The 140282-nt window shown below is 36.4% G+C and overlaps 14 protein-coding genes, 1 long non-coding RNA gene and 2 pseudogenes across 29 annotated transcripts in view; 8 read left to right on the top strand and 9 right to left on the bottom strand.

Moving 5' to 3' along the window:
• Positions 1–4683, bottom strand: part of LOC125204996 (probable galactinol--sucrose galactosyltransferase 2) — a 5192-nt gene extending 509 nt beyond the window's left edge. Inside the window, exons 1-12 of the mRNA XM_048103774.1 lie at positions 4502–4683; positions 3443–3665; positions 2824–3062; positions 2410–2500; positions 2262–2310; positions 2062–2153; positions 1858–1968; positions 1423–1545; positions 718–1270; positions 576–643; positions 353–487; positions 1–276 (exon numbers count right to left, since the gene is read on the bottom strand). The exon at positions 1–276 is cut by the window's left edge and continues 31 nt beyond it. Of these exons, the coding sequence (XP_047959731.1) occupies positions 1–276; positions 353–487; positions 576–643; positions 718–1270; positions 1423–1545; positions 1858–1968; positions 2062–2153; positions 2262–2310; positions 2410–2500; positions 2824–3062; positions 3443–3633 (1928 nt within the window). The 5' untranslated portion in view covers positions 3634–3665; positions 4502–4683. The remainder of the gene's footprint in view (positions 277–352; positions 488–575; positions 644–717; positions 1271–1422; positions 1546–1857; positions 1969–2061; positions 2154–2261; positions 2311–2409; positions 2501–2823; positions 3063–3442; positions 3666–4501) is intronic.
• A 17564-nt stretch (positions 4684–22247) lies between these two features.
• LOC125203688 (calcium-dependent protein kinase 32-like) lies at positions 22248–25478 on the bottom strand. Of its 2 annotated transcripts, XM_048102094.1 has the most exons (9): positions 25121–25478; positions 24465–25035; positions 23979–24102; positions 23754–23897; positions 23440–23592; positions 23243–23358; positions 22994–23161; positions 22669–22899; positions 22248–22581 (listed from the first exon to the last, which is right to left on the bottom strand). In XM_048102094.1, the coding sequence occupies exons 2-9, from the start codon at positions 24957–24959 to the stop codon at positions 22426–22428; spliced, it is 1587 nt and encodes a 528-aa protein (XP_047958051.1). In that variant the 5' UTR covers positions 24960–25035; positions 25121–25478; the 3' UTR covers positions 22248–22425. The 2 variants fall into 2 exon arrangements, with proteins under 2 accessions (XP_047958051.1, XP_047958050.1); XM_048102093.1 differs by having other exon boundaries at positions 24465–25478.
• Positions 25479–29709: 4231 nt separating this feature from the next.
• LOC125206288 lies at positions 29710–31200 on the bottom strand (annotated as a pseudogene).
• Positions 31201–32434: 1234 nt separating this feature from the next.
• On the bottom strand, positions 32435–33229 carry LOC125207273. The gene is made up of 2 exons (XR_007173937.1): positions 33030–33229; positions 32435–32841 (listed from the first exon to the last, which is right to left on the bottom strand). It is a non-coding gene; the product is annotated as an uncharacterized LOC125207273 (long non-coding RNA).
• A 7115-nt stretch (positions 33230–40344) lies between these two features.
• Positions 40345–41268, top strand: LOC125204305 (RING-H2 finger protein ATL79-like). Its single transcript, XM_048102909.1, has one exon. The coding sequence runs from the start codon at positions 40576–40578 to the stop codon at positions 41131–41133; it is 558 nt and encodes a 185-aa protein (XP_047958866.1). The 5' UTR covers positions 40345–40575; the 3' UTR covers positions 41134–41268.
• A 5953-nt stretch (positions 41269–47221) lies between these two features.
• Positions 47222–50613, top strand: LOC125204692 (insulin-degrading enzyme-like 2). Of its 8 annotated transcripts, XR_007173616.1 has the most exons (6): positions 47222–47701; positions 47826–47877; positions 48049–48371; positions 49830–49944; positions 50034–50085; positions 50247–50613. XR_007173616.1 is itself a non-coding variant. In XM_048103400.1 (5 exons), exons 1-4 carry the CDS (start codon positions 47323–47325, stop codon positions 48114–48116), a joined length of 288 nt encoding a protein of 95 aa, XP_047959357.1. In that variant the 5' UTR covers positions 47222–47322; the 3' UTR covers positions 48117–50085; positions 50247–50613. The 8 variants fall into 8 exon arrangements, 1 of the variants encoding a protein (XP_047959357.1); XR_007173612.1 differs by having other exon boundaries at positions 47222–47445; positions 47591–47701; positions 48049–50085; XR_007173618.1 differs by lacking the exon at positions 49830–49944 and having other exon boundaries at positions 50309–50613.
• A 943-nt stretch (positions 50614–51556) lies between these two features.
• On the top strand, positions 51557–55095 carry LOC125205322 (probable glycosyltransferase STELLO2). The gene is made up of 4 exons (XM_048104182.1): positions 51557–52284; positions 52559–53798; positions 54163–54289; positions 54379–55095. Exons 1-4 carry the CDS (start codon positions 51828–51830, stop codon positions 54844–54846), a joined length of 2292 nt encoding a protein of 763 aa, XP_047960139.1. The 5' UTR covers positions 51557–51827; the 3' UTR covers positions 54847–55095.
• Positions 55096–55153: 58 nt separating this feature from the next.
• LOC125205321 (magnesium-chelatase subunit ChlH, chloroplastic) lies at positions 55154–60213 on the bottom strand. The gene is made up of 4 exons (XM_048104181.1): positions 58455–60213; positions 56377–58179; positions 55820–56296; positions 55154–55726 (listed from the first exon to the last, which is right to left on the bottom strand). Exons 1-4 carry the CDS (start codon positions 59934–59936, stop codon positions 55349–55351), a joined length of 4140 nt encoding a protein of 1379 aa, XP_047960138.1. The 5' UTR covers positions 59937–60213; the 3' UTR covers positions 55154–55348.
• Positions 60214–61408: 1195 nt separating this feature from the next.
• On the bottom strand, positions 61409–63503 carry LOC125208456 (protein N-terminal glutamine amidohydrolase). The gene is made up of 6 exons (XM_048108078.1): positions 63365–63503; positions 62868–62973; positions 62674–62751; positions 62418–62548; positions 62067–62191; positions 61409–61731 (listed from the first exon to the last, which is right to left on the bottom strand). The coding sequence occupies exons 1-6, from the start codon at positions 63454–63456 to the stop codon at positions 61571–61573; spliced, it is 693 nt and encodes a 230-aa protein (XP_047964035.1). The 5' UTR covers positions 63457–63503; the 3' UTR covers positions 61409–61570.
• A 74-nt stretch (positions 63504–63577) lies between these two features.
• On the top strand, positions 63578–65965 carry LOC125208454 (tRNA-uridine aminocarboxypropyltransferase 2). Of its 4 annotated transcripts, none has more exons than XM_048108077.1 (3): positions 63578–63923; positions 64387–64730; positions 65936–65965. In XM_048108077.1, exons 1-3 carry the CDS (start codon positions 63578–63580, stop codon positions 65948–65950), a joined length of 705 nt encoding a protein of 234 aa, XP_047964034.1. In that variant the 3' UTR covers positions 65951–65965. The 4 variants fall into 4 exon arrangements, with proteins under 4 accessions (XP_047964034.1, XP_047964031.1, XP_047964033.1 ...); XM_048108074.1 differs by lacking the exon at positions 65936–65965 and adding an exon at positions 65497–65880; XM_048108076.1 differs by lacking the exon at positions 65936–65965 and adding an exon at positions 65400–65518.
• A 4025-nt stretch (positions 65966–69990) lies between these two features.
• Positions 69991–78830, top strand: LOC125204977 (villin-3). Of its 3 annotated transcripts, none has more exons than XM_048103757.1 (23): positions 69991–70263; positions 71763–71868; positions 72005–72104; positions 72216–72284; positions 72365–72601; positions 72736–72913; positions 73038–73170; positions 73636–73795; positions 73863–74013; positions 74089–74189; positions 74265–74423; positions 74659–74727; positions 74804–74872; positions 74971–75108; positions 75514–75642; positions 75972–76119; positions 76242–76252; positions 76343–76483; positions 76557–76682; positions 77286–77351; positions 77582–77849; positions 77939–78174; positions 78254–78830. In XM_048103757.1, exons 2-23 carry the CDS (start codon positions 71813–71815, stop codon positions 78365–78367), a joined length of 2859 nt encoding a protein of 952 aa, XP_047959714.1. In that variant the 5' UTR covers positions 69991–70263; positions 71763–71812; the 3' UTR covers positions 78368–78830. The 3 variants fall into 3 exon arrangements, with proteins under 3 accessions (XP_047959714.1, XP_047959713.1, XP_047959712.1); XM_048103756.1 differs by having other exon boundaries at positions 69993–70263; positions 71677–71868; positions 77933–78174; XM_048103755.1 differs by having other exon boundaries at positions 69994–70263; positions 77933–78174.
• Positions 78831–86545: 7715 nt separating this feature from the next.
• Positions 86546–87091, top strand: LOC125206287. The gene is made up of 2 exons (XM_048105563.1): positions 86546–86867; positions 86982–87091. Exons 1-2 carry the CDS (start codon positions 86546–86548, stop codon positions 87089–87091), a joined length of 432 nt encoding a protein of 143 aa, XP_047961520.1.
• Positions 87092–90964: 3873 nt separating this feature from the next.
• Positions 90965–92518, bottom strand: LOC125203314. The gene has a single exon (XM_048101630.1). The coding sequence runs from the start codon at positions 92394–92396 to the stop codon at positions 91032–91034; it is 1365 nt and encodes a 454-aa protein (XP_047957587.1). The 5' UTR covers positions 92397–92518; the 3' UTR covers positions 90965–91031.
• Positions 92519–105024: 12506 nt separating this feature from the next.
• LOC125205555 (RRP12-like protein) lies at positions 105025–113618 on the top strand. 2 transcript variants are annotated; one of them, XM_048104581.1, is made up of 18 exons: positions 105026–105625; positions 105742–106288; positions 106693–106947; positions 107469–107560; positions 108099–108309; positions 108870–109051; positions 109126–109365; positions 109528–109700; positions 109870–109963; positions 110039–110095; positions 110172–110306; positions 110424–110492; positions 111308–111421; positions 112032–112193; positions 112277–112405; positions 112547–112648; positions 112823–112872; positions 112971–113618. In XM_048104581.1, the coding sequence occupies exons 1-18, from the start codon at positions 105125–105127 to the stop codon at positions 113284–113286; spliced, it is 3429 nt and encodes a 1142-aa protein (XP_047960538.1). In that variant the 5' UTR covers positions 105026–105124; the 3' UTR covers positions 113287–113618. The 2 variants fall into 2 exon arrangements, with proteins under 2 accessions (XP_047960539.1, XP_047960538.1); XM_048104582.1 differs by lacking the exon at positions 112277–112405 and having other exon boundaries at positions 105025–105625.
• A 220-nt stretch (positions 113619–113838) lies between these two features.
• Positions 113839–116601, bottom strand: LOC125203460 (pentatricopeptide repeat-containing protein At1g79540-like). The gene has a single exon (XM_048101807.1). The coding sequence runs from the start codon at positions 116465–116467 to the stop codon at positions 114050–114052; it is 2418 nt and encodes an 805-aa protein (XP_047957764.1). The 5' UTR covers positions 116468–116601; the 3' UTR covers positions 113839–114049.
• A 4489-nt stretch (positions 116602–121090) lies between these two features.
• On the bottom strand, positions 121091–121766 carry LOC125203461 (annotated as a pseudogene).
• Positions 121767–123688: 1922 nt separating this feature from the next.
• Positions 123689–138305, top strand: LOC125204616 (ABC transporter A family member 1). Its single transcript, XM_048103323.1, has 40 exons — positions 123689–123938; positions 124316–124395; positions 124702–124873; positions 125164–125246; positions 126125–126341; positions 126470–126702; positions 126837–126897; positions 126992–127078; positions 127254–127486; positions 127570–127684; positions 127751–127840; positions 128036–128256; positions 128352–128464; positions 129147–129253; positions 129367–129429; positions 129814–129900; positions 130220–130318; positions 130393–130577; positions 130786–130840; positions 130918–130989; positions 131190–131897; positions 131999–132177; positions 132595–132805; positions 133147–133230; positions 133455–133496; positions 133580–133676; positions 133965–134092; positions 134168–134272; positions 134667–134813; positions 135129–135386; positions 135466–135601; positions 135769–135848; positions 135964–136071; positions 136384–136534; positions 136795–136931; positions 137024–137098; positions 137171–137468; positions 137604–137737; positions 137849–137907; positions 137989–138305. The coding sequence occupies exons 1-40, from the start codon at positions 123831–123833 to the stop codon at positions 138068–138070; spliced, it is 5700 nt and encodes a 1899-aa protein (XP_047959280.1). The 5' UTR covers positions 123689–123830; the 3' UTR covers positions 138071–138305.
• Positions 138306–140282: the final 1977 nt, after the last annotated feature.

Genomic DNA, 140282 nt, shown 5'->3' with positions numbered 1-140282 from the left:
TCAAGAACCTTGAGCGTGACTGGGAGGGATGCGCCTTTAGGCAGGCGGACTACCTCGCCAGATCTATGTGCATACACAATGGCATCACCATTCCATTCTGGTCCAGCAAGTTGGGCAATGCCATTAACGTCCATAGCTTGAACGGAGCCAGTGAGTGTGCCAGGGGAGGCATCATGGATGCGCGTCTTCTTCTCTATCTTGCACCACCCTGCACCTTGGCAATTGAAGACGCCAACTACTCCAGAACACTTGTTTGCATTCCAGATTTTGAGCAAGCTGCCATGGTGCTAGGCATTAGTTCACTTCCCCTTAAAAAAAGGGGTACAAAATGGAAATCTCAAGTCTCACAAACCTTGTCCCGTCTCTTGCTGGATCAACAAAGAGGCAGTCTACTGTGGGGCGTCCAGGAAGCTGTGCACGAAGAACTGATCCGTCAGGAAGAACCAGTTTTTTCAAGAGCTCAAAGTTGTGGTTACCGGGCTTGTCACTGTGTCGAAGAACAAGATGACATTTCACTAAACTAAATACTAGTATAAACCAAAGTTAGATTAAGAGTGGAGAAATAGCAGGATTACCTCACATATATTGAGCATCCTCCTATAGCTCTAGCTGCAGCATGATAGTCAGCAGCAGGGTGCAGGCTCTGCAATAGCAGGAAAAAGTCAGTATTTTTTCCATGTAATTTGTTAGTGAACAAGGTGCAAGAGAAATACTCACGTGAAACATATCCCAGTCAGGCTGCATGAATTCCCCTAAGAAAATGGTGTTATAAGCTACTGAAGAAATGTGGATGGTGTGAGAAGCAGGATCACGAGGGTAGTAATCGTCAGAAGCTCTGACGACAGCAGTCTGTCTGGCGCTGTAGATTCCATCAGTGTTGTGGCACATGCAAGAGATGCATCCATTATCAGCAAAGTTGCGAGCAATGGAAGCTTCGAGGGCTTGATGGTAGCTACGAGTAAGAGAAACTCTGCCTCCGTGACCAGCTCCGAGAGTCTCAATGATGTTCTGCACATCAACTTTAACTCCATCTACTCCACAGGAAGCCAAATAGGCGTGAAGCTCGTTGTAGAAATTGAACACTTTCTTAGGAGGGACAAGGCCCAACCCATGCACGGCAAGACTATCCATGACAATGTCTGGTTGGTTCCCCATCACACCGGGAGATTGCACAGGATATGCCAAAGCAGTGTCATAGTGTTCCAGCCCCGGACCTGCAGGCTGCACTCCACCCCAGTAACCCGCAAGAGCATGCCAAACATAGACGAACCTGTAGTACAAGTAACAGAAAATTTACATTTATTCCACAGCTCATAAGTTAATTCTAAGAGTTCCTAATCCACTAGCAAATCTTAATTACCCATAACGACATAGAAACATAACTACATATCTGCAGTAGAAAGACCAAGTTCAAGAACTTACTTGACATTGTGCTGTTCCTTGGCATCTTGCACAACATGTTTCAGACCTGAGTCCTGTTCTTTGGTTTTTCCATTCTTTTGGAACTTTGCATTCTCTTTGATTCCTGTTAGCCGGTTCGCAAACCTAAGAATACAGCAGTTACATATATAGGTTAGGCTATGTTCTATTGTAAAAAGTGATGATAATTGCTATCATGGTATGTTAAAGCCAGCTTACACAACCAAATTCCATGACAAACACCGGCTGTATTAACTTTCTCTAATGCAAGCTCAATGACATACCGAACTAATCTTTATCAATTTGTGACACATTTAGAACAGCCATAAGATCCAGGCAGACAATAGCAATGTGATTGTGTCTCTTAAACTATATCTGATATGTAATTGATACTATTAGTTAAAATCTACTGAGAATTCGAGTTAGCAGTTGTCTTACTGAGCTCCTTCTTGTACAACACAATTGGCATCATTCTTTGCCTCATTGCCAATCTGCTGCCAACCATCGTCTATGATCAGAAAGCGTGGTGGTGTACCTCCCTTAGACAAGCTGCAAGATTAAATACGATTTCAGCAACTTACACAGATAACCAATTTTTTATTGTTTGTTATCATTAAGGTCCAAGAAATGCAGAAACTGTACCTCTCGAGCCCTTCTTCAACACCCTCAGCAGTGACATCAGTGTAAAACGCATCCCATGTGCACCATCCAAACCAGTCCAGGAAAGCAGGCAACTTCATTGAATCCAAAATGCATTTATAAGTAGTATTAGCATAAACTTGGATATTATGTCTTTGGACTAGTCATTAAACATTACATATACTAATCATTAACTTTTCTACCTTCTTCTTCTCTCGGTGATGAAATGTTTGCATATGTTTCTCAACAGCTCTGTTTGGTAAGGTACAAATTTTAATATCAGTGAAAGCCCATGCCAATACAACTTCATAGAAGAGACTGGAAGTTTGCAAAGAAGAAACAATGCCTTACTTGACAGCCTGATCAATGACTTCAAAGGGATTGAGCCCAGCATGCATGTAAACAAGGTGAAGTCCTTGGTCTGTCTCAACCGAATCATCTCCTGCAACCAACGACATAAAAAACAAGGTCGTTCCTATTCTCGAACTCTTTTGTTCACGGTCATTCCCCTTGAACCCAGTGAACTCCATTATTATATGCATTTGATGAAAGGAAAAGCTGATTTTTCTCCAACGTGGTGGTATATGCCTTGGATAACAACCTCAGCCCATCCTACAGACCCTTATATCTCCATGTATGATGAATAGTAAATAAGCTTAAAGTGAATGGCATAGCAGAATGTATGCGGCCGGCAGGACGAATACCATCAATGATTCAATATGTATATACTTAACCCAATTGCTTTTGGGTGCCATGAACACTCACCACTCTCAAGGCAGATCTCCAGCTCGCTCTTGTCGTTTCCTTGAAGTGCTGCTCGGAATGGCCCTTCAAGAATAGGCAGAAGAACAGTGTAGATAGTCGGGGCATCTTCTCCTTCACTGCTGTCCTTACTCTCGATGAGCATGAACTGAGTCTCCAGTGGAATATCTTTCCCACACGTCCCCATTCTCTGGGTCATCCACCAGAGCTTGAAACGAAATAAGCACATGAAGCGCACGTCCCTGTTACAGGGGAAAATTAAATGACCATCACAGTAGTGGAGTTAATAATAAATTATTGGCACATAAATTTCCTAAATGAAGTCCAACAATAACTAGTGTGTTTTTTTCTCTAATTAACTCAATCTTCAGTTAGTTTTCTGTAAACTACTGTGAAAGGTAAAAGTGATCTGTTTTTTACCATTACATAAACTTGTAAAGATTAACAATATCAAAATTATTATTCCCATATTGTTATAACAAGATTCAAATAACCATGTTTTCTGAAATGAATTTGGACAGATTAAACATGCTTTCGCCCAACATAAGTCCCTTTTCGTTATAAACCTAAAGATTAAGCACTAGTAGAAACAAATTATAATATGAGAGAGCCTAGTGCTTACTCCAAGACACCAACTGGAAAGACATGGAGACATTTGCTGTGAGAAGCTGTGGCACCAATGAAAGCACCTGCGACAAGGCCTATGCCAGATCCTGGGGTAAGCACAATGTTTTCAGGAACCCCAGTAAGTATGGTTTTCCCATGAACCACAAGGTTCCCGTCGTTGACAGAGATCTTGGGTGTAACCGTCATCTTTGCGAGTTTAAGGAGTACTTTAGAGTTTACTGCACATAAAGAAAGATCAAGCAAAACTTAGATATTGATCCCCAGCATCAACAAACAAATCACACAAAAGAATGTCCAAGACTCTGTAGTACTAACACCAACAAAATAAGTACTACTATCTGAAACAAGACAGAAAAAAGTTTGAAATAATGATACTTCAATTTCAAAAAAGAAATAGCATCTTTGGACCAGCATACGATACAGAGATCTGTTATTTAGATCCAACTTTCAACTTTTAGGCGACTTATCAAAACATTGTCTTTTGCCTTCTCCATCCTCTTTTTCTCTACTTTTTTCCCCCAAGATACCAACACAAACAAAATTACTTTGAGCAGCGGAAAGTAAAACTTGTGGCTGATCAGGTTACATCAAGCAAGTAAGTAAAATGTAGTCACTTTGTATTAATCATTCAAAATATTTGTTGATGGGAGTTCCTAAGCAAATTAAAGGGAAACACAATGAACAGGCTAATAGGCCAATAGCTAACATCAAAATACTCTGAATGTACAAACAAGAATATAGTAGTAGTATTTCTTAACTTTACAAAAAAAAAAAAAGATTAAAAAAACATGCAGATAAACTTGGATGTAAGTTGCTGTGTGAAATCACCTCCAAATAAATTCAATTCTTCCGGCCATTTAAACGTGAAGCACAATAGGACACGAAATCATTTCCAAGGAATTAGTGCTAAAATTCCGTGAAAAAACAGGTCTAAGAAAATAAATTCGAAAATCTAATAAAAACTCGAGGATAATTACTTTAAGCTTACTCCAAACAACAAATCTAGAGATAAAGTAAAAGCAAAAAAACAATTCCAACAAGCACCAAATTTTACCTTTTCAATCTCCTTTAAGCCGCCTCCAAAAGCAGATCAAATTATCGCCGTCGAAGATGCGTTTCTAGAGAGAGAGAGGGAGAGAAGAAACACAGTCCACAGCTCCAGTACGGAAGCAAACTTCACGCGAGAGATGACGGAGGGGAAGTGAAATGCAAGGGCACGCAAATGCTCAAACAATGTGGTGCGAGTTTGAAGAGGGAGCTAGCTCAGGCTTTTATAGGACATACAGCGTTAAAGCTCGAACAATTTCGCCCGAGCTTGGCTAATCCCATGGCGCCACGTGTCGGATTAGTTCGGCGTTTAATTCAGTGTCATGTCGAGTACAGTGTGGGGCAGGGGTATTTATGTCATCTAATCAAGTAGCCTAGATTGGAGAGTGGGAGAGTTGGTTGTGATTTACCACCAAAATATTTCCCAAAATTTCTTTCGGAGGAAACTGTAAAATGACTTGCAACAAATGTACAAAAAAGTTTTTGTTTATTCTTGGCATTAGATAAATAGGGGTACTAAAAGTTGATGGATTTTGTACTCCCCATTTAAGTTTATTAAATTTTGTAGTAGTAGTTAAATATTCGCCATCTCTGGAATTCGCACCCAGGTAAATTTCGTTTTTTAATTTTGTAAATTATACTCCTACAACAAAATCATTAATTTAGAGATAGACTATAATAAAAAGAGAATTCATTTAAAAATGTTTCTGTTTGACACCTATAGATGTATTCAAAGCATATCTTATTACAGAATAAATAACAATTAATTAGTTATTAAATCTAAAACTAATGGATCATTTTTACATATGAAAATCTTATAAGTAGTATTTTTTAAGTTAATAGATAAAAATAAGTACGTTCATGATTGACAGTTATGGTATAATCTAAAATTTGGCCATCATACTCAGTTACCTTAATTTTGCTAATTTTGCGATTACCATAACTCATTCTCAATTGTTATTTACTTGTATCAACAATAATGATAACATCATAAATCTGCAACGAGAAAACTCTAATACTCTAATGAGTACGTTTGTAACTTTAGACTAATTGATTTTATAGTTATGATGACATAATTATAATATTATGATAAGTATGAGATGTGATCAAATGAAAACTCTAAATATTGTAAAAACTCAAAACTATGATTTGGACCATTGAAAAATGTCAACAGATCACAAAAAGCATCAACAGGAAAATGTCAACAGAATTTCAACAATAGTCAATGATTGATGTTGTGTTGATATTGTGTTGACATTAAAATCTTGAAATTTTACAATGTGTTGATAATTGTATTAAAACTGTGTTGAAGTTGTGTCGATGAATTTTGAGTTTGTACAATATATAAGTTGTATTTTATCACTATCCTGATTAGTATATTGCAATATTGTGATGAGTATGCGATAACTTTATCATAAATAGATTTTGCTAATAGCATGACAAAAAAAATACTACGTACTTCATATTTAATTATGTAATGAGTAACATGAAGCTTGATGATAAACTTGAAATAATATGATGTTTATTTGCATACATAAACTTCGATATGTTATTTATAGCTAATTAACCATGTTAAATTGTGATTGAATAACATTGTGACAATCAAATTGTATTATTATAATTTATTGTAATTTAATGGATGGGTATTTACACCTATTCACACCTTAATTACTTTTTGCTATCTTAATACTAGTTAATACGATTTTGATATTATTAACTTTTGTGAAGTTCTTATATCTACGGATGATTAGAGGTCACCAGACCGAACCGCCTCGGCTGAACAGGTCCGGAACCGTTATCGGCGGTTCAGAACCGTGAACTGGAACCGCGGTGACGGTTCGGAACCGGGACAAGGTTCGGCGGTTCCGACGGGCCGGTTCAGGTCTTCAAAAAATGAAGACCCGTAACCAGCGGTTCGAAATCGCCGGTTTGCCGGTTCCGATAGCTTTTTCAGGTGGCAGGCGTAGGGTCAGAAAACCGGCGGTTTACCGCCGGAACCGCCGGTTTTCCGGTCAGAAACCGCCCGAAAAAAAAAACTGAAAAGTGAACCGGCGGTCCAATCCGGAACCGCCTGAAACCGGCTGGAAACCGCAGGTCTTGAACCGTGCGTTGAACCGTGTCTGTCCGGTTCAAGAACCGGAACCGCCAGAAGCTATGGCGGGCCGATTCAGGTTCGTAATTTTTCCGAACCTGAACCGCTGGTTCCGAACCGGTAACAGGCGGTTCTTGAACCGTGGAGACCTCTACGGATGATGCGATATTCTAGTAATCATAACCATCTAAAATTTGATCAAATTTATTTTATATATATGGATTGATATATAACTTTTCATATATTCTTGATTCCATTTGATTATCATAATAAGTACAGGAAGCTATAATCAGACGTGTGGCCAAATTGATTCCAAAAGTTGAAATCCGTGGTTGTGATTATTATTTGCCACTGTCAAATGAGATAATATAATGGTGTCTCATTTATTCTTATATTCCATTTATAATTTGATTAGATCAGTTGGATTAGTTTTTATGGGGATGAAAAGTTCATATAAGTGCATGTGATACACAATTGTTGTTATCCACATAATTTTGGAGTTAAATGTGATTCACCCGACATATCCTCTTAATCCTCGGGAAAATTTAACTAGATGTTAAAAATATTTTGCAATAAGCTCGTAGAGATAATGATGTTTTAGTTTTTAATTATGTTTAATTTAAATTGATCAAAAAGGACAAAAAAGTCTGTGCAAAAAATTATATTATACTCACTATGTCCCGCTTTAGCAGTTCTATTGACTTTTTTGTCCTCTTTTTATAAAAATGATAAAAAATAGTTAAGACAATAATGTAGATAAGACTCTTCTCTATATTATTCTCTCTTTTAATATATCATTTCTCATCTTTAACTATTTTTTATCATTTTTATAAAAAGAGTGCAGAAAGTCAATGAGACTACTAAAGCGGGACGGAGGGAGTATCAAAGTTTAGAGATACGTGGAGATATTTGAAATTATGGAAGATTTGACATTTCTATTCGATGTTCATAGTCACAGAAGTTAAAAAAAATAGCTTAATTAGTAATAAATTATATCACTGATCACTAATAAGCCATAATCTACTAATTAATTTTTAATTATCTTTAAATTATGTCATTATGGGTGAAAATAGAAGTTTAATTAGAAATAAATAATATTGAATTGAATTAAAAATTCATAGAAGGCAAAATGTACAATTCAAATATTCAATTCAATTTTAATCAGACTTACCAATTAATATATTAAAAAATCTTATTTTAACCTAATTGTATCATCAGTACAAATTTCTTATCCCAAATTAACTACTACTATCTCATTATATCATGGAGTATTAATCAAACAAAATACGCCCTAAAATATGGTTTGATTTAACGCAAAAGTGTCCCAAAAAATGAAATAGATATACACAGACGTGCGTCAAAGGGTGTAATCAATTGCTAACTTTCTTAAGTTGCTAACTTGCTAACTCATCAACGCAGTATATTAAAAATGTCAACACGATGCCATTAAAATGTCAACACATAATTTTGTTGAACTTCAATATAATATATTGATAGTATGTGTTGACATTTTTAATACACTATATTGATGAGTTAGCTGAGTTAACAATTTAAATAGTTAGCAATATAACGCACCCCTGCGTTAAAATGACAACACTTCTTACAATAACATCATACCACCATTCCTAGCCAATCATTTGTACACGTGGACGAATGATAAGTTGCCATGTGGCAATAAAAAAATGCTCAAGTGTAAAAATCTCGGCCAGCTATATACAACACTGCATACATCAATTTTTTCTCGGCCAACAATATTCAACACGCTATACAACAATCTATAGATTGTTGTGTAGCGTTTATAATATTGATGTGTAGCGTTTATAATATAGCTGGATATGTGGTGACACGGTGTCACTTTAAGAGGTGTTGTCATTTTAACACAAACCTATACACACATATCAACTAAATTTGTTCTCATTAAGAAAAATAAAAAAATTAACTTAAAATAAATCTTAAAAATTACTCAATCTTTTCCATAATTGTAGAGTTATTTAATTTTCGGTACTCGCTTTAAGAAAATGATACTCCCTTCGTCTAGAAAAAATAGACAACTTTTACCATTTTGGGCCGTCAACTAAAATTAGACTAATTTTAAAAATGGAAAGTTTTGAACCAATACTAACCATACACATCATTCTAAATGTAGATCACAATCCACTAACACTACTTCCACCACCACATTTCCCTTTCTCTCCTACATTATCAATTATGCATTAAAACTCGTGACATTTATAACTTTATCTATTTTTTTTAGACGGAGTAAATAGTTAGAGTGAAGAAAAAATAAAATAAAAAAAGAATAATATAAATAAGAGATTTCTCTATATCATTCTCTCTCTTACTTTATTATTTATCCACTTTACTTATTTATAATACTATCAATTTTTTAAAATGAGTGCAAATAATAAAATAACGTAACTCTACTAGTAATATAGGGAATAATAACAAATGTAATGGGATAATATTTTCAAACCACCGACTTGAGTGATGGAAGAGGAAGAGTAATTGAATTGCATTCTATTGTCATATATATGAAGCTCAAATGTTGAAAGTAAATCTATAATATTTCAAATTTCCTAAAATAGGCAGAACATTATTAACATTTATTTTAATATTTTCCGTTTGATAGTACTACTATTAGTATTGGTTTCAGTGATAGAAAATCGTATCCTAGGCGTCAATTATGCCAGCACAACCTACCAAAAGAGTGCCACAGTCATCACTTCGCCACGTCAGCTGCCAATAGGGGAAAACTCTAAGCGACTGTGGGTCCTACCATTGCCTGATTAGGTGAGGAGTCTCACCGTAATATTAACGCAATTCATTATGTAAGTTACTCGTAATTTCCTCCTTACGTCTCATTTTAAGTGACATTTTTCTTTTTGAATGTTTCATTTTAAATGACATATTTCTGAAAGTGCATGAAAAAATCATTCTCTTTACTTTTACTCTCTTTTTGCTTTATTCTCTTCACTTATTTCACAAAATATAATTATATAAAATCTCGTGCCATTATGGAAATGTTTCATTTAAAGTGAAACAAAGGGAGTATATTATAGCAATGTACTATTAGAGCATCTCCAATGGTACATAGGCCAGCAATAGGCCAGCAACATAGGCTAGCCATTCTCTCCCCTGCCACGTCAGCAACACTAAAAAATCTACCTGCCACATCAGATTTAGGTCAGCCATAGGCTAGCCATAGGCCAGCCGCAATAAAAATAATTCAAAATATACTACATTTACGGAATTAAAATTACGATTAAAATACGGAATTAAATTTACGAGACATATACGGGAAAATTAATCCATTCCATTAAAAAAAGTACAAAGTTTTAAAAAAAACTACATGATTTTTTTTTTAAAAAAAGGGCTTCCACACACGAGCCCCGCACTCTCTACTCCTCATTGCCGTCGCCGTGCCGCCGCCGCCGGGCTGCCGCCACCCGTGGTATCCGAGCCCACGTCGGAACCCGCTAGCCGTGCCCTCGCGATTTCCAAATCAACCCGCATGCTCTCGAGCATCGAGTGAAGAAACATCTTCTCCGTGGGGTCAGTGGCGGTCCTCCAATCTTGGAAGACCTTGTACATCTGATCCCGCATATGGTTACGCGAATGGAGAGTGTACTCGAGTGGGGCGGGTGGGAGGGCGGAGGACGACCATTGGAGATGCTCTTATTGTTAAAAAATAGTAATAAAAGAATTTCATCCCAAAATACAATATGTACTTTAATAAAAAAATTAAAGTCTAATTAAATAGTACTGCTACGACTGTAATTGTGTATAGGATTTAACTGAAGAAGAAACAAAAGAGTTATGGTTACGATTTTATGATTAAATTTAAAATCTCAATAGCAAACCCATAGCCATCTTAACTAATAAAAGAGGGCACGATTAGTTTTCTTTTGAAAAAAGTAAATATTAGAATTTAGAATTTAGAATCGTCAAATCATACTTTCTTTTAATATGAAAAAAGTCACTCTCTTTTAATATACACGTTATTTGCTTAGAGTTAAAAGTTAAAACTCGTGTGGTCATGTTGATTCCTTCCTTTTGCCTAAACGGCTAAAAGTCTACATTTTTTTAGATATTTCAGCTTTTCCATTATTATGACAATTTCAATTTTACTCACCGCAAAGTAGTACATAAGATTTTAATTTCGTAGTCTTGATTTTAGAATTAAGCCACAACAGACGAAATAATGTTTTTTTTAACTATTAATCAATGTTACTCATAATTTTTCACTGACCAAAATATTGCTCATGTCAGCTCTGCCGCTAAAATAAACTTTACAATTAATTATACTGAATGGTCGTATGAACCGACAAATATGCCGCTAAAAATAACATTATTATAGCATCGTTAGAAACCTTAATTTTAAGAATGACATCAGTTACATTATTTATCAACTTTAAGCATTATAATTAAACATTTCTTTTTATATTATTTTATTTGTACAAAGTTTATATGTGTAAGTATATATATATCTTAATTACATTTTATGCAAATAATTAACAATAATATAATTAAAAATAATAAACCAAAAAATTAGTCAAACTGAAAAGAAAAATTATATAATTAAAATTGCACACAATGGTGTGCGACGTACACCGATCCGGATACTTCAATATAGGATGTACGGAAGACATGCACGTAGAGACATATGTTTCTATCAGTGTTGGAAAAACTATTATTAGAATTTTTAGAAATGATAGTAGATATTAACAAAAAACATTTTAAACAAGATAATAAACATAAAATTTTACAACATTCAAAAGTTTGTTTCCTCCAGTAATCCACCCCGTCCACAGTTATACTAATAAAAATATGGTTTTAAAATTGATAAGAAATAAAAAAAAATGAAAAAATGAAACAGACTAATACTGTAGTCTGTAGATACAGTACAGTATGATGCAACAAGGCCTTGAAAAGATGCTGCCTTGATTTTCGGATTATGATAATGCAAATTAATGATAAAAAGGTCGACATTAAGCAGTGGGGATATGATTCCAGATGCTGCAAATTAGTAGTACTAATTAATTGGATTAAGTGCGTCCGTATCAATCATTGTTTCTGCGGAAAGCACTGGTCGAAATCTGTTTCATTAATAAATCTATTTTGACCACTTTTTGCATTAATGGTGGTGTACCTGCGCTTAATATTGACACCTCAAATTAAGGGGCGATAACCGGATTCTGAATTTTAGTTTAGTTGAAAGATTAAAAAATGTACTAGTACTACTATTACAAAGCAGTTCTAGTAACGATTTTACATGTCGTCCAACTTCAACTTACTTTTTCTATCTCCTAAAAAGAGGAGATCATCTCAAGTTTGCTTGTGTGGTGATATTGTTGCAAACTATGAAATCTATCTTTATGCTTATCTAGAGAGAGCCGATTGCATACTTCTTATCCAGGTCTAGCGTTCCTCTTAATAGAGTTGACGGAAAAGTTTGAATATATTTGCTTCGTTTATCTTCTATTATGGAATACTCAAATAAAATAACGTTTCAACTTTCAAGGATATAAGCTATACTGATAACTCAATAAGAAAACACTTATGCTTCGATTTGCTTCATAGGTGGTGTCAAATTACCCCTCAAAGAGTCTAATGAATGAAAAATATAGTGATAATAATGATACGAGTGAGAATTGATGGGGATGCCGACATGCGATGAAGAACAAGATTCATACGACAATGATCTAGAATGCTCCTTAGGTCGCAAGCCGAGCTTGCTGCACTTTGAAGCTGACCAGCTGTTGTTGAATGTTGTGATCTGATATTTGTTATGTTTTTTTAGTTTTTTGTTGAGTTTGGGAGCCTAGTTATGTTATGATAGCTTGGAGCATCTCTCATTGTCTCACCGCCAATTTCATGTGGTTTAGTTCATTTTTATGTTATGAAAAAATAACAAATTATATAAAAATCAACATTCTTTTATTTTAATTTGACTCCACGTATTGAAGTTTGAAGTTAATACTGTAAATTGTAAAAAAAAAAAGGAATAATATAAACCTAAAGGTTTACATAATTCTTATATTTAATAGCAATAATCTAGTTTATAATATAAAAGAAAATAATATGAAGAAATATAATCTAATTGTGAGTCTAACAACATCATAAAGCACATGAAAATAAGGGGGTAAAAAATACTATCAATTGATGAAAAGTGAGGAATATCATTGGATAAAGTTTGAAAGTTTTTTTTAAAATAAGATAAATGCAAATATATGCATAATTGGGAAAATGAGATATCTTGAGAGGTCGAATGAAAATTGTGCATGAAATGGGACGGGACCATGTGATCACGGAACACGCAGCACTTGCAGTGGAGCCGCACATGGTACTATCGTCTTATGCGTCTGCTGTGGGACCCTGGCTTAAGAGTACAACTACCGGCTGCATGCCAATTGGTCTGTCCACGAACACTGTGCCTTATTTTGTTCCAAATACAAATTAATATTACTAGGTGCATAAATTATTAGAAGTGACTTGAATCATTTTGGTGAATTCAAAATTGTTCCTTAAATCAAAATGTAGATTTGGTAATCTTAATTACCCTTGTTATGTCAATTCTAATGTATCAAGTTTTGAATGACTCAAATAATTAAGGATTAAAGTTGTGTATAGATTGTTTGTTGTGAGTCACTAATCTTCACGCAATGTTGGTATTTTTTTCTTGCTTATCAGTTTTTCATAAGCTAACTAGTCAAATCTAATCCAAAACAAAATATCCCCACTAAGTTGCGTAGTTTCACTTATTAGTTTAGATATTAATTGATCAAATGGATAACTCATGATGGATTTATAAAGAAGTAAGGATTATGATAGTAGTTTGAATAAATAGCTTTATAATATTATTATGCATTTTCTGCGAATCAATTCGATTTGAAACGGTTTAGTTTTATGAAAACTCCCTTCAAACACCAAGCTTTAACTCTACCAGCTATGCTCCCTTGTTGAGTAAGTTCACCTAATCCCAGTTAAAGAAGTCTATCAAAATAATGAAACCATTTCTTGTTAATAATATAAGCTCTTAATCATGATGCAGTTCCTGCAATAGATGCCGGTGATGCAAAAAACGTGCCAAAAACCTTTTGTATCGGAATAACTTGAAGTTCCCACTATGCTCGCGAATCGAGCTAAGAAATCAAAGTCATGTCGCGATGATGGACAATGGATTTTGGCCATCTGACATCGTTTAGTTTAGGGGGCAAAAAAGATAATTCACTGTTATTTGGGGTTTATTTTTAATTTTCTAGTTTGTACCTAGCTAGAGTTTTGTACACGTTTATAAATAGTGGATGTCTTTGTTTTAACTGTGGGTATTACTTTCGTTTAAAGGAATTATGATTTCTTTGATAATTTCTAAGTTCAGTCATTCTAACACGTTTTTTTTTGCGTCAAATCGCTTAATGTTACAATTTTTTTGAAATTTTCATTTTACCAATAGTATGATAAACTTTTTTCTTATAGGATCAATTAATTTTAGCGTTATATGTATGTGGACTTCATATATACTCGTTCTTTTTAGACTTAATATTTCAATAATTGTATCAAAGTTGATGTATTAATTGGATGGATATTCGCATATTTAATTCCACAGACACCCAAACGCAAAGGGGGAAAAGGGAAAAGTTAGCCAATGATTGAAGGCATCCAACTTGTTGCGAGTAAATTCATTTGAATGTTACAAAACAAACCTTACATTTAGTGCTAAATTCTCCATCAATTGATTATGATTTTTTTACTTTAAATAGTAAAGTGTGATAGCTATTGTCCTATTTTCTCAACGTTGGCTGCAGTCCACAATTGTTAAATATTAAGTCATCGATACATATAATGATACAAACGCTTGGATTTTGTAGCATGCTAGTACAATATTATTGTCACTTGCTTACGAATTGTGCATATCTTGACATTGGACATTTCAGCTTTTCTTTATTCCATTTTAATACCTCCAGCAAGAACTGACAAATGCACACGACCTATTTACAAGTGTTGACAATATTTGAATTCTTAACCATATAATTGTGCAACTAGCTTAAATAAGAGCATGACAAAATAGCATACTACATGAATAAATAAAGGTTCTACTAAAAACAAAGGCGAACAAATAAATGAGCTAATAGACAACAAATACACCAACTATATTGATTCAATTTTGGTTTTTAATACGAACTTTAAATACATAAAGGTTCTACTACATGAATAAATAAAGGTTCTACTAAAAACAAAGGTGAACAAATAAATAAGAGCTAATAGCCAAAAAATACACCAACTATATTGATTCAATTCAGGTTTTTAATACGAACTTTAAATGTGGTGAAAAAATACACAAACTTTGAATTTGTAGTAAATGATCTGCAAATTAAAGTCTGTGCATTTCAAAGTTTGTGTATTTTTTACAACATTATAAGTCTGTCATTTAAGGAAACTGTAGTTCGAATGACGTAGACGAAACTGAATACTGTGGGAAATTTAGTAGTGCAAGGTAAAAACTGATGTTTTTTTCATCATATTTAAAGTTTGTTGTAAAAATCTGAATCGACTAGAAATTTGTGTATTTTTTGGCTGTCAGCCCAATTAATAATTTATAATAATCCAATCTAAAACTAGCTATATACTCATAGTTTATAAAAGTCCCAACACCTAGTTATTTTGGCAATAATTTAATGTATTATTAATGTGTGTATCTTATAATCAGATTCGATATACCTGAAATGTCATTTGAGTTTATTTTCTTAAGTCGTGTTCGTATTTTTATCTCGAGAAGTTATACATCATGATTGAATCGTGATTTTCATAGCTTAAATCTTATGTATACAGTATTATCTAATCATGATCTCGCCCAATGCTTTACTTGTCGGTCTTCTCGAGGTATGGGAAATTAGAATACCATATATCTTCTAATCCCCTATGTTACATCGATTACAATAGTAGTATTATTGACTATTAGATGTCCTGCAATATAATAGGACGTGTTCCAAAATCTCTAGATCTTCCTCGAAAAAAATACATCTATTATCATAGATTTCAGTTATCACTACAAAAATCTCACATTTTAGCAACGGACATTTCTGTTGCTAAATGACTTAATTCCGTTGCTAAATACGATTAACAGCGTATTAGTAGCGGAAAGTCTCCGTTGCTAAAGACCTCGCTGCCAAATCGTTTGTAACGAACATAATCCGCTACTATTTTTTAGCAACGGATTTCCTACAAACTTTATACGCTACTAATATGAAATCAGAATGGGAACGAAAATGAATCAAATTTAGCAACAGATATATCCGTTGCTAATACTAGCGGATTAGTAGCAGAAGTTTATTACCAGTAGAATAGCAGCGGATATGTTCTGCTACTAGAGTTTTTAATTTTTATTTTATATATTGCTATTATGTTGGTAATTTTAATTTTTTTTATAATCAATATTTTTATTGCTTACCCAGTTACGACAACCTATTTACAACAAACCAACATCTCAACAAATAAATAACAACAATTCTTCATAGCAAAAAATAATAATAGATATATTAAAATGTATTTTGCAAATTACATGAAGTTCGATATTGTCATGACTTTGAAAGAAAGCTGATAGTACAAAACAGTGGGCAAACTCATAATTCTTTAGAATCATGACTACGAGACTGAACAATGGGAGTTATAGGACTACGGGACATGAACTGGTGCATCCTCTCATTTAGAATCGTCATATCTTCCTCTAATTTCATTCTCTTCTCGCGCACATCATTGAATTTTTCTTCCATCTCATCAAGTTTGCGGTCCAATTGCTGACTCGTCATTCCATAATTCTTACTATAGTACAAACTCTTAACTAACTAGCATTCATAATCAAAGCACAAAATCACCTCACCTCACATCAAATTGGGTAGGTGAAGCCGACAAGGCTCCATCCCAAGCCTAACCACCATCCACACCCTAAAATGCTCCTATAAACAATATACTGAGTATTACTGCCCATATTAGGGTCATGGTACTAAAAAGCATAAAGAAACAAGATAAAGATGCTAACCTTTGTATTAAACTCTTCTCTTAACTTATCTTTTGCTTATTCTTTTTTCTTTAGCAACAATGATAAAGTTAGACCTGAAAATTTATTAAGAATAGAAATTTATAGAAAACTAACAATCTAAATTATCTAATCACAAACATGACAATCAATTAAAGTGATGAGCCAGCGTACGCATTCATGGATAATCAATTGTATACTGCAAATAATTAGTTCCATTTAGATTTAAGGGGAAAACCATTTAGATGTATAACAATGATGCAATAGTAAATATTGACCTTGATAAGCTCATGTGATGTATCTCTCTATGGAAAGAAACTACAGGAAAACAGAATGTCAATACTTGTGATAAATTGAGTCCTAATTCATCAATATTACTAATGCTTTTATAAGTACACAAAACATCTACGATAAGAAACTGCAGTAATTATACTTCATATTGCTCATTTGCTATGACCATTTACCATTTAAAACATCTGTACTTGTTAATCATTTGCTACTGCACTTCATATTGCTCATTTACTATGACCATTTACCATTTAAAACATCTCCACTTGTTAATCATTTACTTTCTTTCTTGCTAATCAGTTGCTTTATGTTAATTACGAAGCTATAAGGAAGCAATCATTACTCAAATACAATAGAACAAAAAATGTAACATCCAATCATCAAGAATCAAATCCCTCATTGTTGGTTTGAATAAATCAGTGTAGACAAAAATAATATGTCAATGGCTTCAATATTATATAAAAAAATCCCCCTAGTTAGACAACATGTTACTTAATAAAAGATTCCCCTAATCCCTATACATATATAAATTGTCTTGCTCATGAATGGGAGAAATGCAGAAAATAAATACACTCCTTCTATTAGAAAACTAAACCCAATTTTCATCCCCTAATCCTATACATAAACAATTATGTATGCATAATAAATATTGGCAGTGAAAGGAAAACAAGAGGCTATGCATCAAACTATGACTACTAATATATTCGGGAAAGGTCAGGCCTAAAACAGTGAAGAAGTGAAATTGTGTTGACAATATTACTTCAAAATGTGAAGAAATTGTGTTGATTAACAACTTAATATACATACATAGAAAGAAATTGTGTTGATTAAAAGTTGGAATTGTGTTTAATTAAGTGTGAACGTGAGACGTGGTGAAATTTAAATAAATTTAAAACCTAATTAAATCCTAGTCACGATTTAGCAGAGATTCGGTCCGATACAGGTTTTGCAACGACCATTCTCCGCTGCTATTTAGTAACGACAAAGAATCCGTTGCTAAGACATTAATTTTTCCAATTTTGAATTTTTTAATAAAGATATAATCAATAGTAGCGAAAGTTTCCGTTGCTAAATTGTAGCAGGTACCAATTTGTTGCTAAATCCCCCACTAACTATGGCACGCTATTATACCGCCAAAATATAATGAATATCCGCTTCAAATTCCGGTACTATTTCTTCCAGCGGACAATCCATTACTATTCCGTCACTATTAGTAATAGACTTTCCTCCACTGCTAAAATCTGCTGCTAATCAGCGAATTTTTTTGTAGTGTATGCTTCGTCTACTGATCAGTCTATCGTTGGTCTTGAGTTTTCCATTTAAAACGGATGGGGCCATATTTCTCTAAGCAAGATGCTCATGCCTAGTCACGGGGGATTGTTCTCCAAATGTTGAATAACGTGCAAACAAAGTAAACAATTATTAAATCATTTGTCGTAAAAAAAATACTCTCTCACCCTTCGTGCGTGTTTATTGCGAATTAAATTTTTTTTTCATAAATATTCTAATTTACTTTGTGATTTATTTCATATGAAAGAAGAAAGTGAAACATAAAGAATTTAAGATGATCGATATATTTTTTGCAAGGAGGAGCCGAAGACCTTGGAACACATTTTCAGCTGCGGAGTCTCTAGTAGCCTTTGGTACCAATGCTGCAACTAGTGGAATATTTCTTTTTGTTTGCCCAAAGAGCCAATAGCATGCTTCCTATCTTGGTTGGGCACTCTTTTTCGCAAGTTTGACAGGAAGTTGTGGATCTCCTTATTTTACGTGATATCATGGTCGATTTAGTTATTCGGAATAAATGATATTTCAAGGTTTTGAACCAAATTGGACTTCGAGAAGAAAATGTTAATTTTGCGGCTTCACTCGTGGATTAAGAGTTGGTGCCCAAGGTTTGCACTCTCACTCAATTCATCAACAGAAGATTTGAGAAATATCAGAGGTTGGAGCGGAGCTTAAAAAGTACTACTACTATGTTGCTTGGTGAAGCTTGTGGATAGACTTTTCTTTCTCTGTTTTCTTTGGTTGCGTCCTTGAGGTGTTGTTGCTTGGTTTTTGTTGTGTTTTTTTTTTTTGGTTTCGTAGGTCTTTTTGTTAGTTATTACTTTGTTGTTTTTGGTAGCGTGTTGAATCTCTTTTGTACGTTGGACCTCTGCTCGCCATTTCTGATTTTGAGCCTTTCTAAATTCATAAAAAAAAAACATAAAGAATACTTAGAATGGTTTAATCAGTGGAGGTATGAGATTTAATGATAGATCACTACTAAAAGCAAAGTTTACATATATATAATAGATTTATGTAGTTGGGTTGAATGTACATGAATTATTTAGTTAGATCGTCTAATCACGACCGACCCTCAACCCTTATAACCCCCAACCCTTACATACCCTTCCTGAGCAAAAGAATAAGAAAAAAGAAACAAAAGAACAAAATGGTGACCCATGCTAGAGAATGGGGTTTACATACAAATGGCGAAAATATGTCTTCCTCTTGTTGTATTATTGGGTGAGGTTGATGGGACTGGTTAACATCAAGTTCAGTTTGAGTTATGCTAATGTATAGCTGTTTTATTACATTAATTTGTCTTCAACTTAAAAGCATTCACAGCGGTGCTCTTATGTAAGAGCACTCGCCGTGCCGACAACACGGCAAGAGCCGTGCTCTTGCCGACTGCACGGCCCTGCTCTTAGCTAAGAGCACCGACGTGCCGACGGCAAGAGCACGAGCAATCGACGTGGTATGCTCTGAATTGTTGTTGGTTTATCATTTTTTTTTAATTTGAAAAAATTTGAAAATTCAGATTTAATAAAAAAAATATTTTCCCACTTCCCAATAAAATATATCCATTTTTTTCACACTCGCAATTTATTTTTTCATTATTTTTATCCCAAAATTCACTCTTTTATCTATAAATACCTTCATTTCAACACAAAAAATCATACTATACCAAACAACTCTCTCAACCTCAATTTTTAGGATTTAATTATGTAATTTTTAATTTTTTAGATTTTAATTATATAATTATTAATTTTTAGTAATTTGTAATAGTATTTCAGGTATTTTTAATGCATTTTAATATTGTGGAAATGTTTTTAGTAATTGAAGTATTTAAATCGAATAATAGAATGATGGACCATTGAGCATGCTCTTGCGGAAGAGCATGGACGTGGGTGTTGTGCTCCTGCGGAAGAGCAGAGAGTAAAAAATGAATAAAAGTGGGTCCAGATGCAAGAGCATGAATGTGGATGCTCTAATCACGCTTTGTCATTCTAAATTGTAATAGTAATTTTTTTCAAAATTTTCCAATACAAATAGGTGTGTCCCAATTTTTTATGATTTTAAAAGATAAGTTTTTTAATATTGATCACATATTATGTAATTTGCCGACATAAGATTTTCTTCGTTAACTTATGGTAGTAGCCAAAGAAACTATTATCATCACTGCTAAATAATTGATCTCATATTAAATGTATACAATATGCGTGATTAATTTGATAGAGATAGTATATCTCTGTTAATTATTACTTGCATTGATCATATAACCCCAAGAAACTTTATATACGTTTCAATCAAGACATATCTGTTGTCACTATATATCTAGAACAATAATAGGCTCAATCCCTACAAAAGAACTCCTAGAATCGTTATCGACTAATCTAAATTTGTAGGCTATTGAGATATTAAAGTGATATGGAGTATTATTCAAAAATTATAGTAGATTTTTAGATCGGGGTAGGTTGGGTGAAATTTTAATTCTGGTGGTTTTAAGCTCTATCTGGCCAAAGTTTTAACCATTTCATATGAGATTATCTTTTCGGTCAAAATAATACTATAGTGCCAATATTTTTTTTCCAAATAACATAATTATAAATATTAGATTCAAGTAATAATCTGTAAAATAATCTTATTTTTTTACTCAGCAAACCGTCCGGATTAATGAATCCGATTTGGAAAGAAAAAATTAACCTCGATTTCACACACCATTCAAAAATCTATTTATACATAAATAAAAGTTAGGAGATTAACTTGTCACAATCTTTGATTGGTACACTATTACATAGCTGGAAAAGAAATAAATTTGACCCCCAATTCTACTTCATGATGATGCCTCATGTGTGAAAAAATTGCAAGGTTGAGAGTAAAGATTGAAATATTGTGTATGATGATGGAAATTAGTTTGTTCTTTTATGTGCAAATTGACAGATGGAATATTGAATAAGTGCACAAGCATAAGTTCATAATTTGAGATATAGACAAATAACTAATGATCATTTTCATCTATTATTTCACTCCACTTGTTGTAAATTCAGTGGTGTTAGGCTCTCTTTCATGGAATAATTCAATAATACATTTTGTTTTAATTCATGATTTTACTTGGTGCGCCTTAAGTTTTAGTTATTTCATATTTGTATAAGGACATATATAAGTATGAAATATGATAATACTCATATTTCTATTATTCCATATTATAATGATATGAAATCGGAAATAAATCAGATTTAGATGGTAGTCCTTTGGATGTTCTGTCCTAATTTTTGGTGTGTCAATTGTAACTTCTTTCTGTTTTAGTGTAGTTTTACAATTGTTCAATAGGATTTATTAAACCCCAATTATGATATATACATATTTTCTAGCAATAATTTAAATCTTGTAAGTTAATGGTAGATTATCTTATAAAAATTTCTGATGGATTTCATTTCCCCATCACCAACTGCAAAAAGCAACATGTGACCCAATGCATAGATGCATTTTTAGGATGGTTTCTGATTTGTGACAAACCATACCAATAATAAATCACTGTCTCAATCGTGACGCATGTAGACGGCTAAATAATTTTTGTGGGACCAGAGTTATAATGTCGACAACTCTTTTAATTTGATCGCATAAATTTATTACTAATCATTTAAAATCAATTTATTTTATTTACGCCGACCACAAATTATTTTATTTTGTGTGAACAATATTAGAAGAGAAAAGGCTATATTTATTCATCAATTACAGTACTAGGAGTATTAATCAAAGCCCATCACCATTTACCAACACATTTTGGCCCATTACAATCCTTCTTATTCTAGTAGAAACTAAAAATCAATTTGCACTATTCATCTATGATAAAATAAATTTATATAATTACAAAAAGCATTACCACCGCAGAAACATTATAATTTTATGAGCAATATTGTAAAAGGAAAAATTGCAACATCCATTAGTAAGATTCATGGACTAAATAGATTTCTTAGTCTTAAAATTTAAATGGTTTTTTTTTTTAATCTTGCATTTCCATCCCAAGCGACTGATAAAATGATCTTGTAGTCATGGAAGGGAGAAGAGAAATAATGGAGAAACATTAAAAAATTTGTATATATTAACCGAATATTTTGTAGCAGAAAATAATTACAACTCATATTTTCTTAAAACAAAATCTAAACCAACACTTGCAACCTATTTTTTCTAGTCTTGACCAAAACCAAGAGGAATTCATACAAAAACCATATCAACACCAGTTAACTTCTTCCTAGCTAGGGACATTGGCCATCTGAAGAGATCCATCTTTCATCAGCTTTTGGCTGAGGCTGTTGTACCGCTCTCTCGAATACTGCCTCGACGCCTTCCTCCAGTCCGTCCCAGCCTTCATCATGGCCGCAAACTCCTCATAACTTATGCGCCCGTCCTGCTCACACATTGTTTATACGCATACTTCACTTTGATGAGGCGAAACATTAGAAAACACAAGAAAGCAACGAAAAAAAAACCGGACCTTATCTGTGTCTACATCTTGGATAATGGCATTGATGACTTCTTCACTCAACGCCTCTGCCTCATCTGTGAGGGAGTCCCTCAGTTCTTCGATCTCTATATAGCCAGTCTCGTTTTTATCAAAGAACTCAAAGGCCTTTCGTAAATGATCATCGCTGCCCATCTTCCTCAGGTGCACAGATATCGCCACAAACTCACCATAGTCGAGGAAACCATCCTTGTCCACATCACCCTGCACAGCAGATTGGGAACAAGGACAAATGTGAGGCGACCGTCTCATCAAAATCTAGAGTCCGATGAAGAGACTATGAAACAGGTACACTTACAGCTTCCATGAGAAACTGAATGTCAGTTTCTGGAATATGATGGCCAAGCTTGTGCAGACCGGCTCTCAACTCATTCATGTCTATTTTCCCCCTCTTGCTAGTGTCCATCATCTGGAATCCATCTTTGATTCCGGCCACTTCCTCCACGGATAAATGCTGAGCAATGACCTGCGTTTGCGAAAGAGACTTAGCAAAGATAACGCGTGTGCAACACAACCAGCTAATGCAAGTCCAGAGACATGAGGTTACCCTTAAAGCTCTCTTCTTGAGCTTGTTCATAGTGGAGAATTGTTTCAGTCTAGCTCTTACAGTTTCACCCAGAGAAACATTAGGAGCACTTTTTGCGTTCTGCAACCAAGGATGATCTGCAACGGAGCAGATACACTCGTTAGCAGATAGCTGGAAGATGAGCAAGGGGTTTGCACAATTCACCAATTTTTCATTACCTAAAACTTCCTGTGCTGTAGGCCGCTGTTTTGGGTCTGGGTTGAGCATCTTCTTGACCAGGTCCTTGGCTTTATCGGAGACCTTAGGCCAAGGATCCCGTTTGAATTTCACATCCGAACGAATGATTGCTTGAGCCACACCTTGTTCAGTTTCTGCAGTTAGACGTAAATTTTATATCAACGAATTGCAGTAATAATACACTCAAATTATATCAGTCTAAATCAAACTAGTTAACAAAAGCAATATCAAACTTGAACTAGGATCAGTTATAAGTGAAAGTATGTATCTCGAGAGGTCGGGCAAGCTAACTAACCGGCCCAAAAAGGCGGGAAACCACACAACAATATGTAGAGGATGACACCAGCACTCCAGACATCTACTTCTGGACCATAGTTTCTCTTTAGAACCTCTGGGGCCATATAGTAAGGACTTCCCACGATCTCGTTGAATCTTTGTCCTGTACAATGTTGAAACAGATTAATATATAGGAGTGGGAGATCCAAGAATTGAAGGAAAGAAATAATGAGCATCTTGTTACCGGGATTGAAGAAGACTGAAAGTCCAAAATCAATGGCCTTAAGTGGTGCTGTTTCCTTCATGTTGGCGAACAAGAAGTTTTCGGGCTTGAGATCACGGTGCATAACCCCATGCTGATGGCATACCTGCAAACGGATAGATCACCTTTAAGAATATATTTTTGTTGCTTCACATCATGCATTTCACAATCCACACCACTAATTGGACTAAACCTATATAGACATAGAATAGTGCAACAAACAGAAAACAGCAAACATCCAAGAATCGGCACCAATCAACATTGAACTAATAACCATTTGGAATCACATAATTATCAAACATTTTGAGCACCATTTGAAATCTACTATAGTAAGTAATCCAAACACAAAAGAGCAAGAACATTCCAAATCTTGATCCATAAACATAGAAATCATCGTCCACCAAAGCAACCAAGATAAAAACAAACACATAAACCTCATCACAAGACAAATTAAATGAGACCCTTCACCTGAATCACTTCAACGATGGTCCGAGTCACGGCCGCAGCAGCCCTCTCCGTGTAATGCCCTCTAGCAACAATCCTATCAAAGAGCTCACCACCCTCACAGAGCTCCATAACCAAGTGCACAGCATGATCATCCTCATAGGCATCCTTCAAGCTGACAATGTTGGGGTGGTTAGGCAGTTTCCTCATGATCTCAACCTCCCTCCTAACATCATCAATATCCACCCTAGTCCTCAGCTTCTTCTTGGAGATGGATTTGCAGGCGAATTTCTCCCCTGTCGCCTTGTCAGTGCACATGTAAGTCACCCCAAACTCCCCCCGCCCGAGCTCGCGGCCGAGCTCATAAACCTCCTCCAGATTATGCCCTGTTGGATTGCTCAGCACATAGGATTTGCGGCCACCATTTGGCACGCCGTAATCCGTTGCAAATGGATTTCTTTTATGCTTTCCGTTCAACTTCTCATCGGATGTTTGTGGCGTTGCACAACAATTTCCCATTGTTTCACTAAATCAAACCCTTTGTCTTTCTCTTTCTGGTTTTCGGCCAATGGGAATTCTCAGAATCAATGGATCTCTGATCAATCAAAGCAGATAAATCAAAAAGAGGATAAAGTTTCAATCTTTGACCAACAGGCGCAACAATATTTGAAAATTCTCACTTTTCTTGATCAATAAGCCAAAGATTGAAGATAAGTAGCACTGGACTTCGTGAGAATCAAGGAATGAAAAAAGACGTGAAAATAGAATGGTTTGTTCGAAACTCAAACAGCAAATGGAAACAGATCTTTTGAAGATTGAAATTTTTTAGTGGGAAACAAATACCCAGAGAAAAGTGCAAGTTTTTTCTCAAGAAAAAAAAAATGAAGGTTTGAAAGAAACAAATTTGTGCAATATGTTAGATTTAATTAGGCTAATTTATCTAAGGATTTTGGGAGCTGGAGAAGGAAATTTCTTGGAGGGAAAGGGGTTTGGGATTGAAGAAAATGTTGAAACAGAATATTTCGACAGTCAACTGAATTGTAGACAATTTACAGCTCAAACTTATAAAATTAAGAGCAATATACAATTTAAACATATGGGAATGACCATGGCAAATACCATCTCAGGGAAGTAGTACATTATTTTGTTCTCCTATTACTTTGATTGTCTTTACCATGATTTTTTAAGATTACATTATAATTACATCGATATAGATATACAACAATTTTAATTAAATCAGACAATTGTGAAAAACAGATCAAGTAAAACATTCTAAATTTAGAAAAATATGAACTTAAACTGTAACGATTTTTGTTTACCTACCGGCTTACTCTTAAAAATTCTGTCTATTTAATTTCTCATAAGATAAATGAGGTGCAATATAGTAATTACAAACAATAATAAATTCATAATTTGAATGCGGTTAAGTAGTTGGCCAGTAGGGCGACTTTCTAGAAGCCCACCATACTTACGCAAACTCATAAAATTAAAATCGGAGAAATCACATTCTTACGATAATAAATGTCATATCGCCCTCTAGCCATAGGTTTGAATTTAAATGTTTTTAACTTTTGGTCGGACAAGTCATAGATTGGTCTAGTAATCATATATTACAATTCAAATCGTATATTTAGATCCAATTATACAATCAAAATTATAGTACTGTACTCCGTATTAATTATGTAAACATGTTCTTGTAGCAATTTTATTGTTACGGCTATTTATTTTACAAATTCTAGAAAATATTATTATTCTAAAAACATTAAACTAACTTTTTCGGCGTTGAATGAAATAATAGTAGTAAAATGACTCCTTCAAAATAATAATCAAATAAATCCTTGCCCTAAAAAAGGTACCTTGTCAATTCGAAGCATGTGATACTCGAACGTTTCTATTGCAAAACAAATCAATATTCTGAAATACTGTATTAAAATCATAAATCCTTCTAGATGGTGAAGGCCAATAACTACACTATCTCGTAGATAAAAATGGCCATATTTTTTCTTTTATTTATTCTATTATAAATGGCTCAAATTCAAAAAAAATAAAAATAGGACTCCTTATTAATCAATCCACTAAATACTCGATATAGTAATTAAAAATCTACGACTCTGTGGACTTCTATTGATTTTTCCTCCTTCACAATTGATTCCTAATCCGATTGCAGTCCTGAAATCAAGTCGTGTAGATATTATTTAATTATTTATTTAGTAAATAAAAATGATTGCCACGTTCTTATACGTGGTCTAAGATATAAGGAAATATTATGGATTTAATTTGTTAATGGTTATATACATATAGGACTATATCATTCTATCAATCTAATGGTCGCATGTATTAACCTTCGAGTGTTCTTATATGTGGTCTAAGATATAAGGAAATATTATGGATTTAATTTGTTAATGGTTATATATATATAGGACTATATCATTCTATCAATCTAATGGTCGCATGTATTAACCTTCTAGTTATATCTCAATTATTGCTTAATCATATATTCATATTTACTTATGACTTGCGGACGACAGCAGCACGCACCAATTTTTTTGCCTAATTCAGAAAAGCCACTATCACTAATGTTAAAGGATCATCGTCATTCATTTCATCTTCTACTAAATTACTACATTTAAATAGTATCATTTCACTATTTATATCATTCGTAATTTTAACAACTGTTAATATTTTAATTTATGTGAGACGTGTTCAAAGTTTGTTGGAATCAAGAGCACGACCTCTGCTGTCAAAGAAACTTCAACAGATTATCATTATGTTAGTTGCTTAGTAATGCAGAATTATTCTTAGACAAATATTATCTAATCAATAGATTGTTCAATCATCAATGTGTGATTCGGTTGTTGGGACTTGGTGTACAAGTACCAAACCAATGGATCAACCAATTCATAAAAATCAGACCCATTACTATGTACGGGTCAACGTATAACATAGTATATTCATAATTAGATTACATCAATCAAATAATTACACGTTGTCGAATTAATGCAACAGCCAAAGAATATTTTTGAGAAGAACTAAATAGCACCTTTTCCGTTAGTTTAGTCGTTTATTTTTGTTGAGCAATAAACACAGGCAATCGCGAATATAAAGGAGAATGAACACAACGAATTGTTTACCCAGTTCGATACAAAGTGTATTTACGTGGGGGCGATGCCAAGCCAAAGATTTCACTATATAATTTCAGGATTAAGGGGGCACCTCTATTTATAAGCAGAATAGAGAGCTTTAATTCTAGTCAAACTAGAAAACATATTCCACAAGGAAATATCTTCAATGGAATAAATCTATCACAAGGAAATATACTTCTAGAAAACAAATCCTAAATATGGTAGGAGATATTTTAGGCTCCATTATTAACAATCTCCCACTTGGAGACTAACAACTCCTACGCCACCATATCCTCGTGATCTCATCCCTGCATCCGCTTAGCATCGCCTAACCTTCTCTTCTAGTTCCAAAGCCAATTGAAGCTATGCATAGCTTCAATTTCTCTAAGGTCACCACCTTAGTAAACATGTCTGCTGCTGGATTCTCACTTCCAAGTATCCTCTCAAGTTGCAGGATTTTCATCTCCACTAGGTGTCGAACGTAATGATTCTTCAACTCCACATGTCGCAGAATGAAACGCTGGATTCTTTGCCAAGAAAATAGCACTCTGACTATCACTGTAGAGTCTGCTACTCTTGTTTTCCTTCCCAAATTCATCTAAGAAACTTTGCAACCACACCATCTCCTTGCTTGCCTCCGTCGCAGCTACATATTCAGCCTCCGTAGTAGACAAAGCAACGGTCTTCTGCAACTTAGAAGTCCATGAAATAGCAGTACCACCATAAGCCACCTTCCAACTTCCCTCACTCATCCGATGTAGGATGGGTTTGTAGCCCAACAAACCTCCCCTCAAACCGAGACCACATCGGGAACGCAGTCGACACGAACATGGGTCGTTCCAGCCCTGGCCCCTAGCTCATCCAGGGCCCGACTCTAACCCGAGTCTTTCAGGGTCCGACCCTTACCAGGGCTCATCCAGGCCCGACCCAAAGCCACCTGGGCTCTGATACCACTTGTTAGGACCGTCGACTACAATATTAGTTTGATATTGTCCGCTTTGGGTCAAGCCCGCACGGATTTGTTTTTGGATCACTTCAAAAGACCTCAAACTAATTGGGGTTGGACATGGATTATATACACCTTCCAACTTCCCTCACTCATCCGATGTGAGACGGGTTTGTAACCCGATAATTTTTCTAACTGCTCTGATTGTAGTTGATCATTTAATTTATGACAATAAGTAACACTCTATTATTCAACGGATTTTTACCTATTTTTCATGTTATTTTTTTAATCCCAATACCATATATTTACAAATAAATACATTTTCACACATCAACTTAATCTTAATATTCAATAGTTTCCTTTCAATTTCAAACAATGAGGCAATTCATTGACGAGGATGTTAACAATCTTATTACTTTGGTACATGGAGAATTGAGAATCAATATACGGCAATATTCTGAGAAGACAAGTATGAATTATGCATTTCAATTAAATTGAGATAAATAAAAGAGTTAGTACAACATTAAAAACAAATATTTAAAAAATATTGGATCCATGAATAGATAATAGAAAAAGTGATGAGTTGTGAATGTTGTTTCTCAAATAAGGAATGAAGTAAAAGTGTCGTGGGACTCATGAAAAATGAATGAAATGAACTATATAAGTAATGTGATCGAAGACAGAGTTAACATTTTCAGTATATTTCTTAAAATCTCATGTCATCTACCACTAACATACATCTCTTTTTTCAGTATATTTATATGGCAGCTCGCACACGGTGCACCATGCATTAATAAACAAAGCACAAGATTCCAAAAGAATAAAATGCCTTTTTAATGTGAAATATTTAATAAGTACTATTACAATTTGGAAGATTGGACGGGATACTAATTGGAAGGAACACGTTTTGTTCTTCATTTGAATCGTCTCATTTTTTTAAGAAGCTTCTTCAAATTAGTGGCTAACATATAATTTACAATAAGGAATAGAATTTTCAGCTTTACAACCATTTTCTTGACCTTGAACATGTCTACATCTTTTTCATCTTGACTTGGAATATAAACAGAGTCTGGCATCTTAGACTATATATAGGAGCTATTGCTATATATTTACTTCTTCTTCTTCTTCTTTTATTTAATGGTTAAATGAACATAAATTTAAAGGCCGCACCACAGAGGACTTGAACCCGATACCTTTGGCCTCAGGCATTATTAACCTCTCTACCGCTAGGCCAACTCACACACACAACAAGTTCATCTTCTTGACTGTATTCTATGTAGTCGTCCAGGCTGTATTCCATGAGCGAATCCAGAACAACTACGAGCACCAGCATTGAATTCAGAATTAGTAATGGAATAACTTGTTTGAATTTGATTATATTCGTAAGAAATGAATTTCTCAGCCCAAGGAGGCCTCTGGTTGGTATCGTATATTTCATGACCTAATAAGAATACAGTCAGTGGTTTTGAGTAGCAGACTAGAAAGAAATCATCTTGAAATCAAGATTATTTTTCTTCACAAAAAATTCCACAAAGTGAATAGGAGAGAGTTTGTTTTATACGGATCGAAAATCCATTTGGTTTGTCCAAAAGGCACGACGTTCACTGGAAGCAAGAGATTTTGACATGAAGAAAGAGCCAAAAAGAGGATACACGTCAGTACCCAGTCCCCTGCACATCGATCATATACGTCCATGTCGTCTACCAAAAAGTTCCACTACAGGCCCCATATATTCTTCTGGTACCTCTACAATAGCAATCTGCAGAACCATCCATGCAAGACTCTGAGAAATAAGGGAAATGGAGCATATATATTCATTATTTTTAGCTCTTCTTGGTAATGGCATTACCTGATCAAAAGGTTCCAACAACATCCACTCTTTTGTTCATAAATAACCTTGGGTGGACCTAAAAGATTTAAAACACTGATTGTGGTTTGGACCCAATTCTCACATGTTCTCTATCAATTAATATTGTGATATGCAGAGTACCACGCCCGCTGACAACGAAGGTATCAGAAGTTTCACTGTCTTCAACTTAATTTCATCGCCAAATTTCGCTCAAGTTCACGGTACAGCCTGTCTTGTAGTAGGTTTACTGTCCATCAAAAGAGAGGACATTTAACCTTAAACAAATTAGTAAACACTGTTTTTTACTCGTTAACTGTAATAAATGATCAGCCATATACCTCACGGGCCATGAATGGTGAAATGTTGATTGAGAAAGCCATTCTCACTGTAGGTTCCTCAACCGTAACGGAGGCAATGGCTCCCCTGTGGTTTTTTCTGAAATCGTCTCTCCAATCTGAATGTATATTTGCATCGTGATTCGTGAATTTGTGAGAAGCAAAAATTAGGCATCATGTATCAGAAAGAGGAAATATCAATCCTACCTGAATATCATCAATACTACAAACAACACAAATGTCGGTAGCCTCTACTAGTTCTGTAGGAACTCGAAGAACTTTTCATAGACAAACAGCTCACTTATTCGACCAAACCTGCATTGATCTTCAGAAGTACAAATCTGAACAAAATAAGGATTTACTGGAGCAAAGTACTGCAATGCTCCAGAATACATAGAGCAATCAAGTAAATTCAGAGAGAAACTGGAACCGTTTAAGCTTACCCGCACATCAAATCCGTTCCTTTGCGCAACATCCTAGCATGCAGACGACCAATAGCAATGCATATTCAATTTTTGTAGCCTGAAAAGGGTAGAAATGCAAGCTATGTTACAATCAGATCATTACAATTATATTTGACAAGTGTTGTAGAATAGCTTTTGTATCTAGGATTTATCATTTGTTATTTTAGGAGTAGATTTAAACTAGATGTAACCCTAGCTTTCTGCTCCCTACATATATGAGAATATACTACAATTTATTCTCTTCTCTTAGTATGTCTTTATACACTACTGCTCTACAAGAAGAAAAACAACAATGCACAAGTGTAGAATTTGATGTTATACGGCTATTATACTACATAATTTACACATAAGTTGAAGATATATTGAGTCATGAAGATTTGCAGCAAAGATACTTGTTCATTTCAATAAACCATTCAAAAGTGGAATTTATGATATAATCTGAACGAATAAAATGATTATAAGCAAAAGTAATAGAGTAGTTGTGGCAGGCCTCAGAAACAGAGCATTTCACACAACTCCGAAGCTCTTGGAATTCGTCTTAATGGATAAATTGTCTTTTCAGCCAAAAACGGCCACTAACAGAGCTTTCTTGTTCCTAAACGATACGGGAAGAGCTTTAGGAGTGATGTTTGTTTGAAGTGGGGCGTGCAACAATTGCCATATCCATTGCTCTTCAAACTGCTCTTCCCTCTATCTCCAAACCGGGGGCGGTGTGTGAAGGTCAAGCGAGAGGCTGTTTAACACTTGGAGTCTCGCCATTCACAAACGCATCCGTCAATGACCGTCATTAACAATGGCGGTTTGTGTTGGATATTGAACTAAGCTTAATTTGTACGGAAATAACTTATTATTCATTTCCGTTTCTGGAATATTGAATATAAGCCAAAATAAAAGTATAGCATTAGAGGAGTATATAAATATGGTTTCTTGTTGAGCTTATATTATGAGCTTCGATGACATCTTTTCGGGTTTGTTAGTTAAGTTTATAGAAAAAGACCATAATTTTCTTTTATTCGTAACAAATTGGAGTAATTGACATTCTTAAATTTTACTTGTGCATGAAAATGACGGGACTGGATTTCTTGTTCTTCACGTGACAAGAATCTATGGCGTTCATAACTCAACATCGGTTTTCATGCATTATTTTGAACATTAAATCTGATCGAAATGTCGTATATTAAAGAAACATCAAGCATACATACATCTCCCTTAATTTCACTAAAAGTGTGCAAATTAGCAGAGGAAGCTAGAATATACTACTAATAGAGAAAAAGCACAAGAAAAAATGCAGAATGAAATTGCAAAAGCACACAGAAAAGTAGAGGAAAGAAGAGCTTCTGCGGATGTCACGACCGCACTTACTAGTTATAGCAAGATTGGCTATATCGTGACTAAATATAAGGTAAAAGAAAAACGTGAAACATTTGACATAACGAGACAACCTGAATTAGGTACTCATAGTGAGTTCAAAGGATTCATCGCAAAATAATCAGAGTAACGAGAGATGTTGGTGTCTGATCGACAGTAAATGATATCCTAATCATAAAAGAAAGAAAGTACATTGCAGCGGAAATGTTCAAGACAATACATCATGTATGAAGACATGATGTACTGGACCTTCCAAGCTACTTATTAGCATTATCCCTTTTTTTTCTCAACACCACCGTCCCTCGATCACGTTCAACCTGCACGTTAGAAAAGGAACATGCAGGGCTGTGTATTTGATATACTCAGTGGGCACATTGTCAAAAATAGTTCTATTTTATTTGTCAAGCCACAGTTGAGTGATCACGGGGTTTTTATTAAAAGGCCCGAGTCACTAAATCATTTCCTTTCATAAAAATTTGATTGCACAATCACATAACTCAAATACCATATCTGAACTTTGTGTGAACCGGGAGTGCGGCCACATTCCATGACGGTCACTGGACTGGCCAACTCCTATGTTAGCTCACGGTCCCCTCATGTGTACACTAGTCCGAGTAGGGTTTGCGGTCCTACTAGAACCCGAATTCGATTTAAACATAATTTGGCAGAGCCAAGCAGATAGGTAATCATAAAACAAAACATGGCATGACAGGCATACTTGAGTAAAGATTCACATTTTCATACTAAATTCACGTTTTGAAATAATGCCCACCTCAAAAGCTAAATCCCTCTCCGTAAATTTCTTTAACTTGGCCTTTAGACGACGTGCAAAGACGTCCCTTTAGGAAATAAAATAATACTTAATTAGACTTTAAGAAGTCGAGAAAAAAATTAAACGTGAATGCATCCTAAGTGCGTGCTCATTTTATTCTTTTTTGCATTTTTCTAGAAAAAATTCTAGAATCCTTGACTATTAATTAAATCAAGCGAATTCATTTATTTGGAAAAAAGTGTTACCTCCTGTGCCATTTATTCAAGCACTAAAATAAACTCAAGGTCTATTCATCGTTAGCGTATCAATTCTTAACATTAATTATTCGAGCACTTAAGCTAAGGTCCGGAAATTTAGACTTATCTTCGTGAAAATAGTTAGCAGACCATTAACTATTTAATCAACAACATAGGAGAGCCCGCAATTTAATTTGATACAGCAGGCCTAACTTAAGGAAATTAATCCAATCCTTCATTTAGTATTTTCGGGCCCAACTTCAATTTTAATTAAAACATTAGCCAAGCATAATAATTAGGGAGGCCCAACTCAAAAATGAATTAAGTGGCCTAATTTAAAAAAAACAGCCCTTAATAATATGCTCCTAAACTCCATCGGCCTTTTCTCCAAATCCCAAAATCAGAATTCAAAATTTGGGGAAAGCAAATCCCTATGGGGAAATCCGCCGCTCCTCTTCTCCTTCAACGCTCTTCGCCGGCGTTCACACACCACCGCCGGAGTCCAGCAGATCCCCTCGACCCTTCGCGAGGCTTCTGCCTCTGCTGCTGCTCGGCGAGGCTCGAGGCGCCGCCGCTTCGCGTTACTGCTCCAGCAGCGCCGTCGCCGTCGGTCTCGGCGGTCAACAGGCAACAGCTAAGTCTCTTATTTTCCTTTTCGTTTAAGCGTGAAAGTTAAATTGTGGGAATCTACTTTATGTTATCTAAAGCATGAAAGGAGTTTAAGTTTTCTGTCTCAAGTTAAAAACTGAGGTGGCGTTCGGTTGTCATGACTAATAATCATGAGACTATCTATCTAGATTAAATTGTGGGATTATTTTAGTTGGAGAAGGAGGCTATGACTAATTATCATAAGACTATCCATGTAGGATTAAGTTGATGGAGTTAATCTTATGAACCAAACATGATAAATATTTAATCATGAGATTTAGTCTTGCCAATCGAACACCCCTTAAAAGGAAGCATGCTTGAATTCTTGTTTAGCCGTTCTTCATTATCTCTTACCCAGTTTGATTTTAACAAAATATGAAGGTTGCAATTTTGCATAATTTAAGCGTATGGTTTTCCTTGTGAGAATTAGTGGCTGTTGTCCTGGTTGCACCTGGTATGCTGTGATTGTGGAGTGGGGATATTCCTTACATGCTTGTGCTCTATTTGCTACATGATGACATGACATTTGAGTTGGGCTTGGAATGGAGGTGGAGATTACCTTCTTGAAGTAGTTGTTGTCTCTTCAAGTTTTCTGGTTCTAGACTCTAGACTCGCCCCTTCCTCTTCAAGGCTCGAGAGGTATGGGTTGCTGGAAAAATCCCTGCGGCAACTCCACTCCAAGTTCTCCCAATTGCTTTCAAAACTTGCTGAAATTTCAAAGTGTGTTGAAGGAGGATTTGTAGGTGGTACGGAGGGGGTTTTATAGGCAAGAAAGGTGTACTTAGGAGAATTTAATGGGCTGCCAAGGCTCTTTGTTTTCATGCTGCAGATGGTCTCCTTCACTACCCCTTTAATTTACGTCATTTCTCTCTTTCTTGAAGCATAAGTACTCCTTTCATTAAATTACTTGTTTGGATGTGTAGGGGGAGCAGGTGGCTGCTTGGTCCAGGCAGATTTGGTGCAGCTGGAGGGAGACGCTTTGGGTTAGCTGCTTGACAAGGAGTTGGTCAAAGGGTGAGTTGCCACTCCAAGCAAGGCAAGTCCCCAAATTTGGCAGCGTTGAGAGGTAACCCTATTTGTTTTATCTTGATATGTCCCTCCTTTCATTTATTGTTTAGTACACAGGTTGGCAGCCTTATACTCCTAAGTCTTAAGAACTTTTGTTTTTTCATTGCAGCTCTCGGTTGGGGTACTTGCTGTTTTTAGCAAGACTTGTGTTCACTTTTGCAAGGTATTATTGTCTCATCTCCTAAAATTCCCTCTTACTTGGCAGATTTTCAGATTGTTAGATCACAGGTTTGTTAGCTTTTGGTTTTGCCTGCAATTTGGGCTAGAGGAAGAGTCGATTGGGCTGTTAATGGGCTGTGAAGGACTCGGGGGTAGGGCTTGCAAAACGAGGCCCAACGTTCGTTTTGTAAAAACATTCATTTGTAAACAAAGATACTTATGTACACGTATTGGTTTTCATTAGAGACATACTCTTATACTCTCAGTATCCTCTCATGTTAGTGTACATTGTTTATTTACGGAATAACAAGAAATGGTTTTTGTTCATTCTTCGTCCTCTTTTGTTCGAAGTTAGTGACTAAGAAAATATTATTACTTAAGCAATTCGATGATTCCTAAAGAAATGCATTCCTTGAATTAAAGATAAATGTACGCGACATGCGTTTCCTTATTTCCATGAAGATTCTAGAATTACAATAAATAAAAGGGCGGGTATTACAGCTGAAGTCAAGAGAGGCACCAAACTGGCCAGAATCCTTGAAATGGCTAACTTGATGAGGGCCATCGGCTGGCCTCCGGTCAAGCACTCTTTCTTCTGAAGCGGCGGCAGCAGCACCCTGCACCTATATAGTACTACTATGTAGTAAGTAGTATGTAAATATAGTTTGCAGAGTACACATGTCAAAACTTGCATGTTGTAACATGAATAGGTTATAAACATGTTAAAGAGGAAATTAAACCCCCTCAGTTTTGAACCTTAAACGGGTGTTTGGTGTTTAAATCGTTTTTTTTTTTTTTGTGTGTGTGTGTTTTGAAGAGAGTTGCAATAAAGATATTTGATTGGCATGTTTATTTTTGTTGGCAAAAAATTGTCTAAATAGCTAGATGGTTGATCATCAGATTCAACACCACTTTTCACACTGCTTAGTAATTTCCACATATATTACTCCCTCCGTCCCGCTTAAGACGACACATTTTCCTTTTTGGTTTGTCCCAACTAAGATGACACATTTCCTTTTTTGGTAACTTTTTCTTTCCAATTAATACACTCAACCACTTTTTCTCACTCTTATTAAAATATCTATCTATCTTCATCTCTCTACTTTAATACCTACACCCACATTCTCTCTCTCTAATTAAACACTTTAACCAATAACTCCTAAAATCCCGTGCCGGCTAAGCAATGTGTCATCTTAGCCGGGACGGAGAGAGTAATATTTTTAAAATTCCGACAAATTTCACGCCAAGGGATGATTAGTCAAAAGTGCATTTGAAGATTTAAACTTGGAGTTTTTATATCTTACTATAAAAATATTTAGAATTATAAATCTAAATCTTCTAATTTTTATAATTTAACTTATGGTATATTTGAAATATATATTTGGAATTGCTATTATAAAATTGAGCATCTCTCAAACACACACGGCACACAAACACCGCAAACCCACACACACTCACAACGCGCGCACAATACATACCACACAACACGCACTACATGCACAATACACATGTTGCACACGAACAAACCACAAATATAAGTAGAAAATTACTCCCTCTGTCCCATTAGAAATGAAGAGTTTTCCTTTTTGATCTGTCCCATTAAAAATGAAACGTTTCTAAAAATGGAAACAATATTCTCTCTACTTTTTTTTCTCTCTTACTTTATTCTCTCTTCATTAACTGACAAACCAACACTACATAAAATCCCGTGCCGAAAAGTAAATGTTGCATATTTAATGGGACGGAGGGAGTATTATAGAGATGCATCCATTCTGGATGGATGGAGTGGTTCTTATGAAATAGTAAACCTTCAATTAAGAGTATGTTGTTGAAGGATTTGAGTGGCTGAGATGGCAATTCTATAGTTGTTATTGTTTAGAGCATCCACAATGGCTCCTAGACTAGAAACTGGACACCTCCTGCCACATCATCAAGACTAGAAACTGTCTGCCACATCACTAGGACACTCAACTGCACAATAGTGGACTAGAAACTGGACTAGCCACAATAAACAAAATAACAAATTCATATTATAAATTATAATCACGCAAATACGAAATTAAATTTACAACAGAAATACGGGAAAATGCAATCTTAATTAAAAAAAATTCTAGAAAATACTCCCTCCGTCCCCGATTAAGAGTCACACTTTTCCATTTCGGTTCATCCCCAATTAAGAGTCATATTTCATTTTTACCATAAATAGTAAGTTGGTCTCACATTCCACTATCTCAATTCACTCACATTTTATTATAAAACCAATATAAAAAAATGGGTCCCACATTCCACTGACTTTTTCAACCAATTCTCTTTACATTTCTTAAAACCCGTGTCCGGTCAAAGTGTGACTCCTAATCGGGGACGGAGGGAGTACGTATTTCCTAGAAATTAATTAGAGAAAATACGTACGTATAGAAAATAGAGAAAGCAACGCATACTAATTTTCTAGAAAATGCAATCCCAATTAAATTACAAACTTAGAAAATACGATGAGTTTCGGAAATTTAAAAAAAAAAAAAAAATCTAGCCGGTCGCTCGCCTATTTCTAGCCTGCAATGGCAGCTAGCGTATCGGTCAGCGGATCGGCTAGCACCCGCGAATCGGCTAGAGCTTACCGATCGGCTAGCACCCGCGAATCGGCTAGAGCTTACCGATCGGCTAGCCTAAATTGTTCTCGTCGGTCGCAATGGAGGCTAGCGGACAAGCTAGCCGATCGGCTAGCCTGTCCGCTAGCCTCCATTGCAGATGCTCTAAGGATGGGGAAGTGACTGTACAAGCCTTCCTCTTCACCGGTCAACATACACCAGAATAGTAGTACTTACTTTTTATTTATATCATAATCATTGAAAAAAAGGTAGTATATCACTGATCACAGTCACTCACCTAATCCATAGCCTCATCCTTAAATACCTTTCTCTCTGTTCAATTCCCTATCCTTGAGGGCATGCAAACTCATTTTTATGAAGCAGCCACGGTCATGAATTAATAAATAAATTGACGCAGGCTTTGGTCCCTTTCAGAGATTTGGATTGTCCAGGGATTGTAACAACACAATCTACCGGACTCATCCTTGTATCATCCTATCTATATCTATATAATACTCACATAACCAATTGGATCAGATCACAATTTCTAAAAGAAGGCAACTCAAATAACAAGAGAATATACATATTCGCAATTGCCAAAACTGAATCCATGCCACACACAAAATCAAACTTTGTATACTAGACAGAATGTTAGCACACCCAGTTTATTCTTATTTTAAAATTCTAGTTTGAAGTCTACATTTATTAAATATTAATAAAATAGCAGCATAAAGAAGATGATAGAACTTTCCCAACATTAAATGATGTTTGAACTCTAGTCCAAGTGAGAGGTGATAATTCTTTTCAATCATATGTGGAACACAATAATAGTTTAGCTGCAGCACTCTCTCTAATGTTCCAGAACTTTGCTCTATTATTTTTCTTCATTTTTCCAAATAAAACACGCTAGCATACAAACTGCAATCCACAAGCCACTCTGCCTATCATTCGAGCTTATAACATTTTAGTCACAATCCACTTAGCACACCTTCATGAATGCTGTTTTCATTTAATTCTCGAGGGCCAAAGAAAGTGACCACTCTCCTTAGCCTATTCTGGTTTTGTCTTAGCTCATCTCATTTGTCACCACTACCAAACGAACACGTCGCCCATTTTTTCTATGATGAATTGGCAATTGGACATCGATGCTACATACTGAAATACTTATGAGCAGTTAGTATAGTCACTATTTGCACAAATAGGATAATAAACCATTTTTGTGGGGGTGTGTTTGCATATAAAATGGATGATGAATAATGCAGTTGATAACTAAGTTTTAGAGTATTTAATATCAATGCAACTATGCATAGAATATTAAACATTCTTCCCAATTTGCAAACAGAATTATTTACCAGTTCTAAACATATAGTACTACAGAAAAATGATAAGCATTAGATGACACAAATGTATAGGCCTAATTAGGATAAGAATTATCTTTGGCAATTCATAATTGCAAAATGAAAAGTGCAGTTTAGTGATGATTGAAGGCAAGAAAAAGCACACTTGCTAATCATACACATAAATATCTTTCTTTGTTCCAATAAACCAAATCAACGGGCATTAAGAAAAGATAAAAAACTAATATCAGTGGACGGTTCTTGCATTCAAGGATTCCTAGGCTGACTCTGTTTCATGTTAGTAATTTATTCGTACCAACTCCCAAAAATCATGGATCAAGAAATAATGTTGAGTGGTTATAAAAAGGCAGACGGTGGTGCTATAAAAGCTTGTCTGGGGAAGAATCTGAGAAAGGGAATCAACCACAATTTTATTCTTCTTTTTACTATTTTAGCAACACTTTCTCAAAGTGCGTGCATGGCCTGACCTGATTTCACCGCCCTGAATAATTTCTGAAATCTATGTAGTACAGTACATAATAGTATAATACTATTGTTGATTTGTACTCACATCTCATGTCGAGTTTAACAAAATTTAACCTACATGCCTGCTTATGACACTTAGTAAAACAAATTCATAATCAAGTTAGTACTAGTTGTTAGCAAATGTTGTGATCAATACACCCCTTTCATACAACCTATCTTCCCACTTCAAGAGTCACCTAAAGATACATTTTTCCTCTCATTCCCATCATCTCTTCATTGGGTGGAATTGATGTTTCACTAAAAAAGAATCGTATAGGATAGGCCAATGCCATCAAACATCATTTGCAGTAAAAGAAATTTGACTGCTGGACTACCCAAATCCACTACATACGTGGCTATTATTATGCACAAACCATCAACGCAAGTGAGATGACCCACCAAATTCAGCTACAAGACAGATAGCAGTTTATATAAAACAGAAGCCTCTGCAGCAGCCACCTATCTTGTTACCAATAAATTTAAGCTGCGTACATAACTCTCCCTCTTTCTTTACTATTTTATTATCATCGTCATCTCATTCCCCAATTCTCCAGCACCCTCTTTTATCACCACACTCCTCTGCTTCACTCAAACCTTCCATAAACCTCTACTTCACCAAAAAATTTAAACATTTTCTTTTGCAGAGCTCTTTGTTACAAGCACATTTTGCCTAAACACAAGTGTTGATAATTTGAAATTGAGTTATTAAATTGAGAAGAAGATGAGGAAGGTACCTTCTATAGGAGTGCGAGTAGCAACAGCGATGGCGGAATTCAATTCACACTTATCCCCACCGCCATCTTTACCGGCCTCCAAGGTGGCAGCGCCGCCTGAATCGCATCCAGGGGCAGCAGTGAGGTGCGACGCCCAAAAATGCCCGTGGTGGCCGTACTCCAGCTCGAAGGATTTCAAGGCGAACACGGCGTTGATCATCGTGGTGCTCCTGTGCGCGCTCACCTGCGCGCTGGCGTTCAACGCCGGAATCCGCTACATCGTGCGGCTGCATTGCAGGCGGAGGCGGCGCGAGGAAGGCGAGATCGACAAGGGGGTTCCAGTTCCAGTTTCAGTTCCAGGTCTGAGTTTCACGGAGGGGATGAAGCTGGCAGGGGAGGAGACGGAGTGCATAATCTGTTTGGCGGATTTCGCTGTGGGGGAGAAGATCAGAGTGCTGGATAAATGCAACCATGGATTCCACCTCAATTGCATTCAGAAATGGCTTATTTCGCACTCATCATGCCCTACTTGCAGAACCAATTGCTCAGCCCCATCGCCTCCATGAAAATCATTTCTACGGTTATTGGTATGGAAATATTACCCCTTTTCTTCTGTTTTTGGTCACTTTTTGTAGTTGAATCCTTATCATGTACTTAATGTAGACTCTGGCATTAATTTTGTTTTGCAATGTTTTGAAGTATTTGAGTTTGCTGCGTAAATTCAATTCTATGTCATGTTTATGCATTGCATACATAATTTATACTCCTTCCGTCCCCCATCAGAAATCACACTTTGACCGGAGACGGATTTTAAGAAATATAAAGAAAAGTTGGTTGAAAAAGTTAGTGGAATATAGGATCTATTTTTTTATATTGATTTATAATAAAATGTGAGTGAATTGAGTTAGTGGAATGTGTGACCTATTTACTATTTATGGTAAAAAATAAAAAGGTGTGACTCTTAATTGGGGACGGACCAAAATGAAAAGGTGTGACTCTTAATCGGGGACGGAGGGAGTAAATAAGAATCGAGGGATTTCATTATATCCAAATTCTAAATATTGTACATACTTTAAATTATTATTTTGATAGTTAGAAAATGTCAATTGATGACAAAATTATAACAATAAAAATTATTAACACAACATCAAAGATTTATGCTGTGTTTATATCAAAATCTTAAAATTTTAGAATGTGTTGATATTATATTGAAGAGTTTGAAATTTGTAAAAAAAAATAAAATTAGCAGGTTGCACTACACTAAAAATTGAATTAAAAATTGAATTATATCTTCGTATGTGTTCACATCACATTAAATAGGTATCATCGTTATTTTGCATACCGTTTCACATTACAAAATAACCTACATATATCAACATAATAAACAAAAATCATTTTTGACTAAATCTATACCTACAAATACTCGAATTAATTTCTCCGATGCTAGAATGTTCGGGTATTTTTGTAGTTATATATTCACATCCGAAAGGGGACGCCCTCAAATTGTACCAATTGGGTGATTTTAGTTTTTACAAGAGATTAATAGAACTAAGAGCATCTCCAATAGCGGTTAGCCCATCGGCTAGCCGATTTGAGTCGTTAACCGATCGGCTAGCCGATCTATTGAAAATGGCTAGCCGCGAATCGGCGAAGAAACTGGCTAGCCCACGCCGATTTGAGGGCGCTGGCCGCCATTGTGGCGTGCCGATCGGCCAGCGCCCATTTTTCGTTTTATTTTAAAAAAAAATTGAAAACCAATATATACGCGATTTTAGTTTCATTTTCATTTGCACCACTTGTTTTAACGAATTTTCTCTCTTTCTAAATTTCTGTACAAGAGCAACATCGAGCGATGAGTAACGCAGGTGATAGCAGTGGTGGTAGTAGTGGGGATGATGAGGAGTACAAACGGAGGAGAACGAGGCTATGGAGGCCTACATGAACCACGAGATAGAGCGATACATGCGAAGGGTCGAACAGCAGGCGGTACCTCGCCCTCCACCCGTTGTCCACCGACGAGCAGCGGATCGATCGGGATCACGTAGCTGCACATCAGCGGCTATATGACGACTACTTCGTTCCGGACCCGCGGTTTCCCGCAAACATGTTCAGGCGGCGTTTTAGAATGCGCAAGGAGTTGTTTATGCGTATCGTTGACGCTTTGGAGCGTCGGCACATGCGGACATGCGCCAAGTGAATGCTCATATTCAACTCCAAAAGGATATAATTGAAGAGTTGTGGGCACGGAAGACTGCACGGCGATAGTTTTTTTTTTATTATGTATTTTTTTTAAACGAATGTACTTTTTTTTTAAATGAAATGAATGAATTTTCCCGTATATGTCTCGTAAATTTAATTTCGTAAATGTAGTTGTTTTTGAATTATTTTTATTGCGGCTAGCCTATGGCTGGCCTTAGGCTAGCCTATTTGATTAAAATGCTGATGTGGTAGGTGGAATTTTAGTGCTGATGACGTGGCAGGGAGAGAGAGTGGTTAGCCTATAGCTGGCCTATTGCCACTGGAGATGCTCTAAGCAAACGAGGGTTGGATCACAAAAACAATGCACAAGCCTTGTGTTAGTCCTTCTCAAGGCACGATCTACAATGAACCTTTGATGGATCGAGCCTTGCTTTACGTAGGGCCCGTGCCTTAGTCATGCATTTTAGCGATTTTCAACAGAAATTTGAGAAAAATAAAAGTTGAGTGTCATTCGAGGGCATTCTTCCTTGGACAAAAATAGAAAGAAAAGAAACAACAACATTAACAACTTTGATAAACAAAAGAAATCACAACATTAACAACTTTGAGAAACAAAAGAAATCACCACGAGTATGCATCTAGACTAATTAAATCTTCATCACCTTGCAATGAATTCATCAAACATCACCAATTTCACCATGTGTTTATGGGGTTTTGATATTTATGGTGTTTTTCTATTGAAAATGAGTAGCTAGATAATTCCGATTCATAGCTCGTAGTGATTTGTGAACTACGGATTGAATGTCTTGACGTAGTTCTTTCGTAGCTACTACCATCTCTGACCTCTATCTATGGTGTTGAACTTTAATAAACTACTGAGAAATTTATTTTTTCCGATCTTAACATTTTGAAATATCTTCAGAAGTCCATCAACTTCGATGTATTATCGTTTGAACTACTTTTTCACTATTTTAAACTTTTTTTGGACAAAAATATTCTCAATCTCATGAACGACATTTCAGTCTATTTTGTCTCTCTTATTTATTAAAATATTTAATTTATCTCTTTTAATTTTTTTTGGCTCCTTTCTTCCTTCTCTTTTTCTCTCTTCTTTCCCATTTTTTTCTTCTCATTTTAATATAGGAGAAAAATAATTAAGAGATAAATTAAATATTTTAATAAAGAAGGGAGAATAAATAGAGTGAAATTTCCATCATAGGCTTGAGGGTACTACATCAAAGTTAATGGACCACATAAAATATTTTCAAATGTTACAGACAAAATTGATATATTGGAAAAGTTTGTAGAAAAAAAACAGTATTCCATCAATAAACTATATAAATGCATCTATATTACTCTCTACATCCCAAGTTACTTGGAGCACATTTCTTTTGAGCACAAGATTTAAGAAACTGATTTGTTAAAGGTTAAAGTGGAGAGAGAAAAATAAAAGTGGGAATAAAGTAAGAGAGATGAAGATAGAGTAAAGTAAGAGAGAATACAGTTTTTAACAAAAAAAGAAATAACTCAACTACCTTGGACAAACAAAAAAGGAATACGACTCAACTATCTTGGGAGATCTTGGGAGGGAGGAAGTAATTTATTTTATGATAAATAAACATCATAAATCATAAATAACCTAGATTATCAAAGCTTCTTAGTGTAGTATACATATGTAAAGATAATTTCAATAGATATATATACTCCCTCTATCCCAAAAAAGATGTCACACCTGCGAGACGTCACAGAATTTTCGAAAATTTTATTTTGTGTGTTAGGTGAAAAGAGAAAATATAATATTTTTATTTATAAAATATACTTAACCTTAGTTGAAATTATTAGATGAGGGAATATTTTTAATATACTTCAATACAAATATGGAGTAAAAAATTCAAAGCCCCATTTACCATTTAATACACATAATTCAAGATATTAATGAATAGCTTCCTAGGTAAATATAGAGAATAGAAAACAATAACGATACAATAAGGATGCCGATACAATAAACTTAGATGCGTTGGCGCGGAGACGTGAACATTGTGGGGTCGGATGCCGATACAATAAACTTTCAGGAGAAACTATGGGGCCGGTGATGGGGTCGGCCGACCCCACTCGACCCCACCTAAATCCACTGTTGGTTGAAGCCCCAACACCTATGATATAGGCAAATTTCAAAGTATCGGATTATCATTAAATTGGTATGTAAAAACATTAAAATAAGGATTATATATTCATTCAAACATATGATTGTTCATGCATATTAATTCATTAAATAAATCCATCTATCCATTTATTTTATTAAAGATTAATTATACTAATCGAGATTCACCTTACCTATTATTTTTTATGAAGTAAATGTAGTATTCGAAAATACAATGACCAATAAATAAAACTAAGAAATTAAATTAAATCAATATGAATGGCTCTGTTTATAATTCACTACCGCAAACTTTATTAATATTCTAACTTAATCATCTTCATCGATATAATACATCTATAATCTAGGAAAATTATCGTGGATAAAATATAAAGTATGTTTCTCAAAGTCTCTTCCTCTAGCTATACTCTAGGATAATTATTGTGGATAAAATATAAAGTATGTTTATTGAAATAAGGGAGGACAATCGGACCAGTCCATTGGATTTTGGGCCAATCTTATTCGGGTTGTGGGTCAATCGGGTGTCGGCTAATCGAGTTGTGATTTTTTTCGGGTTATAAAAGTTCAACCCTAACCTAAAAGTTTGGGTCTTGGGCTAGCCCAGCGGATTAATCGGGTTCTAACCGATAAAATTAACATGTGATCAATCCTATAAATATTGGTGAAAATTAGTTATATTTATAAAGTGTAAAATATTTAATTATGATAAATTTGAGATATATGCTCAAACTCAAACATAAACATGATCAAATACTAATATTTGAGATTTATGCAAGATAAAACATAAACATCAAGAAATTTTAAAGCATGTTTCAGAAATTTAAATATATTTTTTAGTGATTTTGAAGTTTCTAATTTATTTATTTATTTATTTATTTATTATGTTAATAAAAATATAATATATATAATTTATATATTTAATATATAAAATTGAAAGTTGTTTTTTTAGTTTATATAACCAATGAAGTGTCGAATTAGAGTCAAACAAATAGAACATAAAAATTTTATCGGGTTTTCGGGCTAGCCCATTGGGTTTTCAGATCTGGTCCTAACGGGTTGCGGATTAATCGGGTGTGGGCTAATCGGGATGTAGTTTTATCGGGTGGGAAATTTTCAGCCCTAACCCTATAAATTTGGCGGACTATTCAGGTCAGTCCAATAGTTGCGGCTACATTTGCATCCCTAATTGAAATCACATATTTTAGAGAGAACAATAATGGCACTGGATTGTAGAATAGAGATTCGGTAACTATTTATGTACTCCCTCCCTCCCAAGATAAGTGACTTACTTCTTTTGGGCACGGGATTTAAGGAATGGTATTTGAATAAGTTATAGTGGAGAAAGTAAAGTATAAGAGAGGGAAAAGTAGAGGAGAGAAGAGAGAATAAAGTAGGTGGAGAATAAATTAAGAGAGATGACTTTTTGCTAAAAATGAAAATAGGTCACTTATAATGGGACACCCCAAAAAGGAATACAAGTCACTTATCTTGGGACGGAGGGAGTAGTTTATTTATATTCCATTTATAGATTATAATTAGTTAGCCAATCAGCTTAGCTTTATAATTAATTACAAAATTATTTAAATAGTTTAACTAGGACGGGCTAAATATACCAAAATATCGCATTTATCGTATCGAAAAAAATATCGAAAATATTGAATTTGCGGTATACCGCAAGTTGCGGTACGGTATAATACCTTACCGATAGATTTCGGTACGGTAAAGGTATAGATTTTACTATACCGCAGTATACCGCAATATACCGCATTTACGATATTTGCCAAAAAATCGATATATATTATATTAAAAATAGTTAATATGTCCCTAACTCTACTTTCATATTTTAGTTCAGCCGTCCCCAACTCTAAACACACTCACATAGAGATGCAAATCATGTCCACTGTATAGATTTAATTATGGTGTAGTTTTAATCTTTTGGACATTATTTAAATAGGTGAAATTTTATTTTATATATTTGACTATAATAGAATTTTTTTTGGCATGAAACACAGGTACAAAGGTATGTCATACCTTATTTTAGTATACCGCAATATGGTATGGTATACCGGATAGACGATATGGTAACGGTATCAGAAATAATCATTGCGATATACCGAAAAATTCGGTAAGATATAGGTATTACATTTTCTCATACTGCAATTTGCGGTACGATATGCGGTATGACATTCTCGGTGCGATATACTGTACCGTGTCACCCCTAAGTTTGATAGATAATTTATTTATATTGGAGTTATATCATTAAAAAAGATTTAAAATGATGTTGTTATGATGTTCAACAAAAATTTGAAAAACCAGGAAATATAACCGGGCGCGGAACCGGTGGATAGTTGAATTCAGTGATCGCAATCGACTGAATTTGCACTTGGCGTTGGGAGTAATGAAACAGGAAGATGAGATATTGAAGGCGCGCAATGATAAAAGAGAGTATCGAAGGATTGTTCTGCAAAACAATTGCGATGCGGAAACTGACAAGCTCCGTAATTTATGGTTGAGAGTTTTGGTTTGTATTTTAGGTTTCGCGGAAATCTGAAATTGATTAGGCTATTTCTCAATTTTGTTGTTTGGCTTGGATTTTCCTTCTTTATTTGAAATGTGCTGCTTCGATGGATGCTCGTGTTGATTCTGTTCAGCATTTTATCTTGCAGTTTCTCGATTAATCCCCTTTGATGCTTTCTTATTGCCTCTGTTCCCCCTTATCCATGTTATCTCAGAGAACCAGAAAAAGTTTGCTATCTGATGTCTGGCGGATGAATCAGGTACTTTTATAATTTGCTATCAAGTCTTTATAGGTTTTCCAAATTTAATTGCAGGGATGCATTTATAAATAATTTATTTGAAGAGAACTAATTAGTTATTTACACTTGTTTCTTATAAATACAGCTTCGGAAACATTTAACTGTGAAAGACCACCCACACCACAAGTACAGTACAGGTTGGTATTGGTAGCTTCATGTTAAATGTTTTTGATCACCAAGCTTCATCACCTTATTTTTTTGTTGTGGATAGAGAAAATTATGCTCTAGTACGTAACAGTATCTATCATTTTATCTTGGTCCTTGACGCACCCTCTTATTATCTATGATCTTTTGCAATGCACATGCAGGAAATTGGGATACTTTGGACGTCTGGCCAAAAGAAAGAGGATTGGATACTAGAAAAGAGCTTCTGTAGTTCTATAAGGAATATTATTCAGCCAAGCTCATGCATCTTGTGATATATGCAAAGGGTAGTAGATTGATAACTGACTGTCACCTGGTTACTATGGTCTTGGCATGCTAAATATATATGAACTTATGTAGTTGGATTGGTTTAGATGGCTTCGATAAATGTGAAAGCCATGTCCAGAGCTATTTTGAGGATATCTGAAACACAAATAGAAGCTTTATCAGTTTCCCTGGCCAGCTTTGTGATTCAGAAAGCCTTCAGGTACTGTTGGAGCATCTTTATCAGTAACTTTAACCTACCGAGTGGCAATATTTATTTTTTTCTTTATATGATGATTAACTGTGAGTATGAACCTCTGTGGGAAGATTATTTGGAATGTTTCAATGTTTTGCTCCTTTTAAAACTACAAATTCTGAGTGAGATCCACAATTTATTTCCTTTATTTTTTGTTGATAATAAAGGCCTCACTTGTTGTCATTACCATCAAATTACTACAACAGTTCCATATTTCAGCTCCTCTTGGGCATCTGTCTTGGTTACTGTTGCAGTATAGAATCATGAAATGACATCAACGAGTCATTTGTCAATTATTAGTGCACCATTTTAAAACTTTTAGCCCATTGAGATGACAGAGCTTGAAATGTTACTGTGCCACCTTTGCATGGTTATGTATTAAAGAGTAGTGTCATAATCATTTCCCCTGAAATTCTTTTGTTGAAATGTAATGTTTAATTGCTAAAACTAAGTTTGGTTAAATGTGCAATGTCTCTACTTTGTAAGAAAATAGATTATATCTTCACTGTCTAGTGTCTATTTCTCAAATTCTTGTAAAAGCAGTTTTAATCAAGGAAGGTCACATGTTGAAATTTGTATGGCCAATAACACCGGGAATTCGTCATTACAATGAAGGACCAAGAAGTTATCGGAGTCACTTGATTGGTCATGAAGGAGAAGGATCTTTCTTTTACATCTTGTAAAACTGGGTGTTGTTGAGCTTCCTTTCCATGCATGTCCCCACTCCCCCTCACTGACTTGCTGGTAGGAAAAAATGTCATTAGACTTTTGTTCTGTGCTTACCCCCTCCATCTCAGCCCCAACCATATCAAAATAATTTTTTAATGATAAACTGGCACTCTTATCAGTTAAGTTTTCTGGCTTGTGGTGCAGTTTGAATCTTATCGATTTTGTATTGAGCTATACATATTAGGTGTTGGGATTATTTCTGCAGAACTCATCTGTCATATATCTCATGAATCTCATGATTTACAGATTTAGTCATTCCATGTATTGCTCTATGGATTTTTATGCACTAGTAGGATTTTGATCTACTAAGTAAGAAACAAAATTGTACTACATTCTAAGAGACAACGTAGTTACATAAAGTGGAAATCTGTAACCAAAAATGCATAATCAAACTCTATATTGATTAGTTCATTCAAATAAATTACTTCTACAACGCAGAAGGCCTAAATCCTAGTGATGAGAATTCTGCACTTGTCCACTACATTCAGGTATTGAGAAAAATTCTTGGAATCCTGCCAGCCAATATCTCAAGTCTTTCACAGGGATATGCTTATGTCGTTTCTTTATTCATTTTTCATTAAATAATGAGTTAATAGCCAAGAAACGAACCCCTGGAAACAAGCCAGATGTTCTTTTAAGTTAAATGTCAGCTGTAGAGGCACGGTGTTTGAACATTACTACTTTTGTAACATGTAGGTGCACCAGGACGATTTCAGGCTAAATGTGACACTTGAACTTTTTGCTGTGATAGCAAAGCAACCTGCATTTCACCAGCTTAGATCAGTTGGTTATATTACTAGCTTATGCAGATGTAGGAAAAAAACTCCTGCATTCTATGTTCTTCCATTGTATTGTGTGAATTTTGTATCATAACAAGCGCTCACATTTTCCTGACTGTAGCAATGACTCTGGTATCCGAGGTGTACTTTTCATTATACAATCAACTGTCAAGGTAAAGATTGCATTGTTTATAAACAGTTTGTGAATAGTTTATTTTTGTCTAACTGGTGATAGGTAAAATATTTACATGTTTGTAGTTACTAAAATAAAACATCTATTCCATTGCTTGACTATCTTTGTAGAATCTATTTAAATGTGCATATATTCGTTTAGTATGCACAGAGCTAAAGAATACATGCCTTGAGCTGCCACTACTACTGACTACTTGGCATTAGTTGTGATGGTGGAACTGCGGCTGCTGTTGCTCATCAATAGTGGCGGATCGCGGAGGAAGTGCTGCTGGTGTTGGCTGTTGAAGTCGGCATCAGAGAGAGGGTGCTGGTCCATCCGAGTGGTTTGAAGGTAGTGAGAATGAAACCTGCTGCTATTTTCACTCCAATATCCAACATTGGGAAAGACTAAAAAATTTGGCTTCTTACCTACATGAGTGTGTGTATATGTATAGATAGAACTGGTTTATTTGGCCTAATGTAGTGATTGGACATTGACTTTGTGAAATAGTATGATTTTTGTTATGGAACAAGATGTACAGTTATATCGATTTTGGGGAATAAGTAATTAAACCTAAAGTATCAGTCGTTAGTCTTGCCTAAATACTAATGCTAGCTAGTGTCCTTTTCTTCTTTCCCAGCGTAATGAATACTATAGTCTTCTTGAAGCAGACAATAAAAGACTGTTTATTTGACTACAAATAAAAGACTGATTATTTGCTTCTCGTTTCAGCTAACTCATGACTAAATTATTTTCTAGCAGACAATAATTAGAAACTTAAAATTGTCAAAGTCTACCCGAGTATTTACGTGCTCGCTTTCTTTGCACGATACATGGTGATGGAGCATTCCATTCTAATTCAACAAAATTTTTCTGTAAATTTTTTGGCTGCCATTGATGGCAGTGGCACCATTCTTTAATAATCTTAGTAAGTATGTATAGTTGCTAGCATTAAATTGAGGATTTCGGAAAAGAATTTTATAGTCAAGTAAAGTCTCAAACTATTACCATTATAATAAGTTTGGTTCAATCACTAATAACTATACGAGAATTTTGAACTCTAATTTCTTCCAATTTTCCAAAATTGCAAAAACATTAATGCAACCCAACTAACTACAAAAAAACATCCTTGTTCAGATCTTTTTAACAATCCCCGCCCCACCCAAATCTCACTGCTTAAATGATTCACAAAAAAGGTAGTATTGGTTTGGTTGAAATACCATTAATCATATACGTACAACTTACTTGGCATAAGATAAGGTGAACAAAAAATTAATACTAGTAATAGTATTTTTTTGCAATAGCCCATCGTCAAATAATTAGTTGATACATCACCATCCCACATCAAATCCAACCATCGCAAAACCAATCAAAATTATTCCAAAATGTTAAATACTTAAAAAAGAATAAAAATGAAACTTAGCAAGTGACGATACCCCCAGCCTGTACTTTATCATTGCTTCTTACCAAACTGTAGTTACAACTGCCTGTCTTAGATTCAATCTTAAGGCAAAACCAGCTCCACTATCCCCTTTTCTGTCGGCAGCTCTCCCCACCCCCTCTAACGAGATTCAGACCAAACAACAAATCCACACTGTAGTCAATGCTACACTGAATTTCCCAAGACTCAAACTTTTTTCTTTTCTCACCGCCACACCATTTCCCTTCTTCTGTCTCTTGGTTTCTTGGTGGGGGTTTCAAAATTCAACTCTTTACACTCGAATTGATTGAACCCCCGAAAATATGCTAGTCCAAGATCGCATTTTGCCCACTTCTGATTCGCCCAAACTCCACAATCATCGCAAACCCTTTTCCATTACGTCCAAGAATCTCGATCTATCCACGTGGGCCTCCGAGAATCTCTACAAGATCGTCACGATTCTCCTCCTCATCGCCACCGTCGCCGCCCTCTTCTTCCTCCGCAACTACTCCACCGCCGGCGGTGACGCCGCGGCGCTGCTCTGCCTCCAGTCCACGCAGTCCCGCACGATTCATCCCAAGTTTCCGAATATTAATTGGAACTCTATCGACCGCATTGTTGACAAATCCACGCCGTTTGCTAACTTTCGATCGGAGAAATGGATCGTCGTCTCTGTAGCGGATTACCCTTCCGATTCTTTGAAGAGAATGGCTAGGATTAAAGGATGGCAAATTCTTGCCATCGGGAATTCTAGGACTCCCAAAGATTGGGAATTGAAAGGTATTGCATTCAATTCTCAGCTTATGTTACTGATTTGAGCTGGATTTGCTATTTCAGTTTCCAAGTGTTTCCTTGTTAAGTTTTAGATGGCATTGATCCTTTTTCTCTCTGTGTATGTGTTATAATTCTCAGCTTAAGTTAGTAGTTGAAATTGAGCTAGTTGGATTTGCTTTGTTAAGTTCTAGATGTATGTCACTGATGCTTTCTATTTGTAAGTTAATATCGCTAGATCGAATCTTTTAGGATATTGAGCTGTATTCTGTTGCTTCAACAGGGGCGATTTATTTATCATTGGAAACACAAGCTCAATTGGGGTTCAGAGTGGTTGATTACTTGCCTTACGATTCATATGTTCGTAAAACTGTTGGTTACTTATTTGCCATCCAACACGGTGCTCAAAAGATCTATGATGTTGATGATAGAGGCAACGTGATAGATGACGATATAGGAAAGCATTTTGATGTTGAGTTGGTTGGTGAGGGTGCTAGACAAGAGGTTATTTTGCAGTATAGTCATGAGAATCCCAATAGGACCGTTGTGAACCCTTATATACATTTTGGGCAGCGGTCTGTTTGGCCGAGGGGGTTGCCGTTGGAAAATGTGGGTGATATTGGCCATGAGGAGTTCTACACGGAGGTCTTCGGGGGGAAACAGTTTATACAACAGGGTATTTCCAATGGGCTACCTGATGTCGATTCTGTATTTTACTTCACTAGGAAGGCTTCTTTGGAGGCGTTTGACATTAGGTTTGATGACCGTGCCCCTAAAGTGGCATTCCCTCAGGGAACAATGGTGCCTGTCAATTCATTTAACACGATATTCCATTCGTCTGCATTTTGGGGTTTGATGCTTCCTGTGTCGGTTAGCACAATGGCCTCTGATGTCTTGAGGGGGTATTGGGCACAGAGACTTTTGTGGGAGCTTGGTGGATACGTTGTGGTATATCCACCCACTGTTCATCGGTATGACAAAGTTGAAGCATACCCTTTTTCAGAGGAGAAAGATCTTCATGTGAACGTGGGGCGTCTGATCAATTTCTTGGTGGCGTGGAGATCTAGTAAGCATAGGCTGTTTGAGAAAATCTTGGAGTTGAGTTACGTTATGGCCGAGGAAGGCTTTTGGACGGAAAAGGACCTGCATTTCACTGCTGCTTGGCTTCAGGATCTTCTTGCTGTCGGTTACCAGCAGCCTCGTCTGATGACACTCGAATTAGACCGGCCAAGGGCAACCATTGGTCATGGCGACCGGAAGGAGTTTGTTCCTCAAAAGTTACCATCTGTGCATCTTGGAGTTGAGGAGATCGGAACAGTGAATTATGAAATTGGGAACTTGATTCATTGGAGGAAGCATTTTGGGAATGTAGTGCTCGTGATGTTCTGCAGCGGACCTGTTGAGCGTACTGCATTGGAATGGAGGTTACTATATGGCAGGATATTCAAAACAGTTATTATATTATCTAAGGAGAAAAATACAGATCTTGCCGTGGAAGAAGGCCAATTGGACTATGTTTACAAGTATGTGATTCTTAACTCTGATTTCCTCTCTATGTGCTCCACTTTTGTTACTCTTTTCCCCCTTAATTTGTATGTAACTCTATATGTGCAAAGGACCGCAACTTAGTTAAGAAACAGCTCGTCTAGAACTAAGTCTTGTCAAACTTCTCACTGTAGGCTACGAGCCTACGAGGCTTTCTTTTTGTCGACGTTTCTTTGCTGAAGCAGAGGGCAAAAAATCTTAAGCTCACTAAACTCAGTAGAAAACAACATTTTGCAACATTCTGATCATTTTTTTATCTTACATTTTGTACGCTTTTTGGTGAATGAGGGAAGCTTGTGATCTTCTTAGTTCTCATTTAGATAATCTCTCTATTGTTTTCAGGTATTTGCCAAAGGTTTTCGAGAGATACTCCAGTGCAGACGGCTTTCTGTTTCTGCACGATGATACCATTCTTAATTACTGGAACTTGCTCCAAGCTGACAAGTCTAAGCTCTGGATCACAAACAAGGTAAATCTTTGATTTTTCACTCAAGTATGCATGATTGACTTAGAAAAACTGGTGATCTCGCCCCATCTTATAATAATGGATGTGTTTAGGTGTCCAAGTCGTGGACAACTGTCTCGGTTTCTGGGAACTCGGATTGGTTTGTGAAGCAAGCTGATATGGTGAAGAAAGTGGTTGCTGCAATGCCTGCTCATCTTCAAGTCAATTATAAAGAGAGTGTAAAAGATCACCAAAACCTCGTAATCTGCAACTCGGAAGTGTTCTACATCCCCCGACGTTTTGTTGCTGACTTCACTGATCTTGTCAATCTCGTGGACGAGATGGACGTCCATCACAAAGTTGCTATACCAATGTTCTTTTCAGCAATGGATACGCCTGAAAACTTTGACTCGGTACTCAACTCAATGAAGTATAAGCAGAAGCTACAGAGCAACTCGACGTTGTTCTACTCTCCCGAAGCCCCTGCCATTCACCCCTGGAGTGTGACGAGCGAGCACGACTTCATCAAGCTGATCAGAATCATGGCAGCCGGGGATCCTCTGTTGATGGAGCTCGTTTGATGTCGAAAATAAAGTTAGACTTTTTTCCTGCAGTTATGTATTCAGTTTCATCGACAATAAATACATACTACACAAAGTTTTTGTTTGTACTAATATTCTTTCAGGAGGAAGAAGGCTTCCTTTGTAGATTTTGTATTTTGGAAGCATTGCTTAGGTGTAGATCTTGCCTAGAAACAGTCAGTTTTGCTTTGGTATGTTTTCTTGGAAAATGTAATGTGTACATTCGATTTAATGTTCATTCTTACAACATATTACATGTTGCTTCCACCAATTTTTTGAATTTTTGGTGTCTCCAAAATGATTAGAATGATGCAGCAAATGCTTGTGTGATAAAGTTGAAAATTTATGTGAAATCAGTATCTTGATATTGCTACAAAGAAGCAAACCAACAACCCTGTGGAAAATCAATACAATGAGGGCAATTGGCAAAAGAATTCAAGCAGACAGAAGAGCCTATTGTTATTTGCAGTGGAGAGTAACAGTTCTGTTTTGAATGTGAATCTTAACGATCAATTCCTTCAATCTTGTCTTCAACTTCAGAGTAAAGCTGCCTTAACTTCTCAATGTTCTCTTCAGAGGTTTCCCAGTATCCTCTCCCGTTGGCCTCCAAGAAAGTCTGCAGCAGCTTCCTGAAGGAGTTGGGGTTGGTGCTCATCAGCCTGTTCAGCATCTCCTCGTCTTGGATGAACGTCGTGTTCGCCTCCTCGTACACCCAGTTGTCTACCTGTCCCGACGTGGCGCTCCACCCTACAGTGTTGGTCAGCCGCTTCTCGATCTCCCGGACCCCCTCATACCCGCTCGACAGCATCCCCTCGTACCACTTGGGGTTCAGAAGTTTCGTCCTCGCGTCCAGCCTCACTGTCTCCGACAGCGTACGCACCTGCACCATCACCATCACCACACAAAGCCATCTCAGCCAAAACAGATACAGTTTTCATGGCTATGGTTAGAGCATATGGAAACTAGCTATTACCTGTGCATTGGCTGTGGTGGTGTCTGCAATGTATGCACTCGGCTTCTTTCCGTCTTTCCGCAGGTTCTGCACGAGGTTCGTGGGGTCCGAATCAAAGTAGTGGCTAACGTCGGTGAGGGAGATTTCTGAGGAATCGAGGTTCTGGAAGGTGGCGTCGGCCGTGCTGAGAGCCATCTCAAAGATCTTACGCTTCTCGGTCATGCCTACACCGGGGGCGTCACTGTCAAAGGCGAACGACTTCCGGCTCAGGTACATATCCTGCAGCTGCTTCTCGTCATTCCACGAGGAGTTCTCGACTGCAAGGTTGATGTTGGAGGAGTAGGAGCCAGAGGCGTTCGAGAAGATGCGCGACGCAGCCTCCCTCACCTCAACTCCCAGCTCCTTGGCCTGCTCCAGCGCGTGCTTCCTCACGTAGTTCTGCTCCACTGGCTCATCCAGCTCTGCCACCATCTTCACTGCCCGGTCAAGAAGATTCATCTACAAAATGTAAAGCCTTGTTAGCAAATTAGGTCATGTAGTGTGATCGATTACACAGAAAATTTTAGACTCTTGGATACCTGGTTGATGAAGAGGTCTCTGAAGACACCGGAGCAGTTGACAACAACATCAACCCTAGGCCTCCCGAGCTCCTCGAGGCTCACTATCTCCACACGGTTCACACGTCCGAGCCCATCAGTCACCGGTGTGACTCCAATCATCCAAAGAACCTGAGCCAGAGATTCACCATATGTCTTGATGTTATCAGTCCCCCACAGCACCAAAGCAACTGTTTCCGGATACTTCCCTCCGTTGTCAATCTTCTGCCTCTCGAGCAGCCTCTCCACGACGACCTTAGCACTCTGCATAGCCGCAGTGGTTGGAATGGACTGTGGGTCCAAGGCGTGGATGTTCTTCCCTGTAGGCAACACCTTCGGGTTTCTGATGGGGTCCCCACCTGGCCCTGGCTCCACGTACTTCCCTTCCAGAGCTTGCTTCAAGCTCCCAACCTCATTGTCCGCCACAATCAGCCTCAAGCATTCTCCCAAGAACTGGAATAGCACTCTCAGCTTCTCTCTGTCTGCCCTGTAAAACTTGGTGTTTGATAGGTATTGAATCCATGGCTCATTCACACCAAAGCCAAGGATTGACGTCAGCTTATCAGCTACCTCAACAACCTGGCCTTTGCTGTTGGTGGATCTCTCCACAAACGCGGTGATTGCCCCACGTGATGCCTCAGTGATCTGCCTTAGGAGCTCCACATCACGTAGGACTCCCTTGTCACTCCCTCTGTAGATATCTTCGATATCTCTTCCCACAGTCTGAGCCAATATAGACGGGAGAGATGTAATCTCCTCCTCTGCTCGGTCCAACGAAGCAATGTTAACTAGTGTTGCCACTGCCTCCATTGCAGTTGGAGGCTCACCAATGACATGAAGGCCACAGGGTAGCAGCCTTGATTCAATCTCCATGATCTTTGCATACACCTTTCCTACGACAAGATCACGCTCTTTCTGAGCAAGCTCGACTCCCTCCTCGGGTAGATCCACGTCCTTGTCAAGATTGCACTGCTTGGCAGTGCTGATGATGGAGCTCACAATCTGCTGGCCACGGCCCGAGTCCTTAAGAGACTGGTACGAAGAGATCAGCTCGCTGAGCTGCTTGAGCCCTTTGTAGAGGCCAGCATTTTCAGCAGGAGGGGTCAGGTAACTGATGGTGTTTGCATAACTACGCCTCTTGGCCACTGTAGCCTCAGATGGGTTGTTGGCAGCGTAGTAGTAGATGTTGGGGATGTTCCCGATGAGGCTGTCTGGGAAGCAGGCATCACTCATGCCTACTTGCTTCCCGGGCATGAACTCAAGGGACCCGTGGGTGCCAAAGTGGAGGACCGCGTCTGCCTTGAAGATCCTCTCCACATACGAGTAGTATGCAGCGAAACCGTGGTGGGGGCTGGCGGATTTGGAGAAGAGGAGGCGCATGGGGTCTCCCTCATAGCCGAAGGTTGGCTGCACACCGATGAAGACATTCCCGTACTGCTTGCCATAGACAAGGAGGTTCTCCCCGTCCGAGTTTAGGTTACCGGGGGGCTTCCCCCAGTTCTCCTCAAGGGCAGTGGCGTACGGAGTCAGCTTCTGGTACTCACGTACACCCATCTTGTAGACCACATTGAGGTTGGGGCTGTTGAACTGCGCCTCCTTGTCGTGGATGATCTCCTCGATCAAGGCTTCGGAAGTCTCTGGAAGACCGTCGACATTGTATCCGTCTCTCTTGAGCTCTTTGAGCACAGAGTAGATGGAAGTGAAGACATTCAAGTAGGCTGCAGTTCCTACATTGCCTTTGTCTGGTGGGAAGCTGAATACAGTGATTGCTAGCCTCTTGTCTGCCTACAACACAGTCATCATGATCATATATTATGATAAGTACATCTTACACTCAATGATAGAGCCAGCATCTCTCTATCTCTCTCTCCAAACTACTCAAGAAAGAGATAAGTAAACAATGCTGATTGATACACAAGGCCTAATTTGTTGAGGTTCTATGCACAAACTACTTTGATCATCTTATTCTTCTAATATTGCATAAGACAGCAAGCAATACAAAATTTTTTAAGAGCATGTGATCCATAGTAAGTAGCATATGAAATAAATTCAGTAGGTACCTTTGTTTTCCTCTTCAGTTCAGCCCATCTGATAGCTCTGGTGCAGAGCTGCTCCACTCTCTTGTGAAGAGCATGTGATTTCCCTGTCCTTGGATCCCGGCCCGAGAAAACAATAGGCTCCATGCCACCATCAAGCTCAGGGAGAGCTACCTGCAGAGCCACCTGAATAGGGTGCAGCCCCAGGGTGCTGTTGAGCCACTCCTCCGTCGTCTGGAACACCAACGGCAACGCCACAATGTAAGGCACGTCGAGCTTCATCAAGGCCTCCACGGCCCTCGGGTGGTCCTGTCTGGCAGGCCCCCCAACAAGAGCAAAGCCAGTAAGCGACACAACCGAGTTGACCATTGGCTTCTTGGTCACCGGATCAATGAAGTACCTCTCCACAGGCCCAGAGAAGTCGAGCCCCCCAGCAAAGATCGGTATCACCTTGGCTCCTCTAGCCTCAAGCTCCATGATCACAGCCACATAGTGGCTCTCATCACCAGTCACAATGTGACTCCTCTGCAAAACCAGCCCAATCACAGGTGCATTCTTGCTCTTGAGCTGCTCATTGGCATCTCTTCTCGTCGCATACCAATTCAAATACTCCTTCACATCATCATACATACAAGGAGCCAACGGGTGCCAAATCCCACTATCCAAGTACAGAACAGGATCCGAATACCCGATATTCGCCCCCTTCAAGGCCGGCACATATGAGCCCGAGATCATCTTCAAGAAGTTCACCAAATTATCAGGTGATCCCCCGAGCCAAAACTGCAGGCTGAGAATATACAGCCTTGCATCCTGAGCCTTATCACTAGGCAGATACTTCAACACCTTAGGCAGAGTTCTGACAAGCTTCAACATGCTATCAGCAAAGCCTGCATTCGATTTGCCCTTCTTCTTGAAGAGCTGGAAGAAGGGGCTTTTCGATTGGCCGAGCTGAGACATGCTGAAAGATCCGAGCTTGTTGAGCCTCATGACCTCAGGCATTGATGGGAAGACAAGCACAGCATCGAGCCTGTCTCTCTCCTTCTCCACAGCAGTCTTCACCTTCAATGCGAGCTCCTCCACGAAGATGAGTGATCCGATGAAGATGTTGGCATCTTCGAGGTCCTTGCAGAAGCTGTTGTAGTTGTTCACGTCTCTGAGCTCCTCGACGAGGTAGCCCACGAGCTCGAAGGAGGCGTACTGGTTGCTCTTGTTGAGGGATTGCACTGCTGCTGTGAGGGAGGATTGGTACTGAGCCTCGAGGACGACATACACGACCTTCACGGTGGTGAGGTTCGATTTCTCAGGCACGATTCTGCGGACTTCCTGCGTGGTCTGCGTGAAGAGGCCGTTGCCAATGGCGGCGCATTTGAATTTCTGGTTGGTTTTGGCGGCGCTTCTCTTGGGGAGGAAGGAGTGGAGGAGGTAGTGCTTTTGTAGGAGAGATGGGACCTTCACTGCTTTGGAGTTTGGGAGTGTGAATGGCGATGAAACCAAAGAAGACGCCATTGCTGCAGGAAACAGAGCACTGTGTTTCTTGATTGAAGAGACTGATAAAAATGGAGTCTTGATTATATTAACAGTGGGAGAAAACAATGGGGAAATTGTGTGTGTATATATATGTTAGTTGTTCTTGAAGGAGGAGAATTGATTGGAAAAAACGGAGTAGGGAATGGAAATCTTGAAGGAAATTCAAGAATTTGTGGTGTTAATTTCTTTCTCAAACTCTCCCCTTGTCTGGGGAGAGGGAGTGTGGTTAGCTTTTTATAAAATTGTGGTGGTTTTTGAGTTGATGGTGAGAAGAGGGACACGTTTAAGGGGGGGGTGGAGTGGCTTACTTGTACTATGATTATCTTGTAGGACATTATGATGAAGCTCCTCGCGCTCTGATTGGTTGAGCTGGATTACATCGAATTGCAGATGCAAGAAAGTGTGGATGAGAGAGGGACTGTGGGTGCTTATTCTTGTGACCCTCCTTCAACAACAGGCTTCATATCTTTTGGGTCCCAGAATACTTTAATTTTTTGTTTTTACATGTAAATCAGCAATCGTTTAATGAATGCATGATTTATTTTCCACCATAACTTGGGCGAAATCTTTTTTTAGTGAGTCGAACATGTAAGATAGTAGTAGTTGTTTAATGAACAGATAAACTTGGCTCAGCTTCAGTTTCACGAGTTGTTTATAAAACAAGTTTAATTTTAATTTAGCTACTTGTCAATTTTATTCCAGGCCACTTGTTAGAGAGAAATATCTGCGAGCACTAGCAACAGCAATAACATTTTTTAAGTTTGTAGTAATAATCTTGATTAACCAACCATAATTACCATCATAACTTTACAAAACAACCACCTAAAATTGCACGACTTAATTTAAGCAAATCCACACTAGTAAAAACAAGATGTAGTAAAATTTATCCCAATACCAATATCCATAAGTAGAAGATGAATAGCTTTTATATATTGGGTCGAAGCCATGATTTCAAATTGCAGGCAATGGGCCGCTGCCGGTCTAAGAACATCTCCAAGAGTGCGCTAAAATCTAAAATGGGATAGGTACTTAGCTCTAATAGTACTCAAAAACCCAATCTTATTGTTGGTTTCTAAGGAAAAAACACCTATCTTTAGATTTATACTAATCCAAAATCTAAAAGTTTTTCAAATTTTGTGAGGAAAAGATGGAGTACATTATATAGATAATATTCTTTTAAGTTTGAATTTAGTGTAAATGATTGGAGTAAAATCATGATGTAACATATACACTAAAATGGGTTTGAGCTTAGTGTAAATGTTTAGAGAGGCTTTAATCATCAACAAATAAAACCCATTTGGGTTCGACTGTATTTGTGTCTTGTTTAGACTTAGTTCTGCAGTTGTCAAAAACTAGGCTGATTTGTTGAGGAACCAATGTATGTTTCCTTCCCTCAACAAATGTAAAGCAGCATTAAAAAATTTCACATTTGATTCAAATTTGGACGAAAATACAGCAATTTTCAATTTTTCATACAAACTTAATATAGAAACATTTGCTTGTTGTTGCTACAGTCATCCAACAGTGTGTCGAATTTCACCTCTCCATTAGGTATTGACCCCATACAAGTTACACAACAATCTACTTCACACAGTCTAAAATGATTTCACCAACTACAATGGAATCTGAGAAAAAAATTCCTCAAGTTTACTCTCCCCAACTAGCACTCCAAGTTTTTGGGTCAAAGCTGTGTCGACTGCATCAGCTCCTATGCTCTTTACGACATTAAGAGAGGACATTGCCATGTACTCGTTCAAGTTGTGGGCCGTTCCATCTGTCACAGACAAAGACAGTTAAGGATACCATTGCAGAAGAATCGAGCATGTTCACTAAAAGAAACTACCCTTCACTCAGGTTAGGAAATACACGCATTAAATTGCTTCGACTCTGCTTAAGTTCGGGGGAAGGTCTTGTTTTCCATGGGATTATGTTAATTTTCAACCATTGTGAATATGATTACGGTTATTCACCTGTTCTTGAACAATTAGAAAACAGAACAGGGTCATAAATCAACTTCTTCAGTTTATCACATTTAGATAATGGTGCCATCTTATGTCCATGGTTATAAATAATTGACTCTGGAAGCAAAAGGCAATGGAGGACTTCTACCTTCAGCAGTGATAACATCATATGAAGGCGGCGTGGCAGTCCAGTTTCCAGAAGGATCTTTCATGTGGCGTCTGTCTGATGCGAATGACTTCAAGAAGATCGGAGCATGTACAATCCGGAAAACCCTGAAATTATTATCAAAGCAGCATTCTCAATCAATCAAAGATTCACAGAGGACCCCCAACATGCAATGAGACTAGGATTGGAAAGCATTTTTGTGGAGACAACCGGCCTCGATTTGTGTTGTATTTGCGACTATACCAGCAGTGATTTGAAGAGAAATGAACACCCAGTTATGCTCTGTACTTTCTATGCACTCGATAGAGTTACGGATTCAAACACATAACTCACCTCTGGAACTCAGAAAACAGCTGAAATGAAGGCCGAATAGTTTCTGCTACATACGTGGGTAGTGGAGATGGAATAGGAAGATTAGAATCTAAATCCCACACCAGATCAGGCAAGCTGGTTTCCTTCCTTCTCTGTAACAGACACCATGAAACAAGAAGCGACAACAATCATTCTTCTAGCTATCCACACAAAGACCTACATTGTTCGTCATACAGTTTGTCCATCCTCACAAGATAACACAAATCAAGATTCTTACTTGTACACAGATAACATGATAATCCCACAGAATCACCCCATCTGCTCTGTGGCTCGCCCTCTGGTGCCATAACGGAATCTGATAAAGAACTCTCCCATTAAGCAATGCAAGGATCTCAAACAAAGTGTGCCCTTCTATAATTTCAGTAGTCCACCATTTCAGACAACGTGTAAAATCAAACAACATTTACTTGCCTGATTCTTTTCATTGGAAATGAAAACTATGAACAGGTCTGAACCATCGGGTTTAGCCGTCCCATCTTCACTCAGCTTCTTACAAAGCAAGTATATATTCTCTTCACTGACAAAAGAAAATAAAAATAAAGAAAACTCACAAAATTCGTTTTCTTAGCTCGTAGAAAAATCAGATGAATTCCACGCTGACTGACATGAATACAAATAAAGTGACCAACATAGTTTATTGGCATTTTCTTACTGATTACACATACATATATTGAATAATGCAATCAATCATTTTTAAAAATGTCATAGTGGAAATCATTTCAAGAGAGACACAAAAAAAGGAAATTGCAACAGCTACGAATCACAAATTAAAACTAGTAACGATAATGATAATCCTGAACTCCATACACGAAGTAAAAATTCGCACAAGCGAGTATTCAGAGAGTGGTAGAAGCGTAAACCCAAAAACAATTTTTTTTAAAAAAAAGCGGGTCAAAATCAAAATTTACCAGTAATAAGGAGTGTGCTGGAAACGAGCAATTCCCAAAGGGGCGGCAACTGGTGTGGAAGAGGACGACGATTCCAAATTCAAAGTCGCCATCTTCAGCTTCTCGGAGATTTTTCCCCCAATTTATATCACAAGTAAATGGGCTTTTGTTTCGAGCAAACAGCCCAATCATTTCTTTTAACATATCGCTGGTTCGTATCTGTACACTAGCCCAATGGACTCGCCTGAAGAGACCTCCTCCTCAGCCGGCGACGGCGGAGATGTTCGCCGGCGAAGGACTTGCACAGACGGATGCGGCCGCCCTATAAACGTGTGCCTCTGCCACGCCCTCCCTTCAGCTCCCGTCCACACGGCCACGCAGGTTGTCATCCTCCACCACCCCCACGAGCGCCGCCACAAGCTCGCCACCGTCCCCATCCTTGCCAAATGCCTCCGGAACTGTGAGATCATTGTCGGACGCAAGCTGAAATACGGGCAATCGGAGCTTCTGGATTCTCTCCACGATCAAGCAACAGAAAACCCTAATTTGCCTCTCCCTCGAGCTGTTTATCTCTTCCCTGGTATGGTAGTTTTGCTCTCGTGTTTGAGCTACTGCAGTTGAATGTTGTATGTACCTTGTGCTTCATGGTTGTACATTGTTTTGTTCAATCTTGTGAAGCCTAAAACCATCTTAGCAGCTGCTCTTTGTGTTTTTTGCCATAACTAATTGGATACATAAAGTAGCATTTGATTTATTATTACTACGGTAAAAAAAAGAGCAAACTGGTTGTCTTGATTCTTGAATTTGTTTTTATGTTTAACCCCAACCATTTGAGAACTTATGTTTGTGAATGACCCTCCACCATCTGCTTATTACTTTTAGCTCCTGCTGATTAAGAATTTGAAATTTTTCATGCAAGATTATAGGTTGAATGATATAAGCCATATTGCTTGAATTTTGTGGGGAATATTTTTTTTACTGCTTTTCTATGCTATGAACATAGTAGTTAGAGTTTTCTGGTTTTGATGGGAGTGTGTGTGCAGGTCCAGATGCACTGCCATTTGGAGAAGTCAGTCGTATGCATTCCTCTCTCGATGATGCAGGCAGGGGGGGTCTTGTTCTAATTGTTTTCGATGGAACTTGGAAGCATGCCAAGGAAATGCTGGTTGCAAGTTTATCGTTTATATCCAAGTTTGCTGTGCCAGTTTGTTTAGATTTTGATGCTGCAGCAGATGGTGGCACTATTTTTGACTCGGAGTTGATTCTAAGGAAAGAGCCGTTTGCTGGGTGTGTGAGCACAATGGAGGCGGTTGCCAGGTGTTTACATGTACTTGAGCCTGATGGCCCTGATATTGCGTCAAGGATCATTGAAGTTTTAAGAGCTATGGTTAGTTTCCAAGCTTGTTACTTGAAGCCCTTGAGGCCTAGAACTAAGTTACTGAAAAACGAGAATGAGAATGCAAAAAAATCTCTGTTACCATAATGTCATCAAATTGTTATATTTATGTGGCAATGATGAATTTGCATCTTCAGTCTCTGTTTCATTGCTACTTTTTCTTGGTAATTGTAGTTTAATTGTTGTATGTTTCCACACATTCATATGGATAATTAAGATTTCAGCTATGGAAATAAAATGTTGGGCAATAATCTAATGTTTGCTGCAAGAAATACATATAGTATTTGCTGAACATTTCACATCAGTCCCTGATTCCTGCTTCAAGAAAACTACTCTGAATTGCTTTATATGATTGCACTATCGTGTCTTAATTGGTGCTGGAAATCATGTGATATGTGGGCATATAATAAGCTTCATGCCAACTTACCCTTTTGATGAAAGGTTTCGAATATCTTTCTGTTGCCACCTACCTTTGCAGTCTAATTTGCTGATTAGGCAGCAGTATGAATTCGAAAGCATGTATCTTTCACTCCCGTTACAGATGGTTGACATTTCGTACATACGTTACATAAATTCGCATGTTTGCTTGGCTGGACCTTTCATGTGGTATGGTTGTGACTTGTGACTGATTAATAGTTAAAACATCTTCCTTTATTGAAGTTGAGGGCCTGCATTGGATAGGTGGTGGAGGTGGTCCTCATTTTGCTTTTATCTTTTCTTTCCTTTATCCCATAATAAGTGTGTCTCTTCTTCGAAGTTCTGGTCTAGCCATCTTTGTTGTCTCCATGCTCTGGTACACTGCCTCAGCAGCTTGCCACTGCTGCCAACACGAGGAAGTCAAGATAACGAGCTGAGATGGCTCGTTTTAGGACGTCTTGTTGCATTTTTGTGTTGGAGTTCTTGTAAAACTGGCTTTGGAAGGAAATGTGGATCAATAGATGGATTGATTTCTTGTAGCAATATCTGCTCCCCCGGAACCAACTGCGCTAAGCCCCTGCGGCCGATGGATTGATTTCTTGAATTACATTTGGTGAAGATTTAAGCACTAGTACTAGTTTTTATTGATGCACTAGATAGTAGATTTCTAATTAGCTGACCATGTTTCTTATCTGTTTTATGTATTTTTCTTGTATTAGATGTTTCGAAAGGTGATGTTTTTGCTTATTTAACATTTACTAAATTGCTAATGTATGCAGCAAATAATGGAGTAGTATACTAGCCAGCTTGTAATGAATGACCCACCACGCTCTCCTGTCGCCAACATCCAGTTAAATGTGATTACACACTCAATAATGTGAGTCTACTTATAGAAATACTATGGCTAAAGCTAGAATTCAGATAACGGTAATTTTACAACATATCAAATCTTAGTACTAATAATTTCATAAAATCACGATAATCGCTAATCAAAAGAATAACAACGTACATCAATTAGTAAGAAAACAAATTTGATTTAGTATTCATATAGTTAGTGCATCCTCTAGGAGAAAATAGATAGGGAGTAGTATAATTAGTGTGGTCAAAAGAGAAGCATGAATCCGCAGTTTTTGTTGTTGAGTCCATGGGAGACGTCATTTTCGGACTGCTAAAGCCGCCGACCAAGCCGTCCAACCTAAATACACTATCTCTCTTTCAACTTTCCACGATTGGAAACTTCGAATCATTAAATTAGATTTACAATAATATTCATAAATATAAATGAAAATTGAAAATTGAAAATGGAAAAAATGAAAAGTTTACAGATTATTAAGGGCTATAAATTATGAAAATGTGCAATGAATTACAAAAAAGAAACAATAATTCTTGTAGTACTACTAGTTAGTTATACACTTATACTAGTTTTTCCAATAGAACAATAGGCATGTTTTGTTCACTTCTAGGTCCGATCAAATTTATTTAAAGCGCATATTTAACAAATAAAATAAATTTCAAATTTACTTTAAAAATGTCGCTTACAACAACGCGGCATAGGCCTGTCAAAATGGATATCGGGTATTGGATACCCGACATCCAAACCCGAAAAAAGTCAGATAATTGGATACCCAAAATCCGATGTTTTAGGTATCGGATTGGGATCGAGTAGTCAAAATTTTGGATTATCGGGTATCAGGTAACCCGATACCCGATCGGATATACCCAAATTATCCGATTTATCTTTTAAAATTAATAAGCTATATTTTTATTATAATTAGATATAATTTAATTTCTTAATTAATATTTTAGTTAATACTTAATAGTTAGCGTATATGATATATAATTTCATTTCTTAATTACATTTTAATTACATCGACTTGTGATATTTAGAATTTAGAATCTTTGATGATGTTATTGTTATATCTTGATTCTTATAAATTGTGATGGTTATTCTTGATGAATGATTAAACTTATGAATTATGGGATTGTGATGTTTATTAATATTAGAGATGGATGTTTAAACTTATGAATTGTGATGGTTATTGATTTATTGTGGATGAATGAAAGATGTTAATATGTTAGTACTATAACTTATGAATTTTGTATTTCAAAGTTTGTAGTTATTTTCTCTTAAATTCAAACTACTACAATAATTTTGTATATTTCTAAAAGTTTGTAGTTATTTTCTTTTGAATACTACTTCAACATTGTATTAAATTCGAACATAATAATATTAAATCAATTCTAAAATTTTATAGTTAATTTTCCAAAAAAAAAAAATCAAAATCACAATCGGGACTGGATACCCGGGTTGGGTATCCGGGCATCCAAAATCAAATTCGGGTCAGGTATCAGGTATTGGAATTTCGGGATCGGGTATCCGCGGATACCCGATTTGACAGGCCTAACGCGGCATATGTATTGATACTATTTGCGGTTCCGGCGCTGTGTGGCAAAATTGAGGAAAATGTGAAACAGCTTTATCACTTCCTTTTGTAGAATGTTGTCAAAGTATTAAGGAGTTAAACAACAAACATTTAGTGGAGGAGTTTATTATGATTTCTTGGCGGATTTGGTGGGCGCGTGATCAGGCAGTATGGAGTGGAAATTGTGTTCCACCCGGAGTAATAGTTGACCAAGCTCGGAAAACGCTTGTAGAATGGAACGGCACAATGTGGAAAATGGACATGCCTTCCCGTAGACCCCACAACTCCTCGCAAACCTCCACAATTCGCTACTGGAATAGCCGCATCTGAAAACTGGCGGTGTTATACGAATGCAACTACATTTGCGGAGTCCAAGATGATTGGCGCAGGTTCTTATTGATATCGCATGATAGTTTATTTCTTCATGCGTTTTCATCTTGTTAATATGAGATTTTTCCTCCCCGTGTATCTGAAGTGATAGCCGTTCGTGCCATGCTTCAGTATGTTTCTCAACACTGCCCTGGGCCAAATATCATATACACAAGTGCACAAGGGGGTAGTCTTCTCCATTATGAACACATCACACGATTGATCGAATACGGAGCCGTCATATCAGAATGTCAACAATTATTACTACATAGACATGATGTGGTAGTTGTTTGGGTTCGTCGTTTAAACAATATATGTATATTATAGCTTTTAACTCCGTTATGTATCCTCCTTTTATGTTATGGTCTTTATTTTCAGATTGTATCTTTGAATACTTTTAATCAATCCAACGTTGTTCCTTCAAAAATTATAAAAAATATTTTTCAATATAAAAATGAGTTTTATTTTTTAGTAATAGTACAGATGAAACGCTTCCCCTTCCCCCCCCCCCCCCCCAAAAAAAAAAAACTTACACTATAACTTTATTTTAGCATGTTAAATTTATGGTCCATCTATTTCATGGAAAAATATATTTGATCAAATATTCTTATATGGTAATTGCAAAATAGTGTCATGAATTTATCATAGACATGTCCCATCAAACATTAGAAAAGGGGAGTATAAAATCTGATTAAAGATAAATAAATAAATAAATAAAATTAATGAAACAGTCAAACAGATAATGTAAAATACATTAAAAAAAATACTCAATTTTAAAGTTTTTGGAAGAGTAGAAATTGACAGATATCAATTGTTTAAAGTTTTTGGAAGAGTGACAGTGACAGATATACCCTCATTCATGCACTTCGAAAATATCCACATATTTAATAATCAATTTGGATACTTTCGTCCAATACCAATATGTTTTATCAGACCATATATATTTAATACAGTATACAACGAAAATTAAAAAAATCTGAGAAATAAAATAGAGATTTTCGTTTCTAAAACCATAAATTTTAATCAAAATTTGGTATATATTTTCTATAATTTTTAAAATTAGTCGCAAAAATCAACTTAGGATTTACTGAATTATCCATTAAACAATTTTTTTCAAAACTTATGGGAAATTCACTGTAAGAGATAAGTTCACGATTTTGGTGACCAAATTTAAGTTTATAGAAAATATCAAATTATGTTAACTTTAATAAGCCTCCTATTTAAATTATGAGAAATATAAATTTAAACAAATTGTATACATGTAATACTTTATTTTATTTAATTCTGTATTTAGGATATCATTTCTAACTAATTTATCTTTACGTATATAATACGGATGTTTTTAATGTGTATTTTTTATCCATAAATATGTATATGTCTATTATGTTTTTACATAAATTGAAAAAAAAAATGTGTAATGTTAGATTTGAATTCTTAAATACGAATGAATATAGATCAAGTATACTTTCAATGAGTTCAGAGGCAAAATAAAAAATACTACTGTAATAAATAAATAAAGACGAAAATGATTTTTCGGACACATGTAGTAAAAAAAAAATTGTGTTAAAGGACTAAAAACATGAACCTCTAAATTCACTCTAAAAAGAAATATGCATAGTCAAAATAAAATGAAATTAAGGTAATCGTATATCACAATCCAAAATTCCAAATCACATTTGCGTTGGAATTTTATGAAAAGTAGCCAAAGTCACGGCACATACTATTATCTTGTGATTAACGCAGTACAGTTACAATATTAATCATTCCTTTAATCTAATTTACTAAATTTCACTGTCAAACGTTTTATACTGAAAATTGACATTCTTCATTACCAAAAAAATAAAAAATAAAAATAGAAAACCATCATCTTCTTTGCTGGGAAATGTTTGTGCTCTGTGTTTTTTTTTTGCAATTCTCTCCATATAATATCTTTCTGCAGTATATGATGCACATTATAATGGTATAATTGCATATACTGTCTGTCTGAATAAATTCAGCAGCATATCTCAAAAGCCCCACAAAGTTACTAAAGTGAGAAATTAAATCCAGATTCATAGTAAAAAGCATAAAAAAGTGAAAATTTATACTACAACGAAGCAATTATTAATTTCCCCGTTTTTGTGTTAAAATAAGCTTTTCGCATAATCTCTCTCTACTTTTTCCCCATTTTGCCAGCTCTCTTACCTCTATTCTCATATCCCCACCTATAAACCTTTCTCTTTTCAACACTTTCTCTCTCTAAAATCTCCGGTCATCAATATTTCATAGAGAGCGACAGGGCTGAAGTGTGATAGAATTGAAGAGATCTTTCAAAGGTTTGCGCTTTGCTTATTCAAGTTGGACCGTTTTTAGATCCATTTTATTGTTTTTTCTGTTTGGTTTCATGAACTGTTTGCTAACTTTTATACTACTATGTGACCAGCTCCGCGATTTTCGGATGTGATTTCTTTTGATCCGAGTTTTGGGGTTTTGTGAGATGAGTTATTTGCTTAATTTAGTTCTTGCTCATCGTTTATTAGTTAATCGAATTAGAAAAATAATGTGAAAAGATTTGCTCTTGCTGTAACCTCTGCTAACGATGAAATTCCAACTGTTTCTGGATAGATTGCTTGCAATTCGATTCACCGGGAACTCAAATAGTTTGTTATGATCTCTTAATTTTATGACGCGATGTGATACTGCGTTGAAGTTGGAAGCTTGAGATTTTTTGAGTCTCAAAATAATAACTTGAGGGATTGTGTCTCAAGCAGGACATTAGGATATACCCAATGCAAATTACAGTCTGGTGTAGTGGGCTTTTTGCCTCAAGGATTAAATGATAACTGTTTTCAGAATGGCATGTGGCCATTTTGTCAATGTCGTATGAAATTTCCCATTTTCTTCTGTCTTTCTGATATTGAAATATGTGAACATGCTGTAGTCAATTCTATACTAGAAATCACAATATAATAATACAGAATTTTTTCCCAACTCTGCTGCCTATTTAAACTTTTAGTGGATAGAGATTAGGTCATGCATTGATACTGCTTGCATCCATACCTGTATGGATATCGTCCATTTCATACTAGATACTGAACTGCTAGACGAAGACTCCATTCTTACCTCGTTCAGAATTTTTTTTATTTGAGTGACACTGATTGGGCGGGTTCTGAGACTTATTTTTCTGGTATCCATTTGCTATAGATCATTATCTTGGCTACAAGCCCACAAGCAATAGGGATGTTATGTCCTGGTGAATTCATTCCTCCCTGATTCACTGAACTGGTTTAGAGAGAATATTGAGAAATGTATCATTGGCTGGAATTCTAAAGTCTTAAACAATTGGATTCTAGCAATATAATCGTGCTATGAAAATGTAATGAGGAGGCTCTGGCAACTGGCTCGAGTTTATTATTTAGTTTGGTGTTTCAAAGAAAACCTCCCCCTTAACTAGTCAATAAAATGTACAAGCCTGAAGTGATACACTTTGATCACCCTGCTGCTGTTAATATGGTTAGTCAAGTGAGTTTATTATGTAAAACTCTTGAATTAGTAGTAGTTGGGCTATATTCCATTACTTGTGTGCCGTTGTTGGGAAAAATTGGTCTTCTATATATCATTACTCAAACCAGCCTAACATATTTCTGCCTTTCTCTTTTCTTGTCCTTAAAAGGGTTAGTTGATTTTTTCTTGCTTGCTTTACGTAAATTTTCATTCTCTACTCTTATTTATCTTTTTAATGACTGCAGAGGCTATGATAGGAGAATTTAGAGTTTACAAGTCATAGTTTTGCATTCAGCCTAATCTTTGTTCTGGTTACTGCTTTCATCATTAGGAGCTTGGAGATATTATCCCCTGTTTTGAAATTCAGAAGGATATCATACAATGTCTAGCTCAGCAAAAGCTCTGGAGCCTGCTTTTCAAGGAGCGGGTCAGAGAGTGTATCCTTACATATGGAAGCTAACTAACATGTCCAGCTTGATTGTATATTTAAATATATAATTTAAGACTTCTAAATATTAGCCATTTCAGACTTCAGTTCATTCAGTTTGATTTGTTAAACTTAATACCGAACAGAGGGACTGAGATCTGGAGGATCGAGAACTTCCAACCGGTTCCTTTGCCAAAGTCCGACTATGGTAAATTCTGCTGTGGAGATTCGTATATTATACTTCAGGTGTGCTTGTCTGATCCCTCACCTTATTGAGAAGACAACTTCGTTAAATCTTTTGGAATCATTTTATTTTTAAGGGATTTATGTTCTGGATCAACCTGCTTCTCTGTGCAGACTAGTTCTGGTAAGGGAGGTTCTTATCTCTATGACATTCACTTCTGGCTTGGGAAGGACACTAGCCAGGTATTGATCTTGTTCACATTTGTATTCATAGTATACTTTCTTTTATCTGCTTTGGAACTCAAATATTTGCAATGCTTTAGGATGAAGCAGGGACTGCTGCTATTAAAACTGTCGAACTTGATGCTGCTCTAGGAGGCCGTGCTGTGCAGTACAGAGAACTACAAGGGCATGAGTCTGACAAATTCTTGTCTTACTTTAAACCATGCATCATTCCACTGGAAGGTGGTGTTGCCACTGGATTTAGGAAAACTGAAGAAGAAGAATTTGAAACCCGGTTATATATTTGTCGAGGAAAAAGAGTTGTTAGGCTAAAGCAGGTAGGATTGGAGCATTCTACTACTACAACATCATAGCGACATGACTAATTTTCCATGTCGTGAGCATCAAAATATAAGAGTATTATGTAGAAAATTTCCAAATAGATAATCAACTGGTTTTCCTTAAACTGCAGGTCCCATTTTCAAGGTCCTCGCTGAACCATGACGATGTTTTTATTCTTGACACCAAGGATAAGATATATCAGTTCAATGGTGCAAACTCTAATATTCAGGAAAGGGCCAAAGCACTAGAAGTGATTCAGTTTTTAAAGGATAAGTATCATGAGGGGACGTGTGATGTTGCAATTGTTGGTGAGTGCAGTCATAATAATATCTAGTATATTCTGTGTCTTGTTCCTCTATATGGAAGTCTATTATTTTTCTATGGTTTTGTATTCATATACTAATAGCATGCAAATGCCATTCCAAACTTCAGATGATGGGAAATTACAAGCTGAGACGGATTCTGGTGAATTTTGGGTACTCTTTGGTGGGTTTGCTCCAATTGGTAAGAAGGTTGCTACTGAAGATGATATCATACCAGAAAAGACCCCTGCCAAGCTTTTTAGGTAATTAGTTGTGCTTAATGGCAGTATCAAATCTAAATATTTCAGCATTCAACACATATAGCTCTCTTTTAGTCGTAACATTCTATGCGGATGTTGAGCTATAAAATGCTTGCTTATTGACAATATATCAGTATGCAAGTATATCAGTATCAGTTGTTTTCCTTGGAGGTTCATCTCACATGGCACATGCACCTAACATAATCATAATCATATTCATAATCATAATCATAATCGTCAATCATGTAATGTGGTTCTTGGATTGGTTACATATCGAACAGTTTTTTCTAGCATAAGGAATTGTTTATTTTTGTTAGTTGGTTCACTTTTCACACGATTCAAGCTTTAAAGTGCTTGTATGGGCTTTCTTATGTTAATATTGTTCACTGTTTAAATGTCTTCTTATTGTATGATTATACAGCCCCAGAAAGTAAATGCTCATCACTTCTTTCATTTGCCTCTTGACAGTATTGTTGATGGTCAAGTTAAGATCGTGGATGGCGAACTTTCCAAGTCACTTTTGGAGAATAACAAATGCTATATGTTGGATTGTGGTTCTGATGTATTTGTATGGGTTGGCCGGGTTACTCAAGTTGATGAGAGGAAAGCCGCCATTCAAGTTGCAGAGGTAGGGGACTGTCACATGCTGGTATTGCAACTAGTACTTGTAAACTCATATGCAAATCATATCTCAGGATTTTGTGGCTAGCCAAAATAGGCCTAAGTCAACGCATATAACTCGGCTAATTCAAGGTTATGAGACTCATTCATTCAAGTCGAACTTTGATTCCTGGCCATCAGGATCTGCTGCACCTGTTGCTGAGGAGGGAAGGGGAAAAGTAGCAGGTATATCCTGAGGTGTTCAGTACATGCTACTGCAAAATGTCTTCCAGTATTTAACATTTCTAAGATATTTTGCAGCCTTACTGAAGCAGCAAGGTGGTGTCATGAAGGGAGCCAGTAAAAGTGCCCCTGTAAATGAAGAAGTCCCTCCCTTGCTTGAAGGAGGTGGAAAGACAGAGGTCTAACTTTGCTCTGGTTGGCTTAGTAGTTTGTTTCTGACATGGTAAAATGTGACATTTATTTTACATTTCCAGGTTTGGCGCATCAATGGTAGTGCCAAAACTCCTGTACCTACTGAAGATATTGGCAAATTTTACAGCGGGGATTGCTATATTGTCCTCTACACATACCATTCTCATGAAAGAAAAGACGACTACTACTTGTGTTGTTGGATAGGAAAAGACAGCATTGAGGTATTATAAATTGCCATTATAGTGTGAAAGCAATGCAAATTATTTGAGTATGTCAAGAATTTACATGTGTGTTTATGTGAAAAACTTGTGAGTGATTTATTGATGAGGCGGAACGCTGAATACAAATTCAGTGTGGTAGCTATGTTATGATATAGATCTGGCTAAGAGTTCTTATGTCAATGTTCTGCATGATGGCTTACAAAACTGAGCTAACAGTTGGTTACCAAATTTTCAGGAGGACGAAAAGATGGCTGTAAAACTATCCAACACAATGTATAACTCACTGAAGGGGAGGCCAGTGCTGGTAATGATAAAACTTCATGTTTCTGATCAAAGCAATTAGATGTAGGAACTTAAGCTATAAACCATGCATTGTGCAGGGTATGATATATCAAGGGAAAGAGCCGCCACAGTTTGTTGCAATCTTTCAGCATATGGTGGTCTTAAAGGTGAGTTTACTTCATGGAGGGAAGGAAACATTTTGTAATATGCAAAGAAACCTTATATGATTATCATTTTCCCCATCATTCTTAAATTGTTTTGTTAGGGTGGAATGAGTTCGGGGTACAAGAATTATATTGCTGACAAAGGTCTAAATGATGAAACATACACTTCTGATGGTGTCGCTCTCATCCGCATATCTGGGACTTCACCGCATAACAATAAGGCTGTTCAAGTTGAAGCAGTAAGATTCCTTGTTTGACCTCTAGTTATTTCTGTCTTATTTCTCTGTACCTGGAACTTCACTTGTCTACATATTCTTTGACACGCTTAGATTATTCTTCATCAGTAGTTGGACTGTGCTCTCATTTCTGGACAATTTTAGCCGAAGCTTCATTTGATGCTAACATAAACTTAAACCCTTTCACATGGTAGGCAAGAAAGAAAGATAGGACAGTGTTCATGGACTTGAGAAAGTTAAAGCGTTAAGATTTTATTTAAGGATCAAAGTAAACAGCGGGTCAGATAACAACTTACTGGCTTCAATTTAATGTCAGAACTAACTGTGAAGAGTTTATGAGTTGTACTATGTGTTTATTCTGCTTGCCCATACTGATTCTGCTTTTCAAAATTTATCTTATCATCTTAGACGGCAACATCGTTAAACACAAACGAATGTTTTCTTCTGCAATCTGGATCTTCAACTTTCAGCTGGCAGGGTAATCAATGCACCTTTGAACAGCAACAGCTGGCAACCCAAATTGCTGAATTTTTGAAGGTAAGCATTTTCTTGCAGTAAACTTCAAGATCTCAGGATCTTGTTTAAAATTGATTTGCTCATTTGTATATTATCATATGTCTGCTTGGTTTCTGAAACAATGTGGCAGAAATATAAATCGTGCTCATACTGTTGTTTCACCATGGATTTCTGCTGTACTGTGGTTATATTATCTTAAGAATTAGTTTCTCTTTAGTTGATGAGATATTTGTCTGAACGCATTGAATTCCCATATTCTATTAGAATCAACGTCTGGATGCTTAGCATGAGTCTTAAGTCAGTTCTTTGGCTTTATCATTTAAAATATCGTATAATGTTCATGACCTCAGCCGGGATCAACCATCAAACACACCAAAGAAGGAACTGAAAGCTCATCATTTTGGTTTCCTCTTGGAGGAAAGCAAAGCTACACCAGCAAGAAGGTTTCATCTGAGGTTGTCAGAGATCCCCACTTGTTCGCATTCTCCTTCAATAAAGGTATCAAGATTCTTAGTGATACTATTAACTATTTTGGATTAATGGCATCCTGAATGCAATAATTTTGGTCTGGTTCTAACCTTTTTCCATTTTGATGCACATGCTGCCACATGTACTCCCAGGAAAGTTTGAGGTATACACTGGATGAAAATTGATTCAGAAATTTGTTTTAGCTGTTTATACTCTACAACTATGTATTCTGACATAACATATAATTATGCAGGTGGAAGAAATATACAACTTCTCTCAAGATGACCTTTTAACTGAAGATATATTGATACTTGACACAAATGCTGAGGTGTTTGTTTGGGTTGGCCAATCAGTTGACTCTAAAGAGAAGCAAAATGCCTTTGAAATTGGCCAGGTAGTAAAAAATCTTACATTTCAGTTATAGTTATTTTCTGTTTGTGGTTCATTGACCAGCGAAGCTTATGCAGAAATATATTGAACTGGCTGCTTCCTTGGAGGGGTTGCCCCCAAAGGTTCCATTATACAAAGTGACAGAAGGAAATGAGCCAAGCTTCTTCACCTCCTATTTTTCTTGGGACCCCGCCAAAGCTAGTGTATGGCATCTCTCTCTCTCTGGAGTGCTATATGATTTTCTTGTGTTCTATTTCTTTTTGTAAACCAATTTTGGGACGAACTTTCACGCCTCATAATTTCTTAGAATTCAAGGTACATTTTTGTTTCTGAAGTTATTGATTTTGATAGATGGTTCCTGCTAGTTGTGCTCATGCCCATTACGTTTCAACACCTAAACCACCATTGTAGAGCTGAAATATGGATTAGTTGGATGAGCAGTCTAATTCTTATAAGCAAGGGTGGGTCACACGCATGGGGATGATGGGGAGCCTCAACACCCCCTATTTTTACAGTCCCTGGCTTGGCCAAAATACGTCTCTCATTAATGCAAATGCTGCTTTATCACACAACAATAAGACCCCCTCATAAAAAAAGCCTGCACCTACCACTTAATAAGCATAAATGTGATTTGCATGTCATTGTACGATTGTAAACCAAAGAATTCACTATTCTGTTTAAGCATTAACTAGACCAACAGAGTTAGCCTATGTGCATGTGTTTTACAATGAGTGTCTGGTGGCCATGTCTGATGGTTTTACATAGGTGCCGGTTTTAACCAATGCTCTCTTTTTCATTGATAACAGGCACATGGAAATTCATTCCAGAAGAAGATCATGCTACTCTTTGGGGGTGGTGGTCATGCTGCAGAGGTAAAATTGAATAGTGTGCTGTTATGTGCATAAATGTTGAATTTCATCATTGTGTAAATTTTCTCCTTTAATTGCTGTTTCATTTGATTTTGCATTTATTTTTGCCTACAGGCTATTCTAAAACATAAAATACCATTTTCTATGCATACTACCCATTGTTACTTGATTGGAGAATGACCAGGGCTTTGTTTGAACTATAATTGACTTGGTTTAAGTTATCTGCTAATCAGGAGAGGTCCAATAGTTCGAACAATGGGGGACCGACTCAGAGAGCGTCTGCTTTAGCAGCTTTGAACTCTGCCTTCACTTCAACTTCAAGTTCAACTTCGTCTCCAAAAGCTACTTCGGCCCCTCGGTCTGGGGGGAAAAGTGCAGCTTCACAGAGAGCAGCTGCAGTGGCTGCTTTATCAAATGTTCTGACTGCCGAAAAGAAGGGACCAGCAGACGTCTCTCCTTCCCAGCCAAGTAGAAGTCCACCACGAGAAGCTCGCCCTTCTGGTATTTTAGGATGTCATTTCATGCATCATGCTCTCTTTCGTGGCCAATCTAAAGTTGTATAGCTAACACTTTGAAAATTTTAGTTTCAGCTCCAGTGAAGAGTGAAGATGAAAATGAGACGGAAGAATTCCTAGAGGATGTGAAAGTCAAGGAAAATGAGACAGTTGAGACCGCACCAGAAACCAATGGGGAGGACTCAGGATCAAACCCAGAGGCTGCTCAGGAGGAGAATGGCTCTGAAAGTGGTCAGAGTACATTCAGCTACGACCAATTGAAGGCCAAATCTGACAACCCTGTGACCGGGATTGATTTCAAACGAAGAGAGGTTTGTTAGTTCTTGAATAGACATTTATCCACCTCATATCCACAGGCACTGATTCTTTCTTCCAAATTGCGGTGTTCAGGCTTATCTTTCGGATGAGGAATTCGTGTCAGTAATGGGAATGACCAAAGATGCTTTCTACAAGCTGCCCAAGTGGAAGCAGGACATGAACAAAAAGAAAGTGGATCTCTTCTAGAAAACAGAGATGCAATTCAGAAAACGTATTCCTGCTTCGCCTCAAAGCTTTTGGTTTGTCTCTCTCTACACCTATCATGATGCCTGGATCTGGACACATCTATATTTTTAAGTGTTCTTCCTTACAAATCATCGAGTTTTCTTCCGGTATTTGGTTTTGATTATGTGATGTCTGCGCTGAAGAGTGATTTCTTTTTTCCTGCCTTGTCTTCAATATACGTTTCATGACTCCGTTTGTAGTCTGAAAAACAGGAAGCAGATTTAAATTCTTTGATTTGGTTGGTATGTTCATTGGAGTTCCTCATTCCCTTCATCCTTTTAATCATCTTATATTTGTCGAGTTAGAAGGGTGTATATGTATTTTACTTTGTACATTGCTCAAGGAATGTAGATGAAGTTGTTTGTCATCACTTTGTATGAAATATTGTACGTTATGTTATGAACTCTCTATCTTTCTGCCTTCTTTTCCTTTTCCTTCTGAGAGTTTGAGTGAAAAAAACCATTGATTTGGATCATTAGATTTATATTTTGCCATGCTTTCTTTTGTAGCAGAAGCTGATAAAGTCTATCATATTGTGGTTCGTTCGTTTGTAATTTGTTTACCAGACCATTTTGTGTTTTGGATATTACTCCTATTAGTTACTGTTTCATTCCCATTTTTGTTACTTTATTTTCGTGTAGAATATTTTGCTCATATTATGCCAAAGTGTAACTATTAACCTTTAATCACGACAAAAAATGAGGTGCCCCAGCAATCGGCATCATTATTTGGAGATATCTTGATTTATGGTCCAAAAACATTAAATAATTGTTTGCAAAATGTCAATTGAAATTTAAGTGGTGTTTGATTTATTGCAATCAAACATATATGTGGTGATTCATGACTTCTATTTTTGGAATTTTAATTTGAAGGCTTATCCACAGTCCATACTCCATACCAACCATCATTTCATATAATTAAGAGTGACGCCATCGTAAAGTCATAATTATTCTTTGCTAATCATTCATAATCCTGCATGTTGGTTTGCCATAATTGCTTCCTTTATTATTTGCATCATTCATCTTTCTTGATTCTCTATTATCCATTGTTTATAATTATTTTATTATAATTGTCTTGATCGGACAATACAGGAAATAGTTTATAAAATTTCAATCATAATTTGGAAAAATGTCTGCAGTTGAACTGTGTAAAGAATTAAAGCAATCTCAAGTAGGGGTACATTACATATAATATTTGAAAATCGAATAATCAATCTTAATTAAATTAAAATGTATTCCAGTCAAAATAATTGAAATAGATTAAAGGCCAAAAATTGGAGGAGTCATCTTAAATAATTGGAATAGATTTAAGTCCAAAATTTTCAAATAAACCTAGATGTCTAAAAATATTAGCAGTAGGCAAAGGGTGGTGGTGGTGTGGTCACGGGGGAAATTTAGCAGAAAAATGTGTAGAAATCACGTGAATTCAACACAAATCACAATCTCAAATTAATGGATTATACTATTTAATAGAGCTATTTCAGTTTCTTTGCTACATTTGTCACAATAGTTATGCATTTCTATCAGTACCTTATTATTTGCATTATTTTTGGGGAAGTTTTCGATATATCTCCTCCAATTATTTCTGCATCTGCCATTTCACAAGATGTCATTTTAAACTATATAATTCTTCTTTCATCAATTTATTGCATATACGATGGGAAATATAAATGTAATCAAATACTACTACAGTAGAATATAGCATAAAACCTCATATAAGGCAAATATATTTTAAACCCTAGTCTCAAATTACTAGTGTATAAGTATTGGCAGAGAAGAAAGTGGTTATCTTTAATAAGACAAATTGAGTACGATTTACAAACAAAAAAGTCTCAAACTATAAGCAATATGCGCTCATTTTGTAGGTTTCGAGATTTTGTTGTAACTGTCATTATTTTTAAATATTAGAACCAAAACGAAGTAGTCTTTGAGTTATTTAAAAATATAAAATATATAGTCATATCTGAGTACAAAATTTGGGAGTCAGAAAAACAAACGCAGATGTTAATACAATAGTTTGAGGTATAGTTAATAGTTTCTTATAATTGGGAATATATTTGTTATTGTAAAAACTAAAGAACATTACTATAAACTAGAGGGTGTGTTTGAGTGGTACGAGACTCGTCCATCCTTAATTAAATATGGTCAAGGGATCAATCCCTGCCCCTGCTTTGAGCAGCCTGCATGTAATTGTAGTAAGTAGGAGTATATTTTATTTCCATGCAATATTGTTTGTCATTATGCGATAAGCATTGATTAAATAGAGTATATGTAAAGATTTTATTTTTTTGAAGCGAATATGTAAATATTTTTCTCAGACAATTTCTGTATTTATATGCTACTTGTCCAGCACTGAAACTCATGTGAGGTGGTCCCATGGAGGATAGATGCATTTAGGCTTATCATGATTTTCAATATTTTCAAATTAGTTTCTGAAGACAAACATATGTAAGTAACAAGTTTGATTTTATTTGTATTGAAAACTTAATGTATGTACCGTCCGAGCAAGAGTAGGGATTAAAACCGGTGGTGCAAAGACACAGATAAGGAATGACTCTTATATCTGAAGCAGAGAGGAATATGGATGAATTCAAAAGAGAGAGATTATGAGGATATGTAGATTTGGGGTTGCATATTCAACTCATACCAACAAGATAGCTTTTTTTTTTCCGACGAAATAATGTTAAAAGTGTTTGGCCTTGGGAAGTTATGAAATGGGTGATCCTACCAACAAGATGCTTTTTTTTCCGACGTCCATCTCATAAGAAATAATGTTAAAAGTGTTTGGCCTTGGGAAATTATGAAATGGGTGATCCTCTGGTGAGCGTGTGAATGAGGACAAAACACACTGGAAAGATTTGTGTTGGTATTGTGGGGATAGCCATCAATAGGGAGCCAGATCGTTACAAATTTAGGTATCAGAAGTGACAAAATTCCATATGGTTCCATCTTAATATAGGAGTGGTCCATTAGACTTATATAATGGTTCAGTGTTTTCACCGAAGTGGAATATTAATTGTTATATTTATTTATATTTCAATTGCCAACACCCGCCTTTAAGGTGAATTTTGAACGGGTTGGACACTTTTCTTTTTAGGTTGGACCAACCCTCTATTAAACTGATCCAAATCTAAAGTCCAAATATACTGTTAGGTCAGATAAAATTGGCCCCCACAATCCACGTATCGGTGACTAGATCTGAAACTATGAAATGAATCCATATAATTCTATCTTAAAACTAATTGATTATAGAAAGAATGACTCATTATACTTATATAATTACTATTTTAGTATTAATTTTATATCGATATTAAATCCTATTATTATTATTATTTAATTATGTTTCAATTGGCAACATGAAAGACGCAGTTTCGATTATCCTTGAACGTCACATAAGTTGGATCGTAAATAAATTTTACGTTAGTATGTTTAGCCCTATCATATCATGAAAATTAGATTAATTAGCCCTATCTAATTTTGGGAAAGAATTGAGTTAAAATATAACGATGTCAACGTGTGAGACAGATGCAAGGCCAAAATGTGGCTATTGCTATTTCAATGATATGCACGAGATTGGTACCATATAATTAGCTAAACAATTTTGACTTCTCTTCCTTCATCTCTGTCTATCTCTCTCTCATCTACACCCATTTATACTAGGAGACCTACAAGTCACAAATCCCATTAATCATTTTATAATTAAGTTGGATTTATTTTAAAAAAATATTAATGCCATCGATTGATATATGCATATATATGATGAAGGCGTACGAACACATCAAGTATTTCTCTCTTACTAGTTTTATTTTGCTCATGTAAATACATACGTATAAACGATTATTATTGCAGCTCGTGTGCCTTTATTTCTTTTTTTTTTGGTCAAAGGGGGCAACTTTTTTTGTTTCTTGTTCTCATCCAATAACATATATGGCTTCTTCAAAAAGATTTGGATCCTATGTTTGTCCCCCACAATGTGAGGATATTTGGACTCAGTTTTTCCCATTTTCAAATACTATGCAATTATCACTAATTGTGCGCCGAAAAAGAAGAAGAAAAATATGAAAATTGGAGGGCAAGTGGAATTCATTATTTTTGTCGGTGGCCTTTTGTAGTTGATTTTTCGTGATGGAAATGCGATCATCATCGCAATAACTTTACATGTTTATTATTACGTTATTTTTAGTTCTCACAATAGAGGATGACTCTTGCATTAACTCGTATAAGAATTGATTTTTATTAGTCCCCTTCTTATTCTTGTACTTATAGCACTATATTAGTAATAAAATTACTAATTTTTTTGTACTCCTGTACTTTATTGAACTTAAAAAATCACCACCCTAGCTCCAAGATTCAAATCTATGTAAATTTCATTTCTTTTTTTTTTTTTTAATTTAGTAAATTATACACCAGATTTAGTTATTTTATATAACATGTGCAATAATAAAAGAGGAATTGCAGATTCATGATAAGAAGGTGATTTATTCGATACCCTCAAAGAGAAACAATTTTGTACTAGTATAAATTCTATCGATCTATCATAATATGTGTGGTGGCGTATGCATCATAATGCATGTGTCTGCCCTTGATTGGATATTAATTTGTCGAAATATGCTATGCCACTGATGCCAGATTTTCTATGGAGTATTTTGTATCCCCATTCTCATATAGTGAGTATGTTTTTAATTATTATTATTATTATTATTATTATTATTATTATTATTATTATTATTATTATTATTATTATTGTTATTGTATGAGTGTATTAAGATTTGAGCATCCGGTTGGATACATTCGTAGTAGTGGAGTACTCCATATGTGTTTTGAATTCGAACTTAGTTAAATTTTATATAGTTATACTAATATGATCCTATATATCTCCCAATTACTTACTTATATTTTCATTTATCGTATTTTTTCTATATTTATTTAGATATTTATTTCTTGTTCAATATTTGTTTCTTGTTCAATAAGTAAGGGTAGTAGTATTAGAGTATTATAAATAGAAGAAATTGTTTATCATTTTATTCAATGATTAATGAAATATTTTCTACACTAAAGATAACGTGTGTTTTTCATTCCTAATTTTGGATTCCCTATCCTAATTGGATGCCGGAGTATTCTATCAGTCGCCGAATTATCTGTCCGACAGGAGCTAATCTAATGACTAAGATGTAGTCTTAGTTTGGAATTGCTAATTAGTTAGCAATTGATCACTCCTCTATTATATCAAATATAATTAAAAATATAAATTTATCATCCAAAATTCGTATAGTTCCGCCTATAGTTACTCACCTAAATTAATTCAAATTTATGGAGTTTTAATCATAAGTTGTTATATAAGTATTTAATACAGTATCAACCAAGAATCTATTGTGTCTAAAGTCCTTAAAAATTTAAAATTGTACTCCCTTTGTCCCATAAAAGTTGAGACAATATTTTTGGGCACGGAAGTTAAGAATTTATATTAAATAAATAGGAGAGATGAAAAAAAGTAGGAAATATAAAAGAGAGTAAAGTAAATGATAGAATAAAAAAAGGATGATTAGATGTTTTGTCTTTTGTTAAAAAAGTAAATGACTCAACTTTGTTTGTACAGACTAAAAAGGAATACAACTCAACTTTTTTGGGACGGAGGGAGTATAAAAGATTTATCTATTGGAAATATCAATATACACAAATTTAGAGCATCTCCAATAGCGGCTAGCCCACCGGCTAGCCGATTCGCGTCGCTAGCCAGTCGGCTAGCCGAACTATTGGAAACGGCCAGCCGCATTTCGGCGAAGAAACCGGCGATCGAACGCCGATTTGAGGGCGCTGGCCGCCATTGTGGCATGCCGATCGGCGAGCGATCGGCCAGCGCCCATTTTTCATTTTTTTTTTGAAATTTTTTGAAAAACTATATATACACGATTTTAGTTTCATTTTCTAAATTTTGTACAGCAACAACGAGTCCAGTCCGGTGACGGCCGGATCAGCGGCGGACAGGCAACGCCGGGGTGGGGAGGTATGCCCCAGATCTTTGCAATGGAGATGATGGGGATGATGCCGGTATGGCAGGGGAGGGATGTAGCCCGGTATGCATCCCGGGATGCGGGGGGGTCACCGGGGGGGACACGGTCTATCGTCCCTCTCTTGATTTTTTGACGGCTTCGTCTCACACGTCGACCCAAGTGGAGACGCAGTTCACTGGGGATGACCTTTTGTCATTGCATGAGATGAGGATCGATATCGGGGAGGCGGACACTCCCGTTCCAGCGGGTCGGGCCGCGCCGAAGAAGAAGAAGAAGACCAAGGGGAAGAGCAAGGTGGTCGGCGAGTCGTCGCAGCCCGCTGTTCACGACACCCCCACGCGGAGGAAGTGGACGGAGGATGAGTACGTCGGTGTGACCAAGGCGTGGTTGTCGATTTGCGACAATCCGCTAGTTGCGAACAACCAGCAGATCGTCAACATGTGGACTAAGATTAGAGCAGCCTACGGGAGGAACTGCCCGCACGAAAAGGACTACAGCGGGGAGGAGTGCCGGGAGGGGTGGGAACGCATGAGGGCTGCGGTCGGCCGATTTTCGGGGTTGTACACCAACGCCCTCCGGATCCGACTAATGGGCGGATCGGGAGGAGGACACCCGGAGGATAGCGTAGAGTCGGTTCCCCTTGCCGGGGACTTATAAGGAGTTCACCTTCCGGGAATGCTATCTGGTGCGAAGGACTCGGAGAAGTTCCGGGCGGGGTGCGACGCCAGGTGGCCGAAGAAGAAGAGGGCTTCGAACTATTACGGCGGATTACAACGGCAGCAGCAAGGCGGATCCCACGACCTCCCCCGGATGCTGAGGAGTTTCCGTCCCCTCCATCCTTTGCTCGTCGCCCACGCCCGGCTGGCCAAAAGCGGGCGCAACGGGCAACAAGGGGAGGATCCCCCCATCGCCCCCAGGAGGTCATCTCGGCATCCCCCCCCCGTGCACGTACACCTTATTCTCGCGTCAAAAAACAGAGGAACGGATGTACAAGGTCTTCCAAGAGTGGAGGGCCGCAACTGACCCTACGGAGAAGAGGTTTCTTCAATCGATGCTCGAGAACATGCAGGTGGATTTGGATGCCACGAGGGCACTGGTGGGGGGCTCAGACGCGGGCTCAGATACCCCGGGTGGCGGCGGCGACGATGAGGAGTAGAGAGCCGCGGGGCTCGTGTGTGGAAGCCCGTTTTTTTAAAAAAAAAATCATGTATTTTTTTTTATCTATGTACCTTTTTTTTAATGAAATGAATAAATTTTCCCGTATATGTCTCGTAAATTTAATTCCGTAATTTATCGTAAATTAAATTCCGTAAATGTAGTTGTTTTTGAATTATTTTTATTGCACCTAGCCTGTGGCTGGCCTTAAGCTAGCCTATTTGATTAAAATGCTGATGTGACAGGTGGAATTTTAGTGCTGATGACGTGGCAGGGAGAGAGAGTGGCTAGCTTGTGGCTGACCTATTGCCACTGGAGATGCTCTTATCATCTACTACTACATAAATTAATTTAACTACCCATTTTCAATAATTAGTGTCAGAATACGACTGTGCATTAGAGCACTAGCAATGGAGGGCCGATGGGAGGGCCTTCCCCATCGGCCCCCCATAGTGGAAAAGGGGCCGCCGAGCGCCCCCTCCCTCTCTCTCCCATATGGCCGATTTATCGGCCCTAGCCGTTGAAAAGGGCCCTCCGATCGGCCTTCCATTGTGGAGGAAGGGCCTTCGGTCGGCCCTCTCACCTAATATTTTTATTTTTGTTTTTTTTTTAATTTTTGTTTTTTTTGTTTTTATTCCATTTCTTCCACTATAAATATACCTACCATTCTTCACTTTTCCACACCAACATCTTAAATCTTCTCTCTATTTCAATACATTTTCTCTCTCTAAATACATTAAATCAATGTCTTTCGGTAGCGATTCCGACGATGAAGTCATAAACCGAGTGGTGCAGCGAGTCCTTGCAAGGGCAGCTCGACGTCAGGAAGAAGCGAACAAGGAGGCAATTCCAAGGCCAATCCATCGCCGTCAATCTGTCGACCGTGCCACACTGAGGCTCACAACCGGCTCTACGTGGATTACTTTGCCGATGACCCACAGTGGGGCCCGGCGGTTTTCCGTCGGTGTTTCAGAATGCGGCGAGAGCTATTCTTGCGCATCGTTAACGGGTTGTCGGTGTGTTACCCGAACTTCCAACAGCATTGGGATGCCACCGGAAAGCCTGGGTTGTCACCTCTGCAGAAGTGCATGACTGCAATTAGGCAGTTGGCATACGGAGGTTGCGCCGACATGTTCGACGAATATCTTCACGTCGCCGACACAACTGGTCGTGATTGTCTGAAGAAGTTTTGTAAAGGCGTGATTGAGACTTTCGGCCCCACCTATCTGCGGAAGCCGACCGCACAAGATTGTCAGTTCCTGCTTGATTTGCACTGGAGGGTGCACGGCTTCCCGGGTATGTTGGGAAGTATAGATTGTATGCATTGGCAGTGGAAGAACTGTCCGACCGCTTGGAGAGGCCAATTTACGAGCGGGTTCAAGGGCACACACCCAACCATCATTCTGGAAGCCGTTGCCGATCAGCGCCTATTGATTTGGCATGCCTACTTCGGTGTGGCCGGGTCGAACAATGACCTTAATGTTCTGCAATCCTCGCCTCTGTTCAACGACCAGTGCTAGGGAATAGGCCCCTTGGTTAACTTCACCGCGAACGGCAACCAACATCAGATGGTGTATTACTTGGCGGACGGCATATACCCAAAATGGCCCATTTTCGTGAAGACGATTAGTTGTCCAACTGAGGAGAAAAGGAGTTATTTTTCCCAACGGCAAGAGGCGGCGCGAAAGGATGTGGAGCGGGCTTTCGGTGTGCTCCAATCGCGTTTTGCATTGGTCAAAGGTCCGGCGCAATTCTTCTACAAGGGTGATATCATCTACGCCACTATCGTATTGTTGGAACATATATACTAAAAAGCATTTTTCGAGTTTATTTTGAATTTGATAAATTGCTTGTATATTGTAAACATTCTTCATTTAATGAGAATAATAAATATTTTCTTCATACTGAGTATTTTACTTTAATGGATATTGACCGTATTTAATTATATATTAAATTATATAATTAAAGCGCCGGAAAGTAAAATCAGTCTAAGTCTTCTACATTGAAGGTTGGGTCGTGGAACAGGTCATCTCAGTAGGTGGCCCAACCGGTACCTTGTAGAAGTAAAACTTTTTCACAACCTAGATAGGCTTTGGCTACCTATCGTGAAAGGTTGCAGTGTCCATCCGAAAGTCGTCTTTACCTTGAGAATGACTAGTGACACTGGTGTGGTAAAGCATTGAATGGATCTAAAGTATAGACACGTCTTTGTTGCTATCTACTGTAAGACGATGTCTTGGAGATTTAATATTTCCTAATCTTTGTAATAATATAGGACACACGTTATTTAATCATACGCTGCTTTGACTTATCAATAGGTGCGGGTTTTTCGTAACCCAATATTCCTGATATCTTGGGTAGTAGTAATTAATAACTAGTATGGTGTCAGTTTTATTAATACATTGAATCGTGTGCCTGCGTGGTTTGACTATATCCCCAAGAGGTGTTCGAGAGAAGTTCTATTATTGGAAACCCGGCCGGTTTGGATTTAATCAAAGAATAAATAGAAAAGGAAAAGTATATTTTAAATATACATCTCGTACTAGACAAACTCTTGGAAATAAAAAGATATTAATTAATTTAAAGTCTATAGCAGACTACAAATTAATTAATGGATATAGAAAGTCTTAGACACGGGAAATAATATATTAAAGAGGTTAACCCGGATTGCTTGTAATCACGGATTGGATGGACGGTCAATATTTCTTCTATAGTGGCACAAGAAATATTCCATTGGCCTTATATTAAATTATGGGTTATAATTTAATTAGTAAAGAAGGTCCAATAGGGGAGGCCCAATCCAAGCCCCATAGATCCCTAACCTAGCCCATCATAAACTCTATAAATAAGAATGTAAGGAGATGAGACAAAGGGAATCACAAAACCCTAGCCTCCACACTTGGCTTTCTTGTCTTCTCCTTCAAGATTCTTATAATTTCTAAGAGATTCCTCCCATAAGAAATTTAGATCTATAGAGTTAAGGGTCATAGGTTAGAAGATCTTTGGTCTTGCATTCACAATCAAAGTTCAAGATCTACACGTGGAGAAGTAGCAAGCCACTTCGATTCTTTGGAGAATCATTATTGTAAGTATTCAATAACATAATTTAATTTAAATTATGTGATTAATTGCGCAATTATATGTTTCTACATGTTCAAGCATGAAATTGAATCGACCCACATAATCACCTAAATAGATTCTTATGTGGATTTATTTGTTTTGCAATTTCCGCTGCGATTATCCCCTCACAGCCCGTTGCGCCCGCTTGCTGTCCAACCGGGCGGGGGCGACCAGCAAATGAAGGAGGGGATGGAAACTCCTCAGCATCCGGGGGAGGTCGTGGGATCCGCCGGCTGCTGCCATTTGTAGTCAGCCGGTATAGTTCGATCTACGCTTCTTCGGCCACCGGCGTCGCACCCCGCACGGAACTTCTCGGAGTCCTTCGGCAACAAAAGCACTCCCGAAGTGGAACTCCTTATACGTCCCCGCCAAGGGGAATTGACTCTCGGCTATCCTCCGGGCGTCCTCCTCATTACGCCCACTAGTGAGGCGACGGAGGGCGTTTGCGTACAACACCGAAAAATGGCCGACGCTAGCCGACCATTAAAGATGCTCTTAGACAAATGCTGGCGTGGAATAGGAGAGCCCAACCATTGCTAATGCTCTTAGCCCCCACCTCTCATAATATTATGGATTAGTACTACATTAAGTCAATAATGCTTTGATGTGAATATGTATATATATAAAATCGTCAAACAAAAATCGAATTCTGCATTGAAATGAAAATTTTGAATATTACAGCTATATCATTATCAGGTTATAATAATAACAATTTAATACAAGATATACATCATATAGTATTTTTCATATATTCAATAGATAAAATCATAAAAGGTATAGTATATACTCCATTATTCAAAATTTATAATCAACAGTCACCTTTTAGTTTTATTTTATCAGCATGGTATATCTATATTTCGCGATAAATTACGAATTTAATTTGGAGTTTTCTGTACTAGGTTGTCAGTATATTGCATCATTTTTTTTCAACAGAAGATTTAGGTTCTAAATCAACCCACCGACAAATGTGGCATTTAATTTACTTGGTATATGCTATATACTCCAGTACATTGCATTTAAATTAAATTTGATACTGTAATATTTTGAACGGATTAAATGAGATATTAATGTTTAGAAAATAGGCAATCCGGAAAACGATGTTCGATTAACTATGCCAATCTTGAACGTAATCAGGAATAAAATTTTGTGGACTCAAGATCCTAAATTATTGCTAAAAAACTGTAACACAACATTTTAAAATAAATACTACTCTCCTACATAGGATATTGGAATTAAACTGGCGTAGAATGGAGAGTAATTGAAATTAGTGAAAGGTTAAAAATCATAAGCTAAAACGAGATGGGCATAAAAATAATAATAATAATAATAATAATAATAATAATAATAATAATAATACAGTAATAATAATATTAATAATAAATAGGGGATTATTTAAAAGCGAAAACACGCGGAAGAAAGGAGTGAGCACGTGCTAACAATAAATGGTCGCATAGCTTAGTTGCTTCACATTCAATCCGTGACTTTTCCGTCCCTCCCAATCCTTAATTAATTCCATTTCTATTTTGTCAAAACAAAATTATTTAAATATGAAGCACTATACTCCGTTTTACAAGTAAGATACAAGAATGTTGCTGATTCTCATGTTAATATATATATCAACCACTCCAAGTTGAAGACAGATCCATAAAATAAATTCACAATTTGTGACAAGTTATTTTTAAAATTTATTTTTATTTAGTAGTGATCGAAAATTAGGTTGAATATGAGGACTGGAGATCGATTACTTAATTGCCTTCAAAAGTGTACATAAAAAATTCAACGCTTTTGCTTTTATAAATGCTTAATTATTACTACTCCGTACGATTTACGAGATTTTCTATGTTATCCTAATTCAATGGTGCTATCTAATAGTAGTAAACTCAACATTTGTGGTCAAAATTTGATCCAAATTAGATTTATTAAGGCGGTGATGAATACAATTTGATAGCATTAATTTGAACAGATACTACTAATCTAAGCGCGGACCTAATTTGACTGTTACCCATTCAAGGCGACAGTTGGTCACTCACACAGCTCACACAACCATATATATCACTTATTTCCTGACTCTGTTTTTTCAGTCAAAATAAGTTTTAATGTTGTAAATTTAAGTAGAAACAAATTAGTTAAATAAATGTCGAAATCAATTAAAAACCACCATAAAATATAAACGAATCTTTTCAAGAATTTAACTAACCGACATTGAGAATTAAACATAAAACAAGAAACAGTGCAGTGCAGTTGTTAGCCCATGCAAATTAAGTGAAACAAAATTGATTTTCTAAATCATCACTGTATTATCAACAAGTTCTATAAAGTATTTAAAAGAAAAAAACAAATTCAATACCGACATTCACTATAAACTGTAGAATCTATTGGAAACGAGCATAATTGGGTGATTAAGGCGGAATTAACATCCAAAGTGGTATTCTTCCCGCGCCTAATCAACCCATGCTTACTCCTCAACAAATTATGTGAACCCGACCCGCTGAGTGAACTCACCTCGCCCAGCGACTCAGTTGACACGATCAAGTTCACTTCCTTCAAAACGTAGTCGTTTCCAACGAGTTGGTTGAAAAGACTCGACTCGCTCACCGGATTCTTCTTCTTGACTTGTTGATGCATTGTAGCCCTCACAATATTAGTCAACATCTTGTTGCATAATCTCCGAATCCCTCTCGACCCGCCCATTAACACGCCCGAGTCGACCCAAGTTTTCTCCGAGTTTCTCTTCCCATGTCTGCCCACGGCGGTCACAAGGACCGACTCAGGGCTCTGAGTCCTGACTCGGCCGAGTGGGTCACCGAGTATTAAAAACTCCTTCACGTCCACTAGCATCACATGCTTGAAATTCCTCCTGACCCGACCCAATAGCATCGGGTAGCAAGCCCATCTCCTTAAACTCATTGGAACATGATCCAAGAACCCGGATAGCGAGTTCTCCGGGTCGAGTTCCTCCACGTCGAAACCCGCTACCGAGCCGTAACTCAACCGGGCCGACTCGTTTCCGGTGGAATTGCTTCGAATTCTCCGACCCCAGATTGGTTCGCCGCTTTCTCTCTCTCTCCTGCTGAGTTTCGTGAAATGGGTTACATCGAAACTCGCTGAGGAGTGAGAGACATTGCTCGATTTGTAGCGAGTTAGGAGGTGGAGGAACGAGTCGTTCTCTTCGAGAATGGCGGAGTCGAAGGCGGCGGTTTTGGAGGGGAATAGGAGCAAAAGATCGGATTTTGAGGCGAGGGGGGAGCGGTGGAAGAGGCGGAGGAATGATTTCAAGTCGTCCCGAGTTAGAGAGTGGAGTGCATGAGCGACGACGAGTTCGGTCATTGCTCTGGTGCCGCGTCTGTAGAGAGTGCCCATTCCTTGAAGTGCATGCGAGGTGTTGGAGGAGAATTGGGGGGATTTGGAATTGGAGATTAGGTGGCGGCGGCGGGCGGCGGTGGTGGTGGTGGTGGCGGAGGGGAGGGTGGAGATGGTGAAGAGGAGGAGAGTGGTGAAGAGGAGGAGGAGGCAGATTGAGATTGTGGACTGGGCTCTGTGGATTAGATGTGATGAATTTGTGCGCTTGAATGATGAGAATTGATTGAGATTGTTGGATTTTCTGGTGTTGGATTCTTGGTTTTGATCTTCTTCGGGGAACAAAACGAGGAGGAATCCCATTCCCCAACCTTCGCCATTGCTCCTGCTCTTGCTTGTCATTCCCATCTCACTTTCTCTCTCTATACCACACACACGAACAAAAGTTTCGATCTTTACCTCATTTTCTCTTTGTGCTCTCTCTCTCTCTCTCTTATTTCTGGGAAGATGAGTTTGCTAAATGCGTTAAAGTTCAAATAAAGGGGTTAATATGAGTGTAAGTAAGATTTAAGAAAAGGTGGGAACTTTCTTAAAGAGTGATAAACAAAGAGGGGAATATAGAGCTTTTAATGATTAGACTTTAGGGGAGAATTTCATTACTATTTTATACTTTTACCAAATTTACTCCAACTTTGTTGTAGTAGTAGATTATTAAGGTCGTTATTTAAATAAATGGGATTTACTTGTTGGGTAAATTTACGCTGCGCTGTTCATAAACTTATCCAATAAAAAACTAGTAATAAACGTTCATATCAAAATTTCAATCCACCTTTTAGCAACAATTTGCACTTATTCAATTTTAAGATTATTTTTGTATAACATTATATGATGTCATAATCTAATATGAATACTTATTGTAGGATAATATGTTATAATATAATTTCCTAATTCACTATGTTTTACTAGTGTAATATGGAGTATTACATATGGAGTATTACTAGTGCAATCCAATGGTAAGATCCAAAAACAACAAAACTATTAAAAGCATTCGCTGGCTTCTAAACTAAAAAAATTCATATTAAAAGAGAAAGCAAAACAACAAAGCAAACATCAAAACTCAAGAGAACAAGCTATAAGCTAAGATCAACGCATCACTGAGAGAGCAAACAAGCAGATCAAAGCAACCAAATTCTTACCCTCCGCCCAATTTCTGAGGTTGCTCACGTATGTGAAGATTCTGTTGGGATAGGGAAACTCGGACACCAACTTTTAGGGCATCCACAATGGGGCGAAGGATGCGACACCCTAAGCCCCGCCCTATGCTCTGCCACGTCAGCATTCTATCCTCCTATCCTTTCACCTGCAATGGGGCGGACTATAGCCCACCCTATAGTCCACCCTAAGCATTTTATTTTTCATATTTGCAAACATATCAATTAGCAAGAATAAATATAAAAATACCACAAATTAAAGGCAAATCCTATTGTCAATATTTATTTTTTATGCTTGCAAAAATGAAAAATCGTCGGAATTCACTATTGAATTTAGAGAGAAATTGAGATGAGGAAGAGAATGGAGTGAAAGGTGTGAAATGAACTAAAAAAATTGGTGATATATATAGCAGAAAATACAAAAAAAAAATTTAAAATGAAAAATGTGTTAATAGTCCGGACTATCCTCCGCACCCCCTGCAATGTGGTGAAGGATAGGCCAGAGGATGCATCCTCCGTGTCATAGTCCGCGGATGATGCATCCTCCGCGGAGGATAATGTGTACCCCTACAATGGCGGGCTAAGGGGCGAAGGATGCATCGTCTGTCGCATCCTCCGTCTCATTGTGAATGCTCTTAATCAATGATCTAAGACGCCGTGGTCTTTCATAATCTTTTCCAATAAATCAAGTAATTTTTGTCTATCGATATAGTATATCTTACATGTCATTTCCCCTATTGATCTCCAAAATTTATCAAATTTTGGTGGATACTACTATTATCCATCTAATATGCTAGAATCGTTGTGTGTGAATATGTTAAAAAATACTACTCCCTTCGTCCCAACTAAGTTAAGACATACTACTAACTTTTAGACACCGAGATTAAAAAATTGGGTTGAAAGTAGGAGAGATGAATAAAGCATTGTAGTAAAGGTAAAAAGAGAGTAAAGTATATAGTGAAATAATGAGTAATTGAATGTTTTGTCATTTGTTAATAAAGAAAATGACTCAATTTAGTTGAGACATCTCATAGAAGAATATGACTCAATTTAATTGGGATGGAGAGAGTTTAAGATACATACAATAAAATCTACATTTGGAGAACCTTATAAAATCATTCAATCTTTAGAGAGACAGAAGGTTAATTTCTTTAAAACTAACCGTTTATTTATACTAGTATTTAATTTTGTAATATAAGTACTATTTCTATGCATTTTTAAAATATGTAGATGCACAATAAATTTTGATTTCTAAAGCGAATTGGACTAGTTAATTCTAACCACAAACATATATATAGAATGACACAAATCATAATTTCAGTCAAATGTGAATAAAAATTTATGTAACAACAAAGACCGACCGAATTAAAAATGAGTTGAACTAATGCAAAATTTCATATTATTGAACTATACAATAGTAGTGGTGGCATCTTAAATTACAATCAACACACCGACACTCTCTTCAACCTATCCATCCTCTTCTTCTTCCACTGCAAAGGAAACAATAAATAGAGTGAATCTAGTCTATTATATTCACAAAATTTACTACACCTTTACCCAAATGGCAAAATCTAATCGATTTCAGTGGAGGAATCATGCTTCATCCAGCAAACAAAATTGATTTACTTGTCAAACAAAAATCAAAAGAACATAAATTTTATGTTTAATTCATCCAGCAAAAAATGAAACAACGTCCCCACAATTTGATAGGGCAGTGGGAGACTAAATTCAGACTGGATATTGTACTCTCAATTCAAGGTACAACTCTTTTATGAGCGTGGAAGAAAGAATAGTAGTAATACTATTAATTGTCCATACTTTCATAATTTTTCTGATTTATGGTTGGTTGGAAGGAGAAAATTCACATGCCAATGTGGTTAATAAATTACTTGATTTCATATTCAAGCTGTAATTATACGACAAGATAGTTTTAGTGGTTAAGATAATAATATTTGATTGTGGCGTGAAAATCAGCTCGGTAGGAATAAGGTATGAACTTATACATAAAAAATTAATCAGTTTGAAAGTTTTAGTGACTTTATTTCGCTTGAATCTTAATGCTGGTTGATTTTTTGAATTATGCATAGTACTATATATTGATAATTTTATTGATGATTGACGATCATTTTTGTGGAAACAAACTACTCCTAGTTTCTGGTAGGTTATTCCGGTTTCTAAAGAAAGAACATTAATTATCACTATTATAATTATTTGCATATGCAAAGGCGTTGGAATTTGGATGATCCTTTGACTAATAGAGTAATAGTAATAGTTGTAATCATCCACGAAACATGTGCCAACATTCTAACCATATTCATTCACTTAATTATTTTAACCTAGTACCTATCCTTTTGGAGCTGTTTGTATCGACATGTTCAAATAAAACTTCTATATTAAAAAAAAAAAAAAAAAAAAAAAAAAAAAAAAAAAAAAAAAAAAAAAAAAAAAAAAAAAAAAAAAAAAAAAAACTACTCCTATGTTAATAAAAATTTGTATAATGAGGTCCCCAGAGCACAAGTCCCTTGTGAGCTGTTTACATCATGATAGTAACGATATTACTACATATCAGATTTTTGGTTATTATATGGGGCTGAGCATGACACTTACAAATCATAATAAAAGGGTTCTTATTTAATTGTGATTAATTTAATTAGAAATCATGATATTGTGAGAATTTATCGATACACTCTACAAGTATATATGGCAATTGATGAACAATACGTCAGAGATTATGATTTGAAGAAGGGGAGTCTCGTGTACGCTACATAAGATTAGTATAATTAATCCTTAATAAAATAAATTAATAGTACTATGTACATATTTATTTTCTTAATGAAGTATATGTATGACCGCAGTTTTTCATATGATCATTTTAATGATGATCCCATAATTTAACGCAGCCAACCATTTTGATTTTTGTATAACCTTATAGGAGTATATAATAATTTATCAAATATTATTTTCAATTTTGAATTCCAAATTATTTTTATGCGAACAAGCTATTGAGCTATTCTAAGCTATAATAAATTTTAGGAGTGACAATTACTTGTAAGTAGGGGTGGGTAAACGGTTTTCAGTTAATCGGTTAACCGAGAACCAAATTGAAATCGGTCGGTAATCGGTTAATCGATAACCGACATTTATAGTTATCGGTTCGGTATCGATCGGTTATCGGTTATAACCGATAACCGAATTAAATTCAATTTTAATTTCAATTATATATTTATTTAATACTAGAAGAAATTATAATTTACTTTCAAACTTTGTCACAATGGAAGAAATTGTAATTTATATTTAAATTTTGTCAAAGTCTCGTATTGCAATGTAAAAAAAAGTCCATTTAAATTTGTGTCACTATCAATTATAGTATTATACTTATAAATTTATATCTCAAAGTCAATAAAAAGTTTAAGCATTACTATGTTAAATATAGAATAACCCTTCACTTATTATTGGAGAAAAGTTTTTAAATTATAGATCATGTAAAGTTTAAATCTTTTAAAGTGCTTAAACAATTTATGTATTACTTATAAATAGGAGTATAATAATAATAATTAAAGTAGATGAAAAGTTAAAACCATAAACAATTTTAATTTCTATGTAGTATCTCATGTTACTGTCCTTTTCTCTTTATTCATATATGGTATAGTAACAAAAACATGATAATACTTTAAGCTAATGGTTAGCTTAGCCTATTGCTTGCCTTTCTACCAAATTTCCGAAACAAGAACTCACTTTACAGTTCATCCAATTCTAATTCAAGTCGGTTATAGTTTGTTGTCAAATTCTTATGTTCGTCCAATTCTAATTCAAGTCGGTTATAGTTCATTAGCTTATAAATAAGATTTACTAATCTTTTTATTAGTTCATACTAAAATATACATTACTCATAATTATAATTTAATGCGGAAGGTTGCACCGAATGTACCTAAATGTAGCCCTTTTGGCAATACACATGCATATGTATAAACCAATTCGGTTAGTTCGGTTATAATCGATAACCGACCAGTTCTAACCGAGTCGGTTAATTAAGTAACCGAACCGAAGATCGGATCGGTTCCAGTTAGTTTTTTGATAGAATTTTGGGGTCAGTTAACCGACCGAATACCCACCGCTACTTTTAAGAATATCATATTTCTAGACTATTACTAGTACGTATTTATGAGGCATTCTTGGCATAGACATAAAGTTGATCACAACTATATAAATATTTGATAGGCTATGTATTAATGTGAAACAGTAAATTAATATATTTGAAGCTCATATTTATTGCATATACTAGGATGAATACTTGTAAGATTGTCGTTATCAACAATATTAATACGACGTTGTTACTTTCACAAAACAAAGAAAAAATTAAATGTGTATCTATCATCACAGTTACGCATTATGGTTGTATTAAAATATTGGAAGCTATCATGCGCATACATACATTATTTGATACTACTACTATATTGTTGCGTAGTTCGAGTAGCTTTAATTTTCCTTTTTAATACAATGAAAGTATTTGGTCCCATTAGTTAATGGTTCCGATCCAATCCAGATATACCTACACAAGTTAATGCTGTCACGACTTTAAATAAAAAAAACTCTAATTTCTATTTTTGTAAGTTTCATTCATTTTTCCCGATAATATTACTTATAGAATATCTCCACGGTTGAAATAAAAAGAAGTTTTTCATCAATGTTTTAAAAATCGGATCGGCCGGTGAACCGGTGAGGCTACTGGTTCACGGTTCAACCGGTCCGACCGATTCAATCACTGGTCAAACCGTTTTACCTTGCAAATATATATAATTAAATATATCCATACAAACTATATTAAATTTAATGAGTGATAAATTATAATTAGTAATATATAACAAAAACATATACTATTAAACTTTGTATATAAATTAAATATGAAGAGCATTTAAAATAAGTGAATGATAAAATTTAAATAATAACTAAATACATAAATTATTAATTAGAATAACTAAAAAAGTACAATATTTTTCATATATAAATAAATAAAATTTATATTAATTTAAAAATATTTATGTGGTGAAATAATATTATAGACAATATATAAAAATAAACATGAATTTTTAGTTAATTTGGATAAATATATACTATATTAGTATTATTAGTTAATACATAAATTAAACATGAATTATTAATAAGTTTGGAGTATTATTTAGTATATATGGAGTAATAAACTATGTTAATAATATATATACTACAAGGGATTTTTAAAACATTGTTTTTCATTGAATTTTGTGTTGAAGAGTGTCGATAATTGGTAGCGTACGAGCACTTTAACAAACATTAAGTTATTATTACTATTTATTTATGTTTTGATACTAAAATATTGATGTCAAATGTGTTTTATTATGAAATGGAATTACAAGACTTAACTAATTGATGAATCCAATATATATGGCCTCTCCATAAATCGACCTAAGTAACTACACAAATTATTAAATTCTTGTACTTATTATGCCTAATAAAAAAATTAAATTCCTATTTTATTATAGGAGTAGTATATATGAATATAACCAAATATTACTCATTCTCGATATAAATATATATACACCTATGTGATAGACATAAATGACACGTGATGCACTCATATCACAACATATCACCATATTTTCAATCCATCATCCACAACAGCCCATACCAGTTACCACCACGCACTCATATGACCTTATTTTCAATCCATCATCAACGGTGATCCATACCACCACACACTCATATCACAACATATCACCACATTTTCAATTCATCATCCACGACAGCCCATACCACCACCGCCGATGACCCATAACCACACATAATGCTCTGGGTGGACTGGAGCATTTGACCGGCTCTTATACCAATTTTATAACACCTCGAATTGAACTATTTCCCCAAAATAAGGCTACTACTAATATTATAAACCACATATTTTGTCTTATAATAAAATAGTGTATATGCACTTATACCACAACAGCTTTATTTGTGAATTAAGATAGTTTTAAAGTAAGGGGTTACCCCAATGCGAATCGAGTATGGAGAGACAGGAATTGTGGAGAATATATTTCCAAATCTCATAGTATTTGACTTTGTCTTGACAGGGGTTACAACTTTACGCATTTACTGTATTTTTTAATAATGACCAATTATTATTTTAAAGAATTCAATCGTATCGAAGTTAACGAGCTTGTTTGTTAATTCGGTAATCGGTTGCAACTTTTTTACTAAATAATTTATGTTGCTATTGGGCCTCAAAAAGAAATTAAAGGAGTTGGTAACTGTTTGTAGAATATTAATTATATTGGGCCTTCTATTAAAGTACACTAGCTTCAAAGCCCAATAGGCAGAACTGTGTTTCGGCTTATTTCTCTCGTCTATTTTCTTTCTTACGCATTCTTTTCACTCTTTCATACTCTCTCCCTTTTCAAAATAAACATTCTTTCATTTTAGGAAATCGACACCACATTCTACTAAAACTAATTTCACTATTTTTTTTTCTCTTATTTAATTTTTTTTTCATCTTTCTTACTTTACCAATTTTACATTAAAACACATTTCACTTGCAAAGTTTTTATTTTTAAAAAACGAAGGAATTATATTAAATCTTAAACTATAATTGTTCAGCTAAAAATTAGATTATTTTCTTCCAAAAAATTAATGTCATTGTAGCTTATTGAAAGATAGTATTATGTAAAATTATACATGTATTAAATCACACTTGCACAATATTGAAATATTGAATTTTTAATCTCAGCAGAAAGATTTATACTATCAAGGAGAAATTATACAATTTTATATTCCTAAATAATAAAAATTTAATTGTAATAAAATCATATGAAAAAAGAGTAGAGAAAAAAATAGTGAAAAGAGAGAGTGAAGAGTGAGATAATGAGACTATGACAAGAACGCAGTAAGGAAAAAGAAAGTGTTTAATACCTTTTTTAAGATTTAGGGTAAAAATGAGAATTACTCCATTCGTATTCAAAAAATATAGAAACATTTTAAACGACACGAGTTTTATACATAATTGGTAAAGTAAGTGAGAAAAAATTGCAAGGTAAGTGAGAGGAAAAGAAAAATGAGTAAAGTAAAAAAGAGGAAGAGAAAAAATAGTAAAAGTAGAGTTAGTGGATTGTGGGGTTCATTCTAAAGTTTTTACTTTAAAGGAACGGCCCAAAATGAAAATAATTAATATTTTTAAAAAATGGAGGGAAAATTAAATATCTCAAATGATTATTTTAAATTTAGAAATCTTAACGAAATGTGTAAAGTACTCCTAGGGGTGGGAATACGGATATTGGGTATTGGGTTTACCCGTACCCAACCCGATACCCGATGGGTATTGGATACCCAATATCCAATTTTATGGGATTGAGTATGAGATTGGATATTGAAATTTAAGATAAATCGGGTAATGGGTATTACTCGAATATCCAATTTATTATTTAAAGAATTTTTTAAATTAGGTTTAGCCATTTTGAGGTTCAAGAGCTGAGCTAATTTATTTACTAATTACAACTTACTAGGTTAACTTTCTCTACAATTATATAAATAAGTCAATCTCTCTTACTATAGGTCATGGCTTCTCCAAACTCTCACCTCGCATTCATCATTTGGAATAATTATTTTAACTTTTGAATTATATTATTGGTTGCTTCTACAATTATAATTTTTAGTGTTGGTGGATCGTTGAAAGTCCTATTATTATAAGTGATGTTATACCAACTGAACGGGAACACTATTGTTTCGTCTTCGTTGTATCAATGTGGAGGTAATCTTCTATCACTATTGATATGGAATTTTATTAACTATATGTTTGTGTAATATTAACGATGTGGGTATACTTTTTTGAAAACTATTTTGTTTTTAATTTTTTAATATTATTATATTAATATGTAATTAAAAGTATTATTTATATTCAATTATTTCATCATAAAGCATTTTTTTTGTTTTTTATATTCTTTTGTAAATGTGTTAATAAAATTAGTACTCCCTCCGTCCCGGAGTATTAGACTCACTTCTTTTGGGCACATGATTTAAGGAATTAATATTAAAATAGTTAAAGTGGAGAGAGTAAAGTATGAGAGAGGGAAAAAGTAGGGGAGAGAAGAGAGAAAAAAGTAGGTGGAGAATAAAATAAGATAGATTCTTTTTGCTAAAAAAAGAAATGAGTCTAATATGTTGGGACATCCCAAAAAGGAAAATTGGTCTAATACCTTGGGACGGAGGGAGTAATAAATTGAATTTTAATATTTAATTGTAGATTACTGGGATATTGGTGACGCGTCGTTCTCCTGTTCGCATTGTGGTGCGTTGTTTTGGTACGAGGAACGTCTTGGTAAACCCAATAAACCGAAGAGTCCGAGATATTCTCTTTGTTGTATGAACGGGAATATTGAGATTCCTCTAATGATCAGACCACCTGATGTTTTATTGAGTTTGATGTTCTCCAACGATGCCAAAAGTAACCACTTCCTAAAAAACATTCGTTCATATAATTCTATGTTTTGTTTTACTTCATTAGGAGGTAAAATTGATAATAGTGTGAACACTGGTGGTTCTCCTCCTGTTTTTCGATTACACGGTCAAAATTACCACTTAATTGGTAGCATGCTCCCGCTACGTGGTGAATTACCCAAGTTTGCTCAATTGTGTATATATGATAATTGTCGCAGTGAGGTATGTCTTTTTATTTAAATGAATTATCTGTTAAATTTTAGTTAATTTTTTTTTATTGTATTTTGATGTAGTTGTTATTATTTCAGGAATAGAGATTATGCTAATAATCTACATTCTGATATTGTATGTGACCTACAATTTATGTTGGATGAGTATAATGTGTTGGTGAAGTCTTTTCGTTTGGCTAAAGAAATGATCAATCAAGATAATGCACCAAATGTGAAATTGAGGTTGCTTGGTAAAAGAGGTAGAGATGGAAGGACTTATAATCTATCTTCTGTTTCTGAGGTAGCCATGCTTGTGGTAGACGATTTTGACCACGCATTGAAGGTAGAAATTTGACATATGGTGAATTTCCAACCAAGTTCGTGTGGAAAAAGATCATTGGCAACCTAGAAAACAACGTTATTCGGTTGGGAGGTTGTTTTATGTTGCTCCTGGCTCTGGTGATATGTATTATTTAAGATGTTTGTTGAACGTCGTTAAGGGGGCTACATGTTATGAGGATCTTAGATGTGTCAATGGTGTTCAGTATGATACATTTAGAGATGCATGCTTTGCTTTAGGATTGTTGGATGATGATAAGGAATATATTGATGGAATTGTTGAGGCTTCTTTTTGGTCGTCTGCACATTCACTGAGATTGCTATTTGTAAGTTTGTTGTCATCAGAATCTGTATCTCGGCCCGATGTTTTATGGCAAAAGTGTTGGAAACATTTATCCGATGATGTTGTTTATAATCAAAGAAAGTTGAGGAATCTACCAGGTAATTTTGAACTGAACTATTTTTGTTATATTTTTTATATATTTTTGTTTCATATACAAAATGTTACATGCATATTTTTTGTACTCCAGATTTGGTGCTAAATGATGATGAAATTCAGAATATTGTGTTGGCCAACATTGTGAAATTACTACTGAACGTTGGTAAAAGTTTGCATGACTACCATGGTATGCCGTATCCAAAACCGCAGTATTTTGAATCATTTCAGAATACTTTGATCAGCGATGAGTTGTCTTATGATCGTGAAGCTTTAAGGAAAGAACACTTGGAATTTCTATCAAAGTTCACGGATGAGCAACTTAATGTTCATGATATGATAATGTCGTCTGTGAATTCGACTGAAGGAAAAATGTTTTTTGTTTATGGTTATGGAGGTACTAGAAAAACATTCATTTGGAGGTCTTTGTCAACGGGTATTCGTTCGACATGAGGTATTGTGTAAAATGTGGCGTCCAGTGGCATAGCTTCTCTATTGTTATCAGGGGGTAGAACAGCTCACTCACGTTTTAAGATTCCTATCAATGTTAATGAAGATTCTATGTGCAATATAAAACAAGGATCTGATCTTGCGGAGCTTATCATAAGGTCGAAACTTATCATATGGGATGAAGCACCGATGATTCATAAGCATTGCATAGAAGCCGTTGATAGGACTTTTAGAGATATTCTTCATGTGTGTAGTGAGTCAAGTGTGCACAAACCATTTGGTGGAAAGACTATAGTTTTTGGTGGTGATTTTAGACAAATTTTGCTTGTTGTGCTTAAAGGAAGTCGGCAGAATGTTGTGAATGCCACCATTAACTCATCTTATCTTTGGAGTAGTTGTATAGTTTTGAGGTTGACTAAGAACATGAGACTGTTGAGTGTTGAATCTTCTGTTGAAGCTTCTAAGTTGAAGGAATTTTCATCTTGGGTTGCTTCTGTAGGTGATGGAGTTGTTGGTGGTCCGAATGATGGTGATTATGTTTTGGAGGCGCGTGTTTTGGGGGGTCAAAATATTGGTGACAAGGTTTTGATTCCACGCATGTCATTGATACCGTCTGATCCGAGGCTACCTTTCAAATTCCAACGACATCAATTTCCTTTGGCTGTGTCATATGCAATGACCATTAACAAAAGTCAAGGCCAATCATTGTCCCATGTTGGATTATTTTTGAGAAAACCAGTCTTTAGTCATGGACAACTTTATGTTGCTATATCTAGAGTCACAAGTCGTGAAGGATTGAAGATTTTAGTTTGCGGGGATGAGATTGGCAGTAGAAGTTGTATACAAAGAAGTCTTTCAAAATGTATGAATTACTTATATTAGAGAGATGTTTGTAACGTTTTTGTTACGAAAATCAGATTTTGAATTCTATATGTTGTTCTTCGAATTTATAATGAAGTATTTAAATTACTTTAGTGCCTACTTTAGTCACAAGTATTTAAAGGGCATTTCGTTTCTCCCTTGTCCTACTTCTCTCATGTCCTTTTATTTTATCCTTTAATTTTATTTATCACATAATAAATGCTACTTGCCATCAAAATTATATGCTAAATATAAAATGGTTCATTTGTTATCTTGATCATTTGTTTTGTAAATCTTTATAATCTTTTGAATGCAAAATATAAATAATTTCTATTCTTTATTTTCAATAATTTTACTTATTTCCTATATATTCCTTATTCTTATTTAATTTTTGTTAAAGATATTTTCTTATATTTTGAAAATCACTTGGCCCGTGCATAGCACGGGTGGTAAAACTAGTTTAATTAAATGCGTACGTTTTATTATTTTACTTACATATGCATAGCTAATCCCCATAAATATAATCGTATACTTTAAAATAAAAGTGACCCTTTTTTTAAAAGTTTTATACTACAAAATAAATACAACATTAAAAATATTAGTAAATTTAAATATTTCTATATTAATATTATTATAAAAAATTTGATTTTGTTTATTAGTTATTAACACATGTAAAGAATCGGGTATTTGGGTACTCGATACGTCGGGTATGGATACCTGGGGCGGGTATTGGAGTACCCGAATATATATCGGGTCAGGTTCTGGATAGACATTTAGATGATTTTTAAATTTGGATACCCGGTTTTTTCGGATCAGATATTCACGGATACCCATATTCTCACCCCTAAGCACTCCCATCCAGTAACCAAATTCGAAATTCACTCTCTAAATTTAAAATAAGAACAAATTACCCATATTGTAAACGTCCGTTTATATTAGTTTAAAATAGTATATATGCGTATCATAAACTTTTTTTTGTACGGATATGATTAATAAAATTTTATTACTATCAATTTGTTTTTTTGGAAAAATATCTCTAAATCAATGTAATGCAATTGGGTAGGGTTCAATACTTCAATTTGAAGATCGTCTTCCAAAACCCCTAATAAACCCTAACCCATTTTTTCTCAGGCAGTTGCCACCGCTCAACTCAATTTACTTGGTTCCGCCGCCGTAATGGAAGACGACGCCGCCCTTGAAGCACCACAGTCATTCGTCGCAGAGGCTGACATATGCCAACAGCTTCTAACCCGCTACGCTCGCTCCTCAGCTGCGCAGCACCGCCACCTCTGCGCCACCGCCGCCGCCACCCGCTCCATCATTCAGTCAGCTTCTATGCCCCTTACGCCGATATCATACTTCGCTGCTGCAATCACTTCTCTCTCCAATTATGAGAACTTAGACGCCGATGCTCTCGGTGCAGTCACTTCTTTCATTTCAATTGTGCTTCCTTTGGTCGGTAAAGGCGAAATCAAGCCAGAGAAAGCGCACGAGGCCGTGGAGGTTTTGGTGACATTAGTTGAGGAGAGTGGTGGTAAATTGGGAACTTCTGGTCTCAGGGCTGTAGTGAAGTGTGTGGGTGTTTTGGTTGCGGAATTCTGCAATTTGAAGGAGTGGGGCTCGGTTGGGCTAGGGTTCGAGTGGCTTTTGAGGTTCTCGATTGATAAGCGGCCTAAGGTTAGTATGAATAACGTTTATGTTGCAGTGTAGAATGTTTCGCCCAGTTATATAATGCAATAAAAGCTAGGAAGGAAATGTGTTTTCTCTTATTATGTCTTTGATCTTGGTTTCAGGTAAGGAAATCTGCTCAGGATTGTCTCTTGAAAGTTTTCAAGTTGTTGGAGCACTCTTCTATCTCCAAGAAGGCGAGTAAATCAATTTACTCGTTGCTCAAACGTCACATGCCATCGGCCGCAGAAACTAGCAATTCAAAAATAGTTGATGGAAACAGGCATGAGTTAATATCGAGGTCTGAGCACCAAGAAGTTCTTCATTTACTGAACATAATGAAGCATGTTATTCCAGATCTCTCACCCAAGGTCCGCGAGAAGGTGCTTTCAATATTGTTGAAGATCCCGAGTTCCCAATCCATGGTAGCGGCAAGGCATGTCTTCGATGTCATGGCAGCTATATTTGAAACTTCAGAAACTAAAGTTATAATCTCGAATGCTGAAGACATCTTTAGGCTACTGACCTCTTACATAGCTCTGGGTGAAAAGAACCCAGCTGAGAGCGTGTTGTTTGCTGCAAATTTGGCAAAAACTGTTCTAGGAAGACTTCACAATGGTGATACAGATCAATGGGAGTCCGTTTTCCCTATGTTGATTGAAGCTTTAGCAGGTAGGCTTTGATGTTATCTTTTATTCGATGCTGCTCTGAGTTCCCTGTGAATTTATGAGTTAGGCATATTCCGTGCTAATTTTCTCAAGACATATGTGATACATCTTGATCCAAAAGGAAAGTTGTGGTAGATAAATGGAAGGAGCATATTTGTCAAGTTACAATTTTTCTGCCCCCTAAATGTTAGTAATGGAGAGGAGTTCCAGTTTTATGATTAATTAGTTGACACTTGACAAGTTACTCTTTAGATTCCTGTGTACTGAGACAAAGAGATAGAGGATTCCCTTTCGGGTATTTCGTTCTATCTTCTTGGTGATGTCCCAAACAATTACAGCCGCTTTAAATTGCAGTATCATTCTGTTTGAACATATTCTTGAAGATGACTATTTAAACATTCCTATCAGGTCTTTTATCTTCCCCCAGAGATAATGTGGCTTTACAGGCTTCACTCATTGTCAGAGAACTGATGGATCAGCATATTGATGGAAAACGTTTGCTAACAATGGAAAACAAAGAAAAGGGTGATGATACAACTCACAGTGCAGAGTTTAAATCAGTACAAGCTGGATGCACCAAATTCTACAATTTGCTGTGTTCTTCATCTCCAATTCTAAACAAACACTTATTGTCTGTAGTTTCTTCTCTGTTCCTCAAACTTGGTAAGTATCTGAGTTTCAACATAGAAAATATGGAGTATCACTTTGATGTATTCTGTAATTTTTATTTTTAGATTACTTTGTCTATTTATTTACAGGTGATGCACGGTGTAAAAACTTTTGGGTGTTAGATAAATCAGTTGGTTGTATCCAATAAAACCTGTAAAAATTGGCCTTTGTTTGAGCTCCGGATAAATTTGATGTGCTTCCTCAAGTGCGAGTTGGTTCTTATTAATAGTCTTGGAAGAGGATTTTTTTATCCTTAAAGACAGTTTTGGAAATTTTCCATTTCCGTGTGTTATTTTGCTTGCAGTGAGACAACAGATAAATTCCGCAGCATCACTTACATTTCTATTGACTGTATTTGCACCAAGTTTTGGTTACTTTTGATCAATCATTAGTTGTGTCTGGTCTACCCATTAATTCCTAATCTTTATATTGAATCTTCAATTTCTCATACATAGTTGTTGAATAATGTTTTTTCCCTGTATTTTAATACTATTCTTTAAATGTTTGTGCTCCAGGTAAGATGTCAGATATCTATATGAGGCCTATACTTCTTAAACTCGCTGATTTGATGAATACTACTTCTGTTAGTACTTCAGAAGTTAAACACGTGAGCTTCCTCTTCCCACAAACTTTGTTTATACTTTATAATCAGAAAGTTCTCAATGCTGGTTGGTTATGTGCTGGTTGTGCCTTGTGAAATTATAGTTGTACCTTTTTTATATTTGCTTATATAACTATGTGGTGTATGCATTATAGCACCACAAGTTTGGTTGGTGGTATGACATTTGAATTGGTTACCTTTTCTTATAGTTTTCTTTATAGCCTGTTAGTTTGACAGAAACAATTTCTTTTTTGTCTTGGAAATCTGACAATTTTATATCTGGTTACATTAAGATTTATTTAGACCTTGAACTTGGACCTGGAGAAACATTTGTTCAGTGCTTGCAGTGCTGGAGAAATCTTAATTGATATCATTATTTAAGTAACTTGGTCTCTATTTCTTTGGAAGACTGTACATGAGTTTTGTTTTGGTTTTCCTTTGCAGTGCTTGCATGTTCTTTTGTAGCTATCAAGTAGATTTCATTCTTTCATAGTCTAGTTTGGTTGTTTCAGTTAAGCTTTTCATATTTTCTTCATTTGTGCAGCTCGAAGACTGCATCGGCTCTGCTGTTGTTGCCATGGGACCAGAGATATTACTCTCTCTTATACCAATTTCCCTCAATACAAAAGATTTTTCCTGTTCAAATATTTGGCTGATACCAATTTTAAAGAAAAATATTGTTGGATCGTCACTACAATTCTTTATAGAGCACATCATACCTCTGGCTGAATCCTTTGAGAAGGGATCTAATAAAGGTATATTGCAAAGTGAACCTAAAGTTTTTCTTATTCTCGTCTGATGCATAGTAACATGTGAATCTACTTACCAATTTTTCGTTTAATATAAAGCATATGTATTTCTGAAGATTCCAATAATATCACTGCCATAAATACTTGTCACATGTGGTGTTAGTTATGATTACTGAGCAACCTTTTTCAATATCTTTTTCAAGAAGTGAACACACGAGTTGCTAAGATAAACCAACAATTGTATTGAGACTCCATCATACATCCATCATAGCATGCGCCTCTTGATCCCAACAATGGCACAATTAAGTATATAGTTGATCTGCATGTCTAATGTTGGCATTCATTGCTCCTTTTGTGACAATTCTTTTGAATTGTCTGGCTTCATAATTTAGAAAGTAATGTCGTGTGTACAGATTTATCTTTGTTTTGATTTGTCTGCGGATGTAAACCTCTTCCTTCAATTTTTTGTCACTGTCTTTAATCTATATAGCTTGGTAAATAATGAATCCTTATAAATTGGGTTTTTCCCTTTGATCTCTTGAATTTGAATTTTTGCTCCTTTACAGTTAAAAATCTAGTAATTGGCCAAGATCTGCAGGCTTATGCCCATGGGTGTTGGGGTTTGTTGCCTGTGTTTTGCCACTGGCCTATTGATACATATCAGAGTTTTCCCTCACTTTCTGAACTCTTAATCCCCTTTCTCAAGAAGGACTCATTCATGATTGAGAATATTGCCGTCAGTTTGCAGGTACAGTTCTGATATTCCAACACTCTGCTCGCCAATTTTAATCTTTATGTTTTAACTGATTATTTTTGTTGTAGGAACTAGTAAATGAAAATAGAAGAGTGCTTGCCTCTGATAATGTTGGGCCTGCACAGTTGACTGATGTTCACAATTCAGGAAGTGTTAACGCTGCAATAGATTATGAAATAAGACATGTCTACTCCAAAAAGATGGCGAGCAAGAATATTAAGGCCTTGTCTTTGGGCGCCAAAGAGTTGCTTTTGCCTCTAGTTGATGTGCTATTTGAGTGCACTCCAGAGACTCGGGAACATCTACAGGTTGACATTGCCTATCAGTGGATATGATTTCTTACTACTACAGTTGATGTGCATGTATTGTATATATGTCTCTTTTCTCCTGGTTCCTGTTTCTGATGCTGGTCTTGAGAAGTTTCCTGTGGTATCTGACTAGTAATTCATTCATTCTTTAATGACTTTTAGGGAGCAATCAGCTGCTTGGTATCCATATGTGATCCTTCGGTAACCAAAGACATATTTATTGCTTCACTTAAGAAGTTAAAGCTACTGGATGATGCTGGTGAACATGGAAAATTAGAAATCATTGCTGATGTTACATCCAAAGAAAAAGAGAGTGCTGGTACTGATGTAGACAGGTGATAACAAAATAAAGAATTTATCTTACTGTGAAAGATTATGGATATGCTATTCAACTTCTCGTCCTTGTCCCTGGTTTGACTTTTCCATGTCTACATGTATGGGAATGAAGATATTGAATCTAATATTTTGTATGTTGTTGATGTCGATCTGTCTATTTTTTTGTAGGTGTTTAATACTGGACCTTGCATCTTGCATAGTTGAGGGATGTGATACTGATCTAGTTAATATACTATTTTCTCTTATTAAGCATTATCTGCAGGTTAGTTGATTCCTTTTTACTTTATTATCTACATTTATATGATATGCTATTATGACAAGAATTTTTGGATTTTAGGCAAGTGATGTGGTCAGTCCGATGGAAGCATATCAAACTCTCAGCAAAATTCTTGAGGTTTGTTGTTATATTATTGCTGTATATTTTTTAAAGAAACAGTTATTGAATTATTCTTATACCATCCTCTGTGCAGAAACATTCTTCATTCTGCTCTACAGAATTTGATGTGGTGATGGATTTGTTGGCTGGAATGAAGCCTTCAGAAAACATTGAATTGGTTAAAAGCCGTTTTGCCTGTTTGCAGACCTTGCTAATTCATGCATTATCGGTAGGCTAGCTATTTTGCAGTTATTATATTCTATACAGTGGATCTACTGATCCATTTATTATTCTGGGTTCCTTTTAGATTGAAACTTGATAGATAAGATGCACTCCTACTCTGCAGAAAAACCCGGATGAGGAGAATACAAAGGCATTCCTTATCCTGAATGAGATCATTCTCATGTTAAAAGATGTAAGAGCTACTTCTGCTGTTTGATGTTTTATTCGCTAATCTCTATGATCAGATTTCTAAGATTGTTTAAGATTTGTTTAAAGCATTTTTTTCATGAAACTGGAACTTGGGAAATACTCCCTCCGTCCCAATAAATATGAAACATTTGGTTTCCGGCACAGGATTTTATGCAAGTGTTGTTTTGTGAGTTAATGAAGAGAGAGTAAAGTAAGAGAGAGGAAAAAGTAGAGAGAGTGATGGTTCCATTTTAGGAAACGTTTCATTTTTAGTAGGACAACCCAAAAAGGAAAACGTTGCATTTCTAATGGGACAGAGGGAGTATCAAAGATTGAAGTACAAAATTCGTGTCTGGTATACCAATCAAGCTTTCACATGTTGCTGGTCTGTTTCCCTCTTAAGTATCTCAGTTTTGCCTTTTTTGCCATCTTAAAAAGCTTCGAAACCAGAGAAGATGGGTCGATAAGGAAGTTTTGGAAGTATTTATATGTGTTCTTTTAGCATGAGTGGCAAACTTTCATTGGGTAAGGAATATGATAAGCTATTTAGGTATGTCAAGGAAAGTTCCATTGAGTTTGCAAGTTAAAGGCTACAAAGTCTGCATGCCCAATGAGGACAGTCCATGCAAAGCAAGGCTATGCATTGAAACTACCGAGTTCTGTGTATACATACTGCCTTTTTGACTCATTTGTGTTTCTTTGTGTTAGTATGGGATTATTTGAATGTTTTTACTTTTGAGTTTCTATTGAATATCATACTTTTTCCTTGCTGCTATATTTCTTAAACTAAGCGTCTAAGCATAAGTTTATAATGCTCAGTCCAGGGAAGAAGGCAGAAAGGCAGCTTATGATGCTTTACATGGATTAAGTTCCAAGTTGAGAAGTTCAACTGATTCTTCTTCAAAAGAGCTCTATCACAAACTTATAACTATGGTGCGTGCAACCTTATCATATACTACTCCCTCCGTCCCTGAAAAATAGGAACTATTTCCTTATTAGTCCGTCTCTGAAAAGTATGAACTTTCTACTTTGGAATATTTAAACAACACATTACCCATACACATCATTTTATTTACAACGTATACCATTACACAACACTACTAATGATGTGGAGCCCACTCTCCCTCTTTCTCTCTCTCACTTAACAAACTATACATAAAACTCTTGCCAAGCCATATGTTCATACTTTTTAGTGACAGAGGGAGTACTATATATTTGATTTCTATCCTTACTTTCTCATAACTTATGTACCAGTCATGTTACCATTGATCTTGAATTTCTATGATTCAATCAACTACAAATACCCATTGCCGATTATGATGGTAAAATTGTCCCTTGGTGGATTAAAGGCATACTTAATATAGCTATATACTGTGATTTACGTCTGGGAAGAAAGCCATACAAGCTTGAACTGTGATATACTATTATGAGTAATTTTTATATATTGAATTGTTTTGTGGACTCCCTTATGAAGCAAAGTTACTGGGTTATCCCAAATTGGGAAAAATAGGCTCTACTTCTAATTTGATGCTGCTATGTGCAGATTGCAGGGTATCTTTCAGGTTCTTCTCCTCATATAAAGAGTGGTGTGGTATCTGCACTCTCGGTTTTAGTTTACAGTGATCCCGATATCTGTGTTACAATGCCTGATATTTTCCCCTCGGTTATGGAATTGTTACACAGCAAAGCAATTGAGGTTATAAAAGTGAGTTTTCCCTGACTGAAGACATCAACATAAACTATTCAGTTATTTTCTTTGATAATGAATGCTCGATCTAAATTGAACAGGCTGTTTTAGGCTTCGTAAAGGTGTTAGTTTCATCGCTTACTCCAAATGATCTGCACCATTCTCTTTCTGAAATCATGGATGGAATTCTTCGTTGGTCATCTGTCTCACGCTATCATTTTAAAGAAAAGGTTTTTGACTATTGGCCTTCGCTCGAACATTAGTTGCTTGAACAGTAGTAGCAAAATATTGGTATATGCTGACTAGTTGAACTGCTGCTGTTTTTTTCTGTTGAAAGATGCTGTTGTAATACTTGCTTTTATTTCTTGCAGATAATTGTGATCTTGGAGATTTTAATGAGGAAGTGTGGTTGTGCCAATGTGAAGGCCCTTGCACCTGAAAAATACAAGGACTTTGTGCAGGGTGTTGTAGAGGTACCTCCTCTTCCCACATGAACGAGTCTTTTCCCAATAGTGCTTTTAGTATTTTAGTTTACGAATAAATTGCTGCTGTCCGAAGCCAAAAATGTTCCCTAGTTCTTGTTATTTCAGAAACATTCTTTCGTTGCCCTGTGCCGCACACTTAATTATGTTATATATTTGCTGCAGAATCGTCATGGCAAGAACAGGCCGGAACCTTCTGATAAGTCTCTTAAGGGGTTCGATTCTTCCTTCATCTCAAATCTTACATTTTTATTGGTCAGAAATTCTGTTCCCATAACCATTCTTGAGATAATAAAACTACCTATTTTTCCAGGCAGGAGAAAAGGAAACGAGATGAATCTGCCATCTCGTCCAAGGAAGAAGGATACACTGGGCGACCTTGGAAGAAAAGGGACAACCAAAAGAACAATGGAAATTCCTCACAGAGCACTGGGCACTCTGATCGCACCAATTTCAGAAAGGGCGAGTCGAACAGACCTCAAGATGGTGGTGCAAAACGGTTCACGGGGAAGCCCTCCGGTGGAGAGAAGAAGCAGAAAGGGAGGTCAGCGTTTAAGAGCAATGAACGCAACCTTCATGCTGCTGCTTCTAGGAATCCAAAACACACAAAATCAGCAAGAAAGAACTGAGGATCAACTGTGCTCGGAGAGGGGGAATGGGCAAAATCAGCCATGGGCAGAACAACAGGAAGCACAGAAAATGAGTTGACAGGCGAAAATCTGCAATGGGTTGATAGAGAAAATTCTCGGACGAGGGCTATGTAGGTGAGAGAGCTATGACATCTAGGGTTTTGTTGAGGCTTTTTTATAGCATTTGGTTCTGCAGCATTTTGATGGGGGGCTGTAGGCTGTAGTTGAGGAAAAAAGATTATGTATAGAGATATATAGATATACGTCTCACTCTCATTACATAGTTTTTATGTTGTTACCGTTAACTATAATACATGATTTTATTTTAGTCACTATTTTTGTTGATTCTTGCAACATTGCCATATTGTTTCTACTATTTACTTTTCTATATGTACACAAATCATGGGAAATAAACAATTTTGAATTTTAGAAGCAGCAGAAAAAGGAAAAGTTACTATGAAATGGTAGAATCATCTGACTTAATCCATTCTCAATAGCTATGAAATGGGCGCCTTAAGGTGATCCTTTTGTGTTAGTCCGAGAATTCTGAAGTGTCAAAAAAAAACCTGTGTCCTTATTTCATACAACACAATGAGGGAATATTAGATACAGAGCTACAAAAATGAGATGTGGAATTGCCAATCACTCCTATCATTTTCTCAGCATTCAAAACATCTGTCAGCCTCCATTACCCAAAAATTGTAAAGCTAAGAGAAGAAACTAACACCAAATCTATCAGAATGATTCAAATTGTACAATAAAACTATGAAGCTGCTGCGTTGTCCACTTTCAGCAAACTATAAATGTGGGGCAAAAGAGATTTTGTTCTTGGATAAAGATGAGAGTTCAGATCATAACCAGCAGATTTCATTCTGTCAAGAAGCTCCAAAGCAACTATCACTTTATCCTTAGATTTGAGAAGCGACACGACTAAACTGTTACAGAGCTGTGGTCTAAGTCTGTAGCCTTTCTGCAGGGTGTAGAGAAAGACATCGACCGCTTTATTGAGTTCTCTTTTGAAGCATAGAGCGCGAATCACCAGCACACACGAAGGGGGAGAAACGGGCACGTTGAACTCCTCAAGAGCATCAAACGCCTTCTGAGCCTCCTCTACTTGTTTAGCTAGGCAAAGTCCGGTCAGCCATATGTCATATAATGTTGAATCAAAATCTGCCAACTTGATGTCCATCTCAAGTAAGCTTCTCACAGCTTGCTCAAATTCATCCTTCTCGAAACATTCTTTAACTGATTGTAATACTTCGGCCTTCACACCAGCTCGGCTCTTCAAGTACTTTAACCAGAAACTAATGGTGACAGACATCTGCTTCTTCCTGCTAGACCAACTCATGAATGTTTTATACACGGACGAGCTAGGTTTGCATCCATTTGCATTCATCTGTTCAAAGAGCTTATACGCATCACCATCTCTATCAACCTTTAGGAGCGCATATATGAGTGTTGCATATGTCACAGAATCCGGTGACAAGCCCTTGAGCTGGAGTTCCTCCAAGAGCTTAAGAGCAATATTGATGTGCCCCGCGCTGCACATGCCATAGATCAAAGTGTTGTACGTCTCCACATTTGGGACGACCCCGCTGGCAGCAAGCTTCTTCAGAAGCTTGTAAGCATTCAAAACCGAGCCAGACTCCATCATATCTTCAACTTTCTTCTGTAGGCTTGCAGTATCAAGGATGCGATCAGCACCTTGAGAAAGGCGAAGAAACAATGATGGGCTCCTCCCAACTTCCATTTTATACAGCATTAGCTGTGCTTCCTCGAGCTTCCCTGCCTTGCACAACCCATCAATCAGGGCATTGAACGTCACAACAGAAGGAGAACATCCTAGCTTCTCCATGCTATTAAAAATCTGCTGAGCCTCTACCAGCAGACCGTTTCTGCAGAAAGCTCGGATAAGAATCGTGAAAGTGTACATGTTAGGGATCTGATTGTTCCGAGAAATCTCTAGCTTGAGAGATTCAGCATCATCTAACAACCCTAAATCGCAGAACCCTTTGATCAACACATTATAACATTGAGTGTCGGGAACTATGCCTCTCCGTAGCATATCCCTCAACATACTAACTGCATCATTCATCCTTCCAGCATCACTCAATCCACGCATCATGATAGTGTACAAGACAATGTCGGGGTCTAACCCTACCTGAATAACTTTCTGAAACAACACCTCTGCCTCACTAAACCTGTTGGCTTTCACCAACCCATCAATCAGACAGCTAAACCCCTTTATCCCAACATCATACTTGTCGTCATGAAATGATTTCAAGAGCACGCAGGCCTCATCGATCAGGCCTTGCTTGCAGAAACCATCAATCAAAGTGTTGCATGTAGCAGAATCAGGTTCACATCCACTACTCACCATCTCGTTAAACAGATTATATGCATCACTAGTCCGCTTTGTTTTGCACAACCCTGATATTACCACTGTGTATGTTATCCTATTTGGCAGAATCCCTCTGTCAGTCATTTCTTCAAACAGATTGAGGGCAGCCTCAGTCATCCCATTCTTGCACAGCCCATCAATCAAAACGTTGAACGTATCGCATCCCATATCAATATTCAACTTAATCATCATGTTATAAACAGCGAGTGCTAATAATATCGCATTTTCCTTAACCAAAACATGAAGAATAACATTGCAAGCAAATAAATTCGGCTTACAATCATAATCCTTCATCTTACCGAATGCATCCACCGCTTTCTCCGCGTTTTTCAGTCTCCAATAAACCAAAATCAAGACCGCAAACGCATCTGCGGAAACGCTCATCTTCTCATTCCTCAACTCATCAAGAAGGCCCCAGCACGAATCCAACGAATTCACATTCCCGCTGCTCAAAAGCATGTCAAACATCAGTTTATTGGAGAAGCTACTTCGCAGGTGCGCCGTATCGGAAGCCCAGATGAAAAATCGGAAGCTGATCAGTGGTTCCTTGTTCAATCGGGCCTGAGATTGGAGGACTGAAATGACGACTTGGCGATTGAGCGACGGAGATAGCACGGCGAGAGCGGGTTCGATGGGGCGTTGAGAGTTGATGAGGGCGAGCACTTTATTCGAGATGGAATCGTCGAGAGCATGGTCGGAAAATGAGGAGAAGTTTGATTTGGCAGTTAAATGTTGGGGGCGGATTGCACGGAAGATTTGGGAATGCAGAAATTGATGCATAATTGAATGTTCATGTTCATCACCACATATGTAACTGCTCAGGTTTATTGATTTGGGTTTTGGCAGGTTTTCAGTCGGAGGCGCGGCGGTCGAAATATGAATCCTGTATTAACAATATTTCAGTAGTTGGATCCATTTCAGGTTAACCAATTTTCATTTTCTTTATTTTATAAGATAAAAAAACTTTTTGTAATGCGACTTACTACAATATTTTGTGTATGAATTGTAGTATGTCTGTGATAGAAACAACATATACGTGGTGACCGGGTGAGCATTCGGGTTTCGGTTCGGTTTTTTCCCCAAATCGAATCAAAATTCAAAAAATCAAATTTAATTCAAAATTCAAATCGAACCGAATCCGAAAATTCAAAAAATCGAAACCGAAAACCGAACAAAATTGAATAAACCGAAAAATCTGAAAAACCGAAAATATATATATATATATATATAATTTATTTATTTTATATATATAAAATATATATGATATAAAATTAAGGGAGGTGATCAATTGCTAACTAATTAGCAATCCAAAATTGAGACCAATTTTTAACCATTAGATTAGAAGATCTTGTGGTTGATATAATGTCAAGTGTAATATATTTTAAATTTAAATAATTATTAATTAAATTAAAAAGGTATTAATGGCAAATTCTATAGTAATTATAACTAACTACTTTCTCTCTCCTCAAAATCATCTCAAATCTTTAAATTTACGTAACTCTCTCAATTTAAATTATTTTTTAGCAAAAAATATATCAAATTAAAGATAATTTAATAAGGATTCCAACGAGATCTCAATTGCATATGTTCCGACGATGTTCGGGTGATGAAATTTGATAAATTATATTTCAATTTTCGTACATGTTGATAAGCAGCTTTTATCAACAAATGCACAAAAAAATCTCAATATATTGTAGGCAAAATCTCAATATTATGCATGTCCAATCTCAATAAAAATGTGTTGATATTTTCTTGTTCTTGTGTTGATATTCTAATGTCATATTGTTGATATTTGTAATACACAATGTTGATATAAAAAAACACTCACGAAAATTATCATATGATAACATAATGACGATATTACCCTTTTATTGATATTTTGTCTACTATTTATTGAGATTTGTGAGCTTTAATCTCATCCACTCATTTTAAAATCCAAGGGTGGAGATTTAGTCTTGATTTTGGATTAGGGTGCTATAAGCATTAGAATATGACTCATAAAATTAATAATATATATTATATAGTAGAATAGGGGCACACTATGGTGTTACCTTAATTAAAGTGACAATGTAACACCATTTATAGCCGTCCGATCTCCTATATAGATGACTGAGATTGAACTGTAGAAATAGAGTACGGAATGCTTGGTTGTTCACAATTTGTGGCTTACCAGGATAATTTTGTCTTTCCATTGAAATTAAAACCAAAACGGGAATGAAAAATCCCGGTAAATTTGGGCGTTGATTCATAACCTATCTTCCACTCAGCTATAACGCTCTCCCACTACTTGAAAATTGAATCGTTTCTCTTTCCCTAGTCGACCTTTCTCTCTCCAAATCTCCCCATCCGATCACCTACCGATTTTATTCATAAATATAAGCAAACCTTAGTCTGCAGCTGTTCTCTCCAAATCTTCCCGTTAGCGCTTTCTGTTGCTTTTCGCTACTGTCTACGATTGCCCCATCAACACTTTCTCCAAGTTCGGCGCTTGAAGTTTGCTGCCCGTCGTTAATGCCTGCGTCTTCTTCGTTGGTTCGATTTCTGTTTCATTATTGGCTAGTCTGACTACTTAGTGATTTTTTTAAGGTTTATTACGTAGTGACTATCATGCTCTTGGTTATTTTCACACCGATTATCACCACCATTCCTCCAAAATTCTGGATTGCATTATGTGTTATTTTGGGTTCTTTAAGTGATTGATGCTTACCCAGTTTCTGGATTGCATTTGTATGAATCGGTGTTTGATTGTTTTTCTTTTGAAATATGGGAATGTGTAGACCCTGGTTCTGAGATTTCCTGATGTTTGGTTGAGCATTTGGAATTGCGTGTTTTTATTGTGTTGGTTGCTTTGTTGGGAAAAAATCAAGGATACAATTCTGTTTACGAGGTGCCGTAGAAAATCATACATAGCAATGACGTTTGATTAAGCCTTTTTAAGTGCTTTGTTTAGTAATGACACATAATTAAGCCTTTTTAAGTGCTTTGATTTACTGTGGTGCTTGCTTGTTGTGCTACATATACAGAACCTTGTGTATTTATGATAGATGCGCTTGGTTCTATTTTATTGTTTGCTTGGTTGGCATATGTTGTTATATGTTTGTTTATTAATGACTGACTATTTGCTTGTTCTAAAGTTAGTATATGGTTGTTCTCATGCTAGACTCTGTTTCGTACTATTTGCTTACGTTTTGTTGAGTTAGTTGCTTTTGTTGGGAAAAAATTCAGTACACCTTTGATTTAAGGGATGCCGTTGAGAATCATACGTATTAATGAGCATGATTAAGCCTTTGTAAGTGCTTTGTTTTACTGTAATGGTTGCTTGTTCTGCTAAAGATTCAGGACATTGTGTAATTGTGGTTAGATGTGCTTAGTTCTATTTTGTTGTTTGCTTGGGTCATTTAATTTTATATGTTTGCTTATATGTGGCTGACTATTTACTTGTTAAAAAGTTATCATATGCTTGTTCTTAAATAAAACCTTTGTTTGTTTTTTTATTTATTTTGGTCGTGCAACAGAGGAGTCAAATTATACTATGGTTAGAAAGACGAAGGCAATCGAAGAGGGATACCAGAGACAATGGTTAGAGTTTGTTTGTTTATTTATGAATTGTTGTTTTTTTACGTGTTAAATCCTGTTCATTTCATTCAATACTAACTGTTATAATATTTTTTTTCAATAAGTCACGGAGGGAATGCTTTTCAGAAATTTGCCAAAATATTTCAGCAATATGTTAGCAGCTTTGAACGTGAATCAGAGGAAAGCAGTGGTTGAAAAGGAATTTAGAGCAATCCTGAATTTCAGTCTACAGTACCTGCCACCGAAACTAGCTTATTGGGTGGCAACACACTTCAACCCACTAACATGTAATCTACCAATAGGAAAAGTGGTGGGTGTCAAGCATGCTGATGGCAACCACATTGATGAGGTGGATGTTCACCTCACACTAGGGTTTCCAAAAGGAAAGGTACTACTTCAAAGTAAAAAAAAAGGATCAAATTTTGCATTGATGGATGATATTGCTAATAAGGAGGGCAAGCCACGTAGACTTTTGAGTCCGGATAATATTGAGAAACATATGTTGAAGGAGGAAAATGGTGGTGACCTGTTCAAAAAGTTGTTCTTGGTTTTATTGGAGTACTATCTCATCAAGGCACCATCTGATGGTTTCCTTAGGCCTAAAATACTGCACTTAATCGATGATGTCTCAAATGTGCACAACTACAGTTGGTGCAAATATGTTCTAAGCTTATTTCTCGACGTCTACGAGACATGGAATGAATCTCGTATTCGATACTATACTGGGCCAACAGTTTTCCTCGTTGTAAGTTTGCTTATTTTAGATTTTAGCAATCTATAATATTGTAATTCAATAACTAATAAGTAAATTTATATTTGTCGCCAGGGGTGCTATGTGGATAGAATGGTAATTGGAACTCATATGGTTGAGCGTTGCTTCCCAACCATCATGAATTGGGATAGTTATTGAAAGATAGACAACAAATAGAAGAAAATGTCGATGAGTTTGGACTGGGTTTCTACTAAGAGCGTATAGAAAATGAAGAAGTAGAACATCAACCATGCTGCAGACGTATGAAGTATTAAAGATGGTTTATATTGGTGTGAAGGATTAAGAGATCTTAAATTGCTTGACAAATCCTATTCAAATTGCTTGACAAGCAATTTGAGATCTCTTAATCCTTCACACCAATATAAACCATCTTTTATACTTCATACGTCTGCAGCATGGTCACCAGTAGCGCCCGTCACATTTACATTTTCAACACCAGAGTGATTTCCTGGTTGCTTATCATCACTCAACATTTTCCAAAAAAAAACACTGCTTAATTGCTAAGCAACATTCCCAATTTCAGCTTTTAACACAATAGTCTTAAAATCACATACCTGCGTGTTATTGGCATCACCAAACAGATCAAAGTTTGGCATACAGTTGTCTAGAACAACTTTATTTTCATAAGCGATCATCATCTTCTCAACTGCCTCTATCCATTCTGGGTTGTCGATCTCTTCATCTTTGGCAGCCTGAGTCATTGTTGCGACAATCTCAGCCTTATCCAATATACCTTGCTGGGTAAGGCCTACCGAAGCAAGCCCAGTAGAACAAGCTAACTTGAAGCACTCCAAATTACGAATGCAACTTGGAGATGCATTTGGTTTCTCAACAAACCGTGCAATGGTTTTCCACATATCCACACCTAAATCCATTAGCTCATTTTATGCATTCTTCACTGCATTTGCATCATTCATTCACAACTCTAACTGCTCCGTCTGTGCGCTGCGCCTTGCAGAGGATGTCGACCATGATCCCATACGTAACAATATCTGGTTTGCAACCTGAATCAAAAATCCATTAGCTCATTTTATGCATTCTTCACTGCATTTGCATCATTCATTCACAACTCTAACTGCTTCGTCTGTGCGCCGCGCCTTGCAGAGGATGTCGACCATGATCCCACACGTGACAATATCTGGTTTGCAACCTGAATCAAAAATCTCATTGAAGATCTCTCTGGCCTTAGGAAAATTGGGAATTCTCTCACATCCTTCAATCAAAATGCTATAACTCTTTGAATCAGGAAGGAACTGATCATTCTTCATCGTATCAAAAATCTCCGGAGCCTTCCTCACATTCTTAGACTTGCACAAGGCACTAAGCAAGCCATTGAATGCGGCCAGATTAGGAGGCAAATAGTACTTCTTCGTGATGTTGAACGTGTAGACAGCCTCATCCACCTTCTGTGCCCGCACGTACTTCCTCATGATGATGCAGAACGTCTCGATGTTCAGCATCCCTTTGCCTCTCATGGCGTTCACGAGATCCTACATGATCTCGTACTACCTTATCTTGGCTATTGACTCAATCATAGTGTGGTAGGCATGGACACATGCTCGTAGTTTCTCTGCTTCCTGGCCCACTTGAAGAACCTGTGAGCAAGCATCCCAGCATTCTCGAACCGCTCAAGAACCTTCTCGAACTACGTCTTCGGAAACACGAACGCCGCTTTGATCAAGAACTGTGCCCGAGTCCTAGCCTGGGGCAGGACATCATGATCTTGCACATTCGCCAGAACTATGCAGCCTGTCATACAACACAAACCTGAAAATGGCCTATTGTAGCAGCGATATCTCATGATCATGATGCCCGATTAGGTAAAAAGTCGATAAATTTACCACCGGTAGGAAGTGTCTGGCCAAATAATCACGTTGTTTAACACATACAATCATCTAGGCATTTTAACGAACAGATGGAATGTAAAACTATAACATACATATTACAACCCCCTAGCTCTATCAGTATACTAGTACTTATTTGTCATTTGTTGATCTTGATCAAGCTATTAGCTATTAGCTCAACTCCAATTGTCTATACAACTCGTGCCGCAGAGACAGAGATAGAGAGTTTTTCCCCACAATTTTCTATTTTTCTGTAGTAGTAGCAATGTTCTTGAAATTTGGGTTTAGTAGGAGGGCCAGTAGCAGGCCCAAAAGATGAACAGCCCACTAGAAAAGTACCAATAAAATAAACTACTCCACTAACATAAAAGTCATGGTTCCATTATAATATCCATCCAATTTCTTGTTTTTGCTTTTTTGCTGTATGACCATTTAAATTTTACACAGTAAGTTAGTATATGAGAAATTAATTGTTTGCAATAGAAATATTTAATATCTCAAAGGTTGGTGAATTTGTTGGACACTTTATAAATTTACGTGTATATTAAAAATATCACTTCATTCTGATGGATGGAAGAATCAATATTCGGTGGAATTTCAGACTTTTGATTTGGAAAATAGAGTACTACTGCTGTCTTATAATAAAAAACACTTTTGGGGGATGATACGAGGTTTTAAGATATGTTGTTTGGTATGTTAAATAAATAGAAAAAATGTATTTTTATATATTAATATAATAAAAAGATTCTAAAAAATATGATAGTATTTATGACAATAACATCTACTAGTAGAAATTATATTTGTCATTGAATTTTCTAACAGCACGCAAAGCATAAGCCACTTGTTTTGTGTCATTATCCAGAATTTGACTAACAATCAAGTTGGAAATTTGATACGAGGTTGGCATAGAAAACCAATAGTGGGGTGCTAATAAACTAATATTACCAGTATACTATTGTATTATACTAGTATTTAATTGATTGGAGCACATTAAAAGGCTGTCAATTTTTGAGAGTAGTGATCGTAACACTTAAGCTATGGCCTCCCACTTTATCGTAACATATAAGATATAAATGAATTATTCTTTTCAGTCAGGCAAAATTAATATATGAGTTCAATATAGTGTAAGCTGTAATATCGGAGTGTAATTATTTAGTACAGTAATTTATTGTTTGATAGAAAGCACAACTAAAATTAAATATAACTAGAACTAAGATTTGTATTAAATATGGTATGCAAAATTTCACATGCTTGTAATAATATTTGTAAGGTTTTAATTTATTAAGGACGGCTTGTTTTGTAAGGATAACTTAAAAATAAGCAAATCCACATGCAATTCACATGATTTAATCAAACTAATGGCTTGATTTTGAAATCTAATTAATCTGATTAACTTTATTAATTATCCAAGTTAATTGAATTAATTTGGCTACTTAGATTCAAAATTAAGTCATAGAGTTTGGTCGAAATATAATTGATCGTTAAGTTTTTAACGGAATTTTTAACATTGAACCAAAGTATATTTGTTCGTACCAATGAAAAACTTAACGTATAGGCCTAAAAAGTTTTTTAGGGCAAACTAATTTTTGACTTTAATCTTTAAAAAATAAAAATTTTCTTTTATATTTTATTCATTTTTCTTCTCTTTCTTACTTTTTCTCCTCTCTTTTATTTTTACTTTTACTTTTACTTTTAGTTTTGCTCATATAAGAATATGATTGTAAAAAAATACTATATAAAGCCATTATGGTTAAAAAAAATAGATACCCCTCCGATAAATATCAGTTGACACATACTTTGCATCTTTCCAAATGTCTTCGTTCAAACCAAATTTCATTCTCTCTCTCTCTCTTTATATCTGATCATATGTTGAATAAAATGTTTGCTTTCCCCATTGACTGGTGTCTTGTGTGAGTGCGAGGCTACATAAATTCCGAGCTGAATTTCCGCCATGGGAGAAGAGAAAGAGAATATGAGGTGTTGGAGGAGACAATTGAAGGCCATGTTGCGCAAGAACTGGCTCCTCAAAATTCGCAACCCTTTTGTCACCTGTGCAGAGGTCTTCACTTCTTTTTCTTCTTTCTTTCTTTCTTTCTTTCTTTCTTTCACACAGACACATAGTAGTACTAGAATTGCAGTCTTTGTGATCAGGTCTATACATATATTTCCTGAACTGAAGTAGGCGATGGAGCTCTTGCATACTTCATTAATCGTATTTTGCGAATTTGGGTTTTATTTTACTATGAGTTTTTTCAAAGTATCCTATTCTCTGATTTCGTGGATTGCGGTGTTGTGAGCGTCAATCTGAAGTGAGGGAACAACTCTTAATCAAGAATTATTGTGTTTTTAGAGTCAAATTTTACAATTTCATGATTTTTGTACTATAGATAGGTGCAGAGTGGATGTTAATTCATGTTGTTCTATTTGAATTGACAGATTTTGCTTCCCACAATTGTGTTGTTGTTGCTAGTAGCCATAAGATCAAAAGTTGATACAACACTACATCCTCCGCAGGCGTAAGTATCTTGTACACTGTTGTGATCTTGTTCTCTATCTGCTTCGGGTTTATGTGATAATTTTCTCTATTTTATTCAAGTTGATATTTTTCTGCCTTGTGTGGAGAGAATAAATTGAATCATCAAGCAGGTAGATGTATCATGGAATCTTTGGCTTCTTGTTACAATCTATGTGACTAACTTTATTAACCCATATTTGGAGTTGGATTATAGATGTTATTAAGTGAACATGTTCCAGTCTTTGGCACTTTCAATACTGCTGTAATTTCGACATACATATTTTACTTTGATTGATGTCCGGTGCAGGTATATTAGTAAGGACATGCTTGTGGAAGTGGGAAAGAGTGACATGTCTGCACCTTTTACCCAAGTTTTAGAATTATTATGTGCCAATGATGAGTATTTGGCATTTGCACCAGACACAAAGGAGACAAGGATGATGATTAATCTGCTGTCAATAAAATTTCCTTTGCTGAGGGTACACACAGTTTCGTTTTGTTTTGAATATCCCTTTCTGTTCCAGGCTTCCAGCACTCCTGTGTGATGATACCTTTTGCCTTTCGTGTTCCTTTATGTGCTCAAAATGGTTTACTGTATTTTGGGCTTCTCTATGCTTGGCATGCATTCATTACATTAAATTTCTGGTTTTATTTATTTCTGTATTAGCAATCCAATGGTAATACTGCATATTGCTTGTCTCATATTCCCTGTGCCATTAAATTTTATGGTATCATTTATTTCAGTGTTGGCAATGTTACTTTGTTGTAGGTGGCAAGCAAAGTTTATATAGATGAAGAAGATCTTGAGACATATATACGTTCAGATTTGTATGGTGTTTTTGACAAAGTGAGGTCAGTCATGGTTTCTCTTATTCTTTGCACAGTATATTTTTTTGAGCGGGGAGGAACAATATGCAGAGATTATGTTTGTAATGCTACTAGTATCTATAGTCATCATTCTGATAACCACCCTGCTGGTCTTAGATAGTTGCTTAGAGGTGGTTTACCTGTAACAAAAGTCTAACCCTGTTTTTGGTTCGTAAAGTGACTATATGCACAAGGCTGCACAATGAAGGTTCTGAGATGTTGCTCAGGGCAGAGAAGCTGAAGTATGTTATATAAGTAACTTCGCAATGCCACATGATAGATGGGAAGGGGCAGGTTGTGCGTCTCCTGTTTTAACTTGTGGATAGTTGGGCAATGGGTCAATGGTTGAGCAACCGGTTTTGACTAGGCACTAGTATAGAATAGGTTGTAAGCTACTCTCACTCAAAACAGGGAAACAATCAAAAGAGTGCTTTATTTCGCAGGAACTAGTGCTACTATCGAACTGTCTGTGTTAAGCTTATAAAATGGTTGGATAGTTTTATAAATATGTTGTTATTGGGGAATGTATACCCTGGTGATGTGACAGATTTCAAAACAAACAGGAATCATTGTTTTTCTTTCTAAAGATACTGTTTTTATGGGCATCTGGAATTTTCTGTTAGAACTAGAGCCTGATGAATTCATCAGTGTTTTGGTTCTTATGTACTAGTACTAATTAAATTAATTTATTTCTTTCACTCCTTTTGCATCACTGTATTTGTGGATATCTGGTTTTATCATACTTGAGGGCTATCTTTTTGCATATGGTCAACTCTTATAATATAGTCCATGTCACCCTTTCTCTAATCAATAGTCATGGAGTATGGCAAGAAGGAAACTTATATTAATGTTGTTTCTTGTAGAAATTATACAAATCCGAAAATCAGAGGAGCAGTTGTGTTTCATGCTCAAGGTCCTCAGGTGTTTGACTATAGCATACGCTTGAACCACACATGGGCCTTTTCAGGATTTCCTGATGTTAAATCCATTATGGACGTGAATGGTCCTTATCTCAATGACTTGGAACTAGGGGTGAATCCAATACCTATAATGCAGTACAGCATCAGCGGATTTTTAACTGTATGGTTTCTTAATCCTTCATTTACTTTTGGCAAATGGCAGTTCACATTACGGTGATTCTCTCAGTACATTGTTCCTTGTGTTGTGCAATCTCAATTGCTTATCTTCATATTTCATTCATATTGAAGCTTCAACAAGTCATGGATTCATTTATAATATTTGCTGGACAACAACAAATGGATAACTCGGAAATTGAAGAGCTATCATCATCATCATCTCCGAACTCAACTTTATTGGACACACGAATCAGCACCTTCTGGACACAGTTTAGCCCTTCAAATATAAGACTTGTCCCATTTCCAACTCCTGAGTACACAGATGATGAATTTCAGTCCATTGTCAAGAGGGTTATGGGAGTGCTGTATGTACCTTGTGGACACTTTTTTTTTCATGGCACACTCTTTCAGCTTTTTATGTTATCCGTTGCTATTTGGAAAGTAGTTCATCTTTCCATGGGTTGGTGCTCTCTAACTTTTTCTCTGCATTCCTGAACAGGTACCTATTGGGATTTCTCTTTCCAATATCCCGACTGATTGGTTATTCTGTTTATGAGAAGGTACTCGATCAGCTACTTTGGTTCTGAGTGGAAGCATGTTTCCTGGAATCTTCACATATTAAACACTAAACACTGTTAATTACTCTTACACCAGGAGCAGAAAATCAAGGAAGGTCTCTACATGATGGGTCTCAGAGAAAATATGTTTAATATCTCATGGTTTCTTACATATGCACTGCAGGTTTGAGTTTTAGCATTTCATTATCAATTAAAGTACTGCTATTGCATGATCCGTTACCCCCATTGTAGTTTCGGTTGCAAGGGTTGGTTTCTATTAGCTCTCTTTACAAATGAGCCTTTTGTTTTTATATTTCATAGACAATTACAAGATAGTTGTTTCATTTATCCTTTTGTAGTTTGCTATCTCTTCCGGAATCATCACTCTTTGCACGATGGGGACACTTTTCAAGTACAGTGACAAGTCTCTGGTGTTTGTATACTTCTTCTGTTTTGGACTGAGCTCAATAACACTGTCATTTCTAATCTCTACATTCTTCACACGGGCAAAAACTGCAATAGCTGTTGGGACACTTGCTTTTCTTGCAGCTTTTTTTCCATATTATTCTGTGGATGACGAGTCAGTTTCTATGTAAGTATGCATGTTCAAGTTATATATGAAAAGCTAAATATACTTTTATGGTTCTGTACAAATTTTATTTCTGTATGCTGTAGGGTCTTTAAGGTCTTGGCATCTTTTCTTTCACCCACCGCATTTGCCTTGGGCTCAGTTAACTTTGCTGATTATGAACGTGCTCATGTTGGACTCCGTTGGAATAACATCTGGCGGGTATGTTCTTCATATATTTTGTTTAGTCTTCTATATTCAGTTTTAACAAGTTCAACATAACTGCAGAGCTCTTCTGGGGTTTGTTTTTTGGTCTGTCTTCTGATGATGATGTTCGACACTTTCTTATATTGTGCGGTTGGTCTATATTTAGACAAGGTAAAACTTCCTTGCCGATGTTTTATGGTCTTTTATCCCTAAGCTATACAAACTTGTAGTCATCTGACTGCACCCTGCTATTTTTTAACATTCCAAGGAAAAAATCCATGTTCTTCACTTCTTTGACCTATGGTAAATTGGTAATAGTACGGTTTTTGTAATTCATGACAGCTTGATATGTGTGTATGATATCAGGTTCTCCATAAGGAATATAAAACACGCAGTTCTTGGAGTTCTATGTTATTTAAGCACTTTTCGAGGAAGAAGAATACAAATGAAGAGTTCTCTTCCAGTTCACTTGATAAATTAATTGATAGCAACTCTACTGAAGATGCTGGTATTTCTGGAAAAGATTCATATAAACCAGCCGTCGAAGCAGTAAGTCTCGAAATGAAGCAGCAAGAACTTGATGGGAGGTAAATATAATGCAACAATACCTGAGTTTGCGTTCCAATCGATAAACAAAATTGTATTTTTATACCCAGTTACTTTGTATAATGTATCTCTCCAGATGTATTCAGATAAGGGATTTGCACAAGGTGTACACTTCTAAGAAGGCAAGCTGCTGTGCTGTCAATTCTTTACAGATGACACTATATGAAAATCAAATACTAGCTCTTTTAGGTAACTTATTATCAATATATTTTCTATTATGGGGGATATAATTCTTTCTTGGAGTTGCTTATTTATATCATGCTTAGTTATAGGTTTGGAGTTGCTTATTTATATCATGCTTTCTTGATGAATTATATCAAGGATTATCTAGGCATGGATCCCACTCTGATTTTATCATGGGAAACCAATTTTTAAGCATAAGTGATCTCTCAATCACTTTATTGACTCTAATTGCGCTATCCATAATCTTAATACATTGCCAATCAGCACCATATTACCTACTAGACATTCTTTTACTAATACAAGTTTGGTTAAGATATTCGATAGTTTATCAAATATTTTACCTTGCTAGAAGTTTCTATGGTCCGGTTAGTGCCATGTAGGACTGCTTGTGCTTTACTGGTACAATATATATTAAATTGGTTTTATCTTTGCAAACAACTTAACTTTTTGACAATAAGTTTCTGGTCCTGAACACATTCTAGTCCCTTTTACAACCCTTGCATTTTTCGCAGAATAATACTTATCCTCCTTAGGTGAATTAATCCATCCATAATTACCCATATGCTTTCAAGAAGTCACCCGCTTACTATTGGGATGCTCATGTATAGATATTGCATTTTCTTCTTTACAATGAATCCTTTGTATGGTTATCGTTTGCGGTGATTGAGCTCAATTAGATGTTCTGCAGGACATAATGGAGCTGGTAAAAGCACAACAATGTCGATGCTTGTAGGCCTTATCCAACCTACCTCTGGAGATGCATTAATTTTTGGAAAGAGCATCTTAACTGACATGGTAAACTTATTGATTTATTATGTATGTATATTCAGTTCAGTGAACTTTCATTTTTTTTTTGTGGTATATATTCTTCGAGGGGTTAAACTGCAGTTACACTGTTGGTTTTGCAGGATGAAATACGGCAAAGTTTGGGTGTATGTCCTCAGTATGACATTCTTTTTCCAGAATTGACGGTAAGAAGTCCCCCTCTCAAGCTTGCATATTTTGTTTTTAACTTTCATCCCCAAAAACTTATTGTTAATCTCCCTGTTGTCAACTTCTTGTATTTCTATTATTTTCATAATATCACATAGGTCTTTATCATTCTTTTATGTAACTCCATTCTTAATTGACCATCATATAACACTCTTTTTTCTAAACTAACCAAAAGTTCATAATTATATCATATTTAGTTGTATCTCACACAAATGAAACTAGTATAGCTGTTTAGTATTAGTGATTTTTATTATGCTTTATTGCTTGACATGTCGGAGTTTATATCGTGGAAGTTAATTATGTCTGTTTCTTCTTCCCATTTTTGAATCAATATCTGCTCTCCCTGTATTTTCTTCCTGCAGGTGAAGGAGCACCTTGAATTTTTTGCTAATATCAAGGGAGTTAATGAAGATTGTCTGGAGAATGTTGCAATTGAAATGGCTGAAGAAGTAAGTTTCTTTCACAGTTTTAAGAACTTGACCCTCTGATGCAAATTTGTTTTCAACAGCGGTAGTGAAATCATTGAGTAATTGTTACTTTGCATGTGTTTTTCCATGTGATTTAAGTTGACTATTTCCAACAAAACACAAGGGGTATAAAAGAATGATTGTTGTGTCTATTGAAGTGTGACTTTTTACCATTGTTTGCTTTACATATCATCACATGGTGCTCTAATAGCATAAGGTTTGTAATGAAGAGCTACATTTTTGCTGCACCTGAGTCTTCTTATCGCTGACTGGAGACGCTTGTGCAATCATCTTTCATTAGGTTGGTTTGGCAGACAAAATCAATACTCATGTAAGGGCTCTTTCTGGAGGCATGAGGAGGAAGTTATCTCTGGGCATTGCACTAATTGGAAACAGCAAGGTTCAAATAACTTCTGTGAATATCCTCTGATTCTGACTATAACTCCTACTATAATAATTACTCATGTAAAACAGGTTATTATCCTTGATGAGCCTACAAGTGGAATGGATCCGTACTCAATGCGGTTGACATGGCAGATGATCAAAAGAAAAAAAAAGGGGAGAATAATACTACTAACTACTCACTCCATGGATGAGGCCGATGCACTAGGAGATCGGATAGCTATCATGGCTAACGGTTCTCTAAAATGTTGCGGAAGGTTTTTGCTTAATTATGTGATCCCTCCCTCCCCACCCCCCAACAGCACATATATGCACACACCCAAAAAAAGCATTCACAATTAAATTGAGAAAAGTGAGAACCAGCAGAACTTTAGGAGAATATGATAATTTCCTAGCAGAATTAATAGCTTGCAGTTATGTTTATATCTTATACGGCTGCATAACATCTCATGCATCTTTCAACAGTTCCTTTTACTTAAAGCAGCACTATGGAGTTGGTTATACTCTCACCCTCGTGAAGGTATGGAGCAATCACTCCAATTATGCTGTTAGAGTTCATATATCTTCCAATAATTTCCTACATGTTTATATCTCCAGACTACACCAACTGCCTCTGCAGCTGCTGATATTGTTTACAGTCACATTCCATCAGCAACATGTGTGAGCGATGTAATCCTCTGACCTTTTCTGCTCAAATATGGTGTCTCTGTTGGAGCACCTTTTCAACTAGAGTTGAATTCTCTGTCATTTTCTTAATATTTGTATTACATGCATTTTGAAGATAAAATCAACTGTGGGAACAATGCATTTATCTACAATAGGTTGTTGTGGCTATTCTCCCAAACACACACTGGCCTTATCTTTTGCAGGTTGGTAACGAGATCTCATTCAAACTCCCTCTTGCATCCTCATCATCCTTTGAAAGCATGTTCCGTGAAATAGAAAGTTGCATGCAGAGATCAAGCCCGAACCTTGAGAATCCCAACTATGGAAGGAGTGATTTTCTTGGCATTGAGAGCTACGGTATCTCTATCACAACTCTAGAGGAAGTGTTTCTAAGAGTTGCTGGAGGTGATTTTGATGAAACAGAGTGCCCGGTTAATGAGAATCCTCATGATACACCTGACAAACATGTTGGACAACTTACCGAAAATAATGCTTCAGAAAGGATGTCTAACACCAAAGTCTCTAAAAGTTATGCCAATATTATTGGCTTCATGTTCTCTGCAATGAGAAAAGCTTGTACTCTTTTTCTGGAAACTACTCTAAATGTTATAAAGTTCCTGACTATGCAATGCTGTTGCTTCGGTGTACTTTCAAGGTCTACTTTCTGGAGGCACTCAAAAGCATTATTGATAAAGAGAGCTGTTTCTTCTCGGAGGGATCAAAAGACAATTGTTTTTCAGCTTATAATTCCTGCAATCTTCTTGCTTTTGGGTATTCTTATGATAAAGCTTAAGCCTCATCCTGACCAGCAATCAATAACGTTCACAACCTCATACTTCAATCCTTTACTAACTGGCGGAGGTGGAGGCGGTCCTATCCCTTTTGATCTATCCTTGCACATTTCAAAAGAGGTTTCTATTTTCTGTTTATGTTTGTTCTGTCAAATACAAAGAATGATGTTACTTGTCAAATATGTTTTCCATTCCACATGTAAATTTTATCCACTGCATAGGTTTCGGAGCATGTACATGGAGGTTGGATCCAAAAATTTAAAGAAACTACTTATAGGTTTCCTGATTCAGAGAAGGCATTGTCTGATGCTATTGAAGCTGCAGGGGCAACCCTAGGCCCCATTTTACTTTCAATGAGCGAATATCTCATGTCTAGCTTTAATGAAACCTATGAGTCAAGGTAATTTAAATTCCGTGCTTCTGAATTTTTTCGTTTCAAACCTTTTCTATATCTTCAAATAGATTTATGAACTAATAGATTTGACAGCTGCTAAACTAATACAAGATCCCATACACAAGAAGTAGTAGGCGTTGTGAACAAGTTCTGGATCTTTATATAGCATTCTAGACATCCTTAGTAAAGTTTGATCTAGATTTCGATGCAGGCCAATCAGATCCTCTGAAGAAAATGAATGCAAATTAAATTGCCTAGTAGGACCTTTGAATCTCATCGATCATGTGCGACAATTTTAAATGGTTATGTCTCGTCTGCTTAGTGTCTAACCAAGTTGCTTGAAAAGTCAAATTTCTCTCTGGGTCATATGAATAGTTCAATGGTTGTTATCTCTTAGATGTGTTTACACTTGTTTTCTCACAGGTATGGAGCAGTTGTGATGGATAAACAGAGTGGAGATGGGAGTCTAGGATATACTGTTCTTCACAACAGTACTTGTCAGCATGGTGGTCCGACATTTATTAATTTGATAAATTCAGCAATACTGAGGCTCGCTACTCTTAATGAGAATATGACAATTCAAACACGTAATCACCCATTGCCCATGACAGAGAGTCAGCTTCAGCAACACCATGTATGTTTAGGATTTTTTTAGTTAATTGACTTCGAAGAGATATGGTCTTTGGATATCATTATTATTTCTTCACAAGAATCTGATTTTCTTGTTTACAAGTGTCTGCATTCAGGAGACATAAATGGTTTCCACATATGCAAGATTTATTAATCATTCTGATGTTCTAAAATAGTGAAGTGGTCTAGTTCTCCAATTTATTATCTGTAGACCATAGAAAATTCATTCTTGTAACTACATGGGCTGTACACTCAATTCCTTTGATTGTATTTTTGAGCTTCTATGTGCAAGATGAGATGAGATCAAGTTAAATTTATCTATTAACTTTTATGAATAAATTCTAGGATCTGGATGCATTTGAAGTTGCCGTGGTTGTTACTATGGCCTTCTCCTTCATTCCTGCTTCATTTGCTGTGGCTATTGTTAAGGTAAACTTTTTAGTTATATTTTTTAGACAGTGAAAATTCCTTAATGTAGATTGTGTGCTCAGTCAATTCCCTACCACTAGGATGCACACATTATCACAAATCTTGTCTGCAATGTTTGAAGCTATAGGCAAGCTCACAAGCACTCTAATAGCATGTTCTAGCTATATGTTTATGTTATTTCTTAAGGTGGTCTGTTTGTTCAGCAGTATATTTTCTTGATACAGGAACGTGAAGTAAAAGCTAAGCATCAACAACTTATCAGTGGGGTATTACTATTTTCCTTTGAGGTTTTAACTTTAGTTATTTCAACGCTATCTGAGCTGGCACTCTTCATGCTTGATATTTTCAGGTATCTATACTGTCATATTGGGCTTCAACATACTTTTGGGACTTTGTCAGCTTCTTATTTCCTTCATCTTTTGCCATACTCCTCTTCTACATATTCGGTACGCTTTAAACTTTATGCCATCGCTTTCTGAGTTACATTATTGTCGCTGTATATTTTCTAGTAATATCAGCTTTTATTGGCTCAAGATATTCTAGGTGTTTGCAAAAACTACATCGCATGATAGTAAAAGCTTGACAAACTCTAAGGAGTAGTTTATTATGCTTGTAGCTGTCATAAAATCTGCTACTAAATTTTCCTCGGTCACTGTCATTTTCTCAATTAAGAAACTTTTAGCTCAGCATTCCTTTCATGGTTCCATAACTTTCTTGAGTTCATCGTAATGCAGGTCTAGAGCAATTCATTGGGAGGGAATCTTTCTTCTCGACTGTCCTCATGTTCTTGGGATATGGATTATCAATAGCATCATCTACTTATTGTCTCACTTTTTTCTTTTCTGAGCATAGCATGGCACAGGTACTTGATTCTGAAGTTGTGCTTTACGTAGTTGGGATTCCAGTCAGTTGCTGAATCTATTTGTGAATGTTGCAGAATGTTGTCCTCTTGGTGCATTTTTTCACTGGCCTTATTCTCATGGTTATATCTTTCATAATGGGGCTTATAGCATCAACAGCACAAGCCAATTCTCTTCTCAAGGTTGGAATATTTAGTCTGAACATTAGGTTTATCCTTTCATAAATGCACAGCATTACAGACTAAAATTAGTCGGACAAGATATTTATTAATTTCCCTTTTATTACTGAAACTGTATTCATTTCCCATCCTTGAACTTTGCATCATATGATCAGCCTTGAAACATACCCCATTATATAGATATGCTAGCTCAAATTTTTGATATCTGCCTGCTCCTTCACTTGGACTTGAAAAATAATACCTTTAGTAGGTCTAGAACTTTTAGTCTTATTGAGGTAACATAACGAGAAGGTTGTTGCTCTGAGTTGTGTTTGATATTTTCACTTTTTAAATGTTTGTAAGACCATGCTGGGTGGAAAGTAATATGCCATCTGAGAAAGGGATCTTGATTTTGCAGAACTTCTTCAGATTGTCTCCTGGGTTCTGCTTTGCGGATGGGCTAGCGTCTTTAGCTCTTATGCGACAGGGGATGAAAGAGGGATCTGGCGACAGTGTTTTTGACTGGAATGTCACTGGTGCCTCTATATGCTATTTGGCTGCTGAGGTGCCACTTAAGCCACATTATCTCCAATCAGTTCACTGCTATTATTGTATAGGGTCACACTGAAACATCATATTCCAATATAACAGCTGGACTTTGGCCTTAGTTCTGTCTGCATCTCTACTTTATTGTTATGAAAAAAAAAATTGGACTTTCAATGTAGCACATTAGTGTTCTGAAGATTGTTCTATTGTTAATTCTCGGATCTTTTGAATTGCTTCTATGATTTTCCTACATGTTCTGCACAAGAACACGCTCTTGCATTTTATCTTCTTCTGTCGTGATATGTTACTATATTTCCTTTTCTATCTGGTGTAGGGCATCATTTACTTTGTCATCACACTATGCCTCGAAGTTCTGCTGCCTTTAAAGATAAATTTTGGAACATCTTCCAACTTGTGGATGAGAATAAGAAGATCTCTTACTCCTCCTAGTTCATCCCTAGAACCTCTTCTTACATCAACAATGGGAGAAAATTCCAGTCTTGAGGAGGACATTGATGTACGTGCAGAAAGAGACAGAGTACTCTCCAGTGGAGTTGATAGTGCAGTTATCTACCTTCGTAATCTTCGAAAGGTACCCTAAGCACATACAACAATAAACAATTTTGTTGAACTTCATTTAATCGTAATAAGTTGTACACGCCTTGTTTCAGGTGTATCCAGGAGAGAAGCAGCTTGGTCCTAAAATTGCTGTTCACTCATTGACTTTCTCAGTACACGAGGGAGAGTGTTTTGGGTTCCTAGGAACTAACGGAGCCGGAAAAACTACAACTTTGTCAATGCTGTCTGGTAAAACTGTTTTCTTGTTCTTTCCTGCCTATATGTCTCACCTCCGTGGGAAGTACATGTAAATTGACTAAGCCAAAACACGAGGCATGCCAATAAAATATAATTTCTTTCATATAATGAAAACTGACAAAAATGAAATATTTTGTTTTTCAAATTGTCGTGGTCAGGTGAAGAATATCCCAGTGATGGAACTGCATATATTTTTGGTAAAGATATAAGATCAAACCCGAAGGCTGCTCGTCAGCATGTATGTCATGGTGTTCCTGAATCATTTCGTATAAAATACTTAGCTTGGATAATAGATTTAGTGTTAAAAAGGGTTGAGATCTGATTGATTCTTTCTTGTTACTTTCCCCTGTCAGATTGGGTATTGCCCTCAATTTGATGCTCTGCTTGAGTTTGTTACTGCCCGGGAACACCTTGAACTCTATGCTAGAATAAAAGGAGTTCCAGAGTATGAGCTTGAAAATGTAAGTGGTCATTGAACATATTTCACATCTATGAATTCTTTGTAGTCGAAATCAGGATGTTGATTTGTGGTGTATTATTGGTGAGCATGTGCTTAAATTGTTTAGTGTCCACAAGTAGGCACTGTACCAAGTCACTTCGGCAATTTCATGCGACTTTTCTTAAGTGAAAAATTAATTTCCATTCTCGATCTTGTGAATACAAAGGTTTCTAGCCTCTTAGTGTGTTCTGTTTCAAAGCAAAACTGCATCTGCATCAACTGCTTTGTGATTGATGCAATATCATGTGATGATTGCTGGTTGTAATGGAAACAGGTTGTCATGGAAAATTTAGTGGAATTTGACTTGTTGAAACATGCCGATAAGCCATCATATGCATTAAGTGGAGGGAACAAACGAAAGTTATCAGTTGCGATTGCAATGATTGGAAATCCTCCCATTGTCATTCTTGATGAGCCATCTACTGGTACTAACATCTGTTCATTCTCCTTTCCTAGTATGGTTGTTCATATGCAAAAACAAGTTTGTCTTAGTTTCTGTATGTGTGTGTGAGAGACAGTGTGAGAGAAATCGAGAGAGTGGCCCTAATATTAAGAACCTTTCATTTCATTCCTATCACTTGATCCTTGTATCTAGAAACTTTATTTTAAACCGTCAATTCTCTATTCTCAAAGACATTGTGTTTGAGTTGAATGCTCCATAATCATTGTTGTTATCTTACTTAAGGAATGGATCCAATCGCCAAAAGATTCATGTGGGAAGTTCTATCGCGTTTATCAACCAGAAGAGGAAAGACGGCTGTTATGCTCACTACCCACAGCATGAATGAAGCTCAAGCTCTCTGCACCAGGATTGGGATAATGGTACAGTTCTAGAGATCTACCCAAAATGTGACTGGCTCCGTGTGAAATATTTATGTATTAATTCTCATTCACCTGAATTGCATTTATATTAGGTTGGAGGCAAGCTCAGATGTATTGGGAGTCCACAGCATTTAAAAAATAGATTTGGCAATCATCTCGAGCTAGAGGTAGCTTTTCCTACAGTTCATTAATTCTATCAATGTGTTTTCATCATTTGATCCTACCTCTCTCGTCATCAGGTTAAACCTACTGAAGTAAGCTCTTTGGAATTAGATGTGATGTGCCAAACAATTCAAGAAAAGTTCTTTAACATGAATTCTCCGCCACGAAGCATACTCAATGACCTTGAAGGCTGCATAGGACGTGCAGACAGCATTGCTGCTGAAACAGTGGCAGAAATCAGCTTATCGAATGAGATGATTGTGGCAATTGCGCAGTGGCTTGGCAATGAAGAACGAGTGCATACACTTGTGTCAGCAAATAGAGATTCTCGTGGGGCTTTTGGGGAACAGTTGTCAGAGCAGTTGCTCCGTGATGGTATGGAGACCCTCATGTCGAATTAATTGTCTCCAAACTCCCATATGTGCTCAATATTCATACTGATGCTTATGTAAATTCATATTCGGCCCACCATTTCCCACAGTATCTCATTGTCTTTGTCTGTCTTACTAGGAGGGATCCAGCTTGCGCTATTTTCAGAGTGGTGGTTGACCAAAGAAAAATTTGCAGCAATTGATACATTCGTCCAATCCTCCTTTCCCGGCGCGACATACCAAAGCTGTGACGGGTTGAGTGTTAAATACCAGGTAAACTTCAGGAGCATCCGAAAATGCTCGTTTCTATTTCCGGAAATTAGTAACCTAAGATTCATAGAAGCTGGTTTTGAGTTCATATGGACTTGATTTTGTCAATTTCAGCTGCCATACTATGAAGATCTCTCACTTGCTGATGTTTTCGGACACATGGAAAGGAACAGGTTAGAAGAGGAAAATTTACAGCTGTGTTTACTCATCCGTTTCTTCTTATTCGTCACTTATATGCACCACCCTTTCTGCAGAAACGCGCTTGGCATATCCGAGTACAGCGTCAGCCAATCCACGCTCGAGACCATATTCAACCATTTTGCGACTAACCCATGAGGTAAACCATCACATATCACGTTTCTCTACCCATCCATGTATAAGCCCCCGGCCCGATTTTTCAAGGGTGGTCTGTACAACTTGTTTGACTTATACCGTTGTAGATAATAGCACACTTGATAGTTTAACATAACTGAACAACACTACTTATTATCTGTAACGTTTAATTGGCCGAGTTATGAAGGAATGAGGCAACTATGAGGTTAAGTGCAATGATTCAGACATGTTATTATTAGAATTGGGCTCATTATTTCGTCACAAGGCCTTATATTGGCCTTGTCTAATGCTTATAAATAGGCCCACATCCGCTTTAGGGTCTAGGGCCCACATCTCCATTACTCCTATTATGTACTACTCCATATGTCTAGTTTATATGCATTGATGAAATAAAATAAGAGAACATGAATGTGAAATCTTGGTGCTGTGAGCTTTTGTAATAGATTATGGCTAATGTTTTAATTAATTATGTATCATTTAATGGCGTAATTAATGTCTGATGAGTCGCAAATATAACGTATAATTGCTATTTCTTCAAAAGTATAGTTTGCTAATTTGTCTTATTCAACTATTGACAAATTAAAAACGTGGGCACCGCATATCAGTTAACCAATCTTTTACCTAGGGGTGTCGAAATGGGTAGCGGGTAACGGGTATTCCCGAACCCGACCCGATACCCGTCAGGTAACGGGTACCCGATACCCGATGGAGTCGGGTAACGGGGCGGGATCGGGTATGACTATTTTGGATTTTGCGGGTATCGGGTATACCCGATACCCGCTCGGGTAACCCGTTAGTCCCGACATACCCGATATGTATATTAATATTTTATAATTTTTTATTTTTAATTTTAATAATTGGTAGACTTTTGGTTATAATTATTTACTACTTTTGATGAAAGTGAGACATTGTTGGTTACTTTGTTAATTTTTCATATTTAGTTGTTTGAATGGTGATTTGAATTTAGGAGTTTGGATTTTTTGGCATTGTAATTGAATTTGAATTTACATATTTGCAGTTGGTAATTTGTAACATGAAAATTTGAAGTAGATATTTCAATTTTTTTTAAAAAAATATAAGTTTCTAATTCCTTATTTACAGTATGTAAACAATATAGAAGGAGAAATTAAGCATTTTAACTTAAAATTTTGGAAACACACGAAGGCGAATCAAATAGTACAATTACATTACATGCTTCATCACAATTCTCAGCAAAATTAATTAATAAAGTTAAAGGGTTAAAGTGAGAATCTACTACATTCAACAAGTAGTATTTTGTAAAATATTATAAACTATACAAATAAATAAAAAAAAGAAGATTTAGAAAAAAAAAAAAATTGGCTTCGGGTCGGGTACCCGCGGTGTCGGGTGCGGGATACCCGACTCGGGTATCGGGTAATACCCGACTCACTGCAGGACGGGTATCGGGACAAAGTTTTCGACCAAGTCGGGTGCGGGTACCCGTTTCGACACCCCTACTTTTACCTTACACTAAATTCGGTCAGATAATGGTGAATTATACTACCTCCTCCGTCACCTAAAATTTGTCCCACTTTGATCTGGTACGGACTTTAAGAAATGTAATGGAAAATGAGTTGAAAAAGTTAGTGGATTGTGGGTCCTACTTTTATACTCTCCCTCTGTCCATTAAAAATGAAACGTTTTCCTTTTTGGGTTGTTTCATTAAAAATGAAACGTTTCCTAAAATAGAAACATCTCTATCTCTACTTTTTTATCTTTTTTATTTTACTCACAAAACAATACTATATAAAAACTCATGTCGATTTTTAAATGTTGCATATTTAATGGGACGGGGGGAGTATTAGTTTTATAATAAAATGTACTCCATCCGTCCCAAGGTATTAGACCAACTTTCCTTTTTGGGATGTTCCAACATATTAGACTCATTTCCTTTTTTAGCAAAAAGCATCTATCTTATTTTATTCTCCACCTACTTTTTCTCTCTTCTCTCCCCTACTTTTTCCTCTCTCATACTTTACTCTCTCCACTTTAACTATTTAAATACCAATTCCTTAAATCATGTGCCCAAAAGAAGTGAGTCTAATACTCCGGGACGGAGGGAGTAAGTAGGAAAGAGTTAGTGGAATATGGGGTCCGCTACCAAAAATGGTAAAAGTGAAATGAGACAAATTTTGGAGGACTGATAAAAATAGAAAAATGAGATAAATTTTCAGGGACGGAGGTAGTAACTTGT

The sequence above is a fragment of the Salvia hispanica genome, chromosome 2 (genome assembly GCF_023119035.1).
Source record: "Salvia hispanica cultivar TCC Black 2014 chromosome 2, UniMelb_Shisp_WGS_1.0, whole genome shotgun sequence".
Classification (NCBI taxonomy): domain Eukaryota; kingdom Viridiplantae; phylum Streptophyta; class Magnoliopsida; order Lamiales; family Lamiaceae; genus Salvia; species Salvia hispanica.
Note: the sequence above shows the minus strand (reverse complement) of the source record. Positions and strands in the feature narration are given on the sequence as shown.

What these genes read in the sequence shown, in the direction of transcription:
- LOC125203688 (XM_048102093.1), bottom strand. Translation starts at nt 24,959, where the DNA reads ATGGGAAATTGTTGTGCAACGCCACAAACATCCGATGAGAAGTTGAAC. An exon ending in TTCAGTCTTCTTCAATCCCG is followed by an intron (nt 23,898 to 23,978) that starts GTAACAAGATGC and finishes AACATTGTACAG; the next exon opens with GACAAAGATTCAACGAGATC. An exon ending in TTTCCCGCCTTTTTGGGCCG is followed by an intron (nt 23,593 to 23,753) that starts GTTAGTTAGCTT and finishes GTCTAACTGCAG; the next exon opens with AAACTGAACAAGGTGTGGCT.
- LOC125204305 (XM_048102909.1), top strand. Translation starts at nt 40,576, where the DNA reads ATGAGGAAGGTACCTTCTATAGGAGTGCGAGTAGCAACAGCGATGGCG.
- LOC125204692 (XM_048103400.1), top strand. Translation starts at nt 47,323, where the DNA reads ATGAAACAGGAAGATGAGATATTGAAGGCGCGCAATGATAAAAGAGAG. An exon ending in ATGTCTGGCGGATGAATCAG is followed by an intron (nt 47,702 to 47,825) that starts GTACTTTTATAA and finishes TTATAAATACAG; the next exon opens with CTTCGGAAACATTTAACTGT. An exon ending in ACACCACAAGTACAGTACAG is followed by an intron (nt 47,878 to 48,048) that starts GTTGGTATTGGT and finishes ATGCACATGCAG; the next exon opens with GAAATTGGGATACTTTGGAC.
- LOC125205322 (XM_048104182.1), top strand. Translation starts at nt 51,828, where the DNA reads ATGCTAGTCCAAGATCGCATTTTGCCCACTTCTGATTCGCCCAAACTC. An exon ending in CAAAGATTGGGAATTGAAAG is followed by an intron (nt 52,285 to 52,558) that starts GTATTGCATTCA and finishes TTGCTTCAACAG; the next exon opens with GGGCGATTTATTTATCATTG. An exon ending in CAATTGGACTATGTTTACAA is followed by an intron (nt 53,799 to 54,162) that starts GTATGTGATTCT and finishes TATTGTTTTCAG; the next exon opens with GTATTTGCCAAAGGTTTTCG.
- LOC125205321 (XM_048104181.1), bottom strand. Translation starts at nt 59,936, where the DNA reads ATGGCGTCTTCTTTGGTTTCATCGCCATTCACACTCCCAAACTCCAAA. An exon ending in GAGACCTCTTCATCAACCAG is followed by an intron (nt 56,297 to 56,376) that starts GTATCCAAGAGT and finishes TACATTTTGTAG; the next exon opens with ATGAATCTTCTTGACCGGGC. An exon ending in CCACCACAGCCAATGCACAG is followed by an intron (nt 55,727 to 55,819) that starts GTAATAGCTAGT and finishes GTGATGGTGCAG; the next exon opens with GTGCGTACGCTGTCGGAGAC.
- LOC125208456 (XM_048108078.1), bottom strand. Translation starts at nt 63,456, where the DNA reads ATGGCGACTTTGAATTTGGAATCGTCGTCCTCTTCCACACCAGTTGCC. An exon ending in CAGCACACTCCTTATTACTG is followed by an intron (nt 62,974 to 63,364) that starts GTAAATTTTGAT and finishes TTCTTTTGTCAG; the next exon opens with TGAAGAGAATATATACTTGC. An exon ending in TTTCCAATGAAAAGAATCAG is followed by an intron (nt 62,752 to 62,867) that starts GCAAGTAAATGT and finishes GTTCTTTATCAG; the next exon opens with ATTCCGTTATGGCACCAGAG.
- LOC125208454 (XM_048108074.1), top strand. Translation starts at nt 63,578, where the DNA reads ATGGACTCGCCTGAAGAGACCTCCTCCTCAGCCGGCGACGGCGGAGAT. An exon ending in AGCTGTTTATCTCTTCCCTG is followed by an intron (nt 63,924 to 64,386) that starts GTATGGTAGTTT and finishes GTGTGTGTGCAG; the next exon opens with GTCCAGATGCACTGCCATTT. An exon ending in TTGAAGTTTTAAGAGCTATG is followed by an intron (nt 64,731 to 65,496) that starts GTTAGTTTCCAA and finishes TCTTCTTCGAAG; the next exon opens with TTCTGGTCTAGCCATCTTTG.
- LOC125204977 (XM_048103756.1), top strand. Translation starts at nt 71,813, where the DNA reads ATGTCTAGCTCAGCAAAAGCTCTGGAGCCTGCTTTTCAAGGAGCGGGT. An exon ending in GGGAAGGGGAAAAGTAGCAG is followed by an intron (nt 74,014 to 74,088) that starts GTATATCCTGAG and finishes GATATTTTGCAG; the next exon opens with CCTTACTGAAGCAGCAAGGT. An exon ending in TAGGAAAAGACAGCATTGAG is followed by an intron (nt 74,424 to 74,658) that starts GTATTATAAATT and finishes CCAAATTTTCAG; the next exon opens with GAGGACGAAAAGATGGCTGT.
- LOC125206287 (XM_048105563.1), top strand. Translation starts at nt 86,546, where the DNA reads ATGCGGCGAGAGCTATTCTTGCGCATCGTTAACGGGTTGTCGGTGTGT. An exon ending in GAGGGTGCACGGCTTCCCGG is followed by an intron (nt 86,868 to 86,981) that starts GTATGTTGGGAA and finishes TCATTCTGGAAG; the next exon opens with CCGTTGCCGATCAGCGCCTA.
- LOC125203314 (XM_048101630.1), bottom strand. Translation starts at nt 92,396, where the DNA reads ATGGGAATGACAAGCAAGAGCAGGAGCAATGGCGAAGGTTGGGGAATG.
- LOC125205555 (XM_048104581.1), top strand. Translation starts at nt 105,125, where the DNA reads ATGGAAGACGACGCCGCCCTTGAAGCACCACAGTCATTCGTCGCAGAG. An exon ending in GTACTTCAGAAGTTAAACAC is followed by an intron (nt 107,561 to 108,098) that starts GTGAGCTTCCTC and finishes TCATTTGTGCAG; the next exon opens with CTCGAAGACTGCATCGGCTC. An exon ending in TGAGAAGGGATCTAATAAAG is followed by an intron (nt 108,310 to 108,869) that starts GTATATTGCAAA and finishes GCTCCTTTACAG; the next exon opens with TTAAAAATCTAGTAATTGGC.
- LOC125203460 (XM_048101807.1), bottom strand. Translation starts at nt 116,467, where the DNA reads ATGCATCAATTTCTGCATTCCCAAATCTTCCGTGCAATCCGCCCCCAA.
- LOC125204616 (XM_048103323.1), top strand. Translation starts at nt 123,831, where the DNA reads ATGGGAGAAGAGAAAGAGAATATGAGGTGTTGGAGGAGACAATTGAAG. An exon ending in GATGACGAGTCAGTTTCTAT is followed by an intron (nt 127,487 to 127,569) that starts GTAAGTATGCAT and finishes TGTATGCTGTAG; the next exon opens with GGTCTTTAAGGTCTTGGCAT. An exon ending in TTGCTGTGGCTATTGTTAAG is followed by an intron (nt 133,231 to 133,454) that starts GTAAACTTTTTA and finishes TTCTTGATACAG; the next exon opens with GAACGTGAAGTAAAAGCTAA.